Consider the following 139051-nt stretch of genomic DNA (forward strand, 5'->3'; position numbering starts at 1 on the left):
TATAAAGCAGGGGACCGCCAGGAAGGTCAGCGTCAAGGCTCCAGAAGGGCAGGGGGTCTGCCAGGCCTGCACCCCCAAGAGCTTTACAGTTGTCCAAGTGAATCTCAGCTTTCCAAAGGCCTCTCATCGCCATGAGGCTCCAGAAAGGTAAGGGGACTTGCTCGGTAAGAACACAGGTCTTCTGGTTGCTGGCACATCCAGACGAGAAGCTCTCTCTCGGACATCGAAACGGGGAGAGAAAACACATAGGTAAATAAACAGAAATGGCTCCCACAGAGAGAAGAAATGAGTGCCATTGTGAAGGGCTATGTGTCACATATATTTATTTATTTTTAAGTTCCCTTTGTAAAAACAGAACGTGTAACACACACAGGATGTAAAAGCACGCAGAGCTGGTGTCGTACAGCTGGGCAGTGGGGCGTGGCAGGGCCGGGGTCTCCTCAGCTCCTTGTGATGTGCGAGTGTGCAAGGTCAACGTTCACCCCCGTGTGACACAGAGAAGAGCAGCCTCGAATTCACAAGGCCGGACTCAATGGCGTCCTCAGGAGCCTGCGCGCGTGGACACCGGTGTCTTCTTCCAAGTGCAATTCATAGATTCCAATGGCAGCATCCAATCACAAATGCGCGTGCGCACATGCACACACACACACGCACACACACACACTCACGTGCCTCAGGAGAATATACCATATGCTCATCGCTTTGGACCCCTTCCGGGATGGTCCAAGGCCCTGCTGGCCTTTTTGCTGTTCAGGAAGTTCTTTTTCCTCCTGGTGGGGACATGCAACGAGATGTCGGGTTCCCTGGGGCTTCTGAAGATGAAGAGCTTTTCACCGGTGTTGAAGACGTCCATCGTTTCGGCCCCCGTGATGGGGATGGGTGCTGGCTCCCCGACGGGCTCCAGGGGCAGGTGGGGCCAGCTTCCTTTTCCAGAGAACGCCGCCCTCTCTCTGACGGGGAGACACGTCTTCTTCAGGAGGCTGAGGACGAAAGGGAAGGTGAGCCTCCTCTCTGTGGCTGCGGTGTCCCCACAGCCCTTCCCGCCGCGCCCCTCAGAGGCTGCGCTCCCCAAGCCTGCGGGGCCCCAGCAGCTCGCGTGGGGTCAGCCGCGCTGGGAGGACCGGCGAGGAGACGGCGCGGAGCCGCAGCGAGACCGCAAAGCCTCCGCCCTCCCCGGGAAGAGCTCTTGCTAGGACATTCGCAAACGCGCTACAGTTTCGCCCTAACCATAGCCTCGGGGGAACCGGCGGCGGAAGCCAGGTGAACGGGTTTGCCGTGGACCAGTACGGCAAGCTTTAGGAATGTGCTGGAACAGGGCAGCTGGAATCCCGGCCCTCAGCGGTCCTGGCTTCCCCAGCTGGATGCAGGATCTCTGCAGCCCCGGTGGTGAAAGCCATCGTGGTCCCGGAGCCCTGCACAACTGGAGAGCCCCTGTTCTCTCTGCCAAGCAGGGCAGGACCGGGCTGGCAGGGGCGCTCCAGGGGTGTGGCACAAACAGCTGCGAACTCCTGCCTTACAGCCTGTGTGAGCCTGGACAGTGACCCAGCTCTCTGTGGTCCTCCCCTCCCCTCCCTTCCTCTCCTCTCCCCTCCCCTCCAGAGGGCCATGAATCTCCAGGCAGCTCCAATGAGCCCAGAGCCCTTCCACTGAGGTCCACGTCCACTCCACCCCCGTCAGTGCAGACCACGGGCGGGGCTCTGGGGGGCACAGTTCTTGGCCAGCCACGGCTTCCGGAACACGTGGTCCGTGCCAGTCTACCTGATGTTGCTTTCTTCCCCCACCCCGCTCCATCTCCTCTGCCAGAAATGTTGGCTCCGTGGTTTGTAGCAAGCTAAGCACACTGTGCCCTTCACTTCCCACTGGCCTCCAGGTGTGCAACAATCACAGCCCAAAGAGGCAGGCACCAGGGGGAAATGGGTGGGGAGAGAAGAGCCTGGAAGTTCAGGGCAGCAAAGGGATAGGTGGATGGGCCCAGTCTCGGAGCCACCATTACCAGCCGCACGTGCGCGCTCTGAATGGGACCTCCCACGCTTTTGTTTTCTGTTCCCACCTTCTGGAAGGTTCAGCGCAATAAGTAGTGAAAGGGCTCTGGGAACTATCAAGTCAAACAGCCATAGGGAATTATTCTTTTTTTCTAATTATACCCCATTAAAACCAGCTCTTAGCCAAAATAAATACAGTCATTAAAATGCTAATATGTTAAAAGAACATTCACCCACCGACAGCTACTGGCTTTTATTTTACCTCTAACGTAAGCCCAAGAAGAAAGGTCTGGGGTCTTCAGGAGAGGGCCCTCCGTTGCTCTCCGAAGTCACTTCCTCCCGCCCTTCCCTCCAGCCCACACCCCACAGCCATGCCCACCGCCACACCCCATGGCCACGCCCCACAGCCACACCCCACAGCCACGCCCCACAGCCACGCCCCACGGCCACGCCCCACAGCCACGCCCCACAGCCACGCCCCACAGCCGTCCGTACCTCTCCTTCCTCTGGCGAGCCCACAGCATCCTTCCCAGGCCTCTGCTCACCAGGTCCGCGCGCAGCTTGCGTTCCAAGTCTTGCCACCACTCCTGGTGTTTCCTGACAACAAGAAGAACATCTCGTGATTTCAGATGAACAGGACCTTCCGCTCACCAGGGATCCTAAGACCCCTACAGGCCTCCACCCCTCAGGGTGGCAAGTGGCTGACGCCAGGAGCCCCGAGGGTTCACCCAGGCCTCATCCATGGAGCTCCTCCCTGACCTGCGCAAGACACCGCCTCTGACCCCGTTCCCCCTTCGGGGACGACGGGCAGCGACCTGTGATTATCAGAGGGAGGCAGTGGGAGAGTTTGGACGCCCCGTCAGCCAAGGGCTGCGTGCTGGCTCATGCATGACCCCCCCGGTGTGTTCCCAGAGACCGCGGGCGTCCTGGGCGTCCGGCGGGTGCTCTGAATACCTGAAGAGAAGCACGGAGACGCCGAGTGGACGTGTGGAAGGTGGGCTGCCACGGAGCCCGGGGCCCACCGGCAGCTGTGTGGACACCAGACTGAACAAGGACACCAGAGCGCGCCAGGGGCTCAAGCCAACCGAGGACAGTGTGGAACTGAGTCACGTCTGTGTCCTGCCCGGTGTGCAAGGGGGGTGGGGGAGCACAGCCGCGCCCCACGCAGGCCCAGGGACAGGCTGGGCTGGGAGCAGGACGGGGGCCTCTGGTGCCGCCCCCTCGAGGTCGCCAGGGCTTCCCGTCCAGCCCTCCGGCGCCACCCTGCTCTTCGACTCACCCCCCCCACCTCCTCTCCCCTCCACCCTGCTCCTCATGTCCTAGGTGGTGCTGTTGCTTTTTAGCTTTTTGCATCCTCGAAGACGACTGTACAGCCGCTAAGGAGACGCTGCCCTTCGGCAGCGTCTGTCCTTCGCATGCGTCTGTCCACACACACACACACACACACCATTTCGGGAGACGCTGGGCGCCAGACTCCCACGGGCCCCGGCTTCTGACAGGGGCTCTGCAGCTAGTACTCCCCAATCCTGCGTGGTCCCCATTAACAGATGACGCCGCTGGCTGCTCCCCAGCCCTCCTCACTCCACACCCAGCTCCCTGCCCGAGTTAGAATGGACCTTTCCTGACCACACTCACACCTGGCCCCCAGCCCTGAAGGAAAACACCCGAGGGGTGCCCCACGCCAAGGACAACGAGCCCTACCGCACCCGCAGTTACAGAGAGCAGCCACGCACACTGTGCTACAACCGCCAGTGGAGCTTGGGCAGCCTCCCCAACACCAGCTCAGGCCTAGAACCCTAGGTACCCAGGAGGCAGAGGGCTGAGGGGGTCCAGTTCAGAGCAAGCTGGGGCAGACAAATCGGATGGACTCTTATCTCCAAGTAACCAGCAAAAGGCCAGAAGCGGGTAGGTGGCTCAACTGGTAGAGTACCATCCCCGGGTGAAAAGAGCTAAGGAAGAGTTCAAGCCCGAGTGCCGATACGCTCATGAAATACACCAGCTACAAGGCGGGAGCAGGGAGCGGGGGAAGCATGGCGCTGAGGCTGATAAGGACAGCAGGAAAGATGAGACGATGGGACAAGAATGACACTGAGAGATGGCGTTCTCTCACTGCAGGCGTGTCTACTGCATGCTTACACACACACACACACACACACACACACACACACACACACCCGGATGGTCCTGACTTGCAAGGGGTTGACTAACACGTTTAACAGTGTGGCAGTGGAAAGGAGAAGCAGCTCAGCGGACGCTCAGCTGCCTGGAATCTCAGTGGCGCTCCTGTCCCAGGCCGGCAACACACCGCGTGATATTCTCGTGTGCCGGCCTGGGCGGCGTGCACCGCTCCCAGCCGGAAAGTGCATGCCACGGCAAATGCGATCTTCCACCCGTGCGGTCTCCGGGTTTATCAGGGTGCAATACGGAGGCACCTCTGTACTCATTCACACGCACAGCACCACGCACACACCCAGACACGCCACACTCTCATCACGCCCAAACTCGGCAGAGAAACACACCACAGAGAAAGAGATGGAACCAGAGGCTAGCAGCTGCTTTTCCCGGGTAGCAGTGCCACGGATGGGGTTTGAACGCCTCCTCTTCCATGCTCCTCACTGGCCGTGCCGAGCATCGTTTGGGTCTCGGGGAAGCTTTGCTTCCTAAGATTCTACTTGAGAAATAAGCCGGTCACACAATCAGAGTACAAAGGCAAATACTGGGCCTCCCGGCCCCGCCTTCCTGAGTCCCTTCTAAGCAGTGAAGGGCCCGGCCTCCCGCTGGGGTTCCCCCGGGGTCCCCACGGGAGTTGTGCAGGGCAGCCCCGTTACACGGAGCTCACCTCCTCCTGCCCGGGTCGGCCTCGCTCTCCGCAGCGTGGTCCCCGTGTCTGTCGGCGGCCGAGTCCAGCAGGCCCAGCAGCGGCGACCCGGAGGCCGTGGGCAGCGCCAGGCTGAGGAGCCGGCACAGCAGGGCCCCGGGGACCATGGTCATCCTCGCGAGGTACGCCGCCAGCCGCAGCTCCTACGGGGGGAACAGGGAGCTCACCTCCTGGCTGCCTCGAGATTTGACGGACAGTAATTCCTGATTGATTACATTCTTAGAGCTTCGTGTCCTGGGGTGATACATATTTTATGGGCTCAGCTCGGAAAACATGCTCTGAATTCCCAGAGCTGTCAAAAAGATGCCTTCGGTTAGTTAGTCCCCTGGCTCTGTTGACAGTCCCCTGGCCACGTGGATGGTTAGTCCTCTGGCCTGCGTGGATGGTTAGTTCCCTGGCCACATGGATGGTTGGTCCCCTGGCCACGTGGAAAGTTAGTCCTCTGGCCACGTGGATGGTTAGTCCCCTGGTCACATGGATGGTTAGTCCTCTGGCCACGTGGATGGTTAGTCCTCTGGCCACGTGGATGGTTGGTCCCCTGGCCTGCGTGGACGGTTAGTCCGTGGCCACGTGGATGGTTAGTCCCCTGGTCTGCATGGACGGTTAGTCTCCTGGCCTGCGTGGACGGTTAGTCTCCTGGCCTGTGTGGATGGTTGGTCCTCTGGCCACGTGGATGGTTAGTCCCCTGGCCACGTGGTTAGTCCTCTGGCCACGTGGATGGTTAGTCCTCTGGCCATGTGGATGGTTGGTCCCCTGGCCTGCATGGACGGTTAGTCCCCTGGCCTGCGTGGATGGTTAGTCCCCTGGCCACATGGATGGTTAGTCCCCTGGCCACATGGATGGTTAGTCCCCTGGCCACGTGGAAAGTTAGTCCTCTGGCCACGTGGATGGTTAGTCCCCCTGGCCACGTGGAAAGTTAGTCCCCTGGCCATGTGGATGGTTAGTCCCCTGGCCTGCGTGGATGGTTAGTCCTCTGGCCACGTGGATAGTTAGTCCCCTGGCCACGTGGATGGTTAGTCCCCTGGCCACGTGGTTAGTCCACTGGTCTGCATGGACGGTTAGTCCCCTGGCCTGCGTGGATGGTCAGTCCCCTGGCCTACATGGTTAGTCCTCTGGCCACGTGGTTGGTCCCTTGGCCTGCGTGGACGGTTAGTCCCCTGGTCTGCATGGACGGTTAGTCTCCTGGCCTGCGTGGATGGTTGGTCCCCTGGCCTGCGTGGACGGTTAGTCTCCTGGCCTGCGTAGATAGTTAGTCCTCTGGCCCCCGTGGCTCATCCACTCCCTCCACGGCCTGGCAGTAGGTCTGGTCCTCAGTAGTCAGTACCTTCCTCCTTCTCCTGCCTGCCTCTGTGAGGCCAGGTGACCCAGAGAGCAGTGCCGCGTGTCCCTCAACCGAGGCATGGTCACGGACTGCTCTGCCCAACCCCAGAGCCCTGCTCTTCACTGGAGGGCGCCGTGGGCAGGCCTTGAGGACGTTCACTGCACCGCGTGGAAGCCACCAGTCTGCACCGCACACCCGGGCCGCGGGGGAGGGGGGCTGGTGGACCGGCGTGACTGGGAAGGCAGCACGGGGGGGGGGGGGGGGGGGGGGCTGGGGAAGGGCGGGAAGTTCCGCCTTCCCATCATGGTGGAGGTGACAAGAGTCACCTGGGACAAAGGGACTCAGAACTGCACTCGGTGTCCACGCCTGGATGCGGTGAGGTTCCAGCCACGGGGAGGCGCGAAACCCAGACGGACACCAGAACCGTCCATGCCGGCCCCGCGGCTCCCCGCGCTGCCCGGAGGACTCCAGCAGGAGAAGGTTCTGCGGGAACGCAGGACCGAACTCCAGAGAACCTGCTCCGGGCCCCGGCCTCCCGCCACAGAATGGCGGGTCCCGAGGCCCTCCTCGTTTCTCTTCCTCGGATGGTGTGCGGGGCTTCGCCGCGGGGGAGCACAGGGCGGGCGCCTGGCCACCTCCCCTGAGAGGGCGCACGACAAGGCCGGGAGCGCTGGAGCGAGGACACCGAGTGGCGGTGAGCTCGGGGCTGCTGGGCCCGCCCTGGCCACCGGGGACAGAACAGAGACGGAGCGGGGGCAGGCGCAGACACAGAAGGGAGCGGCGCCCTCTCACCTGGCCGCACAGGGTGGTCAGGGTGTCGCTCTCCAGCCTCTCCAGCGCGTCCTCCAGCATGGCGCCGTCCCGCTGCTGCTCCCTCACCCTAGAGGAAAGGCGAAGCCCGTGCCGGCTGAAGATCAACTCGTGGTTTAAACGGCCCGGAGTCACAGGCCTCACACGCGCGCGCACACACACGCACACGCGCACACACACGCACACGAACTAACGGTCCACTTGCAGTCTCCTAGCCTGGACCACTTCCCAAAAGGGGTGGCCACGGAGGATCGCTTGGTGAGGAGCCTGCTCACCCGGGACTCGAACCCACTTACGCCCTGTGTGTAGTCCCAGAGCCACTGTCCAGGGACGGACCCCGCTCTGAGCATCAGACCAACAGCAACAGCACCAGGAACAGGGGGCGGGGCTTCACACCTCCCTGGCCAATCAAAGCCAGCACGGTGGCCCCGCCCCCCGCGTTTCATTGGTTCTTTTATAACCTGGCACATCCACGGGAACAACTCCGATCCAAATTCTTCCCGCAGAGCGGAGCTCGAGTGAGTATAACACACTCCCAAACTCCCGCCTGAGTCAAGTTAGCACCTTTAAGCCTTTCCCTGGGACCACACAAATCCTGCCAACTCGCTCAACGGAACTGAGTTAAGACTCTGATGTTGTGTGTAGGCAAGAAAAGCAAAATCAAATAGACAAAAGTCACCCGTAATCTCATCAGCCAAAAGTCACACCCATTAAAACTGGGTCTGTTTCCTTGCAACTCATTTGTGTGCGTTTTCGAAAACGAGTCACATTGTGCGCAGCAGACAGTGTCCCGCCTCTCCCTTCCACGACCGCGTCCTATCCACGGTGGAAAGCTCGGGAGCTGTAAGAAATTACCTTTACCCCAAGGTTCTTCATGCCACCACAGGCAAAAGGCTAATTGCCTAATGTTAATTGTGCAGGGATGTAATGAACAAAGAAGGAAGCCGGGGGGGTATGTCTGCCCCACAGTTCCCTAAAAGCAGGATCTGAAATGCTACACGGTGAATCTGATCTGAACGCTAGCCTGAACAGTTGTGCCAGCCCTGTTTCTGCTGACATATGGCTACACAACACATGAGCAGGCAAGGAAGCTGGGGGAAGATGCATGGGACTTCTCTGTGCCAGGGTGTGTGTGTGTGTGTGTGTGTGTGTGTGTGTGCTGGTATTGGGGCTTGAACTCAGGGTTGAGGGGCTGCTCCTTAACTTTCTTGCTCAAGGCTGGCACATGAGCTGTAACTCGACCTTAGCTTTCTGGTGGTTAACACGAGTCTCATCAACTCCCCCTGCCTGGGCTGGCTCTGAACCAACGATCCCCAGATCTCGGCCTCCCGAGTGGCCAGCGTTGAGGTTACCAGGAAGTGCTGTCAGGGAGAAGCAGCTGACTTCCTGCAGAGGGAAGCTCGGGCCCCGGCCCTGGGCTGGCACCTGGAGGGGGAGAGAGGGCAGCCCCGCCCAGGGTGCGGGCCGCCCGGCCTACCTCTGCTGGTGGTGCTCCAGAAGCTTCTGGCCCTTGCCCAGGGCCTGCTGCAGGATGACAGAGATCTGCCTTTCAGGGTCCACCTCCCCAGACTCCTTCAGAAGTCCGGGCCCCTCGGCCCCCCACTGCCGCTGCTGGGCCTCTTCCTGCCTGGCCAGCTGCTCCTCCAGCTTCCGCTCCAGTTCCTGCAGCTCCTGCACACACGGGGGGGGGGGTCAATCCTGCTGTACACACGGGGTGGGGGGTGAATCCCGCTGCACACATGGCGGGGGGTAGGGAGCGGAACTCCACTGCAGAGGTCACTGGATTAAAGGACAACGCCTGGCCTTCTGGGGTGTCTGGAATCCTAGCGACTCAGGAGGCTGAGATCTGAGGATCACCACTGGAAGTCAACCCAGGCAGGAAAAGTCTGAGACTCTTCTCTCTCTCAACTCCAATCGACTACCAAACACAAAACCAGAAGTGAAGCTGTGGTTCACGCGGTAGAGCACCAGCCTTGCACAAACTAGGGACAGTCACACACAAAACAGAAAGAAAGAAAAGGAAAACCAAAGAAACGAAAGCTGACCTTCATCATGGTACAGCACTGGAAGCCCGCCAGCCCTGGCCTCCCGTGGCCCCATCCAGCTGTTCCAGCTGTGCCCACCTGGGCGACGTGATGGTGCCTCCTACCTCCAACCGTCCCCTCAGCCCACGGGATGTCACTCGACTAACTCCCGAGTCTCCTCGTTGTCCCGGCTGAGGAGGCTCCACGGTGCTCTCCCCTGACCCCGGGGGGCCTGGGCGCCCCGGCTCAGGCCAGAGTCCACTCCCGCTTCTGATGACATTCTAGGGTCAGATAGGATGTGACCGGGAGACCTGGGGCCTGGGCCACGTGGCCCCTCTGGTAATGGCACTCAGAAGCTTCCGGGCCTTGCTCAGCACCTGGCTGCCCCATGTCCGCGAGCACCTCGGACCTGGACCTTGGGAGGCGGTGTGAGCTCCAGCGCAGGACCGCGTCTCCTGCTCAAGGCTTCCGGGGCCTGCCTGACCCACGGCGGACGGCCACGCTGGGACACAGCAGCTGTGGCTGAGCCGAGAGAACCCACACCACAGCGCACGGATACACAAATGGAGTGCTCTGGGTTCAGTTAGTCTGGGTGGCCCCACCGGTTCAAAGCCTTTGCTGCTGAAATGTGCCCATCACGCGATCGCCCCGGGCACGCGCTCCCGTCTCCCAAACGGAGTGTAAGTCATTCGAAACGGGAGGTGCACACGGCACCGCTTTCTTGGGCGACATTTCTTCCACCGCCCGCGGAGCCCCTTTTCCCGACCAAGCACGGAGAGCGAGCTTCAGAATCACCCCGAAAGAGCCTCGAGATCAAACAGAAACGGCACCGAATCCCCAGCGACGCAAAGTCACGGTGGTGTCAGAGCACAGGGTGGCGTATGGACGGCGGACCGAGGGTGCGTCTCAGGTACCTGGGCTCCCGTGTCTCGCTCTGCCGGACTCACTTCATGACCTTGGGCCTGATCTTCACTCTCAAGGGCTCATGCCCCCCAGAGGAGACTCAGGGCAGCAACCTACCTCCATGCTCACTGCCCCAGAAGTGCACAGCATGCTGCGGCTTTGGGGAGATTCTCTCCCACTGTTAACTTGCGGGAGAGTTTCATGTTGGACTGGCGCTGAGATGGCCCTGCAGGCTTCCCGTCCCCCCACAGGCTGATCCGGTGACTCTGAATGTGCTGGTAATCTACAGATGAAAGCCTACAAAGACCTAATCTGTTATTTTTGCTTTTCCTGTTTTTGGTTACTTCCCTCCCCACCTCCGCTGAGAACTCCTATTCGGCTGAACCCAATCTGCAGAAATCTTGATTTTTTCCGCTAAGAATATCTATTTTTTTTTTCTGAAGAGGATTTATTTACACACACACACACACACACACACACCTTTTTTTAATTTTTGGACCAGGACAATCAACCAACTTGGAACTGTTTTAGCTGAATTGATCACCTTTAGCTGTATTGATCACTGAATGGCTGACCCCCACCTAGATTCAAATTCACAGGGAGAGTTCGGGCCACACGGAGAGAAGGCTGGGGACAGGCAGGCTCCACCAGCAGGTGACTGTTCTTACCTAGGAAAGGGAGGGCCGAGGGCCCAGCTGCTGCCCTGACAAAGCCAGGGGCTCCGCAAGGTAGCGTTGCCTCCTGGGGAGTTTCAAGAGTCAGAAAACATGGAAGGGCCTGCATCCTATCATCTGTCCATTCCTGGAGGCCTTGGGCTAGAATTCCTACCCTTGCTGCACAGATTTGCACTGTTTTGTTTTGGTGCAGGTCCTAGAGCTTGAACTCAGGGTCTGGGCACTGTCCCTGAGCTTTTGTGCACAAGGCTGGTGTTGTACCACTTGAGCCACAGCTCCACTCCTGGCTTTCGGGGGTAATTAATTGGAGATAAGAGTCTCTTGGGCTTTGCCTGCAAGCTGCAGCCCTCAGGTCTCAGCTTCCTGAGTAGCTAGGATTACTGGCACGAGCCACCGGGGCCCAGATGATTTCTGTGGGGTTTTTTTTTTTGTGTCATTTATGAGCCGTAAAAATCTTCACAAAAATGCCTCCTGTCACTTGTTCAAATCCCAATTTCTTCTCCTGAGAGCCAAGTGTAACAGAAATACCTATTTTACAGCACTGCTCAGTAGTTAACGAGCTATGACAAAGTGCTTAATTGGGAAGCCACACAAAGTCACAACTTGTTGTTAATCACGCTTTACTAATAACCTTACAAAGCATGGTTACGGACTGTCTCATGAGTGCCCGGCTCCTGGATGACGGTACGGCCATCCACAGCTCAGGGCCGGCTTTGCCTTGCTGCCATCAGTTATTGTAATAGCAGATAAAATACATGACATTGTAAGATCTACCTCCGTCATTAGTCTCAAAACAGTTGTTTCTATAGCTACTGCTTGACGAGAGCCTGCTCGCCTTGAAAGAACACAGAGAAATGCTAATATTTAGAATTATAAAATGAGATGACCTGACGTGATTGAATTTAGGGTGTGTGTGTGTGTGTGTGTGTGTGTGTGTGTGTGTGTGTGTAGTGTGTACGTGTGCATGCGCTCAGGGCCTAGGCATCGTCCCTTACCTTTTTCCACTCCAGGCTGGCACTCTACCACTTAAGCCATACCTCCACTTCTGGCTTTTCGGTGGAGATGAGAGTCTCATGGGCTTTCCTAACCGGGCTGGCTTCAAACCACAGTCCTGAGATCTGAGCCCGAGTAGCTGGGATCACACGCACGGGCCACCACGCCCGGCACCCTGCTGATGTGAGTAGCAGCAGGAAAGAGGGCACTGCCGATCCAATGATGGCGCTGACTGGAAGATGCGCCCTTTTTAGTGAGGTGAAGACTCCCCGGGATGCCTTCTCACAGGCCACGCGCTGTCAGTCCCCTCCCTTGGTCCCCACGGGCGTGGCCCAGACGGGACAGGTGCCGGTGCCGGGCCCCCCCACCCCGGGGCTCACTCACTAGGCCGGGAGACTCCAGGATCTGGCTGCAGGCCGACTGGGTCAGCGTCTCCGACTCTCTCAGCTCCTCCAGCAGCAGGTCCTGGATGCTGAGCAGGGCAGCGTAGGCCCACAGGGTCTCCGTGGCCCGCGCCGCCTTCTGGAACTGCAGAGCCACGAGCGATTCCGCGAAGCGCGCCTCCTGGGCCTCCAGCCGCTGCACCCTCTCGCGCAGCAATTCCCCCCGCACCTGCAGAGGACGTGAGCGAGGCTCTGGAAGGAGAGTCACACCCCTGCACGGGGCACCAGCTCGGGACCCCGAGCCCGCCCCCGCCCCCCCCCCCGTGGGCTCCAGGGTGCAGAGGCCCTGGGGCTCTGCAGGGAGCTCCCAAGATGGCACCTCGCGTTCGTTTCTGAGGACACCAGGCCTCTGCAGCGAGCTGTGCGCCTTCCTTGTCCGCCATCCCGTTGGGTCGCTGTCCTGCTCAAAGCCCTCCTGGGGCCCCCCACTTCCTAGGGGGTGAAAGCTCACGGGTCCAGAATCCTCCCATCCCCGACCACCCACCCCGGGACTCCACGCTACCTACCTCCTGCTGCACACCGGCACCCTGTCGGTGCCCCCCGCCCCCCGTCCTTGCCTTCTCATTCCTAAGTTTCTGCGTGAAGTTTCCACAGCCCCGCACGCGTGTCCCCCACGTTCCCGAGCTCCCACGCCACTCTGGCCTCCCTCCCGGCCCTCACTACACACGGGCTGCCCCTCTAGCAGCGTCGTGGAGAGAGACTGCTGGGTCAGCCTTTCTCCAATCCGGAAAACCAGGTGACAGCCCGCGGAGGGCCGATGGGTTCCCATGGCAACGGAAGAGCACCGGAAAGCAGCCGCGGCGTCCGCGTGCCGTCAGCCCAGCGTCCCCTGACGTTAGCGGGAAGGGCCACATCCGACGACTTCTCCCCACGGGACGCCCAGTGCCCGCTGGGTGACCCGCCCAGGGAGCACCCGCCCGACTAAACGGAATTCCCTGGGATGCACTGGGGGCGGGCTGGCTCTCCTCCCTCTCAGCACCACTGTTTCATTTCCTGGTTCCCATCCACCCGGTCATCTTCTGGACTGAGTGTTTCCGACACTCGTAGGCCTCTCGTTGGCTGGCAGACGAGCTGCCCTGGGTGCCGTCACCGCGGAGGTTTACACCGGGAGCCTGTCGCAGGCTACCGCGGCTGCCGTTAGAGCGCGCTTCTCCTGGCTTCCGGCCGCGCCTCCCTCCCTGGTCTTTGTGTTGTTCTTGTCATCCACTTTAATTTTTCCATATAAAATGCATCTTCTGTGAAGCTTACACTAGTCACTTTTGTTTCGGCAAAGCAATCCATTTTTCGAAAATCTGTATTGAGGCGAAATCCACATGGCGTAGAATTACAACTGTTTTACACAGTCCACATTAGATATTCAGACTCGCAAAGCCAACAGCCTCTGGAAAACAACCACCTTCTCTCTGCTCCTCCAGTTTTACTTATTCTGGATGAGTCGATGGAATTGACTCAGTAAGTATGACCTCTGGGGCCTTCGATTGAACGTAATGTCCTTTGGTTCCGTCTCCTTGTTGCATATCGTAACTTAAATCTTTTTTTTTTTTTTTGCCAGTCCTGGGCCTTGGACTCAGGGCCTGAGCACCGTCCCTGGCTTTTTACCGCTCAAGGCTAGCACTCTGCCACTTGAGCCACAGCGCCGCTTCTGGCCGTTTTCTGTATATGTGGTGCTGGGGAATCGAACCTAGGGCCTCGTGTATCCGAGGCAGGCACTCTTGCCACTAGGCTATATCCCCGGCCCGTAACTTAAATCTTTTTTATAGCTGAATCTTTCCCCACTGCAGGTACAGTCCATCAGATCTTGAAGAGATTTTTACTAATGAAACAATGGTGCACTCACTTATGCCATAGCCATTCGCAGCCACCTTTGTTCATGTAGTTTGGCGTTTCCATCTGATTAGGGGTCTTCTGCCCAGGAGGACTTCCTTTAACATTTTTTTTTTTTTTTTTTTTTTGCAGTTTGGGTCTGCCAGCATAACATCTTTCAGCATTGTCTAACAAAACATATTTTGCCTTCATTCTTGAGAGGGGCATTTGGGATGCAGAATTTTAGGGGTACTCAGAAGACATTTCTCCAGGGTTCTCTGGAGACATTGCTCCACCGTCTCCTCGCTGACATGGTTGAAAGCAGGAAGTCTGCCGTCCTCCTGCGCTTGCTCCTCCATGTACATCATGTAGCCTCTTTTCTTCAGTTGAAGACTTTAAGTTTTTATCTCTACTTTTGTTGTGACAGTACCGGGGTGTGAACTCAAGGTGTAGGCATCGTCACTGAGCTTTTTTGCTTCAGGCTGGCACACTCTACCACTTGAACCACAGCTCTACTGAGGTTAACTGGAGGTTAAGAGTCTCGCCGACTCTCCTGCCCAGGTTGGCTCTGAACCTTGGTCCTCAGATCTCAGCCTCCTGAGTGGCTGGGGTCACAGGTGTGAGCCACCAGTGACTGACTGGCGGCTTTTTTTTTTTTTTACTGGACTGTAGACATCCTGAATTTAACTCTGGTGGTCCCGGATATTATTTTCATTTCCATAGTTATTCTTGAGCCTTCTCCTGGGATGTGGTTATTTGGACACAAGACCATCCTTTCTGATCACATTTTCTGAGATCTATTCGTTGGAGCCAGAACAGAGCTCAGGGGAGACCCACTGCCTCAACGCCGAGGTGGAATGTTGGGGGTCCTACACTCAGCAGTTTTCCAGGGCTGCTGGAGGGGGTCGTGACTATGACCACTGCCAGCCCCGGCCGTGGGTGAGTCCACAGCACTCACTCCTCTTAGCCTCTGGCTGGCCCTGCCCGGCTCGCATCAGAACATGGGAGGGATCCAGTCCACCTGGCCTGGTTCTCTCTCTCTCTATTCAGGCCCCCTTTTTGTCAGTCATGGGGCTTGAACTCAGGACCCGGGTGCTGTCCCTGAGCTCTTTCTACTCCAGGCTAGTGCTCTACCACTTTGAGCCACAGCAACACTTCTGGGTTTCTGGTAATTCCTTGTAGATAAAAGTCTCATGGACTTTCCTACTCGGGCTGGCTTCCAACTGTGATCCTCAGGTATCAGCCTCTTGAGGACCTGGGATTACTGCCACTGGCACCTGAACAACCTTCTTCACTGGCTCTTTGTCACACGAAGCAAGCTGGCTTAGGTGTCCCAGTCTCTCTACTGTCTCTTCCACTCATAGTCTGCGGGCCCTTCCTGAGGCGTAGCTGAGGACTTATTCATGGAAATACAAGCGAACGCCGAGGGGACCACAACGCCTTCTGTACGTGCAGTGAGAACAATATGGACAGGAGAATTTTCGAAGGATTTTCCCAAATGGTTTCTTTTCTTCCTTGGAATACTCAACTGGTTAATTCTAACACGGTGAGATTAGGCCTCTAGAGAGGGTTTTTTTTTTTTTTTTTTGCCAGTCCTGGGCCTTGGACTCAGGGCCTGAGCACTGTCCCTGGCTTCTTCCCACTCAAGGCTAGCACTCTGCCACTTGAGCCACAGCGCCGCTTCTGGCTGTTTTCTGTATATGTGGTGCTAGGGAATCGAACCTAGGGCCTCGTGTATCCGAGGCAGGCACTCTTGCCACTAGGCTATATCCCCAGCCCCTCTAGAGAGGGTTTGATTCTTGTCGCTCCTGGGGAATGACAGACTTGCATATGAGGTATTCATGACAAGCTTCATTAAAATTCCAACACCTAACATAATAAACATTCATTTTCTGGGACAATATGCTGCGAAATGCCCTTACGTTAAGTGAGGAATTCAGGCACCTCGCCTCCTGGTTTTCTCTGAAGCACTGTGGCCCCAATCTCCTCTAGGCACGGAGAAGCCCTCTGAATTCACAACAGACACAGCCCTGCCAACCAGCAGACACGAGGTCCTGAAGGGTTCGGGAAATCACGCCCCTCCTTCTTGCCCAGGTGTGGAAACGAGCACAGGTTAACGCAAGGGACAGAGGAACAGGCATCCAACCTCAGCTACGCCACCACGAGTATGGATTGGAAGCTGAGACTCAGATGCATATCCAAACAAACCACGGACAGCAGCCTCCCACAGAGCCCATCACGGAACAGAGGAGGCCGGCCTCCTGCAGGAAGCCCGGCTCCCGGAGAGACAGGAGGCAGCTGAGGTGGACGGAGCTCCCCACTCTCTCCAAAACACTAACACCGTCCCTGGAGCACCATAGGAAGGGATGGAGGGAGCCTAGGAGATCAGAGACCAGGTCCCCCCACATGGAAAGAAAGGCAAGAGAGGAAGTGTGTCTGTGTGTGTGTGTGTGTGTGTGTGTGTGTGTGTCACATCAAGAGTCGAGTATCCAGGGGCTGGGGATATAGCCTAGTGGCAAGAGTGCCTGCCTCGGATACATGAGGCCCTAGGTTCGATTCCCCAGCACCACATATACAGAAAACGGCCAGAAGCGGCGCTGTGGCTCAAGTGGCGGAGTGCTAGCCTTGAGCGGGAAGAAGCCAGGGACAGTGTTCAGGCCCTGAGTCCAAGGCCCAGGACTGGCCAAAAAAAAAAAAAAAAAGAGTCGAGTATCCAAACACCAGAAGAGAAAGGCTGGCAGCTCACACTTTAAACGCCAGCGTGCATTTGAAAAGTCCACTCTGGGAGGTGGTCCTCATCTGCTGGATGGGCTTAAGATGTCCAGAGTAAGCAGGAAGATGCAGAGGAGTGAGGACCCTGCCATCTTTCATGAGGAGAAAGTGGATCGCAGCGAGGCTGGCTGGATTAATATGGGTGAAGAAAAATGACTTAAACTGGAACCGTTTCCCTCTTGACAGCCACATCCTGGAGAAAATGCCAGAACTTGCCCTCGCTGCAAACCACTGAGTCATCTCCCCTCACCTCGCCGCCGCCCCCCCCCCCCCGCCCGCCGCGACACACACACCACAACCCGTGGCCACACAAGAGGTAATCTGCAAACAGAGGGCCACACCCTGACACGATGCGGTACAAACATCCTTTCTCCAAACTCAAGATTCCACCTCCACACAAAGAGCCCCTTCCCCAGGTCCCATCTGCCCCCGCCCCTTCTGCCCCCTGCCCCCTGCCCCGCCGGACCTCACTCTTCCCGCCTAATGAGAGATCTTAGTTGTAAGGGAGGCGGGGCCGAAGAATGACTGCCCTTCTCAGACTGAGTCCAATAAGCCTGTTGCCCTGTGGGTTCGTCTTGCTCGTCTTTTCTTCGTTCATACTCCTTCCGGGTACTCAAAATATTTCCTTATATTTGGTGCCTAATATTTCCTTACAATTGGCTTAAGGACATACAATCTTGCTACACGGACGCCATCAGTACTTCAGTCTTAAAGGCAGAAAAATTCACCTCTATTCCGGGAAAGAGATTGCACCCTGCAGTCTCCATAGTCCAGTGAAGATGCCTTACAGAAATGGAGGGCACTGCTTTAGGGCACTCACTCAGCCTGGCTTTCCTCGTATTTGTTACAAGTTGGTCTGTTATCTCCTGCATAAGACTTTAAAAACTAGCTGTGTCAATCAGACAGCTAAACTGCTCTGAGTCACTTTTTCCTAGAAAAGGGGGAACAACAGAACAATGGAAACCACTTACTAGGATGCCCTGTATCTGGAGAGCACTTAATTATTAATAAATTGTAGCTGCCAGTATCATTGTTACTTTATTCTAATCGTTAGTATTGTTATTAGTATTAATTCAATTGGATAGCTTTGAATTGCTAAAAAAAGATGCCCCTCAATGGACAAATGGGTCAAGAAAATGTGGCATATATACACAATGGGATCTTACTCATCCATTAGAAAGAAGGGTATTTCACCATTAGCAAAGAAGTGGAAAGACTTGGAAAAAAAGGATACTAAATGAAGCCAGATCCAGAGAAACAAAGGTTACAGGGTATCCCTCATTTGGAGTAGCTAGAATGAGCCTACACATCTGTAAGTAAACACCCAGGATGGTCTGCAAGTGGTTACAAATGAATCAACTCAAGTATAATAGACTCTTTGGAGAATTCACATAATGTGATATTTTAAAAAGACTTGTAAGAAATGAGTACATGTGGAGGGTGGATGGGGTAGGACCCAGGGGAGAGAGGTAGACAAATGAAGGGGGAAAGGGAGGGAGAAAGCAATTGAGTTCATTGTAGATACCACAAAACTAAGAAAAGTAAGGGGAGGGGTGGGTCAAAGGGCATAAGAATATTGCAGGGATGACACTGACCAAGATGAATCGTATTCATAAACTGCTTTGTTAAATGGCACCACCTCTGTATAGCTACTTATAAAAGATAATAAAAAATTAAAACATAATAGCGGGTTGCAATATGGAGTTTTCCCTCCTGCCTTTTAAAATAGTTCCTTGGTAATTATGCAACACAGGCACAATGTACAAAAATCTTAATACTGGAAACTGCTGGTGAACGAATAGATTGAAAAGAAGTCTCTGGGGCTGGGGACTATGGCCTAGTGGCAAGAGCGCTTGCCTCGTATACATGAGGCCCTGGGTTCGATTCCCCAGCACCACATATACAGAAAACGGCCAGAAGCGGCGCTGTGGCTCAAGTGGCAGAGTGCTAGCCTTGAGCAAAAAGAAGCCAGGGACAGTGCTCAGGCCCTGAGTCCAAGGCCCAGGACTGGCCAAAAAAAAAAAAGAAAGAAAAGAAGCCTCCGTTCTCTTCAAGGCAGAAAGAAATAAGGAAGTGGGGTGAGACGCAAAAGCAGTAACAATTCAGTGTCTGGAACGTGAACCACTGCGTAAGTAAAAGCTGAGTTGTCAGCCAGCCCTGGAGTAAGCAAAGAAACAACATAGTATCTGTGGCGGAGAATGCAGGCCTCAGATAAATGGAGAAGTAGGGAAAGGAGGGAAGAGGCTGAGCATCCCGTTGAGAATTAAGTTCTCCAGAAGTTCTTTCCACCCAAGCTCTGCCCAGCAGGTTCCTCCTCTGCCTTCCCCCCAAAGGTGGCTGGGGGGGGGGGGTTCATGCTCTGCGAGTCTCTGACTTGGGAAGGAAGCCAGGGACATCTCTGAAGGTGGGGGTACTGATCTGGAAACAGGGCTCATGTGAAAGTTCCCATCCTGACTGCTAAATCCTCCTCTCTCCACACAATGGGAAGCTGAACTGTCCCCATTCCGGCAGAAGACTGCGGCAGGCTTCCCTCAGGAAGGAAGGTCACCTTGAAGGGCGGTGGCTGGGGAACTTACACAGGCTTCCCCAACGGTCACACCAGAGTGAAGGGCCCGCGCTACAGCCCCTCCGGCTGGCTCCGAGCCTCCCTGCAACTCCCTATCGGCCTGTTTTCTTTTTCCAGTTTTCATTTATTTTTACGGATTGGTTGTTTCTTTTTCTTTCCTTATTTATTTATTGGTTGATTGATTGACTGATTGATTGACCTGAGACCAGGACTCAAACTCGGTGTCTGAGGCTTGCTTTCGCTCACTGGCTGTTGCTCTATGACCTGGGCCACACCTCCAACACCACTTTTGAAAAAAATTTCAGTGTGTGTTGTGTGTGTGTGTTTGTCTGTGTGTGTCTGTGTGTATGTCTGTGTATATATACCAGTGCTGGGGCGTCAACTCAGGACTAACTTCTTCCTTAGCTTTATGGCTTTATCAATCACTTCCTTCTGTTCGTGGACTAATTGGAGATAAGATCCGTGAGGATTTGTCCGCCTGGGCTGGCTTCCCCCCCCCCCCCCGCCCCGCCCGCGAGCCTCAGATCTCAGCCTCCCGAGTGGCTGGGATTAGGGGCTTCAGCCACCAGCACCCAGAAGCCTCTTCTTAGATTCTAACAAAGCAGCAGAGGTGAGGACCACAATCCCAGGAAAGCCCCCGATGCACACAGAGGTTCACGGTGACCGTGTAGGAATTCGTTAGCATCACTGACAATTCTCAGAGAAGGTACGAGAGGTTATGGAAGCTCCTGGTAAAAAGAATTCCCATTTTTTTCAAAAATAGGACATGGCGGGGGGGGGGGGGGCGAGGGTCTCCAAGAGCTAAAAATTAAAACATAAATGAAATATAAGATAAAATTTAGGCTATCTCTCGCAAGTAAGGCAAACTGATGGAGGAGGGAAACAGTAAAAAGAGAAAACTCAAGAAAAGGATATTAACACCTGAGTATTTACTCTTCCAGGAAGAGACACTAGGGAAAAGAAGAGGAAACAAACATTTCCACTCAGTCAGATTAACCGTCAAGTGAAAGACAGAATAAATACATGTCAATCTTAACAAAAGTTCAAGGTATTCTCCCATGTGTCCCTTCTCATGAACCACAAGATGTGTTTCACTAAAACAAAGAGCAAATCCGTAGAGAGGGGAGGAAGAGAACTCGGAGTGCAGCCCATGACGGCAGCTATGCGTGAGGAAGGCAGCCACGGCCCGTCGGAACAAGCCGAGGACCCGGATACGGTCAGCCTCGAGGAGATGGCAGGCGGTCTGGGTAGAATTTCTAGTCAATTGTCAAGGAGTGGAATGACATTGGGGGGAAAAAAAAACCTCGAAAGAAACTGAGAGCAAATGAGAACTCTAGTTAAAACACAACGTTGACAGGCACCTGTGGCTGTGCCAACGGGGACCGGGCCGTTTGCGTCACAGAACCGAGCCCCATTCTTGAGAGGCTCCGCGTTTACAACGTGCAACGGAGAGGAGCAGAATAAGACAAGGTTCCTGTCCAACAGACAGAGAAGGTGAGCGACAGTGCCCGGCAGAGGACCCGACGGGGCCACAGACGCACAGGGCCCCCCGAAGTTGTCCGCGGGGTCTCAGCCCTGCCCACTTTCCCTGAGTTCCTGGAGGAACCTCCAGACTCCTGGCGGGCCGACCAGAAAAGACAAGACTCGGCTCTTCTGAAGACCGGGGAGGAAGCTTTCCAGAGGGACCTGGCGTAAAGCCACAGAGGAAGCCTCCGCAAATTCCAGGAAGGGCCACTATTACTTTTCTTCCCTCCCACCAAGGCAATGAAATTGGAAACCCCTGACAAAAAGCGCTGCGAGACTCCTGTCTCCTGTTGAGAACAAACAAACAAACAACAACAACAACAGGGCAGAGGAGCTGCGGCTCGAGGGGCGGACGACCAGCCTTGAGTGAAAAGGCTAAGGGAGAAGCACTGAGTTCAAGCCTCAGTACGAGCACAAAAGGAGAAGAAGAAGGAGGAAAGGAAGGAAGTACCAAAGGAAAGGAAGAAGGGAGGGAGGGAGGGAGAGGGAGGGAGAGGGAGGGAAGGAGGGCTGCAGAAGAGGTACAAGAGGTGCAAGACGGAAAGGGAGGTGGTCGGGGATGACGGCGCCAGGCAGGTCCGTGGCAGCCCCGACGGCCCACAGAGGCAGCACGAGGGTGGAGATGGAGACCCCAGCCCGGACGCCCGGCACGCACCTTCTCCCCCAGGTCTTCGGGGCCCTGCTCCTCGAAGAGGCGGATCTTGTCTTCGATGCATTTCTTCAGGAGGTCCGCCTTGCTTCTGTTCCTGGACCGCGGCTTTCTGGCTTTGGACTGCGGGGAGAGGTCAGAGGGCAGGCCGCGTGCGTGTCGGTGGTCACCAGCAACCCACCAAGCCCGGGGTCGTTCCCCCCCCCCCCCCCCCCCCGCCCAAGGCTGCAAAACTGCCTCCAGCCGAGAGGGAAGAACGTGTCTATTTCCTCAGAACAAAGAGCGGGTGTGACCGGGAGCCGGGGAGCAGCTACGTTCAAACCCCCGACGGCCACTGCGGGAGGACCGACACCCCCCCACCCCTGCCCGCCACCCCGGGCCTGGCCCACACGGGGTCAGCTGCAGACCGTGGCAGAGAGGAGAGGGTGGGGAGAGGGAGAGCCCGGGCCCCCCGCCCCCCGGCCTCCGTGTCCCTCCCACCTGCAGCTCGGGGGCAGACAGGGCCTGGTCCAGTTTCAGGAACTCTGCTTCTCGCCAGGCTGCCTGGAGTCGCTGCTGCAGCACCCGCGCCCGGATTTTGGGCAGGGCCAGGCTTCGATCCATCTGGGAGAAGCAGGCGTGGGCCTCCTGCCGCACCCTGAACCACTCCTCTTCGGACATGGCGAAGGCCGCGCCGCACAGCTTCCTGTCGGGGGAGCGAGAGAAAGGCCCACGGCGGGCGGCGTGGGCAGGCGGGCCTTCCACGTCGTGAGGAAGAAACGGCTCCTCGTCTGTGCGTTCGTTCCAGTGTCTGCCACCCTGGGCACAACCCCACCTTGGAGCTGAGATTTCGGGGCCTGCGTGGTGCCCTTCAGGAGAGAGGCTGCCTCCGCTCTCCCCATCTTTTTTTTTTTTTTTTGGCCAGTCCTGGGCCTTGGACTCAGGGCCTGAGCACTGTCCCTGGCTTCTTCCCGCTCAAGGCTAGCACTCTGCCACTTGAGCCACAGCGCCGCTTCTGGCCGTTTTCTGTATATGTGGTGCTGGGGAATCGAACCTAGGGCCTCGTGTATACAAGGCACTGTTGCCACTAGGCCAAATCCCCAGCCCCCGCTCTCCCCATCTTGACAGACAAGGAAACAGAACCCCGTCCAGCAAGCCCAATAAACAGCATCCCATGAGGTGAGTGAGAGCAGCTACGGCGGGCAGGGCAAAGCAGGAGGAGCGTGGTACACGCTGGGCAGGAAAGACCCTGTCTCAAAACCGCCACGCGGTTTCTGCTGGCCGAGAAAGGGCCCCCGTGTCCTGCTAGCTGCAGAGACGCAGCTGCAACGCGGAGACCAACGACGGCGAAGAAAACCAGCCCCCCGTGAGAAACGCCGAGCCTCATCCCCACGCTGGGAGGAGCTCGCGGCCACCGCGAGGCGGGGCGTGGCGCAGGGCCGGGCGCAGACCGAGCTCGGCCAACCGGGGGTCGGGGGGCAATCGGGGTGGGATGGCTACTGACAAGGCATCAGGCTCACAGAAAAGGAAGATGGGACGGAGCAGGAGGCCCCTTGACGCAAGTCACGACGGGTGCGCTCTCACGCGCACACCCGGACCCGCTGACCGCGGCCGCGGTTAGGACCCCCCCAAAAGGGGCACCGAGCCACCCCGCGGACAAGACCCTGCGTAACCTGCACGGCTACGCCACGCGGCAAGCTGCAGCCGTCGCCTCCCGTCTCGATTCCTCTCACGGTACCGTGTGCTGCCGAAGGCGCCCAAACACAGTCAGTTCTGTCATCTGCATTTCGTAGGCGAAACGGATGGCGCCCAGAGAGGCTGAGGAACTCTCCTACACTCGCCCGGCAAGCCCGGCCGGGCCCCACACGCAGGCCTCCTGCTCTAGGTGGCCTGTGTCTCACGCCACACCGGCTATGTTTGGGCTCCTGTGTTTCTGGTCTCACGTTCTGGCCTCGCACAAGCAGTGCAAGCTTTGTGGATCCCTGTCAGGCCCCTAACGTCTCCCCTCCTGGCGCAGGCCACACGGAGGCACGCGCTGAGGAACCGGCAGGTTATCTGGGGCAGGGACAGGCGCCCCTGAGAACAGGCTCCACCCCCACCACCTCCGGCCTGCCCCGGCATCTTCTAGAGACACCCCGCGCGCGCCAAGCACCGTGGCTTACGCCTGGAATCCCAGCTCGTCGGGAGGTTGCGGCCTGGAGGCGTGAGGTTCCAAGCCAGCTCAAGCAGAAAGGTCTGCGGGGCTCCATATCCAACTGACTAGCAAAAGGGGGGGTGGGGGGCATGGCTCACGGGGTAAAGTGCCAGCTGTGAGCAAGGAAGCAAGTGTGAGGTCCTAAAGCCCCAGTACCAGCGCGAGCGTGCGCACGCACACACACACACGCACACACACACACACACACACACACGGAGGTGCCAGGCGTACTTCCGGCTCGACCCCCCCCCCCCCCCCCGCGGCCTCCCTCCCCCTCCTCCCGCGGTGGGCGGGGCCACTTACGCGAAGACCAGGCGGCCCCAGCGCCTCAGCTCCGCCTGCTCCTGCGTGCGGGCCTCGGGCGCGTCGAGCCGCAGCCTCTGCTTCACGCCCCGCACGCCCTCCTGGCCGCGCTCGCGGTCCTCGGCCTCCAGCTGCGAGGCGCGGGCCTCGGCCTCCCGCCCGTGCTCCTCCAGGATCTGCTGCAGGAACGGCCGGGGCGCGCTGCGCTTGAGCAGCTCCGGCGCGGTGCCCGAGCTCTGCAGCCGCCGCAGCTCCTCCGTGGCCTTGGCCGCCAGCGCCAGGGTGAGGGCCCGGAGCTCGTCCAGGGCCGCGGCGTCCAGGCGCTCCTGCAGCTCCTCCAGGGCGGCGCCCTGCTCCGCCAGCACGCTCCTCCAGCGGAGCAGGTACTGCCCGGGGGCCTCCGCGGCTCGGGAGGCCGCGCCCAGGCCCGTCTGCTCCCGGCGCTGCTCCCGGTGCTGGGGGGGGCGGGAGGGAGGGGGAGGGGGGAGCGAGTCAGGGCCCGGCAGGCGTCGGGAGACTCATTCCCGGGCACACAGAAGGGTTCCGGCCTTTTCATCACAAGCCCACAGTCCTCAAGAAGGCCAGAACAGGGTGGAAACTTCCAGACCAACGCTCGTGAAGTTTCTCTTGGCGGAGGAGGTAAGGCCCCCTCCCTGGGTTCCCATCCTGACTCGGCCAATCACAGGCTGAGTCGTCTCCACTCGCGCTCAGTGTCTTGCCCTCTCTGGGTCCCTGTTTCCTAACTCGTACAGCAGGGGCAGTGACAGGGCCTGCGTCCCAGTGGGGTGGGTGGGGGAGGGGCGGGCGTTTGAATCGCTTAATCCAGGCACCGCTCTTAGCAGTGCCGGATGCAGAGGCCACACGTGTGGTGTCCTGAGCAGCCTGTGTGTGCCCGGCGCGCAGGACTGCCAAGCGTGGCGTCACGAGAGAACGAAAAGCCAACGGTGGTGGGGCGTCAGTGCCTCCCACCCGTCATCCTAGCTGCTCAGGAGGCTGAGATTGGAGGATCACGGGCAGCAAACGTTCCAGTCCCTTGACGATGCGTATGGCAAGTGACCAGGAGCTGCCGGTTCACGCTTGTAATCACAGCAACTCCAGGGGGCTGAGATCTGAGGATCACGGTTCAAGGCCAGCCTGGTCATCTCCAATAAACTACTCAGAATAAAAAAAAGCTGGAAGTGTCTCTTGGGCTCCAGTGACAAAGTGCTAGCTAGCCTGGAGCACAAAGAGGCTCGGGGACAGCACCTAGGCCCTGAGTTCAAGCCCTACCTAGGACAAAGAAAAAACAAGACATCGAGGCCTCTAGTAGCCTTCTTTGTGAAAAGAGTGACCTCGGACACCCAAGGCATGAGGGGGACGCGGTTTCCTCGTCTCCTAGCCAGGGCAAGAAGCAGGAGGAGGAGGACCGTAGTGATGGAGTCAGCGCCTAGGCCCTGTCCCTTAGCTTCTTCACTCAGGGCTGGCACTCTCCCACTTGAACCACAGCTCCACTGCTGTTTGGGGTGGGGGAGATTGGGGGGGGCGATTCTTTGGAGATACAATCCTCACGGAACTTCCTGCCTGGGCTGGCTTTCCAGCCAGTGATCTTCAGATTTCAGCCACCCGTGCCCGGCTGTAACTATGCTCTTACGCTCTCTGTGCTTCCCTGCAGTCACTTGAAACAAGAATGGACCAGCGGTATGATCTCCACGCAGGGTCAGCGAGGAGATGAAAGCAAGCTACTGCGTGTACAGCGGACGATGCTAAGCAAACCCTCGCTAAGCACCATCCCCATCCTTCAGGCTCCCCGCCCTGCCCCAAGCAGACGTGAGCGGCGACCCTCCACTGCGCGGGGGCAGGAGACCCCGGCACCCCCACCGGTCTCCAGCCATCAGCCACAGGCCGCCCAGCACAATGCCCGCCGGGGCTTCCTCCAGGGTGTCGACGGCGACGCTCGGCGCATGCGTGGCCAGGGCCGCGGCTACGTTACACGGCACAACGCCCCGGCCTTACCTTTTGCAGCAACTCTCGCCGCCTCTTCATTATTAGCTTTTGGCGGAGCTTTTTCTTCTCCTGCTTCAAGTCGTTCTCCAGTTTCTGCTTTATGGAGAAGACTTCTGTCTGAGCCCGTTCCAACAGCAGCTCCATCTGATCGTCATCCAAGTAGCCCGCCCTACAGGGAAAAGACAGAAAGAAGGCGGGTGAACACAGGTTCCAATCCCGCTTGGCACCTGACTGTGGCCATGGGCTGAGGATCCATCTCCCTGTTTGCTCAGGTTGAATCTGCAATGGCTCCCACTTCAGAGGGAGGCGGAGGAGGAGGAGGAGGAGGAGGGGGAGGGGGAGGAGGAGGAGGAGGAGGAGGAAGAGGAGGAGAAGGAGGAGGCGGAGGAGGAGGAGGAGGAGGAGGAGGAGGAGGAGGAGGAGGAGGAGGAGGAGGGGGGTCTGTGAGGACAAGAGTTCTGAGAGGAAGCGACATGGAGGGAGGGAAGGAGCAGAGAACTTTCCAGGTGGAGGCGGAGGCTCGGCAGGCTGGTGCAGGGAGGAGTGGGCATAGAAACGACTCTGTGACTGTCTACGGGTGTCTTGGATCACAGGACCTCTGGCTGGGATGAGGACACACCCCCGCCAACACCTGAATGCAAATGGACGTTCTGCTGTGGTCGGCAGGTGTCTGAAGAACTCACACTGAACTTGCAAGTCATTCAAGAGGTGATGAACGCTGCTGTCAAAGGACAGTACTTCGAGGGGAGCGCTGCCCTCGAGGGGTTGCGGGCCTCTCCTGGCCGCTCTGGGAAACCGTTCGATGCCTCCTGACAGCCCTCACTCTCAAGCCAGGAGCCGAATCCCCGTCTCTCGTTAGCATTTCCCCGGGCTGAGGCACTGCGTGCGTCTCAGCGACAGCAAAGGCCGCGGGCAGCTCGGCCGCCCCAACATGAGCCTCGGCAAGCTCTCTGAGGACCCCAGCAGAACAGAAAGACAGAGGGAGGCGCGGGCCCCTCGCTCCCAGCCTCCCAGCCCATCTGCCTCTGCCCTGGACCAGGATGGGCACCAGGGGCCCCCGTCTTCTCTGGGGAGCCTCTGACTCGGGCTGCGCCGTATCACGGCTGGCATGTGGGGCTTCCGGCCTCCCTGATCACATGACTGCTGGTTTCTACTGAGTCTCCCTATGGGGGCGCTGTTGATTCTGCTTTTCTGAGCGCGCTGACTCTCACGGGTGCTGGGTGCTGGGTCCACTCTGCACCTAACACAACGACCTTCCTGCTCTGTCACCATGCCCAGCCATGTCCCCAGCTCCCCAATGGCGGGACCGCCAGGAGGCTTCCGGAAGGAATAGGTGGAGGAACAGGTAGAAGATGCATGCTCTAAGACCTCAAGTCCAGGCCAGGCTTTCAAGCCAGAACTTCTAAACAAGGGCACAGCCAGTCCTCTCCTGGCAAACGCCTGCCACAGACAGGCAGCTGCTGGCATCTGCGGGCCAGGAGCCTCCCTGGGTTCCTGTTCCCCTCGCAGACTAATCAGGAATGTGGAGGGACTGGCAGCGCTGAATTCATTAGCAGCTTGCTAGGGGAGTGACGGCATCATTTACACCTCCGCAGAATCCTTCCAGAGGCATCGTCCGCAGAAAGCAACCTCCAGCACAGACCCGATTCATACCGCCCGCCAGACACTCAAGCCTCCGTTCATTCTAGAGCTCAAAGCCTCCAGAGACCACTGCTCAGTGTTTGTCAGGGAGCAGGGCAGGAACCTTGCTGGGAAGTGAAGACCCCCACACACACACCCCAAGGCCTCCCTTGGCCCTGTGGGACCCCAGTACTGTGCAGAAAAACCCCAGCACGCTTGACAAGCATCTGTGTCATTTGTATGAAGCAGCAGAGGCAGCGGATGATGGAGCCGGACCACTCCCTGATGCCCGCTTCTCTGCTTTCTTTCTTTCTTTCTTTCTTTTTTTTGCCAGTCCTGGGCCTTGAACTCAGGGCCTGAGCACTGTCCCTGGCTTCTTTTTGCTCAAGGCTAGCACTCTGCCACTTGAGCCACAGCGCCACTTCTGGCCATTTTCTGTATATGTGGTGCTGGGGAATTGAACCCAGGGCCTCATGTATAGGAGGCAAGCACTCTTGCCACTAGGCCATATCCCCAGCCCCCCTTCTCTGCTTTCTGACTGTCAAGAGCTGGACTGCTCTGCTCCTCCACCACTGTCTGGACCTCTGACCCCAAGGTAGCAATTCCCCACGTCAGGTCTTCTTCCCCGTTTTGGTCACGGTAATGCGTAAGTTAACTCTGGCTGGATTTTATCAGTGGTTGTCTTGGTGACCGTGTGTGCTTTCAAAACCTACACAAAATCTAGTTGTACAGCATCTCCTCCTCCACCAGACAATTTATCTTCAGAATGAAGCGGGAGGAGGCAGGCGCCCGTGCTCACGCCTGCAATCCTAGCCTCCAATCGGGAGGCTGAGATCTGAGGATCGGGGTTCAAAGCCAGCCCCAGCAGGAGAGTCCGTGAGCCTCCTCTCTCCAATTAACCACCAAAAAAAAAGCTGGAGAAGAGCAGTGGCTCAAGTGGTAGAGCACCAGCCTGGAGCTAAAAAGATGAGGGAAAGCGCCCGGGCCCTGAGTTCACGCCCCAGCACCGGCACACGCGTGCCCGGGCAGGTGCCCCACGGGGTGGGAGCCGTTACCTCTCGTGCCTCTGGATGAGGAGCGTGAGCTGGGCGGCCGCCGCGTTCACAAGGCCTTGCACTCGGGTCTCGGTGGACTGCAGGCTCTGGACCAGGTACTCCCGGTGGCCAAACCTCTTACTGAGCTGGTACCTCTTGGCGGCCTGGAGGAAGTCCATTAACTCCTCCACACGCTCCTGTTCCAAAAAAAGAGACTTTTAGCCGGGCGCTGGTGGCCCACGCCCCGTCACCCCGGCTACCCTGGAAGCTGAGATCTGAGGATCGAGGTTCAAAGCCAGCCAGGGCTGGAAAACTTGTGAGACTCTTATCTCCAACGAAGGACCAAACAGACCAGAAGTGGAGCTGTGGCTCAGAGTGGCAGAACACGGACCTTGAGCAAAAGTGTTCAGAGACAGCGCCCAGACAGTTCAAGCCCCGCAACTGCCACTACAAACACACACACACACACACACACACACACACACATACGTATGTAGATACGTATATGTGCATATATATTAGGTATGCTTAATTAACACTGAGAAATCTGACTTAGCCCAGTCGCCTGTACACCGTGACAAACACTTTTCAGAGGACGAGGTGAACGCACCAAGCCCATTTCACAGTGGAGGACACACCACGAAGGAGGAATTGAGCACCACCTAGGTGTGGGGCACACCTGGAAGTCACCGAGCCGGCCCGCCTGTTTCTCAGTCTTGGGGCCACGTGTGGTTAAGATGGTGGTGCCTCACAACAACGCGCAGCTGCTTACAAGCGTCTTTGGTAATAACCCGGAGGCAGTTCTGTGGGCTGTGACGCCCCGGCTCTTCTGCCCTTGATGGACAGACAGCTCATCCCGCCCCTTCCTGCCGATCTTAGAGCTGATTGGCTCCTGTGCCTTATATCAGTGGCACGTACTTCCCCAATAAACGAGATCTCGCGCCGACTTGACTCCCAGGCCGTCTGACTGTCCTCCGGTGAGGGAGGGCTGGGTGCGGGCGGCCTGCCGACCCTTCTCCTTCCTTGGCTCGTCCGGTGGGGGCGTGCCTTCCCCGTCTCTCCCGCGGGTCGGGGGAGCGCGGGGGGTCCAAAGACCCGACACCCAAGCCCGCCGCCCGTGCTCCGGCCCCCCCGCGGCCCCCCACGTGGAATCGGAGGGAAGGGTCGGCGCGCCCCTGCCCAGCCCTCGGGGGGCCTGACCGGGGCCTCACCTGGACCGCAGAGTAATCGTGCAGCAGGATTTCAGCCGCCTCTGGCTTCAGCTCCCCTTGGCAGACCGCACTTCTCATCTGGGTGAAGAAGAGACTCTGTAGCTCGCTCCTCCGGAACACGGCCAGCTGCCTGTGCGCCCGCGCCAAGTCCTCCTCCTGGTCCAGAGCCAGGGACCGGGTCAGGTGCTCCTGCTCCAGGCTGTGCAGGCTCCGCAGGAGGCTGCTGCACTCGGCGGCGGCGGACTGCGGGGAGGGCGGGACGCGCGTCACGGAGGACCGCGGCCCACGGGACGCAGCCCGCCTGCAGCACCCAGACACGCGGGCACGGTCCACCCCGGCGTGCCCGGTGCTGGGTGCGCATGTAACGTACGCACACCGCGCGACGCAAGAGAGAACGCCCGCTCACACGTGTACATGTATGTGCGCAGGTACACACGTACGCACAGGCACGTGCACAGGTGGGTCATGTTTCACACCTAGCCACACGAGGCACACACACAACACACTTCCCACAACGGTGCTAACGGAGCTGCGGAGCCCAGAGAGATGCGATTGCAGACTGCCATCCTGTTCCCTGTTGTTTTCCAGAACCATCATAGTGTGGAAAATGCACAGGGGTAAAACCTACAAACCCAACACCTTTGGAAAAAGCCCCCCCCCCACTAAAACAAACAAACAACAAACACCAGTAAGAAACCCTCTTAAGTACGAACGGATCGTGCAGCGAGGCTCCGGGATGATTCCCATCCTCATCTTTTATTCTCCACCTCGCTGAAGAGGAAAGCCGCAGCAACCACGCCTAAGGTGTGATCCTTCAGGCAGGGACGTGGCAGGGACGTGGGCCCGAGAGGGAAGGAGCTCCCCGTGCACACCCACCCCCCCCAACAAGACCCCCGCCTTCCAGTGGGCGCTTCCTGTCACTCCTGAGGACAGGTCGTCACCCCAGGATGGCCCAGGCCCCTCTCCCCGGGCACAGGCTGTGGGACCTGCCACACCTCCTCGAGAATGGCACTCGGGTAGGTCACTGGGAGCCCACGTGAGGCGGCCTGACTTCAGCAGGGACTGCAGGGACAGACTGACTCTCTCCACTGCTTGGAGGAGCCAACTGCCGGGCTGTGGGCTATCCACAGCCCAGGGAAGCTTTGGGGAACCCAGGGCCTCCGCCGCTCACCCAGGAGAGGACCCTGCGCGCGGTGCGGATGAAGGCGGACCAGACCCTGAGCTCCAGAGGGGGCCCGGAGGCCTGTGCGCCTCCCGGCCACGTCAACCGTCACGTCACGGGAGCCTGCCGTTTCAAACGACGGAAGGTGGGTGATTTGTCACCGGGCTATCGGCAAGGGCGGACCCTCACCCTCTCCCCGACGCCCCAGCTGCTCAGGGAGCAGGAAGGATGGATGCCAACGCAAACTCGAGTCTGTGTTCTGCAACCCCACTGGTGACGGACGCCACTCGTGGCTGGAACACGGGTGGATAGGCGGATCGCGGCTGCCCCTACGCAGGCTAGAGGCCTGACCGTGCTGGTGGCAGGCTCGGGGGTTGGTGCCGTGGCTGGGCCGAGCAGGCAGGAAGGTAGAGGGGCTGGGGCCCTGCGGGCCGGGGCTGGAGCTCCTCCAGGCTATAAAGAAGACTGCAGTGTTCATGGTGTTGGTCACCAACAACTTGCTTCCCAATTGGCCCAAAATCTACACCGGAAAGAGGTGTAATTATAATCCAGCGCCCCCCCCCCGCCCCCCAAGAAAATCCAATAAACACACGGCAGCCCCTGCCCTGAAGGCGATGAGAGCCCAGCCGGGTAGACGAGGCTGCAAGTCGGGGGCTTTGCTCTGCCAGCCACACTGCCAGGGTCCATACCAATGCTTGGCCTTCCCCGCGGCCACAACAGCAGCCGGGTCTTCTGAAAACGCCGGTTCAAGCTAGCGCCAATGGTCACGCCTCCAATTCCACCCACTCAGGAGGCTGAGATCTGAGGAGTTTGGGTTCAAAGCCAGCCTGGGCAGGAAGTCCAGGAGACTCTTCTCTCCAATTAAGTACTGGAACTGTGGCTCAAGCGATAGAGCACTAGCCTTGAGCACAAAAGCCCAGGGACGGTGCTCAGGCCCTGAGTTCAAGTCCCAAGAGCGTCACACTCACACACGCGAAAGCCGGTGGAGAAAGGAATCCTACCAGGCCCCCTTGGTCGTCCAGCCGCACAGAAACAGGATCCACAGGCAACTTGACCTCAGTCAAGGGATGGCTTCGCCAGCAACCCCGGTGGTGTCGGGACCCCCCCAACCCTGGGACTTTTACAGGGGGAGCACCTGTGGCCTAGGCTAGCTCCACCACTGAAGGCCTCTCTTACGGAAAGAACTGAGCTTGTAAGCCCTAAACCCCAATGTGCTTGAAATCACAGAAATAATGTACGGGATAAAAATCCATCTTTGTTTTCTCAGAGCCAAGACACACACACACACACACACACACACACACACACACACACACACACACGGAGTCAGTCAAAACACGTGCACGCACACCCCAGACTCGCAGGGGAGGGAGGTCATGCGTGAAGGAGGGACACTGGAGTGGACCGACCGGAGCTAAGGAGACCCAGCCAGCCCAGCCCACGTGGGTGACGATAGTCAGCCCACCAGAGGGGGCGCCGCCCAAACACGGCCCCCCGCGTGGCCAAATCTCCCTGCTCCTTAGGAGAAACTAGGAACCCACATTTTCAGGTGGCTTTGTATTCTAGGTACTGTCAACAAATACGCGCTTCTGAAGGAGTACTGAAGTGATGGGTTGCTCACCAGCCACTCCCAGCGGAACTTCCCAATAAAACAGACTTTCTGGGGGGTGGGGGGGTGGGGGGGTGGGGGGGGAGCCGTGGCCAGCTGTCCCAGAGCCACGTCAGACACCATCAAAAAATGTGAAATCCCACTCCGGAAATTATGACTATGCTAAATCATGTTGCTTGTACTCCATTTAGCCATGCAGGCAGATTGTAAAACTGCCTTACAGAAATAGACCCACGTGAGTGCGTTCGGGGGACAAATTCTCCGCGTAATGAGCCTTTTCCTTTCCGGGAGTCTTTTCCTTTCATCAGGGAGTCCGGGAGGCTCCAGCAGCCTCAAGGCCTCGCCAGGCCTGCTGTCCTTACAGAGCCCGAAGCACTGGGTGCAAACTCGGGGCCCAGAGGAGAACCAAGCCGGGGGGCGGGGGGGGGTGGGAAAGCCAAGAGGAGATGGCAGGGCTCAGAGAAAGCCAACGTGTAGATGGAGCAGGCTCAGATCCATTCAGTGACAACCCCAGAGGCACGGGGGGGGGGGGGGGGAGCCACGCATGGAGAAGGGCCTCTGAGGGAGGGTCCGCAGGAACGCAGACCTGCCGGCATGCGCGATTGGACCTGGGGCCTCCAGACCCACGAAAGGACGCCTTTCCATTACGTGAAGCCCACCGTGCTCTCAGCAGGGCATCCCGACAGCCAGGACACACGCAGAAAAGGAAGACGGAAGCCAGACAGTCCACGGTCCCCCGCGTGCGGACACGAGAAGGCTTGGCGGCCAGGCAGGCCCCAGGCGCGGGAGTCTTCCCCATTCCTCCCCGGCTCAGCCCAGGCCCAAGCCAAGTCCCGAGTGCCAAACACCGAAAGCTGACACCTCGTTTATTCACTGCCAGGGCTCCTGCGCGGGCGGCCACGAAGGGCCAGGAGGTGGAATCCAGGTGCCAAGCAGGCCTCGGGCCTCGCCAGGAGGGCAGGTGCCCACACTGGTCACACGGGCCGTCCCCTCCCCCGGGGGAAGGCAGGAACCATCGTCTGTCCAGAGCCCCCCGGGGAGGCTCTGCTTCTTCTCTGACCCAACACGAGCCAGCCCGCCGAGCACCGCCTGCTGCCCAGGGCCCGGTGGCTTTCCGCCCACATGACCGACCCCCCCCCCCCCGACCCCAGCCCCAGTCCACCCTGAGCAGCCTGTCGCTGGACGTCGAAAGGCTAAGGCCACCGGGTGTCGGGGGCTCACGGCTGTCATCCTAGCTACTCGGAGGCGGAGATCTGAGGATTGCAGGTCAAAGCAAGCCCGGGAAAAGTACAGTTAACTACCAAAAAACGTTGAAAGTGGAGCTGTGGCTCGAATGGCAGAACACCAGCTCAGGGACAGTACCCAGGCCCTGAGTTCAAGCCTCAGGACCAGCACCAAAAAAAACCCAAAAAAACCCAAGGCTACGATTATCAGGAGCAGATCTAGAGCCCTGCACAGGAAGGAACTGTGATTTAGCGGACTGTAGCCTAGACAAGAATGCGCACTCTGCCACCACACACGTCTGTGAACCAACTCCGCAGGCGAAGCCTCTCTTCCACTCCCATGACCAGTGCTGCCCCACGGACAGAGCTCTGGTACAGCATGGCTGGCTCCACTGCATTCCACACAAGATCCTTCAGTGATAAATGTAATTACCCTGGACCCTTCGATGATAAATGTAATTATCCTTCAATGCACTGTGAACCTCGTGAATACCAGAACCATATCTCGTTCGAGTCTCCCTTCAGTGCCCAGACCAGCACCAAGGCAATATATAGTCAATAACTGTTTGCTAAGTGAATCCTAGATGGATGGATGGATGGGCAGATGGGCGGGTGGATGGATGAATACAAGGATAGGAAGACGTATATGTAGGTTTGCAAATGGATGAATAGATGGGTAGGTGAACAATGAGTAGATGAATGCATAAATGGACGGATGGAAGGATGGGTGAGTAGGTCAGTGCATGGATAAACGGTGGATAGATGAGTGGGTAGGTGGATGTGTGGATGGACAGACGGATGGAGTGATGGATAAATGGATGAATGGACGGATAGATGGATAGATGGATGGGAAGATGGGCGGGTGGATGGATGGACAGATGGGGGGATAGATGGGTAGATGGATGGATGGGGGGACAGATGGACAGACGGACGGATGGACGGATGGAGGCGTGGCTGGACACTCATTGGCGGGTGGGTGGATGAGGCATCTCTGAGGTGTGTGGGGTGCGTGAACGCCCCCAGAGCTGGCTTACCCTCTCATTAACCTGCTTCAGCAGCTCTTCTGCTTCCTCCATGGCCGCCAGCTCCCTCTGATACTGGTTCTCTGTCTTCTTCCTCGCGTCCAGGTCGCACTCGGCGGCCAAGGCCAACATCTTCCGATCATGCTCCTCCCGAATCTCATTTTCCAGCAGCAGAAACTGCTTTCTGAAAGCAGCGCCCATCCTCCTCTCCGCCTGGGGGCTGAGGTGGCCGTGGCTGGTCAGAGTCTTCAGCAGAAGAACAATGACATCCTTGCTGATCTGGGTTCGGCAGGCCTCTAGGTCTGCATCCGCTCGATTCAGGGTCGCAATCTCCAACCTGGGGAACACAGAGATCAAAAGAACTTCATCACCCAGAGCTGCCACCGAACCCAGAGCCCCAGGAGCTCTGACTGCAGGTAAGGACTCTTTACCCCCACCTCCTCTGCTCCTTTCCCTCCCCCCTCCTTCTCCACCCAGATTCTGAAGGTCAGTCTCTGGGAATAGTAAGTACGGGAGGCTCCATGCTAGAACAATAGGGACAAAACACATACAAAGAGGCTGGGAAGGTGGCTTAGTGGTAGGGTGCTTGCCTAGCACACATGAAACCCTGAGTTTGATCCCTCAGCACCACATAAGCAGAAAAGGCTGGAAGTGGCGCTGTGGCTCAAGTGGTAGAGCGCTAGCCTTGAGCAAAAGAAGCTCAGGGACAGTGCTCAGGCCATGAGTTCAACCAGAAAGGGCAAAAACAAACAAAAAAGCACATCCATATAAGACATGGTCTTTGCCAATAGGAAGATGACCAAGGGGATGTAAATGTTTCTGGAGGACTTAAAAAAGAAAGTTTCCTTGACTTAATGGTAAATTAGCAATCAACGTAAGGACATGACAATTAAATAGAATGTTGGGCCCTGGATGAGATCTGGGTGCAGAAAAATAATCCAATTGGTTCACTGACAACAGCAACCTATCATAGTAATTACGTTAGTGAGATATTAACCATAGGGACGCTTGGGTGTATTGTGGCTCCAATTTTTCTGATAACTCTAAAACTGATATAAAAGAAAGAAGAAAAGATAAAAAAGCAAGGTCAACTTGAGACGCATTTGGAAGCAACGTCCCCGGGTCCCAGAATTCATAAGGACTGAGTTCGTGGCGGCACCACCGGACACGCACAGACACAGCCACCCGAACTCCAAAACAGAAGTCTCTACTTCTCTCACGCTGGGAAGACGTGCGAGCGAGTGTTTTCCGTGCGAGTGGGAGCCGGCGTTGGCAGACTTACTCCTCCAAGGCCTGAAGCATGCTCCCGGGGTCTTCCGAGGCCAAGATGTCCACCAGCTGGTCGTTAAGGGACAGGTCCTCGCTCACACCGTCGGCCAAGGCAAACGGCGAGGGCTCCACCCTGTTCTCGAGATGCTGGTCCTGCAGCCAAAGCGCGGGGACAAAGGGCTGTTGCGGCTTTACGGGGGACACGTAGGGAAGAAGACAGGCCCCGTGTCACCCAACGGTCCTGAAAGAAAAGGACTGAATTCCTCAGCCCTGGACAGGGTGGGTAAAACAAAGCAGAGGAGAGGGAGAGCCTGGCCGCCCCTCGCAGGCTACAAAAGCACCCCACACTGCCACCATGAGGCAGAGAAAGGCCTAACTGGCAGCCTGGACCACCGCATCGCAGCGCGGGCTGGTTTCTAAGCAACGTGGGACCCCACGACGGAAGACCCAGCAAGAGACAACGCAGACCGACTCTGGATGCGCCCGCGTGACGTCTGCTCTGGCCTAAGATCACTCCTTGGAGAGGAACGGGTGATCGGGGTGGCTGAGGTGTCTGGGAGGTGTCTCGTGAGCAAAGCAGCTGAGGGTCAGCGCGCAGAAGGGGAAGCGTCGGAGAGCCCGGCCCTGTTGCTGCAGCCGGGAGCCGTGCACGGTTTCACGGGGCGTGGTGGTCTCGTGGCCGCCTTGCTCTCCGCGCGGTGCACCTCTGCAGGGCCTTGCCATCACTCGAGCTCTGCGCTTCCCCCACAGACCCACGAGAAGGTCACCAGCCTCCGGGGAATGAACCTCAGCCTCCGCCCAAGAAGCAGGGTCCACGCGGCCCTCTGGGGGTGGCAGCCTGGGGACGCTGTGTGCGAGGTCTGGGGACATGGGCGTCGCTCTTCCCCTCACCTTTGCCTGCCAAGGACACTGGGCTGACTTCACGTTGAAATGGCTCACGCCTGTCATCCTAGCTACTCGGGAGGCTGAGATCCAAGGATGGCAGTTCGAAGCCAGCCAGGGCAGGAATGTGTGTGAGACTCTTATCTCCAATGAACCACCAGAAAACTGGAAGCGGCGCTGCGGCTCAAAGTGGTAGAGCGCTAGCCTTGATCAAAAAAGCTCAGGGACAGCGCCCAGGCCCTGAGTTCAAGCCCCATGATGAACAACAAAAGAGGACAGTGCCCCCCTCTAGGAGATGGCCATCCTCAGCTGGGACGGGAACCCCTGCATCTAGACAAAGAGGTCCCAGGAGACGGCCCCAGCCTGGGCTCCGCCACACTCCGCAAGCTGCTCGGGCCTGGGTCTGCCTCCGTTTCTTCCACACGTGGAGAGGAAGAAAGACACAGAGGATCGTCCCAGGAGTTGGGCCTGGGGTGACCCTGAGTCACTATAGTTGCAGCCTGCAAGGTATAGGGGTGTAAAAAAAAAAAAAAAAAAACAGCCAAGAGAGATCTGGAATGTTCCCTGACACCGAGGACGGATGAGGGTCTGAGGAGACGGCTGTGCTCCTGACACTGATGGAGCACGGCTGTCTACACACGTTAAAATGTCACCCTGTGCCCCCTAAGTCTGCATTGGTCTTGCGTGTCCACTGAAATACAGTACGAAACAACTTGTAGAAGAATCACCCGGAGAGCTTCCAGAAAGAACTAGCCATGGGGAGGCACCCGGACAAACACAGCGCTCTCCGAGGGGCTGAGGGGAGGGCACTGGTCTGTAGGTCAGGGGTTGAAACCCGCGGGAAGGGTGGGCGAACCCCACCCCACCCCGCCACACGCGCACGCACACACGCACGCACGCACGCACACGCACACGCACGCACACGCACACCCCTCCAGCGGCCCTCCGGGACATCCCGGGAGACTCACCAGACGCCTGGCCAGCGCGCTTCCCTGCAGACACCGGCACCGCGCCAGGATCGCAAGTGCCGCCCAGCTCAGCACGAGGGACAGGACGAAGGCGGCCACGAAGCCCACAGCGTGGAGCCCGTGGCTGGGAAGAACCTGCGGGGACCGGGGGGGGGGGGGAAGCGAGGCCCTTGTGGTCACACCGTCCGCACCTCGTGGTCAGCCAGCGACTGATAGCCCCTCGCCTGATGTCACGTGCCACCCAGGTCGGCTGACGGCTGGCGGCAGAGCGTCACAGGGCCCAAAGAGTGGCCGTTCAGCCTGGCCAGGGGCAAGTGACAGGCGACACTTGCTGCACAAACTCCCGCCAGTTCGGCTGAAGCTCCGCCGGCCACATCACCGCCCACTTCTTCCACCCGCTCCTGACTCATCCCTTGCCCCCTGTCAGGGGGTCACCGAGAGGATGGGGTCCCCAAGATCCCCCTAGGTTTGATGACTCGCTGGGCAGACTCGGCACGATAGTCCTAGCCGTGCCTGTGATTAACTCTTTCCTGCACACTGAGGAATACACTCAATCCTTCTCTGTCTAGACAGCTGCTTTGGGAGAAGTCACTCTGTCAACTAGTTCGCTGGCACCGGCTGCAGAGAACGCGTCATGTGCGGAGGCAGCTGGGAGCCCCGCTTCCTGTGCCCCCGGTGAAATCCCGCCAGCAGACCGAGACCAGTCCAGCCCGCCGGACTAGGCCAGGCGAGGCTGAGCCCAGCAGAAGCCTCTGCTGGGCTTTCACCGGAGCCTGGATCTGGAGTGAAGCCCGGGGCCACCTACACCAGGCCTGTGTCAAAGCCGCCTCCAGGCACAAGCCTCCGGAGCCAGAGTCGCTGATTTTGATTAGCATCCAAAAGAAGCACAGATTTCCCATTCATGCTGGAAGGAGCCCAGCACCCTGACTGCACAGCGACTGGACAAAAAAAACCTCAATATATTAGATAGATAGGATAACGGTGCCCAGAGGAAGGAAACACAAAGAACAGTCTGTCTCTACAGAGAACAAACGCAGCGGAGGTGAGCGCTGCTCCCAGGTTTCACTCTCGCCACAAAGGCACCCACCATTTCCACGGAGTAGTAAGGAGGAATGAACAGAGACTCGTCAGTTGATCACCCACAACCTGCCAGTCTACAGCCAAGGTGCCCGCGGCGGGTTGAACTGTGTCCTCCAAAAGCGTACCTTTGGCCCCTATGAGTGTGACCTTATGTAGAAATGTGGTCTCTATTGACGTAATCAAGACAGGATTTCACTGCATGAAGGGCTAAGTCCTAAATCAGTGACTGTCCTCATCAGAGACACTGTGATCCACACAGACAAGATGGCCATGGGAAGGAGAAACAGAGGTAAAATGGGGCAACCATAGGCCAAAGAAGCTGGGAAGAGGCAGGCAGGATTCTAGGGGAAGAAGGCACGCCAACAGACCAGACCTCCAACCTCCAGAACTGTGGGCACATCTACTGCTGGCGTTTCAAGCTTGTGTGCTAACCACCACCATTATCACCATAACCACCATCGCCATTAACTTCACCACTACCACCACCATCACTGTTATCACCACAACCACCATCGCCATTAACTTCACCACTACCACCACCATCACTGTCACCATTATCACCACAACCACCATCGCCATTAACTTCATCACTACAACCATCACTGTCACCATTATCACCACAACCACCATCGCCATTAACCTTATCACTACAACCATCCCTGTCATCATTATCACCACAACTACCATGGCCATTAACTTCACCACTACAACCATCACTGTTATCACCACAACCACCATCGCCATTAACTTCACCACTACCACCACCATCACTGTCACCATTATCACCACAACCACCATCGCCATTAACTTCATCACTACAGCCATCACCGTCACCATTATCACCACAACCACCATCGCCATTAACTTCATCACCACCGCCACCATCACTGTCACCATTATCACCACAACCACCATCGCCATTAACTTTATCACTACAACCATCACTGTCACCATTATCACCACAACCACCATCGCCATTAACTTCACCACTACAACCATCACTGTCACCATTATCACCACAACCACCATCGCCATTAACTTCATCACTACCGCCACCATCACTGTCACCATTATCACCACAACCACCATCGCCATTAACTTCACCACTACAACCATCACTGTCACCATTATCACCACAACCACCATCGCCATTAACTTCATCACCACCGCCACCATCACCGTCACCATTATCACCACAACCACCATCGCCATTAACTTCATCGTCACACCACAATCACCACCAGCAGCACCATCATTATCACCACCAGCAGCACCACCACCACCACCACCATTCCCTTCATGAGCACCATCACCACGACAATCATCACCACCGCCACCATCTCCATCATCGTCCCATCAACATCATCACCATCTGCGTCATCATTTATCACGCGGCGCCAGCTCAGGATCTCGTTTGTTAGGTCATCCTCTCTCCTCCAGTCCCACGGGGATGAAGGAGCCCTCTCTACCATCAGACAAAAGGAGCTTCAAAGAGAGGAAGGAAGCAACACGGGCGGGTAAAGCATGGAGCCTCCGCTGCCGTCTGTGTGCTCCTCCCGGGACTGTGCCGCTCACTCCCCGGGTGCTCTGTGCTTTTCTCTCCCAACTTGCAACGCCTGGTGGGGAAAAAACTGTCTGATTCATGAGAAGAGCAGACAAAGGTTGGGTCAGAACGACAGGAGAGAGGAGTATTGCACTGCGATAGGTAGCCAACAATCGCTTCTCCCCCCCTTTCCGTCTTCCCCAGAACTGCACGGCTAAGTCAGGCCACCTCCCTTCGGTTCTCTTCCCACCTCCACCTTCTCCGAACCTCCACCCTGAAGTCGAACCTTCCGTCAGCCACGTTGCAGGCCCAAGGAAGGGAGGGGGCGATGGCAGCTCGGTGGGTCAGGATCCGGCTCAACGGCCCTGCAGGAGGAGGCAGGACCGGCTCTGCAGAGCCCCCTGTCCTTCGTTCTTCCAATCCCACGTTCCCACGTTCCCAACGCCAACGGAGAGCTGAGTCTGGGCACGGCGTGGCTCTGGGGATGAGCCAGCTCACGACCCACGGACCTCACACATCTGCGGGGATGAAGTGTGCTAAACGCCTTTACTCTCCACGTTTCCCATGACGACGGCCGAAGAAGAATAAGGTCCCCAAGCACAGCTTCCTGGGAAAGACAGCTCCAAGCCATCACGACCGCCGGCACCATTCCCATCCGCACAGTCGCATCAACACCGTCGCCTGCACCCCCTGCGTCCTCCTCTCTGAAATCGGCGTCAGCGCTCACTAGCACCAACCCCATCACGATCATGTTCACCAGCACCCCATCACGTTCACCACCCCCAGCCCCGCGAACATCACCACTACCACCGCCACCATCGCCACCATCGCCCAACTCCATCACCCTCATCGTCCCCACCACTATCACCAACCTCATTACCAGATCACCATCTCCATCCTCCACCTCCACCGCCACCACCGGGGCCGCCCCCGTGGACGTCACGGCGGTCGCTAGCACGACGGCTGCCGTTAGCATCGTCACCACCGCCGTCACCCAAACCATCGCTGTCATCACCAACATCCACCACCACCCTCAGCGCCACCGCCGTCTCTCCCGTCACCCGCCATGACCACCACCACGGTAGCTATCACGCAAGTGCCTGTTGTGGTTTGATCCGTTTGAGCCCCACAACAATTTGAGGAGGAAGGGCGCTGCTCTTAATCTCGATTTAGGCTAAATAAATGGCCTAGATCACAGCAAAGGTGGTAAGTAGGGGGCCAAAGATTCATGCCAGTGGTATGCCGGGGCTTGGGGCCTTTAGGGAGCAGTCGGGGCTTTTCCTGGGGACCCTCGACTTGTCCCCGCCCCCCGCATGGCCGATGAGGGAGTCCTGTCGCTGTGAGCTGGTCCTGTGGCCAGCAGCAGGCTGAGTGAGTGAGCAGCACAGGAGTTTTGAATTCCTAAGCCTCTAGCAAAAAGCCAGTAAGTCCCTTTCCATAACCCCTAACCATCAACCTTTTCATTCAACTTTTTCTTCGGGCCACACTTGAGGTCACTTTTGATCTTTAAAAGAGCATTTGAGATGCAGTGTTTCATGTCTGTTTCACAGGCACGGGAAGTGGAAGTTTGCTAGAATGCTCCTTGCCTGAAGCTCCCTGCCGAAGTCTCCGGCGGCGCCAGGCTCTAGATCTGGCCCGAGGATTCTCATGCATAGCAATCCACTTGCATTCCCCAAGCCCCCTGCGGGGAGCCGACTCCAAGGCGTCCCACGGGCAGAAGTGTGGCGGGGCCTGCTCCCAGCTCAGAAAGGCAAAGCCCAGAGCTGACCCCCGTGGGCTGACCCGGGGCTGGCACGGCAGAGCCTTGAGGGACAAGAGAAGCAGCCCAGGCCTCAAAAGCCATTTGGGAGCAAGCCAGGGACGTGCCGTGTTTCCTGAGGGCTTAGGGGAATCACTGGCAGGGTTTCAAGGGGAAAGGAGCGTGGCCAGTGAGGATAAGAAAAAGCCGAGTGCACCGCTCGGAGACTTCCACGTGCAGTGTGGAACAGGGCTCGGGGAGGGGCGACGGGCTTCGGGACAGGCTGGGCGGCACCCCAGGAGAGTCCCCAAGCACACGGGGGGGCCCTGGGCCTCCCCTCCCTGAGACGCAGTTTCCCGTAGAAGAAGGACCAGAATCCCACCGAAGGCTCCTCCATACATTAGAAATCAAAATGCCATCCGCCCAGAAATTTCCTCTCTTCGCATGTAATGACTGAAAGCAGGTATCCTAACAACAACAACAACAAAACCTGTTCCAGAATGTTCCCGCCGCGCAGCGTAGGCCCGAGAAACGCAACGGCCTCCCTCGTGAAAAGGACACACCGTGGGATATTACTCAGCCATAAAGAGGAGGGAAACTCTGCCACACACCACGACAGGGAAGAGCCTGGCAAACGCGGTGTTAAGGGGGAGACGCCGGGGGGGGGGGGTATACCTACGCCACCCCGAACCTATGAACGGGCCAGAGGCAGAGGCAGGTGAGTGGTGGCCAGGGGCTGGAGCTGGAGAGCAGGGGAGTGTTCCTCCTCCTGGGGTGTTCTGGGTGAGAATGTTCTGGAACTAGATAGGGGTGATGGACGCGCAACGCTGCGAACACACTCGACGTTCACGACCATAGGTTTTGTTATGCGCCCGTGACCACGTGCGCGTGCACGAGGAGCCGGCGTGGGAACGCCGTTTCCTCCCGCGTCTCCGTGGGGGGGGGGGCAGGGGACACAGAAGAGGGTCAGACACCCGGGGGGCCATATACTAAATCCCGCCCGCCCACGCCCCGAAACACAGAGGAAGGGACCGTTCATGGTTTGTTGAAAGCGGGGGGCAGGAGGGCGCTCAGGCGGGGTGACGCCACCCGCTTTCCTGGTTCCAGTTCTTCCAGGCTGGCACCCCGGGGTCTCGGCTGGCAGATGGCCCGTCCCGGGGCCTCTCTCGAGAGCCGAGTCCTCTCATACCGCCCCCCCCCCATTGGCCCTAAGTCCACGCCCTGGAGCCTGCTGACGGACACACGCAATGGTGAACTCTCAACGTGATGTGAATGCGCGCGTGCGTGCGTGTAGGCATGTACGATCCAGCTGAAGAACATGGAGAAGTACCGACGGGCGCGCGGCGTAACTCCTGCCTGACCACGTGTTCTGGAAGACAAACCCGTCACCACCGGTAGCAGGCCCAGAGCAGGTGGTGAACGCCGGGCCGGCCAGCCCCGGAACCCCCAGGGGCCCCCAGCACCCCCGCCTGCCAGCACCCCACCAGCCCAGGAGAACACGGCCCTTCTTGTGCCGTGTGGGGTACGGGGGGCGGGGGGGGGCACGCGCTCTCCCTTACCGTCACCTCCTCCTCTGCTGTGAGGGTGATGTGGGCTCGGAGCTCGGTTCTGTTCTAGGGAAGAACGGAGAAACGCCTTGGTCAACCCTGGGGTAACGTTCTGGCTCCTTCCAAGCCGCCGTGCCTGGGTGCGAGGGCTGGGGGAGGGCAGGAGCCCCGGAAGGCAGGAGGGTGGGGGACAGGTCTGTGGGTGAAACCCACAGTTTCCCTAAAGAGTCGTGCAGCAAGCCCTGTGAGAAACCCGGGGCGGGGGGGGGCCTGGCTGACGGCTGGGGTGCTCACCACCCCTACCCCCCCCCCCCCCGCTGTCTGGCCGTGTCACAGGAAGTCACCTGTACTCTGAGTATCTGCTTTTCCACAGTGTACAGACTCCCAGGACCAAGTGCATGCTCAGCGACACTGGATCCTCTGAACCCCACTACCCCATGAACCGTTCCCAAAGCCTGTAATACTGTCCTGTCGGGCACGCACGAGGATGTGTGCAATGGAAAACACGAGGCGGAGGGGGAGGGGACACAGGTCAGCATCCTTTATCCCAAATGCGTGTGTCCAGAAATCTTTGGGATTTCAGATTTGTGTGCATATTTGCATGTGCATGTGTGTACCTGCATAGGTCAGCACATGTGTGCACAGGTCTGGTGGGTGGGTGGGACTTAAGTCTGAAACACCAAACTCATTATGACCCTGAAGGTCACCGCCTTACATGATACTTCAGTGCAGTTGCACTCTGGCTAGGACTTATCACACTCGTGTGTGAATTCTACACACGTTCTACACATGGTCTCGTGTTGGGGCTCAACAGATCTCACAGTCTGCAGCACTTGGAGGCGGGGGGGGGGGTTGTCTAAGGGCTGGGCTTCCATGCTCAGCCTGTTGTCTGTAGCCTGGCCTTGAACTCCATGAGCTCAGCAACTGCCCAGCTCCCGACCCAGTACTATGACACAGATTTCTCTGCCTTGAGTGGGGAAAAGATGCGGGAGCACCCCCAGTCCCGCGGACACCAAACTGCCACAGTTCAGGAGGGACAGATTTTCTAAACCCAAGTCTTTCTACAGAATCGGCGACTGTGGAGCACCCCCCCCCCCACCAGACTTTCTGTCCTGGCTTGGCTTCTGCTCTGGTGCATTTGTGTCACTGTGGGTGTCAGGACCTCGGGTCGGAAGTCCGTGGACAAATTCTACGGCCACATTCTGTGGCACTCTGCTCTGCATAGGTTTATCTAGTGGGTCATCGCACCTGTCATTCTGGCTACTCAGGAGGCTGAGATCCAAGAATCACAGTTCAAAGCCAGCCTGGGGTAGAAAAGTCCATGAGACTCTGATCTCCCGTGAACCACCAAAAAGCTAGAGACAGAGCTGTGGCTCAAGGGGCAGAGCATCAGCCTCGAGCTTTAAAGCGAAGTGACCGTGCCCGGGTCATGAGTTCAAGCCAATATAGAACAAAAAGAGAGAGAGAGAAAGCTGAAGTCCCCATATTTGTAAATAAGGTAACAGGTCACTGGAGGCCACACCATATTCCAGTGTGGTTCCAGAGAGTGAGGGAAGGAGAAGAGGAAGGGAGGGAAGAAGGGAGACAGGAAGGAAAGACAGGAAGGGGAAGAAGAGAGGGAGAAAAGGAAGGAGGGGAATAAACACGGAAGAAAGAAAGAAAAGGGATAAGAAATAAGGAAGGAAAAAAGGAGGGAGGGATGGAGAGAAAGAAGAAAAGGAGAGAAGGAGGAAGGGAGAGAGGGAAGAAAGGAAGGAAGAATGGCCAGGAAGAGGGAAGGAAAGGAGGAGGGAAGTGGCCGGGAAGGGAGGTCAGGACTGACCTTGCCCTTACCTCCCTCGGCAGTGACAAGACAAATGGCAGTGGGACTACATACCGGTGACAAGCCCTGGAAGGTGAGCCACGCAGGAAGACTCAGGCTCTCCCCAGTCCCAAGGGCTCCGGAGTCCAGCGAGGCCGTGTAGCTGACCAAGTACGCGTCTCCCACTGCTCAGAGACAAACACCAGTGCATCAGGAAGGAGCCTGGCCACGCCCGCCGAGGCCACGCCTCCAGGTGGCCACGCCCCTGGCCACGCCCCCATCACAGCAGTTCACCTGTCACCCCACAAGGCCCACAAGCAAGAAGCCTCTAGATTTCACGCACCTGGGTGGGGGGATTCTGGGAGTGGATGACAGGAGAGTAAGCGACACACAGCAGCTCCTGGACACCCAGGCCTGCGCTGGCCGCTTCCCCAGTCAGGGCAGCCCTATCCCAGCCCTCCTGGCCTGTCAGCTTGGGGCAGAGCAGCAGTCCTCCTAGGCCCTAGTGGCTCCCAGGCCGCTCGGGACGGCCCTGGTGTCCCGTGGCGAGCGACAGCAGCCCTGTTCTCTGCGCCTGCCCTCGGCCTCCTGCCCCGCCTGGCGGGACTTACAGATCAATCCTGCCATGTCCAGTAAGGCTCATTTCTCCGTTGGTGGAGGCCACGCCCGAGGAAAAGACAGCGCCCAACCCTGGGGTGGGCCAGTTGCTTTAAAAGTTCTGAACTTGTTCACTTCGCCGGGACAGAAGGACGGAAGCTAAGACAGGGACCGCACCGTATCAAGGTGACAACAGTAATCACTGGGAAGGTGGCCACAGGCAGACCCGCCCAAAATGCCACGGCCACTCCCAGTGCAGGGCACATACGTTAGCTCCTGTCCACAAAGAGGCCGGGGGAGGGGGCGGGAAACACAATCTCCTCTGCAAGGTACCTAAGGAGAAACCGAGGCTGGGAGAGGTTGACTTACTTAGGCCTCTCCGTACCACTCTATTTTCCTTAAAAGGCCTTGTTTTGGATTTGGTTTGGGTTTGGGGTTTTTGGCCTGGGGTCCTGGGGTTGAGTGTTTCACCACTTGATCCACGCCCCCACCCCTTATGCTTTGGTTTTCTAGGGTACATAGTGTTTCGTGCTTTTCTCTCAGGCTGGTCTTGAACTTGTATCCTCCTACCCCCAGCTCCTGAGTTGCTGGGATTGTAACAGGCATGTGCGCCACCATGACACTGGCTTTAGTGAGAGAAAGGCCCGTAATAATAATAATAATAATAATAATAAAGCCACGACAACGAAGACAAGTTTCTCAACACCCCTGCACCTGGTTCCTCTTCTGAACGTGAGCTACACACTGTCTGCGTCACGGGTAACACCGCACCCCCAGAATCGGCTCAAACACCTGCCTAACCAGCCAGTGGCAGCTCACCCCCAGAGGGGGCCTGGGAAAGCCAGCCCTCCAGTGAACAGCAAAGGCCCCAAAGACCCACGTGTTCAGTGCGGGGCCCGGATTGTGGCTGTATTGGACATTCAAGGCCCAGACACGGGAGTGGGCCTTTCCAGGGGTCTGGGGGGGGGGGAGGGGCAGCCCTTTGTCTTCCAGTTCCCTGTCATAAGGTGAAAGGCTTCCCTCCACCTCATACTCAGCCACAATGGGTCACGATAGCCCCAAAGCAAGAGGGCCAACCAGTCATGAATTAAAACATCCACAACTGCAGGCCAACACGAACCTTTCCTCTTGATAAGTTGATTGCCGCTGGTTTTTTGTTACAGTAACGGAAAGCTAACATACCCGCGGACACGCGTAAACATAGGTGAACACATCCAAGCAGCTTACAGGCAGCCCACCCACGCCCACCCATGCCCACCCACGCCCATCTCTATCCAGTGCAACTCAAAACGAGCTGTCCTTCCTGAGGGCGGTGGCTGACGCCAGGGGAAGCCTAGCTCCATGTCCGTTTGAAACTGTCCGTAGAATAAAAATTGATTCTATGAGCCGGAAGCCGTTGATTGCCTCATGCCTGTCATCCCAGCTACCACAGAGACTGAGGTCTAGGATCACGGTTCAAAGCCAACTGGGGCGGGAAAGCTGTGAGACTTTTATCTCCAATTGACCACCAAAAAGCCAGAAGTGTGGCTCAAAGCGGTACAGTGCTAGCCTTGAGCACGAATGCTTAGGAACAGTGCCCAGGCCTCGAGTTCGAGCCCCAGGTCCAGCAGAAAAGCAAAAGTGGAAACAGAAATCGAATCGATATTTGAAGAAAAACAGAGAACTCGTCCCTCGAACCTCACTTCCCCTAAGAAGTAAGATTCTGAGTGGTAACCTGTGAACCGCGTCAGGCAGATCTCCCATGATGCTTGACACACACAACCCCCCGCCCCCCACCGACCCCGAGACCCTGTGAACGGCTCCGGCTGGTATCTGAGCACCCCCATCTTTCTCCATCCCTGATGGGTGAACGCGGGTTACCGTGCAGAAACCTCTTCTGGAAAGTCTGGAATCCATCCTCAGTCTTGTTTCCGACGGACTCCCTGACGGTGAGACCGGCGATGGCGTCCAGGAGCAGCAGGTCCGAGAGGTTGGTGGACACGCGTGTCCTGGTGTTGTTCACAATCAGCTGCACGTGCAGGGTCTGCGGCTGGCCTGGCCCCGACACCTAGGACGGGAGGACAGGGAAGGAGGGCGCACTGCCCACCCGCGCACCCCAGCTTTCAGAGCACCCGAGACGCATCAGGCTCCGTCGGATCTGCAAGCCCTCGGAGGGCCACGGGGGAACAGCGTGGAACAGCTGAGACCCAGACGGGGAACGACTCCCTCAGACAATGCTGAGGGAAACAAGAATCCCAAGCGCACAACCACAGTCAGGTTGAGGACAGAAAGAAGGCGCTGGTGGCTCACTGCCTGTCATCCAGGCTACTCAGGAGGCTCAGGCCTGAGGATCACAGTTCAAAGCCAGCCAGGGGCAGGAAAGTCCGTGACGTGTTTTATCTCTGATTAACTACCCCCAAAAAAGTCAGAAGTGGAGCTGTGGCTCAAGTGGTAGGGTGTTTACCTTGAGGGGAACAGCTGAGGGGGAGCATGCAGGCCCTGAATTCAAGCCCCTAATACCAGCAAAAAAAAAAAAAAAAAAAAAAAACCACTAATAATTCAACTGTTCCCCACAAAAGGCCCCAATCCTAGAGTCACGCTGGACATCAGACCTCATTTTTTTTTTTCACACAGGCACAGCAGAGCAACACAGCCCAAGATTTGCCACTTGTTTTTCTGGTGCCAGTCCTAGGGCCTGAACTCAGGGCCTGAGCACTGACTCTGAGCTTCCTTTCTTTCTGTTTTTCCTCAAAACTAACACTCCTGTCATTGAGCCACAGCTCCACTGCTGGCTTTGTACGGGTTAACTGGACATAAGAGTTTCACAGACTTTCCTACCTGGGTTGGCTTTGGGTCGCGATTCTCCGATCTCAGCCTCCTGAGTCATTGGAATTAGAGATGTGAGCCGCCCCACAGGTTTGCATTTCTTAAATACACAACTTTACCGCCGTACCGTTTGATTTCTCTTTACCAGGTACGAGCCACTTGTGGAAACTTACCAGTGCACATTTCTGAAAAGTTACTCCGGTCTCAGAAGTTCCTTGAAGCTCACTAGAGGCATCTCCATACTACAATGAGATATGGAAACCAAGAAAGTGAAAACCTGCCATAGTTCTTATATTAATAAGGACACGGTATAAAGCAAGCGCTAGGTTACTGTTGTTCTTTGGCAATGCTAGAGGGTGGACTCAAAGCTATATGTTTACTCAGGTACTCTACCACGTGAGCTACTCCACCAGCTGTTTCTGTGTTGGTTGTTTTTTGTTTTGTGTTTTTTTTTTGGGGGGGGGGTGGCTAGTTGTGGGGCTTGAACTCAGCCCTGCCCCTGAGCTTTTCTGTTCTAAAGCTAGCACTCTTCAACTTGTGCCACAGCATCACTTCCGGTTTTCTGATAGTTAATTGGAGATAAAAGTCTCATGGACTTTCCTGCCTGGTCTGGCTTCAAACCACGATCCTCAGATCTCAGCCTCCTGAGTAGCTAGGATGACAGGTGTGAGCCACCGGTGCCTGGCAGTGTTGGTAATTTTTTATATAGGGTCTCTCTCTATGCCCGGCTGTTCTGGGCTGCCTACCTCCTGTTTGCGCTTCCCAGTACGGCTGGGATGACAGGTGCATACCACTGTGCTAAGCCATCCGCCGAGATAATGTCTTGCAAACATGTATGGCCAAGCTGATGTCAAACCCCAATTCTCTACATTCTGCCTCCCAAGTAGCCGCGACTACAGGCTTGATTCACTCTCGTAAAAATGTTTTAAAAGAAAAGCTAGGGGGGGCTGGAGATATGGCCTAGTGGCAAGAGTGCTTGCCTCATATACATGAGGCCTTGGGTTCGATTCCCCAGCACCACGTATACAGAAAATGGCCAGAAGTGGCGCTGTGGCTCAAGTGGCAGAGTGCTAGCCTTGAGCAAAAAGAAGCCAGGGACAGTGATCAGGCCCTGAGTCCAAGCCCCAGGACTGGCCAAAAAAAAAAAAGGAAAAGAAAAGCTAGGGCCCAGTACCACAAGTGGCATGCATGCGCGCGCGCACACACACACACACACACACACACACACACACACCCCACACTACTTGTTACTTACCAGGCGGTGGGCTACAGGGAACTCTCTCTTAACCAAGCTCTTCTTGGGCCAGGGTGGCATGACCGCAAAGAAGGAATGGGCCCAAAGCCCCGGAGGTGCTACAGAGGTCAGGGGTGAGGCGCAGTCTTCATCATCTTTGTGGCGTGTCCTTCCGGGTGGTCCTTCCGGTACAAGACAGCAAAGTGTGCGTTACATAATGCAGAAAGACCCCGGCGCGCGGTTAAACTCTGGAGGCAATACACAGAGCGCGCGAGGAACCTGGAAATTCCGTACTGAGTAGGTGCTTACACGAACAAATGCTTGCATGAGCGAATGAATGACTTAGTCTCTCTGTGCCAGGAACACGAAATGCTTGTGTTCATGGGGAAGTGAAGGACTTAGGGATGTCCCTTGCGTGTGAGCCCCTTCTCTGAGTGTGCGCTAAAGCGTGCATACCTACACCCGGGCCACCAATGGGAACCACTAGACCTGGGATGTTTCTGGGCCTCAGGCTTCCCATCCTTGGAGCCTACTGTGCCTGCAGCCCATGAATTTCATCTACAGAACCAACCGATTCCCTTGGTTTACAGCCAATGCTGGCTGCATTTCTGTCACCTGGTGTGATGAACAAACTGCTGTCCCCAAACAAGCAGGCCCCAATCACAGGAAAGACCCTGCGTGTGACCTTTTGGAAACAGGCTTTGCAGATGCGATTCAATGAGGGGCTGAGATGGAGAGATGCCTGGGTGTCCAGCTGGGCCCCGCGTGTCATCAGAAGAGAGGACAGGACAGGACCACTGACACTGGCTCCCAAGTGGGGACAGCGCGTGACCTGAGCAGTGTAGAGAATACAGCGAAGGATGCTAGAAAGCCAAGGAACGGCCCTGCCCCAGAGGAGTCCCAACCTGTGAACACCCGGACTCTCGGTCTAAGGACCCGAGGAGAACAAATGTGGCTTGTTTTTAAAGCCAGGAAGTTTGTGAGCTGTGTTTCCATAGCAACAGCAGACGGGCCCACAGTGGAAGGGAAGCAAAACTTACCTGCAGTCCCCAAACCAGAGCTTCCCAAGTGGGGCCAGGTCACACAGCAAAGGTCCTGGAAGTTCAAGGGCACACAGAACTGACAACAGACTCCTGAGAAGTGGGGAGGCCCAGTCCCTGTCACAGCCAGCTGGCACGAGGACACCTGCTCCTCTACCCGAGGGGCACCGGAGCGCCCCACATAGACCAGGAAAGTGAGGCACAGGGGCTTAGAAAGTTGCCCTGGGCACGGGGCTCTGAGGATGCACAGAAGAGTTGGAACCCTGGGCCTGGGCCTGAGCCTGGGTCACAGTGTCCTCACCCTCTGCGTCTGCTCCCCCTCCCCAGCCAAAACTCCTGCGTGGAGGGACCCCGTTTCAGGTCCCCCCTCCGGGGTCCCTCCTCCCTGGGTCGCCCGTCCCGGGGTCCCCCCTCCTCCGGTCCTCCCTCCCGGGATCCCCCCTCCCGGGGTCCCCCCCCTCCGGGGTCCTCCCTACTCCCTCCGTTCCTCCCTCCCGGGTCCTGGCGGCCCCGCTCACCCGCGCGCCCAGTCCGGAGCGTGGATCCGGGCCGGGCTCGGCCTCGGGGGGCTGCCGCGTGCAGAAGGGGCGCCCCGAAACTTCGCGCAGCCAGGCGCGGGCCCCCAGCGCCAGGGCCGCGGCCAGGACGCCCCCGGCCAGCACCCGCGCGGCCCCCGGGGCGCCCATCCCGCGGCCCCCAGACCCCGGCCGGCCGGGCGGCGCCGCCTCCGCCGCTTCCGGGACCCCGGGCCCGCCCCGCCGCGCATGCTCCGTGCAAGTTCTCCCAACTCCGGGACGGGACCCGGGGCGGGCTGCCGGCGCCCCGACGGCGGCGTGGGGGCCGGGGCGGGGCGGGGGGCGGGGGGCGGCCTGAGCGCTCCACCCGGACACCCCCAGCGCCAGCCAGACTCTGGAGGGCAGTCCCCCAAACCCTGGGGGTCCCGCCTGACCCCAACGATGCCCAGCTCTGCCCCCTGGCACCCAGAAATTCTCCAACACAAGGGACTGAACCCCAAGTCTCCCCACTCCATCCAGCCCCCCCTAGGAAACTGATTGGGCGGGCAGAGGTACCAGGGACAGGGCAGGGGCAACTCTCAGTTCCTGCGGGGTTCAGCACAATGGGGTCCCCGCCCTGCAAGGCAGCCTACCTAGGGTGCACATGAGCCCCCCTGGCCTGCCCTAGGGTGCGGGTGAGCCCCCCTGGCTTGCAGTCAGGCAGTCAGAATGTCTACCCCGGCAACCTGGCAACCCCGCTCTCCCAAGGAGAGGGTTTTCCTGCCCTGACAGAGGGTCTGAGACTCTGTCATCCACAACACCCCCCTTCCCTGCTCTAGAGGCCAGAGGCCACATCTGCATCTGCTTGGGGTTTGCGTGAAGAAAGGACAGGCCCGTAATCCCGTCCAGGGGTGGTCTGGGGTGGTCTGGGGTGGTCTGGGGTGGTCTGGAGAGCCCCGAGCCCAGCAGGCTCTCTGCCAAGGACCCAGAAGCCATAGGGTCTCTACGAGAAAACACTGTAACCAGATGTCTGGGATTCATGGGGACCTCCACCCTGGACCTGGGGTTTGGGGGGTTCTCACAGGCGATCACAGTAAGTGCTCAGACCCCAGAGACGAACGCTGACTTTCTCAGTAGGAGATGGGCTGCTTCCAACCCAGTCTGTTAAAAAGCTTTGGCACTGGCATGTAAGCTGTCTTCGCCAGCCGTCGCTGCCTCCACGTCTGTCCATCATTGTTCTAAGCCTTCTCTCTGGTCACTTCTCAGCCACCATGGGGTCCAATAAAGACAGGCCAGACCCATCACACTTTTATGACAAAGGACTAAACCGCCCCTAAGGAACAGCACAGCCCTGCAGGGCAGAGCGCTCCCGGTGAGGATAATTACCAGTCACCGATCAGGCTGCACCCTAGAACCAGAAAAACCACCTCCTGGGTACCAGACTGCACCCCTCAGGCGACGGTGGGGGCTTCTCCAGAACCCCTAAGAACCACAGCTGAGGTAACGACCCCCTGCCAGGCCTCCCTGTAAGGGGGCTCTTCAACCACACATTCCTCTGCCCTGGGGGGGAGGCCCTAATTCCTCCTCTCCTTCCTCATGCCCACCGCCTGTACCCTGAAGATGAGCCGAAGTGCCATCTTCTCACAGCTCGGCGACATGGCGGACAGCATCGTTGGCTGCCGCATTTCCTTTCTATTACACTTGGATCGCTCTTACACCGCGTCTTGGTCTTGCCTGAGTTCCTCCCTGGACAGATGCAAGGATCCAATGGACGGGTCATACACCCTTCTCTGTCCCCCCAGTGTGAGGCTCTCCCAGAAAAGCCAGGGCACTGTCAGGATGGAAACACGGCCCTCAAGGAACAAGAAGAGGCAAGAGATCGCCGGGCCGGACCAGGCTGGGGGCGGGGGGGGGGGGGGACCTGCAGGAGACCCCAGCGCTGGGCGCCATCAAGAGCACCCACCCCACCCCTGCCAGCGAGATCTCAGGTTCAACCATCTCCAAGGAGCAGCCCCTTCCTGGGTGGCGGGAGCGGGGGGGGGGGGGTCTCCTTTCCCCCAGAAGCCCTAGGCCAGGCAAATCAACCAAGACCCCTGCCCCGGGAGCCGCCCCTCCTGGAAGGCGCGCGCGCCCTGCCCCGCCCGGGCATGCTCAGTGCGCGCCCGCCGAGCTGGGCCGGGAGCAGGAGGGGGGCCGCCAAGTTTGGGGCGGGCGGTGCAGGCTCCTCCCTCGGCTCCGGGAGAAGGGAAGGGCCGCCGGGGCGGGAAGACGACCGCGAGGCCGGCCCGGAAGGTTGGGAGCGCCCTGCGCGCCCCGGCCCCCGGGGGGCTCGCCGGAGCGGCGCGGGGTGCGCGGGGGCCCGCCCGCCCCAGGGCCCCGATGGCCCGCGGCGCGGCGGCCTGCGCGGGCGAAGCGCGGCTGCGGCTGGGCCGGGACGCGGTGGGGCCGCTGCCCGCGCTGCTCGTCCCGGCCGTGCTGCTGGGCGCCGCGCTGGGCCTGGGCCTGGGGCTCTGGCTGGGCTGCCGCGCCCGCCGCCCGCGCGCCCACCAGGTGGGTCCCCGAGCGAGCGGGCAGCGGTGGGCAGGGACTCTCGGGGCGCCCTCCCCCCGGGCGGGGGGGGGGGGCGATGGCCTGCCTGGCGCGCATCCGCCCGGGACTCGGGTCCCCCTTTTGCTCTGGAGAGTCGGGGACACACAGCTCAGAGGGCACCGGCCTGGGGCCTCTGCCATCGGAACTCGACCCCAGGCCTCTCCGGGCCTCCGCTCCCCGTCTGCAGGACCGCGTTTGGGTACCAGGCTGCCCGGGGGCGCCCGGTTCCCATGCGTGGACCGAGGAGGGCTGCACTTCCAGCCCCGCTTCTGCGCTCCCTCCCTCCCCTGGTGGGCGGTTTGCCTGGGGGTTCCAGCCCTGGATAGTGATGTGTATTTTCTCACTCACCAAACTACCCTTTGTGAGGAGCAGGGGGGCGGAGGCCGCCTTGGGTGGGCAGGAGAGATCCGGCTGTGCCCGCTGAAGGCCACACTGCAAAGCAAGAGAGGTCTGGGACGGAGAAAGAGCAGGGAGGGCACTGGTTGCAGACTGGGCAGCTCTGCGCGGGGCCCTCTGCCTTCATCATCCGCCACACTGCTTCGAATCAACCCCATCAAGGTTCCCATTTTGCATATGAGGAAACTGAGGCGCAGCGTCCAAACAACAGATGTTGATCCCCAAGCCACGGTGCTCCCGGAGGATGAGGGTCCACAGGACAGCTGCCCTAGGCTGTTTTGAAGGTGCCCCTCCCCCCTTGCATAGCAGGTGTCCCATGGGGTGGGAGCAAGACAAGTCCTGGCAGCCCTCCCCCTCGTCTGCTCCAGGCAGGGGTGGCAGGATCCTGGTGCACCCCTTCTGGGTTCTCCTGCACAGGAGAGAGTCTGATGGGGCTCAGTACAGGTGCCTGGCCCGGAGGAGGGAAGGGAGCACCGTGTGGCTGGTGCCTCGCAGGTCCTTTGGGGTTGTCGGGTTCCGCGGGAGACCGAGGCCCACACAGGTGCTGGCCTCTGCCTGCAGATGGGAAGTGGAGATGAAGTGGAGAATGGTCATGTTCCACTTCACCACGGGACCCTTGCGGCTCTGTGGGGTCACACTGGGGCAGGGCCCCATCCCTGTGAGTTGCGACCCTAAAACTCGAGCTTGAGTTGGCCTTCACCTGGAAGAATGGCCCATAAAGCTCCGCGTGGTCGGTGAACCCGCCGGTCTGGATTGGCCAAGCTGGTCAGGCACCGGAATTCAAGTTGGAAATCATGTTTTCTAGAATTGTAAAGGCATTTAAAAAAAAAAAATTGCCTTCTAGCTTCCCTAGCGGGTGTTGAGAAATTTGACTCCATTCTGAACCTTGGTGCTCTGACCCGTTTCTTTTCTTTTTGTTCTTCCATAGCCACCCCCCCCCTCCTTTGTGTGTGTGTGTCATTCCTGGGGCTTGAACTCAGAACCTTGGACTCTCTCCTTTAGCTTTTTTGTTCAAGCCTGGCACTCCATCATTCTGTGCTACACGCGCACTTCCACCTTTTTGCTAGTTAGTTGGAGATGAGTGTTTCCTGCCCAAGCTGGCATCAAATTGCAGTCCTCAGATCCCAGCCTCCTGAGTAGCTAGGACTACCAGTGCAGTCTCTAGAGCTCTTAAAGAATCTTCTCTTTGTTCCTAGTGAGGAGTATAGCATCAGGTGTATCTTGGTGGCTCTGCTGTTTGTCTCTGTGCTGGGCACTGACCATAGCTTTCAGCCTAGGAGCTTGTTTGCTTGATTTCTTACAGGGTTGTTTTATATGTTCTCTCTCTCTCTCTCTCTCTCTCTCTCTCTCTCTACCATGTTAAGGTTGGTTCGGACCTCTAAGGATCTTTTATTTTGGGGGGGGGAGAGGAGGTGGAATCAGTTGTGGGGCTTGAACTCAGGGCCTGGGCCCTGTCCCTGAGCTCTTTTGCTCAAGGCTGGCACTCTACCACTTTGAGCCACAGCTCCACTTCTGGTTTTCTGGTGGCTAATTGGAGATAAGAGTCTTGGGGACTTTCCTGCCCGGGCTGGCTTGGAACCCTGATCCTCAGATCTCAGCCTCCTGAGTAGCTAGGATTATAGGCGTGAGCCACCGGCACCAGGCTCCAAGAATCTTATTCCCTCTCCACTATTCCATTTCTTTTCTCTGTTGTTAATACTGTTTTCTGGAAGACTTTTCAACTTTACTCTTGTAATTCTTCTTGCAATAACGGAGTGATCAAGAGTTCTTGTTCCAGCATCCTCTCTGGCTATAACTGCCCTGGTGTTCTTGCTTTGTGAATAGAGTATCTTCTCTTATCTGGCTGAGGACATTATAATTGTTGATTGCTTGGGTCGTGCCTGGTTTGCGGCTGCTTTTTCCTTTGGTTTGTCTTGCACTTGGCTTTTTTATGTCAGAATCGGTCCTTGCGTGACCGGTGATTCCTTCTCTTATCTGGCTGAGGACATTATAATTGTTGATTGCTTGGGTTGTGCCTGGTTTGCGGCTGCTTTTTCCTTTGGTTTGTCTTGCACTTGGCTTTTTTATGTCAGAATCGGTCCTTGCGTGACCGGTGATTCCTGTCTTGCACTTGGCTTTTTTATGTCAGAATCGGTCCTTGCGTGACCGGTGATTCTTTCAAGTGGGGCACATTCCAGGGCAACTTCTTGGGAAGGTGACCCTGGCCGTCTTGAAGAACGTGTTTCAGAGCCCCAGATGGCTGTGGAGGCCGAGGGCAGGTGGGGAGGCCGCTGGCAGGGGGCAGCCGGCCGGCAGCCTCCGGAGAGATACGGGCTGCTGGGCTTCAGTGTCCTGTGTCGCCCCCCTCGGGCTGCTGGGCTTCAGTGTCCTGTGTCGCCCCCCTTGTGCTTCAGAAGGACGACGTGCAGCGTCTGCTCAGGGACTTAGAGCCCAACGTGCAGAGCCCGTCGGAAGCGAGCACCCCAGCCAGGAGACGCAGGAGAGAGGCGCCCTCGCCCAGGACCGACGGGGCTCTGGTAAGCCTGTGTCTGTGTGTCTTTGGGCGTTTGCCACGTGTCCCACGGGTGACCCATGTCGTGCCACCAGACGGACACAGTTAGCACCCCTGTAGGCGCGCCCGGCGTCATTTGGATGAGGTAAGATGACAAGTGTGACAGGTGCACACATCCTGGTCATCAGTACCCCTGTCCCAGGCGACCCCAGGTACAGTCGTTGCCCTGGGCTGCGTGGGAGCTTCTGACATTACTCATTGTGGGGGGGGGGGGGTTCCATCACCCACTCCCCGTGGTGCAGACATGCCCCGTGATCACTCGCCGTGTGATCACGTGGGAATAACCCGGTCAGCCATCGGCAGACCGAGAGCCAGTGACATGCAGCATGTCCACAGGAAGGCATATTACTTGGGCCTAAAAAGAAACAAAGCGGATCTGCACGGATCGCATCCCGACCTGCAGCACGGCTGTGTGTGAGTTCTGTACAGAGGACTCGTTATGCTAGGGGGTGAGTTCTGTATGGATAAGTACTTGTCCTAAGGGATGAGTTGCGTGTGATGGGTAATTAGGCTAAGAGAGGAACCTTAGATTATAGGGAGTGTTTTGTGCAAATGTTTCGTGGGAAGCATTCTGAGCTGCAAGGTTTATCTGGGCAGAAAATAGATTCGTGGCTGATTGCCAGAGCCTGGGGTGGAAAAAGAGCAGCCAGGGCCATCCCTAATGGGTTTCTTTCTCTCTCTCTGCCACAGTAGAGTTTGCACGTGGGCCTTGTACTTGCCCGTAGCCTCCAGCACTTCAGCCGCGCCCTGGCCCTTCCCCCCTTCTTTCTGGGTAGCGCCTTATGGGTTTTCCCTCAGACTATAACCTTCGCACCCATGGCCTCCTGAGTTGCTGGGATGATAGGCATGGCCCCCCCCCCCCAGCACACCCAGCTAAGCTGCTGAGATGGGGGTCTCCCTGACCTTCTCCTCAGACCGGCTTTGAATGGAGATCCCGCCCAGCTCAGCCTCCCGAGAAGCCGGGGGGACCCACGTCGGGCACAAGGGTTTCTCGTGAACACCACAAACCCGTATCAAATCGGCCGGTACCTGTGGCGGTATGAGCGCACGGTAGGCCGCCGCCCCCCCCCCCCCCCCCCGGGCACGGCTGTAGGGATTCTGCCCCCACAGAAGCCGTCGGAAGCAAAGCAGGAACGCAGTCGCACAGGCGCGAAGGGCAGCTTCGGACGTCGGGGGAGGAACCCAGCGTCCAAGGGAGTCCCGCCCAGCGCCTGCGTGCTGGCTCCCTTCACGGGGTGCCAGGCCACGTGCACTCCTGGGGGGTCCTCCTGCCCACCCCCGAGGTGAACTCCAGCACAGGCTGACCCCCCCCCCCCCCCCGAGTCTTTCCCGGCCGGGTAATGTTTCACCTGCGGGCTGTTTGGCTCTGCTGAGCCAGGGCCTGCCCACGCGCTAATCATTGGCCAGGGGTTAAGAGCGGCCTGTGCGGGTCAGGCTTGGTCGACCTGCTTGCGCTCTGCTCCGCGCACAGCCTGCGGCGACAACCACACCGGGAATTCTGAAGTCTCTGTGGGCTGTGGTCAGGGCGCCGGGCTGCTCCCCCTGAATAGTAACCACCCCCCCCCCCCCAAAGGAGACATCCCCACAGGCGGTGCCCGGCCCCCGGCAGGGTGGCTCCAGTGCCCCCTCCCGCTCCTTCCCCAGGCTTCTCTCCCCAGGGCTGTCTCCACAGGTCCAGGGGGGCCGCTGCACCACCTCTTTTTCCTTTGCTTCCTGTGGGCCTTGTCTTAAACCTTAGTGGGTTTGTTCCTAAGCGCCCTCCTTGGCGTGTTGACGGACAGGTGGTGCAGCCAATCCCGCAGCGGCCTCCTTCTTGAGTGCGTCCCCTTGCACCAGAAGCACTTCAGGCCTGCGCTGGGGAGGGACAGGCTACTGCGGGTGCAGGGATGGAGACTAGGCTGAAAGCTCAGGTTTATTCCAGAGGAAACCTGAGGAGGGGAGCCTCCAGCCACCGCCAGAGCCTCGGGGGCTAGGATGTTATTTTCGCGTGGGTCTGTGCGAGTTCTCGAGTTGTCTAGTGGAAGGTTTTATGAAAGTGAGTACTAGTGAGACAGATAGCTTAGGAAGTACATCACAGATGGAGAATGGGAGGGAGGGAGGCAGGGGCGTCTGCTTAAAGCTCTGGTCTGTTTGGAAAGCAGCTATGCACCCTGCCTGGTCTGGCACCAGCCAAATGGGTTAGAGGAGAGAGTGTCAGGCAGGCGTGTTCCTGAAACCAGGCACCGGTCTGGAACTCAAGATAAGGCCACCCGGCTATTTGGATCTGACACCGTTCACCCATTTATTGCTACCTATTCAACCACTTCGTTCCCATCTGTATCCCTCCCCACCCGCCTCCCTCCCTCTAGCAAGGGTCTAATGAGCCCATCACGGTCCCTTCCTGCGGCCGCTGCAACTTTGTTTCATTGAAACGTAGCCTTTGGAGACTCCAGGCAGTTTGTCTGTCGTGTTTTCTGAAAGCCCGCCCGCCATTTCTTCCCCATCCTTCGCAGGAGCGCGAGCCGTCTTTCAACAGCAACATCACCGAGTTTGCACTGAAGGCCCGAGTGGTCTACCCCATCAACCAGAAGTTCCGGGTGAGCGTTTTGAGTGTGCCTCAGAGCTACGACCCGCTCCGCGGCGTGTTAGGGGTTAGCGTGGGAGCGGGGAGCCGGGGAGGGGGTTCGGGATGCCACCTGGGGCCCATCTGAGCGTCCCGAGGCAGGTCACTTTCTCGGGGGCTGTAACCCCTGAGAATGGAGCACAGCAGGAGAGCCACTCCACTCTGCACGGCTGAGGCAGATCTGACCCAAGACAGGGCACACACTAAGAAACCACTAGGCCTGTGGGACACCGGTGGCTCACACCTATACCTGGCTACTCGAGAGGCTGCGATCTGAGGACCACGGCTCGAAGCCAGCCTGGGCGGGAATGCTAGCCTGTGAGGCTCTTTATCTCCAGTTAACCAACAAAAAGCTGGCAGTGGATCTGTGGCTCAGGTGATAAAGCACTGGCCTTGAGCAATAATTACGGCTCAGGGACAGTGAGTGCCCAGGCTCTAAGTTCAAGCCCCAGGACCAGCAGAAGGAAGGAAGAAGGGAGGGAGGGAGGGAGGGAGGGAGGGAGGGAGGGAGGGAAGCAAGGAAGGAAGGAAATGACTAGGCTAGATGCCAGTGGCACGGGTACTGGTCTCGCCTGCTACGCAGGAAGCAGGCTGTGACTTTAAAGCTCCATGTGGGTGGGGCTGGGGCCGGTGGGGCGCGTGGCCGTCTGGAGGTTGAGGCAGAGCTCTGGCCGAGGCTGGCGCCCCCGCGGCCCGTCTGCAGACCGTCGCGGTGCCTTGTGGCAGCATCGCCCGAACGCCGGGTGACCGGTCCCCGTCCTCGCCCCAGCCCCTGGCCGACGGCTCCTCCAAGCCCTCCCTGCACCAGCACCTGAAGCAGGCTGCGTTACCGCACCAGCCGCTGGAGGCCTCCCCGGCCAGCAGCCTGGGCAGCCTGAGCCAGGCCGAGAAGGAGGACGGCAGTTCCTCGTCTCTGCACTCGGCCGCCAGCGAGGACCGGGCCCTCAGCCGCGCCCTGCTCCGCGTGAGCAGCTTCCCCGAGGTGCTGGCCAGCGAGAGGTGAGGACCGCCCGCCCCGGGGGGGGGGGAGGGCGGGGGGAGGCTCCCAGTCTCAGGAGGACACAGAGAGATGGCTCCCTGCTGTGCCAGGAGATCCAGCCAGGTTCCCGGAGCACTGTGCCCCGGAGCCCAGCGGGGGGAGCCCGGCCAGGTTCGGTGATCGGCAAATACTCACCAGTGGAAGAATGAACTCCGGGTGTTGTCTTCCGGGGGGCAGATTGGGTTCGCCCTCCCATTTTACCAAGAGAGTGGGGCACGGCGGGAGTGGCTGAGTGGCTTTCACGGCCTGTGAGTGACGGAGCCACCTCGCCACCAACACCCGTTTTCCAAATCACCAAGCTCCCCCCCCCCCAGCACCGCTGGGCCCGCCGCGGGCGCTGGAGAGAGGGTCCGGCCCCGGGCAGCCGTGCCAGGCCCCTGGTCCAGGAGTGCAAAGGGCGGCAGCCGCCAGGGGCCTGGAGTGGCTGGGCCGTCCTCCACCGAGGCCGGCTGAGGCGTCACCCGGGAAAGACGCGTGTGTGGGGACAGACAGACAGACAGACACGCCCGGGGCTCAGGTCTCCCTTCCTCCCCGTTGGGATGGGGTTCAGCTTCGTCCCCCCCCCCAGCGCGTCCCCCACCATCCCGGAGGTCGTGGTGGGTCCCCAGCAGCCCGCGGGGAGCCCCGTGCGGGGAATGTCCGCAGTGGGCACGCAGGGGGCCTGCGCGGGGACCCCACGAGCTGACCGTGTCCTGCTCCTCCTGTCTCCCCGTGGCGCAGCGCGGACACCGACCTGTGCGTGCACAGCCTCCACCTACAGGACCTGCTACGCGTGGACGCGGCGCTGAGGCGGGAGAGGCACGCGGTAGGCGGGGGTGGGGAGGACCCCCTTCCCCGCCCGGGGGCCCCAGAGATGCGTGGACACAGACCCGGTGGCAGCGTGGGGGGGGAAGCGTGACCTGGGGGGCCGGGGAGCGTGACCTGGGCCGGGGGGTGGGGTGACCTGGGTCTCAGCGCGGTGGAAAGGTGGCTCTACCTGTGGCACTCAGGCCACCAGTCCTGACAGAGGGGAGGGAGAGAGGGAGGGAGGGAGGGAGGGAGGAAGGGAGGGAGGGCAGGCCCAGGAAATACAATACACGGTAGGCCACTATGATGATATATGATGTGAGAAGTCTTTTCTTGTAGCAAAAAGTATTTTGGGGGGGGGGGCTGAAGGGAGAGGAGTGGGGAGGACCATTGTTTAAATCTTTCTTCCTTTCTGGCGATAGATGTTTATCCAGGTTTTAAAAACGTGCCTCGTAGACCTCCTTCCTAAAAAGAAGTTTGACGATGAACTGTGCCAGACAATTCTTTCAAAGCAAGAGCGCGTAAGTGTTCAACCTGCCAAGGCAACTTGGAAGTGATTGGATGCAATCAGAAAAGTACCGTGTGGAGACATCTCATTCTCCCACAGTATAAGGAGGTGTAAAAGTATACGCACAAGCGAGTGTAAGAACCATATTTATTATGAGAATTTGAAAAAAAATAGGCCAAGTGGACAGAACTCGTAGCTACTCCACAGTCACAACCCAGGGTGTTACTTTATGCATAAGTGAGGCTGTTTGAAACATAAGACGTGTTCAGCGGTGTCACTGTCTCTTTCACTTGGACTTGGCTCTTTCCAGTGTGGAAAGAACTAGAAAGCTTCTCTGGAGAGAACTGCTTCCCGCTCTCCCTGTTGGCATTTGGGGGAGACACTCATGGGACCTGGTGATCCTTTCAGTTCCACACCAGTCCAGAGACAGAGTCAAAGAGCCAGATATAACTGCTTCCTTACTGGCCAAGGTCACCTTGAAAGATGTGGCCTAGAGGTTCAGCCCTCACGGATGCCTGCCTGCCTGCCTTCCTTCCTTCCTTCCTTCCTTCCTTCCTTCCTTCCTTCCCTCCTTTCTCAAGGCTACTGCTCTACCCCTTGAGCCACACCTCCACTTCCTGCTAGTTAATTGGAGATAAGCATCTCTTCAAATTCCCTGCCCCGGCTGGCTTCAAACCACAGTCCTCAGAGCTCGCTTGGCCTCCTGAGTAGTTCGGACGACACCCATGAGCCCTCAGCCCCAGCACGATGGGCTTCCAGTACTCAGTGTCATCATTAGCTCCGTTCCCCGTGTGGCCACCAGCGAGGCTGGGCCACCGCAAGCCTCCCCTCACGGAACAGGGCCTCGGCTGCCTGCCCATCCCAGTCTGTGACGAGACCACGGGGCAATGGCCTCCCGTGATTGGTGCATCCACAGAGGAAGAGGCGGGGAAACTGTCACTGCACTCACCAATCAAAGGCATTCTTCCCTCCCTGGCGTGTTAGTGTGTATTCGTTCCCCAGAGAAACCAGATGAGTGGGGAAGAAACTGCCTCCCACGCCGCACCCTTCCCGTGTGACATCTTCCAGGACTTCATGTCAGAGTTTCCGTCCGTCCCTCAGCTGTTGCGCTCAAGGCTTGGTGCTCTCATCACCTGAGCCACAGCTCAGACTGCGATCCTCAGATCTCAGCCTCACGAGTAGCGAGGATGACGGGCGTGAGCCGCCGGCACCTTGCCGATTTCAATTTCATTTTTTACAAAGCATACCTAGACTTTTTGCTCAAGGGGAAAACAATCCTTTGTTCTTGAGGATCCGTGTTTAATAAGGAAAATGGTATTTCATCATTAAACTTTAAGCAGGACAACGCTCCCAGCATTAGTTGTTAGGAAACAGTCAATAATATAAAGTCTTTTCCATTTTGCATTTTGTACAAAGGGCAGTGCGAGTCATGTTTGTCTTTTAAAAAAAAAACAAACATTTGTCTTTTTCTAAAATTTGAGATAGGGTTTAGTTTTTCATGATTTGCCTTCGTGTGTGTCTGTGTGTGTGTGTGTGTCTCTGTGTGTGTGTGTGTGTGTGTATTGTGTTTTATTTCAGGATTTGGAGGAACTAGAAAAGGGACTTCAGGTCAAGCTGTCAAACACGGGAATGTCGGGTGCTGGGGACTCAGTCTACATCACCCTGGCAGACGTGGAGAAGAAGGAGCGGGAGTACTCTGAACAGCTCCTGGACAACGTGCGTGCTGGGTTTCCTGGCCCTAGACGGGGTTCTCACGCTAGCCCATCATGCCCTGCCCAGAGCCTGGTGTCCGGAGCCTGGCGTCCGGAGCCAGAAGGTTAACATAGAGAAGGTGTCATTGCAGAGCAAGGATTCTCAGAGGAGGATTTTTTTTTCATTTAAACTTTTTAGATTGCTCTTTATTTATGTCTGTAATAGTTGTTGTACCGGTCCTGGGGCTTGAACTCAGGGCCTGGGCGCTGTTCCTGAGCTTCTTTTTGCTCAAGGCTAGCACTCTACCACTTGAGCCACAGCGCCGCTTATGTCTTTCTCGGTGGATAACTGGAGATAAGAGTCTCACAGGCGTTCCTGCCTGGGCTGGCTCCGAACCGTGATCCTCAGATCTGAGCCTCCTCAGGCTGCTCAGGATTAGGACGAAGAGGAGCAGCCCTCGCCCACAAATGATCTTTAACCAAGTGAGATTTTTCTGAAGTGGAAGAAAAACGGCTCCCGGGGGACTGAGGGCGGCCAGCTTGGCCAGGCAGCCAAGCGTCCCCAACGCCAGGTCCCCCGCAGCTCGCGGGCAGAGGGTGTGCGCCTAGCCATGGAGGTGTCAGAGCGATGGGGGGGGGGGGGGGGGGGGCTTTCCAGGAGCTAGGAGGCCCCAGAGGGCAGCTGAGGGGGTGTGGGAGCAGGAAGCCACGGTTCTCGCGAGAGGAAGGCCCGGCCTCGGCTCACCTGTGCAGCGGGGAGGGTTTGGCCAGAGCACTGCGGACGGCTGGATGGGGAGGTCGCTCCAGAGCATAGTCAGCCATCCCTCCGGGGCGAGGGGGGCAGGCAGGCGAGCCTCGGCGGGGGCCAGGGAGGCTGCTGGGAGCCGACAGAGCAGGAGAGAGGCAGAGGGCCGGCCGAGGGGCTGCACCTCCGGTCAGGCAGGTTCTGGGGCGCTCTGCGAAGCCCTCTGTAAGCCGGCACCGCCGCCGAGGGCCACGAGGACCTCCGGGAGCGGGACGCGCTGGAACGCGCGGTTCAGAAGCCGCTGGCGCTAAGAAGCGGGTCTCCCGCCTCGAGCGCAAGCCGGGCCGTTCTCAACGCGCGCTCGCCTCTGTCCCCGGCCTCTCGTGCTCATCTCGCAGATGGAAGCTTTCTGGAAGCAGATGGAAGGCATCCAGCACTTGCTCGTGGACCAGTTCAAATGCTCCAGCTCCAAAGCGCGGCTGCTCCTGGCGACGCTGACGGAAAGAATGATGGCGGCCGAGGGGCTGCTGCGCGAGGCGCAGGACCTGCAGGCGCTGGTGAGGTGGGGGGCGGGCGGGGACGCGTACGAGGTCGGGCTGGGGGGGGGGGCGGCCCGGACACGGGGGACCGTTTGGCTCCGGGGTGATGGTGAGTCGTGGAGGTGCTGCCCTGTGCTACAGAGAGAGGATTGGCTGGCTCTTCCAGCTGTCCTGGACACCCCCAGGGGCTGTGCCCCCGGCTGGCACCCCCAATCCTGATCTCTTCCCCGCTCTATTCCTGCCCCTGGGGGAGGCCAAAGAATCCTTTGGTCCGTGAAGGCCCAGGTACAAAAGCTTCTGGGAGGCCTGGCGGGCACCCTGGGCCTGCGGCCTGTAGTGGTCCTTTTATGTGGCCCTCGGATGATGTTACAGTTATCCACATGGCCCATGCCCACGGATGATGTTACAGTTATCCACATGGCCCACACCCACGGATGATGTTACAGTTATCCACATGGCCCACATCTGGCGTGTATAACTTCTCAGATGACCCTGATGGGAGCCACCGGCTGCATCTCTCTGGTAGACAGAAATCCACTTGTCTAACCTTGGGTCCAGGCCCAACGTGGCCACGTGGAGCTGTGAGGTCTTAAATGCACCTGAGTTGCCACAAACAGGCCTGATAGGCGCTGTGATTCTGCAGACGTGTTCCTGATAAACCCCTGCAGATTCCCCAGGCAGTGCTTCTGGTCTGCACAGGGAGAGCTAGGATGAGAGCCAATGTGTCCAGTAGTGTCGCTCAGTACCACACAGGAAAATCCTCGAGGCGGGACGCAGAACCCATCAGACCCCACCTCTTCACACCAAAAGAAAGAGGATGCCAAGAGGTGGGGGTCACAGGCGGGAATTACGGAGCGTGGCCGCCCCGGCTGGTATTCTCAATGCTTGACACCGGCCCTTTCTGAATCCTCCTCACCTCTGACCTTCAGGTCACGTGAGGAGACCCGGCCGAGGCTCTGGTTAGAGACTTTGAAGCCACTGACTTGTACTCAGGCCAGTGAGGCTGGGTCTTCCCGCCATTCTCCCGGTCCTCCGCCTGTCCTCTTCCGCCCCCTAGCGGTCATGGCCTGGCCAGGTCTGTGAACAGGAGTGAGCGGAGCAGGGTCCCCCGCAGCCTGTGGGGACTGGATTGTGAGGCCCCCCCATCCTGGCGGGGGGGGCTGTTCCCCCTCCTCCATGCCCTGCGGCGGGAGCAGAGCCCACACAGCGTGGCTCGGCAGCGGGAGGCCCATGGCCGGGCCGGCAACTCAGGTGCAGCCCAGGCTTCTTCAAGGGCCCGGGGCTCTGGGCACGGAGGCTTCGGGGCAGTGGGGCACAGAGGTCCGGTGACCCCGGGGAGGGTCAGGACCAGGCCCGGGAGAGGCCAGGGGTGACGCACCCCTGTCAGAATCTCTGCCGGGCCCCCGCCTCTGCCATGGCAGACCGAGCACAGGCAGGACGTGGACAGCAGGAGGCACAGTGGCCGGGGACTGGGGGGGCCAGGGTGCGGCTGGGCGTCCTGGAGACCGTGCCCTTGCTAGGCCGGTGCTCTACCACGTGAGCCACACCTCCAGCCCCTTCGTACATTGTTTTTTTTTGGGGGGTGGTGGGCTCTCTTGTGTCACCCAGAGCCTCTTGGGCTGTGACCCCCCCTACGGGGGCTTCCCTGTGCCCCTAGGGATGCTGGGTACAGCTTTGGGGGCCCCCCTTGTGTTTGGGATGACGGGCCTGTGCCGCCTCAAGCAGCCCTTGGTTGAAGCGGAGTCTACCAACTTTTTTTATGCTGACCTCCCAGGCAGCCAGGATTACAGGCTTGAACCCCCATGCCCGGCCTGGGAGTCAGTATCCACGCCCCCCCCTCACCCCGGCTCCCCCTTGGACAAATCTCTGAAGCCCCGGGGCTCTGAAGACAAGAACGGCCGCCACCTTTGTTACTCCCGTGCTTCTCCTCCAGGACTGGGGAGGGACAGCGAGGAAGCTACAGGCCCCCCTCATCCTGTGCTTCCTGGGCTCCTGTCCCCGAGAGCGACACTCTAGGAAGCGCCCACAGGTGCTGAGCACATGGGCCACGCCGGGAGCGCAAGGGAGCCATGTTTTCTCTCGTTGCTGGCCGCCTGCAGGACAGGTGGTGGTTCACATCTGCGCACGCGCGCGTGGAGCGTGGCATCGGATCCCACGGGGGGGGGGGGCCCAGCGATGACCCTTGGCCATTGTCTTTCCCTCAGGACGCGCTGGAGAGGACGATGGGGCGGGCGTACATGGCGAAAATGATGGAGTTCCTGAGGCTGCAGGTCCAGGAGGAGACCAAGTGCCGCCTGGCCGCCATCTCCCGCGGCCTGGAGCTGCTCACCGCCCAGGGGAAGCTGTCGGGGCGGCAGAAGGAGGAGCTGCTGACTCAGCAGCACAAGGCCTTCTGGGAGGAGGCGGAGCACTTCGGCCGGGGTGCGCTCACCCCCCAGGAGGGGAGGGGTCCCGCGGTGGAGGGGGCGGGGCTGGGGGTCTGAGCAGCCGGCCTTCTCCAGGTCAGACTCCCCGATCGCAGAGTTAACCAAGGCCTTTGTGAGGCGAGCGTGGCGCGGGGACCCAGGCTCACCCGGAATCCCGAGGGGGCGGGGGAGCAGAGTCCTGGCTAGAAACGGCCCCGAGTGCCCAGCCACGAGCGCCCCCCCCCCGCCCGGGGTCCTGCCCACGAGATACGGCCCTGCCCGGCCCGAGGGCAGTCAGCGGAGAGTCAGGGTTGTCATGGACAGAGGGGAGCCACCCCTGTTCCTCGGAGCTCAAGCCTGTCCTGGGCCCCCCTCCCAAAGGTGGGGGGGCTGAGGCTGAAGACCGAGAGGACGCCGTGCCTTTGGGGGGACCCCACCGCGAGCGCCGCCCTCGGGCTCTTTCCCGTCCCAGAGTTCACCCAGCGAGGCAAAGACCTGGTCCAGGCGTCCCGGGCTCACCAGGCGGAGGAGCTGGCGAGACTCACGCAGGCCCAGGAGGAGGAGCGGGGGGCCTTCCTGGCCAGTGCCCGGCCGAGCTCAGACCCAAAGGCGTTCCTCCAGGTGACGGGCGCCTGCTCCACCCCAGGCCCATCGAAAGCGGAGGGTCCACACCCACGCCCCCTTTCCTCTCCTGGGAGCCAGTGCCCACGGTTCATGCTGGCCATCAGAGAGGAGCAGGGGAAATCCTCCAGCATGGTGGTGCGCTGGGACATTCCAGATGGCGGCTCCACGGAGCGGCCTGGGCACTCGCGGGTCCCAAGGCCAGTCCCTCGCCGGCCTCAACTCTGCCGGGCCTGGGGGAGGGGGATGGCTTCTATAGCCATCGAAGCCAGAGTGTGGTGACTGGTGTCTGGGCTGGGCTGACCCCAGTGTAACAAGGAAGGAGCCTGCCCTGTGGCCGGCACTCGGCTGCAGAAGCCAGGTGGTTTTGCGCCTGTTTCTCCGAGTACAGGCCAGGGTGGACAGCCGCACGTCTGAGAAGCCAGGGCCAGCTGCACTGCGTTCCTCTACTGGATGCGGTTTCCGTTCTCACCGCAGGCGTTTCACGAGATCCTGGAGAGGCAGAGGCTGAGGCAGAGCGACCTGGAGGAGGAGGAGGACGTGAGGGTCACGGAGGCCATGACTGCTCTCTGCCAGGTACGCAGCCTCCGCTGGGAACCCGGATGCCAGGCTGGGCCCCCGCGCTCACTGCTTGCTGCCCCCCTCTCCCGAGGCTCAGGTCCCCCACGCTCGCTACACCCCCCCTTCCGAGGCTCAGACCCCACCCCAGCTCGCTGACCCCCTCTTCCGAGGCCCGGGCCCCCACGCTTGCTGGCTGGTGGCCAGTGCACCACATCCCAGCTGCAGGCCCCTCCTGTCTGTGTTGGAGACGGGCAGGTTGGGGTGCCCTGTGCCTTTCTGGGCTCGCGGATGGCTCCGGGGGTGCCGGGCACACAAGGCCTCCCCAGTGCCAAGGCCGCTGGGATGTGGGTGGTGGCAGGCCCGAGGCCCACCCGGGGCCGTGTGCAGAGCTGAGGCTGGGGCGGGTGGGCGGAGAGGGGACCCACAGCGCCCTTGGGAGTGGGTCACTGTTCAGGCCAGGTCGCGCTCTGTGCCCAGGCCCCCTGGCTGCGATCTGCGGGCAGGTGCACCCGCCCTGCGGCAGGGCTTCTCCCACGGCTGGGTCACAGGCCTGCACAGCTGCGCACAGCCCTTGGCTGAGGTAGAGGCTAGTGAACATTTATTTTATTGGCCTGGGCTGATGTGAAAACACAATCCTCCTGGTCTCTGCGTCCCAAGCTCGGAGTGCGAAACAGTTTTAGAGGACTGGGGTTAGGAGGCAACGCGATGTTGGGGCAGGAGGACGGACTGCGGGGCAGACAGGAGGGCCTGCAGCCCCGCTGGGCAACCCAGCGAGATGGGGTGCGTTTGCACGCGCTTGCACGCACAGTGGCAGTGTGTGCGCCTCTGTCCGCGTGGGGGGGGCGTGCCTTGTGTGTGTGTGTGTGCGCGCGCACGCCCGTGGCTGGGGCAGCGGCGGCGGGAGGCGCGGGGAGCCCGGCCCACGGTCCTCTCCCGCCCGCAGGAGCTGTACGGCGGCGCCATGCGGGCCTTCGGGAGGTTCGTGGACGCGCTGTTCCTGCGGGCCCTCCCGGACGCCAGCGGCCTCCCCCGGGCCGAGTGCGAGGCGCTGCGGCAGCAGGTCGGGGAGCACGCGGCCCGGCAGCTGGGGCAGTCGGACCGCTTCCGCCGCCGGCAGTGGGGCGTGCTGCGGGACCTGCTGGAGCAGGACCGGCAGGTGCGGGCTGCGGGGGGCGGGGCGGGGCGGGGGGGGGGGCGGAATCCCCGGGGCCTCCCCGCAGTGTCCCCCCCCCCACCGGCCGGGCCCGAGGGAGGGGACGCTTGTCCTGGTGATACCAGATCGCCAGGAGGGGCACAGGGAGTCAGAGGAGAGATGGTCACGGGACCGGGAGCCGTGCGTAACCAAGAAGGAGCGATGGCCGTCACAGAGCGGGCCCGAGCCACTGCGGCCCGCGCATGCGCCAGCACCCGCGTCCCTCTGCGGCCCGCGCACGTGCTTGTGTCCCTCTGTGGTCTGCGCACGCGCCCTAGTCCCTCCCTCTGGGGTCTGCGCGTGCGCACACGTCCCCTCTCCCTCCGGGACTTGAGCACGTGCCCGCGTCGCCCTGTTCTCCCACCCCCCCCCCCCCCGCAGTCTGCGCCCGCGCCCGCCTCCCCCTTGTCCCTCTGCGGTCTGTGCACGCACCTTCGTCCCCCTCTTCCTCTGCGGCCTGCGCACGCGCCCTCGTCCCTCTGTCCCTCCGCGGCCCGCGCACGCGCCCTCGTCCCTCTGTCCCTCCGCGGTCTGCGCACGCGCCCTCGTCCCCCGCTTCCTCTGCGGCCTGCGCACGCGCCCTCGTCCCTCTGTCCCTCTGCGGTCTGCGCACGCGCCCTCGTCCCCCGCGCCCTCTGCGGCCCGCGCACGCGCCCTCGTCCCCCGCGCCCTCTGCGGCCCGCGCACGCGCCCTCGTCCCCCGCGCCCTCTGCGGCCCGCGCACGCGCCCACGCCCCCCGTGTCCCTCCGCTCCGGGGCAGGTGTGGCTGGAGGAGTGCGCGCTGTCCACCGTGCTGCAGGCCCAGCTGCAGGACCACCACGAGAGCACCATCCACGCGGTCCTCCGGCGGCTGGGCGGCCTCTCTGAAGAGTGAGTACCGCACCCCGAAGGGCGGGGCTCTGCCCGGCGCCAGGCTGCACGCGAGCCAGCCTCAGTGTCCCTGGGGGGGACTTGTGTTTCCGGGAAATGTGTGTGTGCAAGGGTGCGTGCGCATGCATATGCCAACCCTGGGGCTTGAACTCAGGACCTGGGCACTGCCCCTTCACCTTTTTTGCACAAGGCTGATGCTCTCCCACGTGAGCCACAGCTCCACTTTCAGCTTTCTCGCCTAATTGGGGGGAAGAGTCTCCAAGACCTTCCTGACCCGGGCTGGCTTTGAACCACGATCCTCAGATCTCAGCCTCCTGAGCATTTAGGTGACAGGCGTGAACTTGGCTGAGTTCTATGCGTGCCGAGTTCTAGAACTTCTATGTCATTCTTCTTGCAGTTTCTACTTATCTGGGGCAGCAGCTCTTGTCATTTAATCCCTTGAGCATGTAAACCATACGATTTTAAACTTCTTAATTATTCCAGTGCCTGGCACTTTGTGGCTATTTTTCTATGGCCTCTTTTCTCGCTTTACTTCTGGTTATGTCCTTTTATCTGCTTGTTTGTCTGGTTGTTTATATCGACCCTACTGAATGCAGTGGGTGAAGACTCGTAGAAATAACATACGACGTTGACGGATGAGGTCCTTCGGTGAGGGCTGGTTTTGCTCGGAGCAGGAATGTCAGGTGGTGGAGATTTAACTCCAGCCACTCGGGAATGTCTTGGGGAGGGATGATGATTCCTTAGTGCTACGCCAAGAGCCTTGGTCAAAAGCCAGGCCTGTTGGCCAGCTCTCCCGCCTCGGTATTCCGACGAACACAGCGCTCAGCCTTCTGCAAACGCTTTATGTGATGAAGCCAGGCATGGTCTCTCTGGTGGGCCCAGGGCTTCTCTGTGTCACTCGCTGGGATGGAAACTCCGAAACGGCTTGCAGTTCCAGCTTGGGATGTATGTGTTCCGCAAGTTACACCTGCCGTTCACACGGCCACCCACTGCAAGCACGGCATGTACGCCTCTGAACTTGGGCGGGGTGTAGCTGGGTGTCACACGGGCTCTTGGGGGTGTCTTGCTAGCTCAGTGCAGCCGGGAGTGCTGACCCCCAGGCCCCTGTCCGCTTCCCCCCCTCCCCCAGGTCCACACAGAGCATCCTGCAGAGCCACAAGCTGCTGCTGCAGGCGGCCCTCCGGAGGCTGGCTCTCCGCGGCGGGGCCCTGGCCACCCTGACGCAGATGAGGCTGTCCGGGAAGAAGCAGCTCCTGCAGGAGCTGCGTGAACAGCTGGCGCTGGAGCAGAGCGCGTCCCAGTGCCTAGACGAGCAGCAGTGGCAGCTGCTCAAAGCCCTGGTGAGAGGGGTTCGCGCCGCCTAGCCCGACAGGACGTGCCCCCCGGTGGGTCCCGCTGCAGCCGAGGGGGTCGCAGCCTGGGTCTCGCCCTCCGCGGAGTCCCGGAGCCCCCTGCCCGGCTGCCATTGCTAAACACACCGGCTGTGCCCAGGGCCACCTGGGTCTCTTCAAAGGCCGTCTCCAAGCAGTCCCGTGGGAAGGTCCTGGGGCTTCCATGTGGGGATGGCGGGGGGGGGGGAGGAACACTAGCCCACAGAAATGGGGACCACAGCAGCCCCCACAGGGGCACACACGCGTGGAGGGGACACTAGTCCAGTGTAGGTGACATAGTAAGAATCGTGACAGAAAATGGAAGGCCGGCCATCGGGGCGTGGCACGAAGGCCCTGTTGTCTCTGATGGCTTCACAGACCTAAAGGAAGAATAGATGAGAGGCAGGACTGGGGTTCGAACCCACGTAGTCTGGGCCTGGGCCTGGGCCTCCTACATGGAGCCCAGGGCCAAGAGAGCACTGATGGATTCTCACCCCCACCCCCACCCCCCTAGAGAGGCCCCGGCTCGCAGTCTCCTAGCTCTGCCCGGGGCACTGCCCGAGCTCTCCGGCTCTGCCTCCCCTCCCTTCCTTCCCCAGGGCCTGTGCCTCCATCTCAGCTTCTGCAGTGTCCCTAAACTGCTCCCAGGCAGAGCTCACCTTGAAATCTGGCTCCACGGTGTGACCTTCAGGAAGTCACCCAAATGCCCTTGAGCCTTCATAACCTCATTGGTCCTGGGGTTCAAGCCTCACAGGCCCCCCCTTGTGAGTGCCCACAGATGGCACTAAGCACACAGTAGGTGCTTAATAAGTGAATCCGGGAGGGGAGCCCACAACAGACACCTCAGCCCATCCCCCGTGTTAGTGTTCCCGTGTGTCAGACGGGCCCAGAGGCCCCGCCCTCCCACCCCTCCATCTTTCCCCCATCTCCCAGCCCAGGCTGGGGGGCTAGCCGAGTGCGCCGGGCATCGTGGCCTTCCATTGCAGGAGGCCCGCGTCCTGGAGGAGGCCACCAGGCTGGAGGAGGAGGCACAGCAGACCCGGCTGCAGCTGCAGGAGCAGCTGCTGACGGAGGCCCAGGAGGCCGGGCAGCTCCTACAGCAGCACATGGAGCGGGCCATCGGGCAGGCGCTGCTGGCCCACGCCCGGAACGCCGCCAGCAAGAGCCGGGCCAGGGACAGGGAGGACTTCAAGGTGCGTGCCAGATCTGTCCTCCGGGGTGGGCAGGAGGGGCAGATCACCTGGGGCTGGTCCCCGTCGCACCCTGGTGGGGGGTAGGGGGCGCTTCTGGTCCCCAGAGTGGCCGGACTTCGCCAAGAGCGTCCCAGCCGGCCGCTGGCCGTGTCACTCATCAGCCCACGGGAGGAGCGGGGACAGGGGTCTTCGGGGCAGCACCGCTCAGGCGGCACCCCAGCCCCGGGCCAGGCGAGTCCGCCCCCCAGACCAGCACCCGGCCGCACCACCGCCCTGTGGCCTGCGGGCAGCCGGGCACTCGGGCGCCTTTGGGTGACCTCCTCTCCTTTAAGTAAACTGAGTCACGGTGCTCCTCCACGTGGCCGAGGCTCGGGGCAAGCCTCCTCTGTGCCTGCCTCGAGCCTCAGGCTGTGCCTGCCTCGAGCCTCAGGCCGTGGGGCTCCGGGGCCAGGTGTGGCTGGGGACTCGGGATCCCCCAGCCCCCCCCCGCCCCCCCTCCCCGACGTGAGTGCTCACTGCACACTGACACCCGTGCGCGCGCATGCCGTGCGGGTGTGGGGCGGCCGGGAGGCACGGAGACGCCACACCGGACTGGGCGTGGGACAGGGGGAAGTCCAGGCCCTCGCCCTCGGGGGTCACCGGGACGCAGGTGCCCCGGTCCTGCCGGGTGAGCACCCCGTGCCCCTGCCCCGCCCCCCCTCCGCAGAGCACGCTGGCCGAGGCCGCGGCCGAGAGCGTCTACGTGACCAGCGCCGGCGTGGGTCGCCTCGTGCAGGCCCACGAGCAGCGGATCCAGAGGGTCGTGCAGGACCACGAGGAGGGGGTGCTGCGGCGCCTCAAGTCCCTGCAGGGTACTGCGCCTGCGCAGAGCGGGGGTCGCCTGTGGGCCTCGGTGCGCCAGTACTGGGGGGGGGGGGGGGAGGGCTGGCCGTGGGGCCGGTGCACATGCGCTGGGGAGGCGTGCTGCAGCAGGAGTCGGTGCGCATGCGCGGCGGCGGGCAGGCTGGTGTCTGGCGATCCTAGTTTTGTGTATTTATCCACCCGGTCCTCCGGCCCCTCGAGGTTTCCTCAGAGGCCCACATCCGCGTCCCGGCGTCGTTCTCCACGTCCACCGTGACCGTCCTCTTTCTGGGTCCATCCAGGCGAGCGGCTGCACAGTTGCGAGCTGCGGAGGGAGCAGGACGCGGACCCGCCTCAGGCAGCGAGCCATGCGCCGGGGGACACCGGCGGGGTCTCCCAGACCCTGCGGGAGAGGTGAGGCCCCGCCCCGCGCGGCCTGGGTGAGGCCCCGCCCCGTGAGGCCCCGCCCCGTGAGGCCTGCCTGGCTGAGGCTCTGCCCCGCGGCCTAGCTGAGGCTCCGCCCTGTGAGGCCTGCCTGGCTGAGGCTCCGCCCCGCGGCCTAGCTGAGGCTCCGCCCTGTGAGGCCCCGCCCCGCGCGGCCGAGGTGAGGCCCCGTGAGGCCTGGCTGAGGGTCCGCCCCGCGGCCTAGCTGAGGCCCCGCCCCGTGAGGCCCCGCCCCGTGAGGACTGCCTGGCTGAGGCTCCGCCCCGCGGCCTAGCTGAGGCTCCGCCCTGTGAGGCCTGCCTGGCTGAGGCTCCGCCCCGCGGCCTAGCTGAGGCTTCGCCCTGTGAGGCCCCGCCCCGCGCGGCCGAGGTGAGGCCCCGTGAGGCCTGGCTGAGGCTCCGCCCCGCGGCCTAGCTGAGGCTCCGCCCTGTGAGGCCCCGCCCCGCGCGGCCGAGGTGAGGCCCCGTGAGGCCTGGCTGAGGCTCCGCCCCGTGCAACCTGGGTGAGGCCCCGCCCCATGCGGCCTGGCTGAGGCTCCGCCCCGTGCAACCTGGGTGAGGCCCCGCCCCATGCGGCCTGGCTGAGGCTCCGCCCCGTGCAACCTGGGTGAGGCCCCGCCCCATGCGGCCTGGCTGAGGCTCCGCCCCGTGCAACCTGGGTGAGGCCCCGCCCCGTACGGCCAGGCTCGGCCGTGCCTCCCCCACTCCCTCCCGCACAGGCGCTCTCGTGACCCCAGCCCCCTCGGGGTCGGAGGCGTCGGGGGGCCACGGCGTCCCCCCCGCCCGGCAGCCCTGGGCCGAGGCCCGGGCCCCAGCCGCCTCTGCCTCCCCAGGATGCGGCGGCGGCAGGAGGCGCTCCTGGCCCGGTTCTCGCGGCACCAGCTCGGCCGCCTGGAGGCGCAGGGGCGCAAGGCCCGCGCGCTGGACCTTCTGGAAGCCCAGCTGGAGACGCGGCTGCAGGTCCCGCCCGCCGGGGCCCGAGGGGTGGGGAGCGGGCCGTGCTGCGTCCGCGTCCTCCGGGGCCCGGGGGGGGGGCGCCCTGGGGGGCTCGCGGGACGCACCGGGAGCTGATGCTGCCGTCGTCCACCCTCCCCCCCCCGCCCTCCCCACCGTCAGGACGCGGAGCAGATCTTCACCTCGGAGCTGGCGGCCCTGGCCCGCGTGCCCCTGGCCGAGCGCGGGCCGCGCCCCCGTAAGCCCCCCCCCACCCCCCCACCCCAACGGGGGCAGCGTGGCAGGAAGGTGCTGGGCCTGCCCGGAGACCTTGCCTGACTCAGCCCTGCCCGCCTCTGCGTGCCCCCCCCCCCAGAGAAGCCGGTGAGGACCCCGAGGAGGAAGAGCCCGCCCCGGCCCCGGGAGACGGGGGACCCGGGGCTGCCCACCGACGGCGCCCCCGCCCCATCCAGGTACGAGCGCCCGCCCTGGGCAGGAGGTGGGTGCCCCCCCGGCCCTGCCCCCCCCCACCGGCCGCGCCCGGACGCATGGGGAGGGCTGGCGAGGCCTGGCTGCCATCGTCTGCGCCCCATTCACAACCAGGCTGGCGGTGGTCACCTCCCGTCTCCTTGCCCGGGAGCCGGGACTCGGTGCCCCCCAGCCCCGGGTGCTGGCCGGTGTCCTCCCGGCGGAGGGACGCGGGCCCCGTTTCCTTCACGACATGCCCATGGGGACCTCGTTCTGGTCTCCTGCCGCTGCCCGGTCCCTCCGTGGCCTCCCCGGCCCGGCGCTAGGCCCCGCCTCGCTTCTGTGTCTTCGCAGCAGACGGCCGGGCCAGCAAGACGGCGCCGCCCGCGAGGACGCGGGGAAGCTGCTCAAGAAGAGGAGCAACCTGTAGCTCAGGGCCGCCCGGGGGGCCCTCGCGGCGGCCTGGTCCCGGGGCGCCGGGGGCTGGCATGGCTCCCTCCCGCCCCCCCCCCCCCCCCCCCACGGGACAGGAGGCAGCTGGGGCCCGGCGGTGTGAATGGGCCCCGCGGCCCCACGCTGCCTGCCGGATCCCCGTCTCCGAGCCCGAGGTCTTCTGGTCACCGCGCCGGGCCCAAGCCTTGCCGGGGGGGGGGGGGGGGGTGACGCCTCCCCGAGGTCCCCACCCCGGCCACCCCCACGCCTGGCACCCAAGCTGTCGCAGGGCTCCCACCAGCGCCGGCTCCCTGCTGTGCCGGGCTGGGCGCAGCCCGCCCTGCGGCCCGGTTACTCCACCAGGCGGAGACGGAGGACCATGCTCGGTCCTCTCCCCAGGGGAGCCGGGGGCCCCTGCTGGCCAGCCCCAGCCCTGCCCCGCTGCCCTGCCCAGCCCCGCGCCCAGCCCGGAGCAGCCCTGCCCTTCCCCACTGCCCAGCCCCGGCCCTGCCCCACGCCCAGCCCTGGGCAGCTTCCGGAGCAGCCTGGTGCCGCCCAGCCCGGGCAGCCTTCGCCCCCAGGAGGGCAGGCCTGCTCCAGCCCCGGCCGCCCCGCGGGGTGGACTGGGGGACGGGAGGCAGACAGAGAGCCGTGGCGAACTCGGGGTGCCCGGGGTGTGGGCGCCTCACCAGCTCCATCGCACGCCCCCTGCGGCTCCTCGGGGACTTGGGGTTCACGCTGCGCCTGGGATCCCCCCTTCCCTCCCCCTCCAGCCCCTTGGAGGTTTCCGGGATCCGCCCCGCACCCTCCACAATAAACCGGCTCCTCCGGGGTCGCCACCTCGCCCTGCACGTCGGAAGGCGTCCTGCTTCCATCAGCAGCGCTGGCCGCCCTGACCACACCTGTGCTCCCGGGGGCGCCGTCCACTCGCCTCACGGCCAGGAGGCCCAGTGCCACCCGGAGCCGCCTCCCCCCGTCACCTCTCTGGGGCCCTCGGCGCCCTCTGGGGGCCACGCGGGGCATCACAGGTGTCGGTGGTGCCCTCTGGGGGCCACGCGGGGCATTTCACAGGAAGGTCCAGCTTCAGGCAGAATTCTCAGAACACGGCGTGTGTGTGCGTGTGTGTGCACGCGCGTGTGCAGGCAGAGGTCTCCAGATGTGCTGAGACGTCCACCCCGCCCCACCCCCAGCCCAGCCATCCTGGGTACCAGGATTAGCCAGGTCACCGGATACTCAACCGCAAAGCCTCTCTCCCCAAAGCCCACCACCATCCCCTCGCACCCCGCCCCCCCCCGTGGGGTGTCCGCATCGGGCCCGGCCTCGCTGAGGTCACGTGCTGGCTGTCCCCCGCCCGTCCCGCCCCTGGCCTAGGGCCCAGGGCGGCATTCGGCCTTCCCCAATGAAAGCACAGTCGGGGGAGCGGGCAGTTTCTTTTATTTTTTTTTCCCACAAGCTTTGAGTTCAGAAATAAGAGCCACAAACAAATCCGTTATTAAGTAAAAATGGGGGGGGGTGATTACAAAGGTGAACTGTACAAAACGTTAAAAACCCGACCGCCCTCCTGGGAGGAACCAGGGCTCCGGTGGCCTGGAGCAGCCGCCACCCCACGGTCCTCAGCCCCAAGGGGGGGGGGAGGAGACCCCTTTTCGGTGTGGGTCTAGGGGAACACACCACACACACACGACACCAGAAAGACCTCGTGGAGAGGCTTCTAGTGCCGCGGGGCCTGGGTGTCCGGCACGGGACGCGGCTGGCGGCTCTCTGCGCCGCGCCCAGGGCCTCCGGGCCTGCTGGGTACTCAGAGCTAGCAGCCGGGGGGGGGGGGGGGGGGGGCGCGGCCGGGGCCTCTTCCTCGTGACGGCTGAGCGTGGGGACGGGCCCCGGGGGGCCGCGGGTCGTGGCTCTGCGTCTCTTCAGTCGTGGGCAGAGTCCTCGGACGCGCGCGGACTCACACACGTAACTTAGGGGCATGCATCTCGTACTCTATAACACCTACGGGTCCAAGGAACCACCGCTCAGAGAATCACGGGGCCACTGGAGGGCGGGGGGGGGGGGGACGGGACTGGGCGGGACGGCGCGAACCCCACGGCCCGCGAGGAGGTGGGGGACGCGGAGACGCCATGCTCTGAGGTGAAGTCGGCGTGAGCACACACACGACGGGCAAAGAATTTCCAAGCAAACACACCACACTAGTACCACTTCTTCCTAAACAGAAACGGAGGGGGCATCATCCAACCCCCCTCCCCCACCGGGACCAACTAAAACTGTGGCTTTCGAGAACACGGGCGGGAAGGGGGGACGGGCGGCATCCCCGGAACCCTTCGCGCTTCTGTGCATCCGTCCACCCCGCCCCGGGGTCAACCGAGGCTGGTGATGTTGGAGCGGCCACCGGGGGGCGCCACGATGCGATGGCCGGTACGCCTGGGGTTGTTGTCGTCGATCTGAGCACCTGGAGGAAGAGAGGGCAGCGCGCCCGTCCCCGGTGGGTGTGGCCCGGGGACCGTCCTCCGACGCCCCCACCACGGAGTCCGGCTCCACCCGGAAGCCCTGCTCGCCCCCCAGGGCCCGCGGCTCGCCTCTGTGCCCCTCAGCCCCCGGGGTCCCCCCCCCCCCCCGCCGTGTTGAGTACGACGTGACGTCCTTTTGCAGGTGTGAGTGCCCGGGCGCTGTCCCTGAGCTGCTGCTGCTCAAAGCTAGCGCTCTGCCCCTCGAGCCACAGCGCCGCTTCCGGCTTTGGGGGCCGGTCAACTGGAGACGAGAAAAGGTCTCACAGACTCTCCCGGCCTGGCTGGCTTTGAACTTTGATCTCTCCCAGACTCTCAAGTAGTTAGGATTGCAGGCGTGAACCACCAGTGCCTCGCCAGCTCTTCCGTCGTAATTAACGCCCTAACCTGAGTCTCAACTGCGAGGTCCTGAGGGGCTGGACGGCCCCCCCCAGCCACCCCAAGGCTCTTCCCAGCGCGGAGCCCAAAAGCCTGTTCTGCTGGCTGAGAACCCACAGTTCAAGCTAATAAAACACACCGCCTCTCTCCCTCTGCGCCCTCCACTCTGGACGTCACCTCTCCTGACAGGAACTGGGGAACTGACGCTCGGTGGCCACCACGGGCCCACGCTGGCCGAGTTCATGTCGTGTACGAGCTCAGGGCAATTTTCACGTTTGTTTGTTGTTTCAAAGGATGGCATTTGGAAGATGCAACAGCCCGGACTTGGCCCCGTGGCTCACAAGGCCGGCACCTTCGCCATCTGTCCCTCAAGAACACCTGTCCCTCAAGAACGTCTGTGCCGGCTCCAGGGTTGGCCTGTGCTTGGCTGTCTGAGTCCTAAGGAAGCCAATAGGTGGGTGGCTCTTGGCGGGTGAGCTCCAGGTTCGAGGCGCACGCCTGCCCTCATGTGGCCATCTGAGAGCACTGCGGGCACGAGACCCCGGAGCCTTGCTGGGCGAGCCCGGGGTTTCGGGGTCTCTGACCCTGAGCTTCGTGGGTCCTGGGCTTCGGCTCCCCGGATGATAATAATAACCCCACGGCACCCAGGTGGGGGGAGCTACGTCGACAATAGTGCTCCGGCCACCGGGACCTCCGCGGCGCCCCGGAAGGGCTTGTGCCCACTGACGGGAGCGGCCCCCGCCCAACACGCCGCACTTGGCTTCAGGGACCCAACAGGCAAAGGTGTCCCCTGACACACACACACACACACACACACACACACACACACACACACACACACCCGGCTCCTCCGCCTACCTGACAAGCTGAAGTTGGACTGGTGGAGGTTCCTGATGGGCGGGGGCTGGTGTTTGGAAGGCGAGGACTTGGCGGAAGGGGCGGGCGTGGCGTACTTGGGCGTCGCCGGCACCTCGTACACAGGACCGTCGTACATGCCCCTGGGAACCCCTTGCAATCCGGACACCTAGACGGGGGACGGGGCGGTGAGCGCTGTGCGCGTGCGTGTGTGTGTGCGCGTGGGTGTGCCTTCCCGGCAAAGCCGCGCTCGTGAGGGGGTCTCCGGCACGCGGGGAAGCGTGCAGTCCACACTCGAGACCTCACGCTGCGCACACCCGCTCGCACACACCGGTAATGCATACCTTGATACGCAAGTGTGCACGCACCGCGCGTGCACGCACACACAGAGCTTCCTGCAGGACCCACGTGCATCTCCCAGAAGCGATCGTGCTAGGGAGAGTGGGGAGACCCCACGTCCGGTCCTCTCCCGGGTGCTCACAGAGGCCACAGGACGCCCAGGTTCTGGGGCCGCGGGAAGTTGGGGATTCGACGGGACAGGGAGCGGTGCTGAAGGGGCCTGCAGACGGCGGGCTCGGGACACGGCCAGGAGTCCCCCGCGTGGACCGCCGGGGGCGGCAGGGAGGGCGTGGGGAGAGGAGGGGGGGCGTGGGCCTCTCCTGCCACCAGGCCGGGGCCGCACCCGCAGAAGGAGCCCCGGGCGAGGAGGCGGCTTCTCCTCCCCTCGGGGTCTGAGCTGGTGCTGCCCTCCGGGTCGGGGGGCCACGCCCGTGGGGGAGGGGCCTGGACACATCTAAATCAGCGGTGGTCACAGTGAGGAAGCGGAAGACTGTGGATGGACACACACACACACACACACACACACACACACACACACGCAAGGGGCGAGGGGCTCTGCCGGCACCCCGAGGGGCTCGCGGACGGACGGACGGCCCGCCCCAGGCCCTCCGCCCCCACGCAGCGGGCCTCCCGGCGGGTGGGCAGCCCCCGGGAGCCCGGGCGGGGCGGCCCCTCACCTTGTTCCTGATCTTGACGCGCTGGTAGAGGAACTCGGGGAAGGGCTTGCGCGGCACGAAGCGGCCGGCGCCCTTGCTGACGCTGAGGTTGCCGTCCTCGTACACGATCTTGCCCTGGCTGATGACCACCAGCGGGGAGCCGTGGCACTCCATGCCCTCGAAGATGTTGTACTCCGCCGCCTGCGGGCCGGGAAGGCGGCGCCGTGATCGCACAGCCCGCGCGGCGAGCTCGTGTGAGCCACACAACCACCAACTCACGCGATGCTGAGCGATCAACCCCCTGACGCACAGGGGACTGTTGTTTTTGTTTGGGGGGGGGGGGACCAGTACCGGGGCTTGAACTCGGGGACCTGGGCTCTCCCGTGGCTCTTGCGCACAAGGCTGGTGCTTCACCCCCGGAGCCCCACCTCCCGTGCTGGCTTTTCTCTGGTGCACTGGAGTTCGGGGTCTCCGACATTTGGATAGCTCGGCCTCCTGGGTAGCCGGGGTCACGGGTGCGAGCCGCTGCTGCCCTGCGGGGCGTGCAGCCTTTCCCGCTCGCCGTCTCCCGTGACGCCTGTTTATCTAGACTGCGCGGGGCGGCACGGAGTGCGGGAACCCGCCAACGAGCCCGGCTCGCCGGACGGCTCAGGGCCTCGGCCGCCGCCACAGCGCGTGGGCTGGGACGTTCCCGCGGGGGGGCGGGGGCACGGCGTTCTGAGGTCAAAGGCCCGGGTCGGAGGTCATGGCCTTCCCCTCAGAGCACTTGGCCCTCCTGGCCGCGCCGCGGCCACGCTCCCCAGCAGGGGGCAGCGCCGGGGGGGGGGGGGGGGGGGTGCCGGCTCAGAGCCGCGCCCGGCGCCCGGTTGCCTAGCACGGTAGGGGGCCACCGGTCACCCAGTCTCATAGAAACGAGGCTCCCTGTAATGCCAGCTCCCCGGGAGGCTGAGAGCTGAGGGTCACCACGCAGACAAACCCAGCCCGGTCAGACGCATCGGGACTCCAGAAAGCCAGACACGGAGCTGTGGCTCCAACGCGACGACGCAGCGGAGGCTCAGCGCGCGGGCCCCAAGTTCGAGCCCCAGTATGGGCGCTTGCGCATGTGCGTGCACACACACACACACACAATAAATAAAAATACAGACGGACTCCCCGTGAACCCCACGCAGCGTGACCGTTAGAGCCGGGCTCCGTGGGGTCACGAGCGGCGTCGGGCAGGATCTAGAGAGGGATGGGGGGGGGGTTGCTCTTTGCACCACAGGGGCGGCTGGGTGGGCCCCCCCAGATCCCTGCAGATCTCTCCCATGGCGGGCGGGCGGGCGGGGAGCCGCAGACGGCCTGCCTGGCGCTAGGTCGCGGCTGCGCACAGATCACGAGGCCCTGCCCAGCCACGCACTTCCGACACGATCGCAGAGACGGTGCGGAAGCCGCTGGTGCGGTCCGGGAAGGAGAGGCGGGAGGGGGCGCGTGGAGGGGCCGAGCCGGCGGGAAGAGGCGGCGGCGTGATCACGGGGTGGCCGGACTCACCGACTTGTGGCTCTTGGCCGTTATGGTCTTCACCCTGTCCGGGTCCCAGATGACCACGTCGGCGTCCGAGCCCACCGCGATCCGCCCTTTCCTTGGGTACAGGTTGAAGATCTTGGCTGCGTTGGTGCTCGTGACCGCCACAAACTGGTTCTCATCCATTTTGCCTGTGGCCTGGGAGCAGAGCCGGAGTGTGAGGGAGCACCGGACAGAGTGGGGGCGCGGGGGGGGCGGGGGGGGGGCGCATTCCCTCCTCTCCGGGCTGCACCGGGGCTGGCGGCCCCACAGGGCGTAAAGGAACTGCAGGTGGCTGGCGTGGGGGGCACCCGCGCCACCCCGACACCGAGGTGCGCCGGGCCAAGCTTCACAGGAAGCGGGAGCCTCGGGCTTGAGCCGGGCGCTGGCGGCTCTGCCCGTCACCCCGGCTGCTCGGGAGGACGAGAGCTGAGGAGCACGGTTCAAAGCCAGCCTGGACGGGGACGTCTGTGAGACCCTTCAGGAAACCAGAAGCGGCACCGTGGTTCAAACGGTACGGTGCCAGCCGTGAGCAAAACAAGCTTAGGGGGCGGCGCCCGGGTCCCGAGTTCAAGGGCCCCCTCCCCCAAGAAAGCCGCTCCGGCTTGAGGCCCGTGGTCACAAGGGCTTTGAGTTCTCTCCATCCACCCCACACCCCAGCCGCGAGCATGCTTGCACACACGCACACACGCACGCACGCAGCGAGAGTTCACGCACGCTCACGGAGAACGAAAAGCCCGACACGCCGAGGCCGGTGCAAACATCCACTCGCACGCCGGGCCCGGCGGGATGTTTCCAGAATGTTCTAGAAAGGAGAGGCAGGGCCGACTCACCACCGCCTTGTCCCAGACGACGGTCATGCGCTCCTCCACGCCGTTGACGCCCTCGGGGATGAGGGTGAAGTTGTCCTTGCCCACGGCCTTCTGGGCGGTGCTGTAGGGGCCGTGCCCGCTGCCCGTGACCTGCAGGTCTCCGCTGACGGGGACGGAGGGGAGCGCGCGGCTCAGGGCCGGCCGCCGGCCCCCCGGACGGAGCCCCAGGCCCGGGCTCCAGGCCTGCTCTGCCTCCCTCAGACCACGCGAGGGGCGGGGCGCAGGCACCCCAAGGAGCCCCAAAAGGACGGGGCCGGGGTGGCCGGCATTTCACCCCGATCGTGCACGCTGGCCAGCCTACCCGGGGCCTGCCAGGAGCCGACCCAGCCCTCGGCCTCACGGCCCCTCCCCCACCCCATCCCCCCCCCCCGCCGTGACCCCCCGGGGCTCACCAGGCCAGCAGGGAGGTCAGGTGGTCGGGCGTGGTGGGGTCCGGGCTCAGGGGCGGGGAGGTGATGAAGGCGGCCGCCTTGGCCCAGTTCTTGCTCCAGTAGTGGGTGCCGTCCGTCCCCAGGCTGGCAGCTATGGGCTCCCCGAAGACCAGGGGTCCTGCGGGGCGGGGGAGGGGGGAGCAGAGAGCACCCACGCTTTGTCAGACGCAGGCAAGACTTCACTCTGGTGTCTGCCGCTTTACTGTGGGGTGCTGACCCTGACCCCATCCCCCCGGGGACAGCACTGACCCTGACCCCGACCCCATCCCCCCGGGACAGCGCTGACCCTGACCCTATCCCCCCCGGGACAGCGCTGACCCTGACCCCATCCCCCCGGGACAGCGCTGACCCTGACCCCATCCCCATGGGACAGCGCTGACCCTGACCCCATCCCCCCCCCGGACAGCGCTGACCCTGACCCCATCCCCATGGGACAGCGCTGACCCTGACCCCATCCCCCCCGGGACAGCGCTGACCCTGACCCCATCCCCCCCGGGACAGCACTGACCCTGACCCCATCCCCCCCAGGACAGCACTGACCCTGACCCCATCCCCCCGGGGACAGCACTGACCCTGACCCCATTCCCCCCCAGGACAGCACTGAGCCTGACTCCATCCCCCCCCAGGACAGCACTGAGCCTGACTCCATCCCCCCCCAGGACAGCACTGAGCCTGACTCCATCCCCCCCAGGACAGCACTGAGCCTGACTCCATCCCCCCCAGGACAGCACTGAGCCTGACTCCATCCCCCCCAGGACAGCACTGAGCCTGACTCCATCCCCCCCCAGGACAGCACTGAGCCTGAGTCCATCCCCAACTCCATCACCCCGGGGACAGCACTGACCCTGACTCCATTCCCCCCCCCCCCCCCGGGACAGCACTGACCCTGACTCCATTCTCCCCCCCAGGGACAGTGCTGACCCTGACCCCATCCCAACTCCATCCCCACAGGACAGTGCTGACCCTGACTCCAACCCAGCTCCATTCCCCTGGGGACAGCACTGACCCTGACCCCATCCCCCCCCCCAGGACAGCGCTGAGCCTGACCCCATGCCCACAGTATGGGCCCAAGGTCGGGCATCCAGGGCTCTTGTTTGCCCAATGTGTTGCAGCCGGGGGTCAACCCGGGCTCCACATCCACAGAGGTCCACAGACCACGCAGCCTCTTCTGATCCCACCAGGAAGCAGCGGTCAGAGCCGCGCAGCGTGCACCCCACACCGGCATCCAACCGGAGACCGCCCGCGCCACCGGCCCTCCCGCGTGCCCCGCGCGCCCCCACTCCGAGTGGGCGTGAGCACGGGCCTGCGGGCCTCCCGCCGCCCCAGCCTCTGACCCAGCAGCCTCAGAGGCGGGGCACCCGCGCACCCACCCTTCTTCCGGGCCAGGGTGATGATGTCCGCCGCGCTCTTGCTCATGACCTTGGTGATGTACACAGGACAGTTGATCCGGCCCGCAATGGTGATCGCCCGGAACACGGCCTCTGCCTCCAGCTGGGGACAGGGGAGAGGCCGGGTCACGGGGGAGGCCTGGGGACGGGGAGGAGCACACCCCGGGTCTCCCTGAACCAGTGCCCTTCAGCTTCCCTTCCGTAAATGTGCTCCGAAAGGAAATCGACCAGAAAGGAGGAACATACTGTCGATTCCCATTTTTTGGAAGAGGAAGGCCAGGCCCCTGAGGCTCACGCCTGTCACCCCAGCTACTCGGAGGCTGAGATCTGGTGCAAAGCCAGCCTGGGAAGGGTTGAAACCACCAGTAGCGCTGTGGCTCCATTTGTGGAGCGCCAGCCTCGAGCACAAACGCGAAGGGCCCCGAGTTCAAGCCCCGGGACCAGACAAAAAAAAATGGGGGAAAAAAAAAGTCAAAATGAATCCGGTTAGAGGGCTGGGAAGTATTCTGCTAGAAGATTCCACTGGCCCCAGGGGACAGCCAAGGCAGAGTACAGGTAGAAGGCTGGTAGGACGGGTAGCGCCTGCCGGACGGACACCCCACTCCGGGTGTCTGAGCCGCGGGGAGCCGCCGGCTGCCTCCCCCACACCCTCCACCAGCCAGGGCCCCCCCCCCCGCTCCGTTATGCGAGGGGTTTCAGTGTGGGGTTCTGGGGTGGCCCAGTCTGGGCTGGGGCTGGGCAGGGCTCCACCCTCCTGCCACCTGTTCCCCCTCCCCGCCCCCCCCCCGTCTGCGCTCTCTCCATCACCAAACCCCAAAGTCCTCAGCGCCAAGGCTCATCCGGCCTGGATGCTCAAGTGTGCCCGGGCCTCGTCCTGAACTTCCTGAACCTTCCACACCTCTGACTCACACCCCGCCGCCTCCCCCCCCCCCCCCGGGTTGCAGGGAGCAGAGGTGTGGAAGCAAAAAGCCGGGGCAGGGTGTGCTGTTCCAGCTGGAAGAGGGCATCGGGGTGCGAACTAAGCAATAGCGGGGTGCCGTGTATATCGGGGTGCCCACGGACGACACCAGGGCGCGTGGGGCTCACCTCTTCGGGTCTGCTCAGGGCGTGGCCCTCCGGACCGGTGATGCCCATCTCTAGAATCCGCTTTTGTTCCTACAAGGAAAGAGCGAGGGGGCCCGACGTTACCGGCGGCGACCGCGAAGCCCAGCCCCCAGCCCCGCTCGGGAGATGGGGGTGACGGAGGCCGGAGGGAGGCCGGCCCGTGGGCTGAGGGCTGGCAGGGCCGTGTGGTCTGGGCCGGCGGTGGCGAGCCAGCCTGGTTAACGCCTGCGCAGCGGTCCGGAGAAGCGCGGCTGTGTCTCCCAGGACGCCCGTCCTGCCGTCCATCCGCCTTTTTTCCTTTTAGGCAGAAAACCATTAACTCAGCTTTACTTGACAATGGAAATGTTTCCCAGCGCTCACGGCCCAGATTCAGAGCCATTGTCCCGAGCCGTCTTCGCCCCAGGAATGCTTTCATTTCCTGCCTTCCTTTCCTCTGCTCTTTGTCCCCGCACCACTTGCTGCCAGCTGTGCCACTGCTAATTTCACCTTCTTCCTTCCTGCGTCCGTGTCACGGTTCTTGAACTCGTCTCCGCTAGGAGCCCCGGCCCTGCCACGCAGGAGGGACACGCCCGCTCCGCCGTGAGCCGCAGCTCCTCAGCCCCACCAGGAGGGAGACCGGCGGCCGGGAGCCGGGTGCGTTCCGGGGGCGCGGGGCCACTTCCCGCCACCCCGAGACGGCTGTTCACCAAGCTTTCCCGGTCATGGTTTACAGAAGACGATACGGGAGCAGGGAGTCTCTACGCAGAACCGTTCAAGTGCTGGGAACCGTTTCTGGGGGGGGCAGAGAGGCTGCCTGGCCACGGGAATCGCTTGGCGGCAGCACGCCGAGCCCTGAGGCGACACCTGCAGCCACCGGCGGTGAATGCGGACCTGAGCGCCCACGCGGTGTGGGCAGGGGCCAACCTAACACCGCGGGCGAGACTCTAGACCCGGCAGGAAGAGGCTCTAGACCAGACAGGAAGAGGCGGACCTAACACCGCGGGCGAGACTCTAGACCCGGCAGGAAGAGGCGGACCTAACACCGCGGGCGAGACTCTAGACCCGGCAGGAAGAGGCGGACCTAACACCGCGGGCGAGACTCTAGACCCGGCAGGAAGAGACTCTAGACCAGACAGGAAGAGGCGGACCTAACACCGCGGGCGAGACTCTAGACCAGACAGGAAGAGGCGGACCTAACACCGCGGGCGAGACTCTAGACCTGGCAGGAAGAGGCGGACCTAACACCACGGGCGAGACTCTAGACCAGACAGGAAGAGGCGGACCTAACACCGCGGGCGAGACTCTAGACCAGACAGGAAGAGGCGGACCTAACACCGCGGGCGAGACTCTAGACCTGGCAGGAAGAGACGGACCTAACACCACAGGTGAGACTCTAGACCAGACAGGAAGAGGCAGACCTAACACCGCGGGCTAGACCAGACAGGAAGAGGCAGACCTAATGCCTAGACCCGGCAGGAAGAGGCAGACCTAACACCGCGGGCGAGACTCTAGACCCGGCAGGAAGAGGTGGACCTAACACCGTGGGCGAGACTCTAGACCCGGCAGGAAGAGGCGGACCTAACACCATGGGCTAGACCAGACAGGAAGAGGCGGACCTAACACCGCGGGCGAGACTCTAGACCTGGCAGGAAGAGGCGGACCTAACACCACGGGCGAGACTCTAGACCAGACAGGAAGAGGCGGACCTAACACCGCGGGTGAGACTCTAGACCCGGCAGGAAGAGGCGGACCTAACACCACAGGTGAGACTCTAGACCAGACAGGAAGAGGCGGACCTAACACCGCGGGCTAGACCAGGAAGGAAGAGGCGGACCTAACGCCGCAGGTGAGACTCTAGACCCGGCAGGAAGAGGCGGACCTAACACCGCGGGCCAGACTCTAGACCAGGCAGGAAGAGGCGGACCTAACACCGCGGGCTAGACCAGGCAGGAAGAGGCGGACCTAACGCCGCGGGCGTGACTCTGTTGGGGACTCAGTTTTGGCCTTGGTGGGGGAAGGGCACCAAGAGCGAGACGCTGCCCTTCCCCCAGCCCTGGGACAGTGTGGGAGGGAGCCCCTCCCACCTTCCGGCCTCAACCGGAAAAGAAGCCCCCCCCCCCCGCCCCTGAGGGGCAAACATGTGCGTGCCACCATGATAGGGATTGTCCAGCCCACAAAGGAAGTTTCATGACATCACCTGATGGGCAGCCCGGCTTAGCCAATGGCCCAAGTCCTTCCCTTTCCCGCCATTACCGCTATATAAACCCCCCTCCCAATTAAATCCTTTGAGACCCATTCAATCATCACAGCGTCTCCCTGGTGCCTTCTTCCGCCTCCGCTCCTGACATGTGAGGGGACTGGGGGGAGGGGAGGCTTCAGCAACCTTTCCTCAACTTAGCGTATTTCCATAAGAGTACGCCTTGGCCTTCTGCCGGCGGAAGGCAAGGCCGAGTGCTCTTTCATAGATTTTGGGGTTCAAGCATTTTCCCCGGGAGATCAGGGAGAAAGGGATCTGACAGATCCTGACATGACTCTAGACCCGGCAGGAAGAGGCGGACCTAACACCGCAGGCATGACCCTGGACCCGGCAGGAAGAAGGGGTGGAGGCGGCTCTGGAGCCTGTCCAGCCACCTCGATGGACTGGACTTTCCGAAGAAAGAGCCTTGAGGGGTATGCGAGCAAGCTCTCCACAGGGAGCCAGCAAGCGAGCGAGCGGGTGGGTGTCAGGGAGGAGGGTCCCCGTGACACGGACGGACAGACAGCAGCATGGTGGCCGGGCCTGCTGGAAAGGAACACAACCCTCGGCTCCACTGCTCCTCCGGCGGGAGAGCGGCCGAGCTGACGGGGCCCATCTCCCGGCACCTGCCCAGCCCAGGGCTTCTTCTCGCTGCTTAGGTGAGGTGCGGAAGAGGGGGGAGCAGACGGAGGCGGGCCTCAGGGCTGACGGGGCGCCCGCCAGGCTCTCGCCCGCCCTGAGCAAAGCTGCTGGCCCCGAGGCGGAGGGGGGGAAGGGGAGAAAGGGGGGAGGGGGAGAAAGGGGGAGGGGGGGCACCGCGCCACTCACCTGAGCTATCAAGTCTCCGTTTTCCGCGTGGACCATGATCACGGCTCCCAGCCCCTTGAGGAACGTGAAGGCCTCGTAGAGCTGAGGAGGGACACACAGGGCAGGTGAGGAAGGAAAGAAGCCCGGCGGGGAGGCTGCCCGCACAGTCCCCAGCGGGCACCGCAGACACTGTGGACCCCCCTGCCTGGCCGACCCCCCCTCACCTGGCTGAGCCCCCCCCCAGCCTGGCCGAGCCCCCAGCGGGCACCACAGACACTGTGGAGACCCCCTGCCTGGCCGACCCCCCCTCACCTGGCCGAGCCCCCCCAGCCTGGCCGAGCCCCCAGAGGGCAGCATAGACACTGTGGAGACCCCCCCCCACCTGGTCGACCCACCCACCCCCACCTGGCCGAGCCCCCAGCGGGCACCACAGACACTGTGGAGATCGCCCCCCCAACTGGCCGACCCCCCCCCGCCCCCGCGCCTGGCCGAGCCCCCAGCGGGCAGCGCAGACACCACCGCGGATGCGATGTGAGCGGGCAGCTGAGCCCTGCAGGCGGCCAGGGTGAGCGAGCCCTTGGGAGAAGCCGCACCCAGGAGCCCCTGGATTCCCCCCCCCCCCCCGGGTCAGGCAGGACCTGGGCAGAGCCAACTTCAGAGTGGAGTGGCGGAGCCGCCGCCAAGTACTAAGCCCACGCTTCGGGGAGCCTCACAGCTGAACACCCCACGGATCCCATCACCCAGATAACTGAGGCTGGCAGACCCAGAGACACCACGGTGCCAGGGACCCCTCCTCTCCACACGAGGGAAGGAGGGAGGGCCCAGGAGGGGCCAGGCCTGCCCCACGGGCCACTGCCAGCAGCACCCGCGCCCAGGGCTGTCCCTTCCACACCGCGGTGTCCCCTCCCTGTGCTTGGCCAGCCTGGCCCGGACCTGCCCGGCCGGACCACAGAGGACTCACCTGGCTGTCGGACATTTGATACAGATCCTTATAGGCCATGTATACTTGGAAGGAATTGACACCTGTTTTAGGAGAAAGCAGAGAAGAGGAAAACGTGTTGGAAAATCCAGACAGCACCAGCATCCAATAAACCACTGATCAGGGTGCGCCACGCCAGCCACCATAAGAGGGCGCCATCGGGACTCCCGGCGCTGACACGGGGCCAGGCCGCTGCCTAGCCAGCAAGCGCAAGGCCCAGCGCAAGCCCCCGCGCCTCCAAAAACAAACAGGACGGAACAGAAGCACCCTTCCGTTTGCAGGTGCGAGCAGACAAGGCGGCCACGACAGCTGGGCCTCTCAGAGTAAAGCCGCCCTCTTGTTAGGACAGGAGACTACGTCAAGGACGTACTTGTCACTCCTTGAGAGCGCAGAAGGCCCTACGGTTGATAAACGCCGTCATTTGGGCGAAAGGGTTTCCAGAACTCCAAAACCCTTTAAAAGATTCCCGGATCTGAAGGAGGAGACGGAGCTGAAGGAGACGCGTGTCAAAAGATGTGCCCCAAAGGCGTAGACACACACAGCACGGTGCCACGCCACCTAAGGCCCGGACCACGGGGGGCGGGGAAGGGGGGGGACACGGTGAAGTCCAAACGAGTCTGTGAAAACGGATGCAACCAATTCGCACATGGGAAAAGCACGCGCCGCGTCGGCGTGATCGGTAACTGGAGAACTGCAGCAAAGGGCACGGTGGCGTGGCGTTGCCCACCCAGGCAGCGAGCGGGGCCGGCACCGCGACACCCACCGCGACACGCTGGGCGACACCGCGCCCGCGCGGGCTGGGGCCGGGGACCCTCGGGCGGGCACTCGCCCGGCCTGGGGGAGCACCTTGCAGGGAATCAACGTGGCCACAGTCATCTCCACCCCGGAGGCGACGCAAACCTCTGACGCCGTAATTCCCATTCTAACAAAAACAACTCTAAGAAAGTAATTAGAGACGCAAACCCGTGTTTAATCGGAAGATGTTCCCTGTCGTGTAGTTTATAATAAAACACAAGCAGGGATCCCGAGCGTCCCCATCAAAAAAGGCAACAGCTCAGCAAACGAGCCCTCGCATTTTAAGTGACGAGTCGCTAAGGAGCTCCCGAGGAGGAGTAACGCGACTCCCGCAGTGCGGAGTGGAAAGCGGGGCTCCCCGACGGCGGGGCTCCCCGCAGCAGCTGGGGTACGTCCAGCGAGGCCCGGCCCGGCGAAAGGACGGGCGGGGAGAGAGCCGTGCACACTAAGGGGCAATCTCCACCCCAGGCAGAGCCGGGGAGAAACGCCCCCGCTCCTCGGTCTCCGTGGATTGGGATGGTGATGTTCTCACAATAAAGAAATGCAGCCATGCGGTTTTAAACTCTAAGGGCCCCCGTGGGGCGCATCTCCCGAGCTCCGGAGTGGGCCCCTGGGGGGGCCACGTGCCCCGTCCTTCCGGCCCCATCCCCGTTCAGCCCACAGAGGGAATGCCACGCAGATCACGGGGCATCTGCGCCGGGCAGATGTGCGCCCGGGCCCCGGAGGCAGAGGACACTGAGGCAGAGACACGGACACGTGACCCTGTCAACACTCAAGGCGGGGCCGGCAAGAGCCAGCCAGACAGCCGACTCCAAGCACAATGACCACGACGGGGGCGGGGAGGCGCCAGGACCTGGCCTGGCCGCTGAGGAAGCGAGGGGTGCTGAGGGGGACGGGCACCCCAGGGCCGGGGTGCCCCACGGCTACCACCGAGGCAGCGACTCGCGGCACGTGTGGGTTCCCGGGAGGAGAGGGGAGGGGGCCCCGAAGCCCGCCGCGGGCACCGACCCACCTTTGTCCTGCACCAGCACCTCCAGCTCCTCGCGAACGCCCTCGTTCCAGCTCGTGATGTCCACGTGCAGGGAGTAGTCACAGCACGACTTGGTGTCCGCCGCTTCGTGCCACTTCTCGAAGGACGCCAGCAGGCTGGACCCGGGCTCCGGGACAACGTGGTCAACTGCGGTGACAAAGACGCTCCGTGGTGCTGGGGCGCAGGGCTGCACCATCACCAACATCACCTCCACCACCACCACTACCATCACCATCACCACCATCCCCACCACCACCACCATCACCACCACCATCACCACCACCATCACCACCATCACCACCACCATCACCACCATCACCACCATCACCACCACCACCATCACCATCACCACCATCACCACCATCACCACCATCACCACCACCACCATCACCATCACCACCATCACCTCCACCACCATCACCACCACCATCACCACCACCATCACCACCATCACCACCACCATCACCACCATCACCACCATCACCACCACCACCATCACCATCACCACCATCACCACCATCACCACCACCACCATCACCATCACCACCATCACCTCCACCACCACCACCACCACCATCACCATCATCACCACCATCACCACCACCATCACCTCCACCATCACTACCATCAACACCACCACCACCATCACCACCACCACCATCCCCACCACCATCACCACCACCACCATCACCACCATCACCTCCACCACCATCACCACCACCACCACCACCATCATCACCATCACCACCATCATCACCACCACCATCACCTCCACCATCACTACCATCAACACCACCACCACCACCATCACCACCACCACCATCACCATCACCATCACTACCATCACCACCACCATCATCACCATCAACACCACCACCATCACCATCACCACCTCTATCACCGTCACCTCCACCACCACCACCACCATCAACACCACCATCATCACCATCAACACCACCACCATCATTACCACCATCACCACCATCACCTCTATCACCGTCACCTCCACCACCACCACCATCACCACCACCACCATCATCACCACCATCACCACCATCACCTCTATCACCGTCACCTCCACCACCACCACCATCACCACCACCATCACCATCACCATCATCACCACCACCATCATCACCATCACCATCATCACCATTACCACCACCATCACCACCTCTATCATCACCACCATCACCACCACCACGTATCTTTCGGTGGTACCAGAGATTTGTGAAGTTATCGCCTCACACTTGCTAGGCAAGTGTGCACCACACTTCACGGGCCTTTTACTTTTCATGCTTTTGTTGTTGTCTTTTTTCTCTCTCTCTGCCGGTCCTGGGGCTGGAACTCAGGGCCTGGCGCTGTCTCTGAGCCTCTTTGTGCTCAAGTCTAGCTCTCCACCTCTTGAGCCACAGCGCCCCTTCCAGCTTTTTTAAAGTAGTTAGTTGGAGATGAGAGTCTCCAGGGGACTTTCCTGCCCGGGCTGGCTTCCAGCCGCGATCCTCCAATCTCAGCCTCCTGAGTAGCTAGGATGACAGGCGTGGGCCACCGCCACGGGGCTTGGAGTTTGTTTTTCTCAGACAGGGTCTTTCACTAACGTTTCCCAGGCTAGCCCCCAGCTGAGATCTCACCTGAGGCACAGGGGTCCACGAAGCGTGCTATTGCCCCTCGGTGTGATCATTGACCCAGTGGGTGCGGAGAGCAGTGCCGATAAGCCTCTCCCACCACCGTGCGCTCACCAGCCGCACCCCACCCCCTGTGGCGTGATACGGAGACTGGGGGGCCGGGCGGGGCGCGGGGCTCCCGGGGTGACGGGGCCACTCACTGATCATGGTGGTCCCGCCGGCCAGCGCCGCCCTGGTCCCCTGGAAGAAGTCGTCGGCCGCGGTCATCCCCCGGGCCGGCTTCTGCAGGGCAGTGTTGACGTCCACCCCGCCCGGCATGATCATCCGCCCGTTGGCCTCGATGGTCTTCACGCCGCCCGGCACGATCAGGTTCTCTCCGATTTGTCTGAAGACGGACAGAGAAGGCCTGGGCTCTGAGTCGCGGAACGGGAAGTCCACCACGCAACCGCAGCTTCCCCCGAGCCCCGAGGGACCGACGAGCGCCTGCCCCGGAGGGCCTGCGGCCAGGGCCCACGGTCGGGGCTGCAGAAGGCCTCGCTCGGGAGCCAGGGCAGCCTTTGACCCAGCCTGGTTATCTGGGGCGTCTTCCGGGAGAGGAGACGGCCGGGAAGTCCCGTCTGACCCAAGCTGCAGTGGGCCACCGGCTCCGGCCGGTGCCCTGCCAAGATACCTGGTGGGGGCCATTCCCACCCCATCAACCTCTCCCTCTCCCTCCAGCACCCCCAAGGCGGGAGAGGCCCGTCTCACGCGAGAGAAAGCCCCGGTGACTCGGGATCCAAGGCTCAGTCCGTACACACAGCGGCTGCTTCCCTCCCACAAGGTCAGCCGAGACTCAGCGGTCTCCCCAAAGGGAGGAGGACTGGGCAGAGGGTCACTCAGTGCGGCCATGGCGGAGGGGCGGGAGGCCCGGGCCCAGCACGGGACAGCGAGTCCAAACCACAGCCCCCTCCCGGTCAAACACAGGTCCACGGCACCCCGCCTCAGCCGTGGGGGGGCGGGGGGGTGCGGGGCTGGGGAGGGGCCACCCTCCACGCGGGGGCTCCAGGGTACGCCTCAAATTCACGTCGGAGGCCCCCCATGTGACCCCGCTTGGAGGCAGGGCCTTGGAGGGTACCATGGGGTGGCAGGGGCGGTCTCGAATCCAGCAGGACCACTAGAGCCCACGACAAGGGAGAGACAGAGGTCATCTGGGGTCGCCGGGAGAAGGCGGCCACTCCCGGGAGAGTCCAACCCCGGGGGCCCCCTGAGCCAGGGCCCCCCCACCCCCCCCCCGCCTCCGGAAATGACCTCCTGTCTGCGAAACCACCCGGCAGCCGGCTGGAACAGACCCCCACCCCCGGCGAGGCCGCAGGGCCCTTCCGTCCCCGGGCGCAGCGCCCAGGACTGCGGGCAGGCGGGGGGCAGAGCTGGGGACCGCGGGGGGCCCGTCGTCTCTGACTCTGGAGCGGGGGACAGCCCCGAACCCCACCTGCTGCAGCGTCCCCGGTATTGCTGCACACGGTGGGTAGGGAGAGCCCGGCGTGACCCGGGGACCTCAGGAAACGCCCTCTCCACTCCCCCCCCCACCCCGCCGCAGCGGGGCCCCCCTCCACTCCCACCCCACCCCCCGCACACGGGGCGTCCACCCACTTTATGAGGCCGTCTTCCAGGTAGACGTCGGCGTAGAAGGACTGGTCATCGTTGATGACGCGGCCGCCTTTGAGGAGGAGCCGGTCGCTCTGAAAGCCAAAGCAAAGGGCAGCGTCACCGGAGAAGAGCAACAGGAGGGTCCCAAATCTTCACAGTAAGGGAGAGCTGGGTGGAACCCCGGCTGCTCCGGGGGTAGGGATGGGGGGGCACCATGGTTCAAGGCCAGACCAAGGGGAGACTGCAAGGAAAACATCAGCAGGACTCCATCTCAATCGCCACACCTGGTGAGGTCGCACGCACCCGAGATCTCAGTTACACGGGAAGTCATGGGTAGGAAGAGCCTGGCCAGGCTGACCCCAGGCCGAGTTCAAGGCCCTACCCAATGAGCTGTGGCCCCAGTGGTGGGGCAGCTGCTTCCTTCCTCCCTTCCAAGTGCTTTCTGGTTTTGCTGAGTCGGCCTTCAGACAAATCCCAAGTAGCGTGCCACCCCACCGACACGCGGTTCAGTTCACACCTGTAACCACCGAGGAGTGTGTAAAGAGATCTAGAGAGCCGTGTGGGGGGCAGGGTAAGCCAGACTGCACGTGGGGGTCTGTCTGGGTGGGGGCACCGGGGCTGGCAGGAGCAGAGAGTAATGGGGTGCGAATACTATAAAGGTACATTGCTGTATATATGTACGAAAAGAACACAATAAAACCCCACCCAAAAATATTGAGAAGCCGGGCACCAGTGGCTCACGCCTGTCACCCTAGCTACTCAGGAGAGGCTGAGATCTGAGGATGGGGGTTCAAAGCCAGCCGGGGCAGGAAAGACTGTGAGACTCTCATCTCCAATGAACCACCAGAAAACCACAAGTGGCGCTGTGGTTCAAAGTGTTAGAGCGCTGGCCTTGAGTGAGAGAGCTCAGAGTCAGCGCCTAGGCCCTGAGTTCAAGCCCCACGAGGACAAGGTGCGCGCACGCGCGCGCGCACACACACACACACAAAGCTATTGGAAAGAAAACGGGAGAAGGAAGGAGGGAAGCTGATCAAAGCGCATCGTAAGCACGATGCCACCATCACAGTGAGGCCCCTGTGCGCAACGAACGTGCTAATAGCGTCACAAACAAATACACATAACCACAGCCCATTACTCCAGCTGCCCCACCGCACGCTCGTTCCTCCACCTCAATCCTCAATCAGACCATTCAGTTTTATTTGGATTTCTCACAAATGTCCAAGGTAAATTTCTCGAGGCATTTTTGAATCCGATAATGCCCAATTTTGGAGATACTGAAAACACAAAGCGCACAGAAAAGCCCGGCACCGGTGGCTCACGCCTGCCATCTCAGCTACTCCGGAAGCTGAGATCTGGGGATTGCAGTTCGAAGCCAGCCGGGGCAGGAACGTCTATGAGACTCTCAGCTCCAATTAAACACCAGAAAGTCATAAGTGGAACTGCGGCTCAAGGGGTAGAGCATTGCTAGCCTGGAGAGAAAAGCCAAGCGAGGGCCCAGGCCCCAAGTCCAAGCCCCAGTGCTGGGGGGGAAGGGGGGAGGGAGGAAAGGAGGACGGGAGGGAGGGAGGGAGGCAGGCAAATTTCCCAGCACAGTCCCAGCAACATTCTTCTGTGTGCTGTGACTCCTGGACCGCCACCTGTGCAGCCTCCTCCCTCACAGGAGGCCCGGCGACGTAGAAAAGCACCGCCCAGGGTCCCGGGCCGCGGTTCCTGGCCTCTACCGTGAGGGGCAGACACAGCAGGAACAGGCTGAGTTTAAGGCAACTGCAGAACTGGAAGCTTTCTGAGCAGCAACGGACGGGACGCGCAGTGCGGCTCAGCCCCCGGTGAGGTCTTGCCTTGGGACCGTTTCCTGCAGCGTGAACGCCAAGGCCGACCTAAGTCCCCCTTCTCCTTGCTTCCGGCATGGTTCTACTCGGTGCCCATCATCTGGGCGCCACACCCTGCCACCTGCAGGCCGGTTCGGTGCTGCCAGCCCACCGTCTTCATTGCACTCCTTACAACAGAGCCGGCACGCCGCAGTTGTGATGGTGGCTAACTCATGGCTCGCCCCATGATTCCGAGCTCTCGTGGTCGCTCACCGGCTCACGAGGCAGAACCACACAGGGGAGCAACAGGGCACTAACTGAAGTGGGTGGCGCCACCCAGAGTCTGCCCTGCAGTGTGCCCGGTCAGTGTGAGCTCCGCAGCAGGATGTGGTCTCTGTGGTGCTGTATCTTTTGCCTTGGAAATAGCTGGATGAATGGATGGATGGACAGATGGACACCATGAGTGGATGGCTGGATGAGTGGATGGCAGCGTGGATATCTTTGAAGATGGATGGATGGATGGATGGTGGGTGGATGGATGGATGATTGGATGGATTAAGAAATGGATAGATGGATGGGCAGATGGACACCATGGGTGGTGGGTGGAGAGATAGATGGATGTCAGGATGGATGGATGGTGGGATGGATGGATGGATGGACTGGTGGGTGACGGCATATTCTGGAGGGTGGATGCATGGCAAGTAGGAAGGATGGTTCGGTGGACCAAGGATGAATGAGTAGATGAATGAATGAATGCGGGAATGGACAGTCTGAACAGGCGAGACGGTGGACAGATGGAGGGTTCTTGGAAGATGAATGGATGACGTGAGTGAAGAGGAGACACGAGGACGGGCACACCCATCCCCAGCACGAGGGTCTCTGGAGGAAAGGGCTTCAAGGTTAGACCGCCTGCCCCCCCCGCCCCCCGCCGCAGGAGCCCGCCGTGGTGCTGCGCATCCCCAGGAGGGGACGCCCGGGTGGGGGTGCAGGGCCCTGAGAGGCAGGGACACGTGGGAGGCAGGCTTCCCTGGCGCCAGGAAGCAGGGAGACGTGAGTCACCGCGGCTCCACGCCCAGCTCCCCGCGGGCAGCCGGCAGCCGTGTCTGCCTCCTCGTCTCTAATTGCAGGCCTGTCACACTCAGCCTGCTGCGGGGGGTTCGGAAGCCCCACGCGTGGGAAGGCAGCCCCGGGCTGCTGAGCACGGTCAGACTCAGACGGTGACGCGGGGCTCTTCCCAGCCCCTTCCGGCTGCCAGACTCTGGGCAGGGCCACGCCGCGTGCAAACTCTCCGTGTGTCTCAGGTGCCAAAATACTTCTGAGAAAGCAAGCCTGTCCTTGGGCACCAGCTGATTCCTCTTTGCATTTTTCTTCTTTTCTTTTTTGGCACCACTGGGATTTGAGTCAGGGCCCTCCACTTGCTAGACAGACATTCTACCACTGCGCCACGCCTCCAGGCATTTGGGGGGCTGCTTATTGTTTTAGGTAGGGACTGTTACGCGCTAGGCCGGCCTGGACCGCAACCCTCCCAAATGCGTGCTCCCCGCAATGACTGGAATGACAAGCACGTGTCCACAGCACCAAAACACGGACAGCTTTTTACTCCTGCCCAGGCTGGCCTCGAACCATAATCCTCGGATCTCCTCCCAACCTTGGACCATTCTAGCCGTGGGGGGAAGGGGTGACACTTGGACTTGAACCCAGGGCCTCACACATAGGAGTTAAGCACTCTACCACTTGAGCCGCCCCAGGAGGCAAGATGCAGGGGTTGGAAGGAGCCTGGTCGATCGTAGGCAGGGAGGCTGTCAGTGCATCCTTTTTGATCTTATCTTCATTCTGGATAACCTTGCTCAGGCTGGTCCTGACCCTGAGATCCTCCTGCCCAGATACACTACACACTTCTGAGCTACAACCCCAGCCCCAAGTTCATATGTCTAAGAGAAAAGACCAAGCCCAGCACCACTGGCTCATGCCCCTAAGCCTAGCTACTCGGAAGCTGAGATCTGAAGATCACGGTCAAATCCAGCCCCAGGATGAAAGTCCATGAGACTCTTGCCTCCAATGAACCACCAGAAAACTGGAAGTGGAGCTGTGGCTCAAAGTGGCAGAGCACTAGCCTTGAGAAAAAAAAAAAAAAATCTCAGGGACAGTGCCCAGGCCCTGGGTTCAAGCCCCATGACTAACAAAATCAAAAAGAAAGGGAAAAGATCACCCATCCCCGCCCGCCGCCCCTCGCGGGACAGCTGGGCGGGGAGTGAGCAGCTTTCCAACGCCAGCTGCGCAGTCTCGAGACACAAATCACTGTTTATGTGCCTTAACACAATGAGAACAGCTCGCGAGCAGCTCGGAAACGGCAACCGCCGATTTAATAACAGGCCGGAGACTGCCAGCTCATTTCACGGGGAGAGCAACAATCTGAAGAGAATGACCCACAGCCCGGCATCTGGCTTACCCATCAGTGTGGCAAAGAGACAACGTCCACACCCGGAGAGGGACACCCGGAGAGGGGCCCCGGCTCCGCTCTGACTCCACCCGCGAGCCTGGGTCTCCCCCAGTGCAATGCCAAACAGTTGCCACATTGTGTCGCTTAGGGAATAATGGGAAGGAAACATCTGCACATTCGCTCTGGGTGTCGAACCCCAAAACAGGAGGGCCAACTCTAGGATGTCAGAGGGGGGAAACCAGAGGCGTCCGCAGGCGTCAGCCCCGCGTGCAAAGGGGGCTGGGCTGGCGGGAGGGTTCTGTGGTAGGAAACTCAGAAAGGCCCGTGATTTGTTTTTGTTTTGTTTCAATGGTCGTGGGGTTTGAACTCAGGGCCTGATGCTTACGGAGCCGGCTCCGTACCACAGATGCTTCTGATCTAAGATCCTCTCGGGAGCCCCGGGCAGAAAAGAAAGAAGGCAGCCATCATTACATTCTCCTCCAAGCTGGGATTTGTGGGCGAGAATAATGTAAAGCGGGGGCACCAGTGGCTCACACCTGCAACTCCCTCTGCTCACGAGGCCGGGATCTGAGCCTCACGGCGTGAAGCCAGCCTGGGAAGGGCACGCCAGGAGACTCCTACCTGCAATTAACCGGCAAGGAGCCGGACACGGAGCTGCGCTCGCGTGATGGAACCTTCGCTCCGCGTGGAGAAGCCAGGGACCAGCGGGCGGTCCCGAGTTTCGGTTCCAACACTAGCGTGCCCATGCGCGGGCGCACACGCGTGAAGAGGGAATAAAGCTGCGTTCGGGTGTGCAAAAGGCAGCCCTGAACTTTGTGTACGGATCCTCTGAACCAGAACGGTAATGCTGGGGCTCTGTCCTCAGGAAACGCCCCTCAACCCGTTCAGAGCTCGCCGCCTACAAAGATGCGGTCCAGAATGGACAGGGGCGGCCCAACCACCGCGCTAACGGGGGGTCCCCCGGCTCCGCTGGCATCCGCTAGGAGGTGCAGAACACCGGGCGGGAGAGCGAACCCCACAACAGCGACAGAAGGAACGCCTGCCTGGGGCCGGGTGGGGGAGGGGGAGGGGCGCGGCCACCGAGAAGGATTCCTCCTCTGCTTCCTGTCTGCCCTGTCCCCCCCCTCAGCCCCCCGCCCCCCTCCGCACGGCATCTGTCCTCGCACACAGGCAGAGGCGTGAAGTCCACTGAGGACGGGGGCGGGGGGGGGGGAATCCTCAGAGGTAAATAAAGAGATGCCGTCCCTACCAAACCCACACTTAGCCAAACCACTGGCCGAGCAACTTCAGCCACGGAGGAAACACCCGACACACGGAGCTGTCATTAGACCCAGAAAGAGAAGCGGTGCCTGTGTGGTCCAAGAAGATCAGGAACTCAGCAAAGCTGAAGAGCGGGGAGAAGAACGTTCCAGCAAAAGACACCACATACATACACCCAGCCCCGGTGCTGGGAGCTCAGTGCTGCCGGGGAGGGGAGGGGAGGGGAGGGGAGGGAAGGGGCAGGGAGGGGAGGGGCGGGTGCTGCCCGAGGTCCTGAAATGCCGAGAGCGGGCGGAAGCCTTCTCCAAATTCCCCGCCTCCCTCCAGGCTTCCTTTCCTGGCCCAGGCCCTGATGACACCGTCCACCTCCCGGTGCTGGTCCATCAGGGCTTGAGTTCCTACCGTGTGAGGGGCAGGGACAGCCCCACACCATCAGCACCTCCAGTCCAGGGCTTCCCCGGGCTTCGGCGTGCCCCCCCCCTCCCCCCCCGCTGTCCAGCTCGTCACCGCCGCAGGACAGCCAGAGTGAGCTTCCTGAGACAAACCCGATCGAAACCCTTCGCCGGCGTTTCCTCTGTGAGGACCGGGTCCCCGGGCCCCCTCCTGGGCTCTGCCGGGCCTGACCAGCCCTCCCGCGGCCTCGATCTTCCATCTCAACCCATTCACGCCACCCTCGGACGCACAGGCCAGCCGTCCAGCCCTGCCACAGATCCCACCCTCCCATGCCCCATCACACGCTGCCCCCCCTGACCCCAGGACCCGGCCGCACCGCAGGCGTTCCCCAGGGGACTGCAGGACCCCACCGCTTCCCAGCCGGGTGACTGCTGGCCAGCTGTGCAGTCTCGGCAGAGGTCCTCGTGTCTGTCCGTGGAGCTGCTGTGAGGTCAACGTGTCGACCTCACGGGACGGCTGGGGTCACAGGTGGACACCTGCCACACGCGGAGCACTGACTGGCCCAGGACATCCCGCATCCCAGCCCGGGGTGGAGGCACTTGCTGGTGGGGCCAGCTACGTGGAGAAGACAGGCAGGAGGAGGATCACGACCTGAGGACAGATCTGAGGGCAAAAATGGGTGCCCCTGTCTGAAAAATAAAGTACAAAGGGCCGGGGGTACAGGTACGTGGTAGAACACTGCTTAACAAGTGTGGGCCTCGAGTTCAAACACTCCTACCATCCAAGAAAGATCCCACCGGGCACTGGGGAGCTCACGTCTATAACCCTAGCTGACACCTGAGGACGGAAGTTCAAAGCCAGCTCAGAGAGCAACGTCTGTGAGACTCTTATGTCTAATAAATGACACACCAAAAAAATCTGGATGTAGAGCTGTGGCTCAAATGGTAGCCTTCAGCATAAAGAAGCTCAGGGACGGTAGCCAGGCCCTAAGTTCAAACAAGCCCCAGGACTGGCACCAAAACAAAAACAAAAAATCCAGTATTCTACGTCACACATCTATTCAGTCCTTCAGAACATGGGTGAAAACACGGGCGGGGGGAATTCCATTGCTAGTTATCAGCTTCTCAAGGAAGTCCAGGCCCCCAGGACGTTTTTAACCAGTTTAAAGACTAGCACCCAATCGTTAACGTTTTTATTTTCTATTCTTCTTGTCTAACGTGTGCAGAAAAGGAAGGAAGAGAGGGAAGAAGGGAAGAGGGAAAGGAGGAAGGGAAAGAAGGCAAGTAAAGTGCAGACACAGAAATCGTGCGTGAGTAGCAACGAAGGCCCAGGGCTACCTGGGCACTTTAGGGCCCTCGATGGACCTTCCAGAGCTTCTAGAAATGCACGTGAAAGAGCAGGCGCCTGAGGAAATCCTGGGGGGGGGGGGGGCGGGGGGAGGGCACTCTACATGAAGAAGCGCCCCCCAGAACAGAGGCGCCCCAGCACAGGGCTGGCTGTGCAGCAGTGAGCTCCCGGTCTGCAGAGAGGCACAGGGAGAGGGTGGGTGGGTGGGATTCCTGTACCGGTGAGAGGGGACACACCGAGGAAGCACACATGCGCTCTCCCTGCCTCCTCAAATGCGGAAACAGGCAAACCCGGCAGAAAGCTCTACCGGACGTACCCCGTTCCCTTCCGCTTCGAGATCACAGGGATCACATTCTGCTTAGGCCCTGAGGGTTTGACGACGCCCTTTGATAAGCCACAGGTGGCGGCTTGACTCGGGGGCAGGAACCATTTCTTCCCAGGGCTGCCTGCGGCTACGAGAGCCCGCACCCATTCTTCCCGAGGGATGGAGCCCAACCTCTGACGTCAGCCGTTACTGGGTCTGGCCCGTCATCACCCCGCTTGCCTGTGGACAGCCACCAGCACGGGGCCGCCTCCCCCGCGGCTCCCTGTGCGCGGCGGGCCTGGGCCGCGTCTTAATCACGCCGGTTCGGTCCTCGGCACGGGGGTGCCGCCCTCCCCCGCCCTCTTCTATCCCGCGAAGGTTCCTTTCCGCGGCACTGGCTTCTGCCCAATTCCGGCCAGTCAGGCTCTCGTCGGAAGCTTCCGGCGCGCGAGCGTGAGCACACCGCCAGACAGACGAGCTGTAGCTTGGGCTGTAGCAAAAATGAGCCTCGCATGCTGGTCCATGCGAGCCGCATGGGCTCGGCACAGAGGCGGCGCGGGGGCTGCGGGTTGCGCAGATCGTGCACTGTCCCCCGTCTAGGCCCCCCCGCCCCCAGTTCTCTCTGTCGGTCTGTACTGTATCTCTTTATCGCTACGTTTCTATCTTGCCATGGTTCTTTATCTCTACATATTGCTAACTGTCCATCAACACACTTCAGTGCAGTGCTCACTCACAATTCCACTGTAACTTTTCCTCCCTTTTTACCCCTATACTCCCTATCCACCTGGGCATCAGCGCCAACCGGTGCTGATCAACCCCTCCTACCTCCCGGGCCAGGACGGACAGGGCTTTCGGGCTTGGTCACGTGACTTGCTTTGGCTGGTAGATCGATGAGCACATTGGAAACCCTCCACGCTTGAGGAAAGGCGCCCCAGGTGGGCGGCCTGCTGTCCCTTCCGCCTGGGTCTCCACGCGAGGACCCACACAGAGCAGACCCACCAGCCGTGTCACCCAGATCTGAGAGTCGTGTGTACCCCCAACGCCCCACTCCGGGGTTCACAGCGGCCTCCGCAGGCGCTGTGGGCCCTCGCGTCCGTCGCTACACAGACAGGTGCGGGGAGACCACGTGGCTTACCCGAACTGCACGCCTAGCACGTGACATCAAACCCAGACGGTGCAACCTCAGAATCCTCCTTACCAGCCACTTCCGGCACCACCTCCCCGTTCACAAACATCCAGACGCTTGCAGGTGCCCACAGAAGGGATTCTAGCAACTTGCCGCAGGCTCCCGTGATTCCACTCTGGCTATAAAGGAACCTGAGGGACCTGCCCCAGATCAGACACGGGCAGGAAAGCCCTGGGAAGCCCCGGGTCATTTCTGTTGCCCCGGTGAGCGCTGGCTCTCTCCCAAAGCCCGTCCCCGCATCCGCCCGTGCAGATTTCTCAAGCTCCTGGCCTTCTGACTGTGCTGGGAGGAAGGAACTTCACGCACTCTGGGTCACGTCTGTTGCCCAGCCCGGGTCTTGTCCAGCGAGCTCTCCCCTTCTCTCCAGTTGCCAGCCCCAACCAGGCTGCCCGCAAGCTCTCGCCTCTCCTGGGATTTCCGAACGCCTGTGCGCGCATTCAGTCGCCTGCACGCTGTCAGCTCGCGTGTGGCCAGTCTGCGGCTGATACCTTCCACCTCGCCAAAACCAGTTCCCTGTTCTCAAAGAGCCTGAGCCCAGAGAAAGGAAGTGGAGCCCGGCACCCTGCAGGTGTCACTAACCCTTGGCTAGGTCCAGGACCGCAGGGGCCTCTGTGCTGTGGAAGGCATTACGACTCAGGACCCCCTTCACGTCCCCTCTGAAGCTCTGAGGCATAAGTTCACCGAAATCAAATGCTCTTCCCATGAGAATACGGCCCCCTCGTCCTTCTGTGATGGTAAGCTCGACACAGCTCGGGTGTCTGGCCTGGGTGGCAAGAGCTCAGAGCCTCTGCCCCGCCCCGGGCTCTCTGGGCTTCGCGGATCCTCGGCTCCCCCTCGCATTTGACTCCCAGCCGATGTCACAACGCTCCAGGTGAATCGTGCGACCGGAGGCGGCGCAGATCCTTTGTGTAAGGCAGAGATTGACTGAGCGCCCCCACCAGACGCAGCGTCAGCCTTGGGCGGAGTGGGGCGCGCCTCGTGGGCGAGGCGTGCAGATCTGCACGTCGGAATCACTCAGCCCAATGTTTGAACACACGCGTACTCCTCACACGCTCTCAGACTCGCTCAGCGCCCTACGCTCACACACACCACGACGCAAATGCACACACCACCAGCCCCCGCTACCCTCCCCCTCCGAGCGTAGTGATTTTCTCAGTAGACAGATGGGCCCGTGTGCTCTTCCCACTTGAACAGAAACCTGAATGCGGATCCTTCACCTACTGTCCAGCGAGAGAACCCGGCCCTCGGCCAAATGCCTCTGAACCTCAGTTTACTCTTTGGGGCTGCCTTCCTGGCAGTGCTGTTCTGAGAACCGAGTGGGAGGTGCGGGAAGTCAAGCTGGATGCTAGGACCGGAGCAAAGGCACACACGCAAAAAAAGAAAAGGCTTTACATTTAATAATGATCACAACCACAGCGGTGGGTGCCTTGACTGTCCCCCCCCCCCCCATGCACGTGCAGCGAGCAGGTTTAATGGGGTGCAGAGCCTTCCACAGGGCCAGGACGCCAAGGCCTTTGTTTGCTTAGAGCCACACCCAAGATGCTGCACTAGCTTAACACACCATGGGCCCCTAGAAACAGCTAAGTTACTCCCGGGCTGCGCCATTCATTAAAAAAAGCCACACATGAAAGAGACCTTCGTCAATATTTTAAGCAGTCCTTAGGGGCAGAGCTAAGTGATTGCACTTTTCCCTCGTTCCCTTTCCACCACGCTCATTCTTGCAATCAGCATCGGGCTGAGGCAGAGATAAGAAAAGACCCCACCACCATGACCACCCCCCCCCCCCGCAAGTGGGATGCTCCCCTCATTCAGCCCTCATTCAGCCCTTCTCCCTGCCCCTGCCCGGCTCTGGCTCTCTTGTCTCCAGCCTCCCAGGGGTGTGGCAGGACCTGGGGCGGCCAGCTGCCTGTGAGCCCGGTGGGAGAGGGGTGGGGTGAGGCTCACAACACAGGCTTTCCTTCAGTCTCCCAGCACGCCTCCTCCTTCAACCCTCTCCTCCACAGGCCTCCTCCACGGCCCCTCTGCCGGCCTCCCTCCCAGAACCACCCAGAACCAGGCCGAGTCCCTGCTCTGATCTCCTCTTCTGTCACCCACGGCAGGAGGAGACCCCAGGCAGGTGTCAGAGCCCTAGGCTCAAAGACACCCAGAGCCGTGTGGTACAAAAGGCTGCCTTCCCCGTCCCCAGGGGCCCGCCTCAAAGCCAGCCGCAGCCTGTTAAACGTCTCCCCCACCCACCCCGGGAGAATGGACGTGCGCTGGGCACACCGCCTCAGAGTGCCGGTCACCCACAGGTCCTTACACCACCACCACCTGCCTCAGTTCTTCAGGAGGGCAGAACTGGGGGATCCAAGACAAGGACCTGACCAAGCACCCCCAGTGCCTAGCCCAAAGCCACCCCACTCCTTCCACGGATTGCTTAGCAACTGCGGTGGTGACAAACTGGCCAGCTTGGCCTCTGGGTCTTGGAGGGCAGAGCATAAAGATGGCCCGGGCATCTTTCCACCCTCAGGGGCCACGCCCTGTGTGTGAACTCTGCTAAGAGCTGGGTGCAGGGGGGGGGGGGGGCAGGAGCCCAGGTCTCCGGGCCCGGGCGGCACGTTCAGCCTTTGGAAGCTGTATGCCCAAAGGGCTCCCTCCCTCCCGCAAGGGACTGTGGCTGACAGCCCTAAACCAAGGCAGCACCGCCCTGGGCAGGTGCACACAAAATGGCAGCTCCTACGGGTGCACTGGGCTGCTCCGGAGAAGCCGGAATTCTCAAGGAGTGCCAACTCCAGCCCGAGAACTCCGAGGGCACCCCGGGGATTGGGCCCCGCCCGGCCCCGCCTCTGGCCCCACAGGCGCCTCCCGGGGCCGGGCCCGGGCAGGGGGTCTGCGGGCTCCACTCCCCGGAGGACCGGGCGGCTCCCCACCGCGGGACCCTGCGCGCCCCACCCACACAAAGCGCCCGGACCCCGGCTCCTTTGTTTCCGGTCAGGCCCGGAGAGGCGGGGTGGGGGTGGGGGAGCGCGGCCCCCGAGCGGCCCGTCCCCGTCCCCGCCCGGGGCGGCTCGGCCTCCCCGTTAACCCTTCCAGGGCCGGGGGTCCGCCGGGTGATTTGACGCCGCGGCGAGGGGCGGGGGCGGCGCCTCCATCATGGCGCTGACGCGGCCCCGACTTCCACCCATCATCCATGGGGGGACCCAGCGGGGCCCAGCGGCGCCTGCCCGGGGTCCGGCGGAGCAGAGGCCGCGCGCGGGGGGCGGGGGGGGAGGCTCGGCCCTCCCTCCCCTCCCCAAGAGCAGTGGGGGCCAGGCTCCCACCCCCTGCCCCTCCCTCTTTTGTTCATCCTGCGTCCTCCGGGCCACCCCCCCCCACCACCACACACACACACCCCGCATCCCGAGGGGGAGGGGGCTGCACGGCCACGCCACCCCCACCCCGCACCCCCCCACCCCCATCCCGCACATGTGGCGGGGGAGGGGGCGGCGCGTCCGCGGGGAGAGGCCGCAGGCCCGCCCCGCCGGGCCCGCGCATTGTCCCGGGAGGCAGGGGGAGGGGGCGGCCGGCCGGCGAGGCCCGCCCCGCCCCCCCCACCCCGGGGACCGGGCCCGGGACGGCCACCCCCGCCCCCGCCCCGAGGCCCGCGCGCGCCCCGCTCACCGTGATGTGCGGGATGCTCTTCTTGCCCTGGTAGGACATGGCTCCCCGCGCGCCCGCCGCCCGGCCGGCCCTGCGCAGCGCTGCGCGGTCGCTCGGTGCCTCGCGGGCCGCCCCGCTCTCTCCGGGCCGCGCGCCGCGGGTGCGGTGGCCGAGGCGGACGGACGGACGGAGGGGTGGGGACCGGCGCCCACCGCTGCCCACGCGCGGCTGCTCGGCTGCGGCGCCGCCCGGCTGGGGAAGGGGCGGGGGCGGGCGGGAGGGGCAGGGCGGGAGGAGGGGGCGGCTCGCTCACGGCGGCGGCGGCGGCGCCCGATTCGCCCCTCCCGGCTCCAACCAGGAAGCGCTTCCCCACCCCCGACCCGCAGCCCGCGCGCCCACCGCGCCCGCGCCCGCGCCCGGCCGCCTCGGGGACGGGGCTCCGGCTTTCGGGATGCGTTCGAGAGGAAGGCGAGGGCTGCGCTGCGGGCGGGGACCGGGGCCGGCGCCCGCCCCTCCCTCCGCGCCTCCATTGGCCCGTCCCCTCCACCCCTCCCCGCGGGACCAAGCCCATGCTGCCTCTCCAGCGCCGAACCTCATTCAGACCCACGCGCGCCGCCACGCCGCCACCTCGCCCGCGTTTTCCAACCCAGACAAAAGGTCACTCCTTCTCCCCAACCCAGATCGGAGGCCTGGTCCTCCCCCAAGGCCCTCGGGCCGCCCTCTCCACTCCTGTGCGCCAACCTCGCCCTCGGTAGGTGGGGGGGGGGGGGCAAGCACTCCCAGCCCAGCTTCACCACACAATAGCCAGGCACGGCGACCTGTGAGCACCCCGGTCTGGCACGCAGCACCGTGGGCGCTTGGAAGGCCAGGCCACTGACCCAACTGCTCCCTTCCCTGGAGACAGGCTGGTGGGGGGGGGGGGTGTGGAAGGGCAGAAGTCTTGCCTCACAGCTAAGTGCTCTGTGACACCCAGGGGACCCGTGATCTGGATGTTTCTCTGGGAACAGGTGGACAGGAAACAGGACACGCTTAATAAGCTTCACAAGGGCAGACCAGCCCCACCAGCAACTGGATAAACAATCACCTTTGCCTCCTGCAAAACCCAAGCCTGGGGACCCTGTAACTGTAACCTGCCATTCACACAGAGGGCTGGGCTGGGCAGAGCCCCTCCGCACTGCTTAGGGCCAGGAGGAGACCAGAGATCTGGCTGGAAACGGAAGACGGGGCTGTACAGTCCCTGAGAACATGTTTGGTGTCCCAGAAACATCCAGCTCTATTTTTTTCCTCGTTTTTCAGAAGGAAACTCGGGCTTTACAGAGGTAAAATGTGACCCCCGATGCAAAAGGCATTCGCTGTAGCTAGCAGCGTTGGGAAGCCCGGTTTCTGCCCAGTTGGTGTAGTGTCTCTGCATTCATTCATCCATCCATCCATCTGTTCATTCATTCAGGCTGGCCCCCGCCCTGGGTCCTGAGTTATCATTCACGGCTTCCTGGGCTCTGAGTCCTAGGTGCCAGCCCTGGGCATTCATTCCCTGGGGTCAGTTGGAGGGCTGGGCAGGAAAGCCGTGGGGTTGGAGCGGACCACGTGCGCGCTGGAGGGAGGAGCGCTAGCTCCGCTGGCCAAACAGGCCTCCGCTCCCCAGCCGACTTCTCGGGTACAAAGCACCGCCGCAGCTCGGCCTCTGGCCACGTGAGCGTCGCGCATGCCCAACAGGAACCCCTCCTCCCTCCCAGGAAGGAGCCCTGTGGACTGGGGAGGGGCGCGGAGCGCCGAGGCCCGCCCCGGAACCCCAGCCCCGGACCGCGGTGTCTGCAGAGGGAACGGCGCCGCTGGCTGCCCAGTGCCCACCGGCGCGCCCCAAGCACCGCCTTTTGTCCAGCCCCTGAGAAGCCGGGAAGAAAGGACGGAAGGGGCCGGATTGGGGAAGGGGAGAGGAGCAGGGGAAGGGAGCCAGGGGAAGCGCCAGTCTCCCCCAGCCAAGGCCTGGCTGCCAGGCAGCTGGAGTCCGCGCCGCGGCTCCGGCAGACGCGCGCCTGCGGACGGCTGCGGGCCCAGTACAAAGCGCGCTCACCCCCACCCCGGACAATCCCTACCCCGCGGAGAGGTTCAAGCGGGCGACTCCCCATGCTGGCCCCGGCTTTTGGGGGGGGCCACGAAGGCTTGCGATCGAGCCGGGGGAGTGTGGGTCCCACGGGAAGCGGAACCAACGAGAAAGAGAAATAGGGCGGGCCGGGGACGAGCGAGCCGCGAGCGAGAGCAGCCTGGGCTCTCGGGCTCCCTTTCCCCCTCCTCGCCCCCAGCGCGGACCGCTCTCCGGGCCCGGATTCAGGACCTTGGAGAGCTCCGGGGCGACACCAGGCCCAGGGAAATAGCTGCGGGCGGCTCCTTCTCCGAGAAGCCCTCCCAGCTTTGCACGCGGATCCAGCTCGGTCTCCCTCCGAGTTCACTTTCTGTCTCTCAGGGCATGGGTGCCGGTGTCAATGGAAACGACCCGGGTCATCGTGAGGGTTCCACAGCAGACGTTTATTTGAATGCTCGCTCCCTGCTGGTACTGACTTAGTTCTCACTCACGGGGCTCCACCGCTCCCCGGGGGACTCGTGGGGGGCGCGGCTGGGACGCTCGGCCCCAGCCCCGCAGCGTGTAAGCACGCGGGGCCGGACCGAGGCGGCACCGAGGGGGTCCTCCAAGGGCTCCAACTTCCGTTTCCCAGACACATGGCTCTGATCTCACCCACCCGCCCCACCCCCTTCCCCGTCCCCTGGTGACCCCCAGCTCAGAGGAGAAGGCACACACGGTCCAAGCCCGGCCGCTGCTTTTCTCTGATGGGCCCCCACCACACTTTCTGAGGAAACCAAACCTTCAAGGACACTATGGACCCAGGTTCAAATCCCAGCCGTGCCTCCAACTTGCTTTGTGAGGTAGGCCCAGCACGCCTTGCGGGGGGGGGGGGGGGGTGCTCAGGACCCAGGCAGACACGGGCGCTTAAAAGCAGGGGCTCCGATTGCCCTCGGGGCCAAATCCTGCCCCGGGCCGGAGGTGGGGGAGGGGGTGGGGACACCGGGGCCAGGCTCCGGCCGCCTGCGCGCTGGGTGACCCGGCCGGCTCTCCGAACCTCTGCCCGCGCTGGGCATGGAGAGAGTGGGTGCCTGTGGTTGCTGAGCGGGTGCGCGGGTGCACGGCACGGAGCTGGCGCTTCTCTGTCCTCCTCAGAACCCCGGTGGGGCGCCCCCGAGGCCCTCTGCGCCCCGGGGCTTCGCGCCCCGGCTTTGGCCAACTTACTTCCCCTCTAGAGGAGAACCTCGCCCCCCTCGTGCGGAGGGCGCGCCGGGCCTGGGCCTCGGAGGCGCCCTGAGGAGTCCGGCAGCGACGCTGGCCAGCCCCGGCCCCGGCGCCCACCCTCTCTGAACCTCCAGAACGGTGGGGTGGGGGAGGGGCTCTCGGTGGCCCGGTGGAAGCGCCACCCCACCCCCCCACCCCCGCACTGGGTGCCCGGGCACGGCCACAGCTCCGGGTCCCCGAGGGTCCCGCCCCCCCCCACGTCCGGCCCACGCGCGCCCCGAGGGTACCTGGCCATTGTCCCGGCCGAGGGGCAGGTCGCGGGGCGCGGGGCAGCGGATGTGCAGCGCGGGCGGGCGGTCCTCGCGGTCGCCGGGCGAGCTGACGGCGGAGCCCGAGGGCTCGCTCACGTCGCTGGCCGTGTCGTCGCTGCCGCCGGGGCCCGGGAGGCCCACGGCGTCGGGCCGGCCGGCGCTGCGCGGGGTGCGCGCCGAGCCGCGGCGGCCCACGCTGTACGCGTCGAAGTCGATGGTCTTGTTCTCGTAGGCGCCCTCCACCGCGGCGAACATGCCGCCGTACTTCTGGCGCGGGGTCTGCGCCGCGCTGCCCGGCCGCGCCAGGTACACGGGCAGGTCGTCCTCCGTGTTCCACGCGCGCCGCCGGTCCGCCATGCCCGTCCGAGGCCCGCCGCCCTGGCCGCCCTCGCCGCCCTCGCCGCCCTCGCCGCCCTCGCCGCCCTCGCCGCGCGCCGTGCGCCGAGCTGCGCGCCGGGGTGCGGGGCCCGCGGCGGCCCAGGCGCGACTGCGGCCTGGGGCGGGAGGGAGGGAGGGAGGGAGGGAGGGAGAGGGAGAGGGAGAGGGAGGGGCGCGTCGTGGGCGGAGACTAGGCGGGCAGGGGGCGGGGCCTCGGGGGTCTGCGCCGCCGCCAGCTACAAAGGGCGGAGAGGCGGGGCGGGGCGGGGCGGGGCGCGGAGGGGCGGGCGAGGGGCGGGGCGGGGCGAGGGGGCGACGCAGTGACGTCGGCGCGGAGCCGCAGCGCCGAGGGCGGGCCGCCGAGCCGCAGTGCCCCGGACGCACCCCTGCTCCCCGCCCCCAGGACGCGCGCGGAGTCGGGGTGGGAGCGGCGTGCGTGGCCGCACGCGCACACGCGCGCACGCGCGCGCACTGGCTGCACGCCCGCGTCCCTGACCCACGCCCCCTCCGGAGGCGCCCCGCCTTACACGCCCGCACACATGGAGGCGCGGCGCTCGGAGTTGCACACACGAGGCCAGAAACGCTCATTGTCCCCGAACCCCAGACGGCTCGGCCTGGGCCGCCGCGGCACCGATGGGGGTGACAGGGCCAGGAGCCAGCCTGTAAGGAGGGGGGCCCAGGACCAGCGGGGTGGAAAGGGCGTTCAGATAGGGCACCCCACAAACACAAGAGAAGGCACCTGCATCCCAGAGACGTCGGGGACAGGGACTCCCCGCCAGTCCCAAAGGCAAAGGCACAGGGGGACTGCACCCACAGGCCTGCGACAGGGCACCCCCCCCCCAGCCCCAGAGGCCTTTTAAATACAAACGCTGCAGGGACAGACACACAAAGAGCACCAGACACACACGTGTCCCCCACCGTGACCCTAGCGCTGGCAGCTGGATGCCCCACTGTCCCTCTGCGGGGCCGGGGGTCCCCTTTGCCCTCTCCTGTGAGCTCAGTCCCCCGTTCCCCCATGGATTTCCAGCCCAGGGTCCTAAGAGTCCCCGGAGCCCGCCATGTCCCAGCTGCGTCTTTCTTGGGCTGGAGAATTGCCAGCTGCCCACCCCCTGGACTGGCCAGTTCAGACTGTGGGGGGGGACTCAGAGGGAGCGCCCAGGGGGACCCCACCCCGCAGCCCCCCATCCGGAAGCCTCTCCATCCCCCCCACTACGCCCTGGGCTGGGAGCTGTCCCTTCAGCACCCAGCAAGGCCTGGGAGCAGAGAGAGTGAAGAAGAAGGGAGTAAAGAAGCAAAGCCACGGCCTGACACGGGGCCTCAGGGCTGCTCAGCCCAGCTGGGCCTCAGGCTCATCTGCTCACTGGGCATGCAGGACAGCGCTTTTTTGTCTCTTCCTGTGTTGGAGAGAGGCGAATGCTGGGGACACTGGTGTGTATGTATCTAGAAGGTTCCACCTCCAGGAAGTGCATGCCGTAGGAGGCGGAGGAGAGCAGCATGAAGTCCCATCTTGGGACCCCGATTCCCACCACCTTCCCTTCCTTGACTTCTTTTTGTGTCTGTACTGGGGCTTGGGTTTAGGGCCTTGCGCTCTCCCGTGACTTCTTCCACTCAAAGCTGGCGCCCGATGACTTAAGCCACAGCTCCGCTTCTGACTCACCTTGCTGCTTAGAGACCAGCCTCGTGGACTTTCCTGCCCAGGCAGGCTTCAAACTAGGAGCTGCGGCCACCAGCCCCGGGCTATGTTTCGAGTTTTCTTTGGAAAAGATCTGTCTTCTGAAATATTATTCCCAGCACACTCTAGGCAGGGGAAGCTCATGTGGAAGACACCAGAAACTTCTTCACAGACACAGTGCTAAATCCACAGATGTCACAGTGAACCCAAGATCCTGTGTTCCACAGGACTCGGGGGCCCAGTCTTCTACCCGTGCTTCACCTCTGGCCTCGACCCCTCGGGAAGAGCCCCTTGTGCTTTGCCAGGGACGGTGGGGGGCTGGCAGCCGGGCGACCCCTGTCACAGACTCCGGGTCACTCCTCACCTCCCACCTGGCCCCTGACAGGGAGGCGGTCCGCCCCTCACTGGGTGCCCCGTGTGCTAGGAGCACAGCTCGTGGCCCACTGGTCAGCTCCTTCCGCTGCCCACGTGGCACAAGGTGGCCCTGCCACCTTCGGGCCACTGTGCCGACAGTGGCAGACCTTCCGCCCTCTGCCCCAGTGAACCCCAGAAGCAACCGTGCAGGTGTGTCGGAGTCCTTTCCCTCGTACCTCCAGGCCAGGAGCCCACGCGGCGCGGAGATGGGGAGGCAGCACACAGAGGCTGCGTGAAGGGCAGGAAATGCACCCACCAATCTGCAGAGAGCCCGAGAGAAGCAAGCCGGCAGAGGTCCAGGCAGGAAGCCGCCATGCTGAGCCACGGCTGTGGCCTCTCCCGCCCCGCCCCTCAGTCCTCCGGGACATGGTGATCATAAATGAATCGTATGGTGACATTGGATGAGCCCCAGCCTTGAGCTCGCCTCCAGCCCGTGAAGCCCTCTGGGGTGACGGCCCAGGACAGACAGGGACGCATCAGATGGTAGCGGGGAGCGGGGAGCAGATGAGAGGGGCCGGGGCAGTTCCAATAAGGATTTTGACTGTGCAAACAAAAAGGCAGGGGTTTCTACAGAAAGGAGAGGCTAGCAGAATGTAAAAAAGAAGGTTTTCAGACACCTAAGAGGCTAGACTTGCAGTTTACCCTCGGGTACATACAAACCCCAGAGCGAGTTCTTTCTTTCCCAGCAGGTTAGGAATTCTTGTGCTCAGTTTAGCTATGTAGAAAGAAGTTCTAAGATGGTAAGCAAGCTGAGTAAGATTACATGGCCAGCCAGTGACAGAAATCCAGGCCAGTTGGAGTCTAAAATATCTTTTTTCTTCTGTCCTTAATCAGGACACAGAGGTTGTGGCAGCAGAACAGCAATTCTCGATGATGTCCCTGCAATTCGTGGCTATTGTGTATGTTGTCACATGACATGAGACTTTTTGAGTATGATTAACAACACCCCCCCCCTTTCTTTCCATCTGTCTCTGCTTGTGGGATTATCTGGGTAGGGTTGATGCAATGACAGAGTCCTTTCACATGAAGAGAGGCAGGGGGTTGGGACAGAGTGAGAGGTGACAACAGAATTAGACTCAGGGCCAGGAAGATTCGATGTTGCAACAACACTGACTTTAAGGATGGAGGAAGGGGCCGTGACCCAAAGAACGCAGGCAGCCACTACCAGCGGGGGAAGCCCCGGAAGTGGATTCTCCTCGATGCCTCCAGAAGAACTGCAGCGCACGCCCAAACCAAGTCTGGAGCCCAGCGAGACCCATTTCCGGTTTCCAGGCTCCGGAATGGTAGGCTCGGTACCTGCGTGCTACTGGGCTGTGCTGGGCTGATGACGAGCTCTCAGAGCGGCCGCGGGAAAGCCAGACGGGATTTGCCGGGATCACTCCACTGTGTGAGCAACGTGGACTTGACTAACAAACCCAGCCATGTATTCCCAGCCCCAAACAAGAGCGTTCGAGCCAGGCATCGGTGGCTCACACCTGTAATCCCAGCTACACGAGAAGTGGCATTCTAAAGACTGAAATACGGACTGGCCAGTCCACGCGCCTCCCTCCGATCTCCAGGTCACCAGCAGAAAGCCAGAAGCAGATGCCTGGCTGGCCAGCCTTGAGGGGAAAGCCAAGCGGCTCTGCATGGCCCTGAGTTCAGGCCCGGGGTGGGGGTGGGGTGGGGAGAGGGTCTTGTATTCAAAGGCTTTCTGTCTTGTGTCAGGACAGTGTCATGGAAAACAACTCAACATTCAAAAGGGAGAGATAAACCTCTGATCATGGAAAAAAAAAGTATACATTTTTAATGTACAAAATTACACAAAGTATACATTTAACTAACATAGAAAAATATATCTTGATCACAAGAGGACATCGCGGCTTGTCCTACACAGAGGAATGGTTACAGATCTCGCAGTCCGGCACGGAGGCCGAGCCCGGCACACAGGCTGGGTGGGGCCGAGTCGTTCCGCTCCTCTCAAAGTAGAGGCGGGGGAGCCCAACTGGGGGTCTCCAGCATGGCGGGGGAGCCCATGGTTCACAGCGGGTCTCCCCGGGAGAGGGGCAGGGCCGGGTCTGGAGTCCATCCACAGACACGTCCACGAGCGTCTCCGGTCTGCTCAGCCATGAGCGTAGCCCTGTGTTGCACTTGGGAGCGAGGAGAAAGGATGATCTCGAAACCAACGTTGTGTTCTCCAGGCGTTCTGGGGCCCCTGCCCGGGCCGGGCCCTGGAAGGAGGGAGGCGCACAGGGCTGCGGAAGGCCGGCCTTGCCGCCCGTGGCCGTGGCCTTTGTAGGTGGCACGGCAAACCTTCCCCCGCGCAGTCGGCGCGGGCTGGCCGGGTAAGGCCGGGCGTCAGCAGCTGGGTCAGCCCCTGGGTCAGGGTGGTAGTAGATGCCCCAGGCCCCTGGGGAGTGGGCGGAGCACGCACAGCCCACACCCCGCCCCGTCTTCCCACCGAGGGTCAGAGACAGACAGAAGCCGCCCACCCCAGGTCTGCGTGGCTGTGACCCGCACAGGGTCTGAGCCCCGGGGGAGCTTCCTACGCCCCCCCCCACCATGAGGGCCTGGCCTCACCCCTGCACCACCCAAGAGCCTAATTCCACTCCCTGCCATGTCCCACTACCGATGCTACAGTGTTACTTTAAAAAGAAAATAGGAACCGAGTTGCAACCAAGACTTCATCCATGTTCCACAAGTGGCATTCACAGTTGGTTCTCTTCCCATTTTCTGCCATGGTGTAAAGGAACCATTCATCCCCATTGTCATAGCCCAGGGTTCTCAGAGGCTGAGGGGAGGGGGGGCCCTATTTCTGTGGATTCCGTTCTTGCATTAGTCATTCTGTGACTCTGTACATCACCTTTACTCTAGCGCTACTCTCACTGAAGGCAGAGGACGAGGGAAGACCTAGTGCTATAAAGAAAACCCACTCCTTGCATCCCAAGCCTACTGACTTATTAGAAGTAGTTTTTAAGTCCCAAGTATGAAAGATCTTTTTCCTAGAAATTCTCATTGCAAAGGGTAAAGGACTAAATATACCCACAGGTCCCAGTAGAGTTTCCTTCCCTGCTTCCTGAAGGCACCAGAGATGGTTAAAGGGAGAATGGAGGTCTGCTTTGGTAAGTGTATCTCTCTCCCTCAGAATTTCCATTTGGGGAGGTTTGGGGTGCAAGCAACAGTGCACAAATGGTCCATGTCATGTATCCGTCCTGTCAGCCGGCTACTTGGTCTCAACTTTCTGTGACTTTACACAATCAGCCACCAAGGGCTCAGCTTCCAGACCAGACACAGCGGGGGGGGGGGGGCGGACGGGGGGGGGGGGAGCCCATGCAATCAAATGTCACACATTTCCTCTTCCTAAGTCTCACCCACAGCATACGGAGCCTCTGGGGCGGGGTTACAGGGTGGGCTGCGGATCAGAAACACTTCAAAGAGGAGAGCTTTGCCTGTCGGCTCTGAATACACTTCTGTTGTTTTTTTAGAAAGGAGTAGAACGTGTGTGATGGAATCTGGGAGAAATCCACAGTGACATCTTGGAATTTAATGAGCGCTGGGAGCGAGAGAATTGACGAGAGCCATGGGGCCATGATTGGAGGATCCTGGCCCTAATTGCTGTTCAAGTCGCCGGAGGAGGAGCGCTTTGCAACCCCACACCTGAGGGAAGTGGCTTGGCAGGGGCCGGGCATCCTTGTTGTTGTTGTTTTGTTTGTTTTTTGAGCTGGCACTGGGGCCTAAGTGCTGTCCCTTAGGTTTCTGATTCAAGGCTGGCGCTCTACCACTTGAGCCACAGCTCCACTTCTGGCTTTCTGCTAGATACGAGTCTCATGGGCTTTCCTGCCTGGGCCGGCTTTGAACCCCAATGCTCAGATCTCAGCCTCCTGCCTAGCGAGGATCGTAGGCGTGAGCCACTGCGCTGGGCTCGCGGGTGCTTCGGCAAGCTCTGCAGGCAAGCCCAACGTGCCAACACGGGGTGAGTCATTGCGTTGGGGTGCTGCCTTCGTACCCCACCCCCGAGGGGCTGCTGCAGGCCCCTCCTCAGACACACCACCACCCCAACAAGTCCTCCTAAAAAAAAAAAATACAGTGTCTAAAAGGTGTCACAAGTGTCTGGCACCCTACTCTCAGAAGTGGATTGAGTTGTCAAAATAAATAAATAAATAAATAAATAAATAAATAAATAAGAGGAAACCCAAACCTCACATTCCAGACCCGGGGCCTCAGCCGGGGTCCAATGGAGGCTGTGAATTTCTCTAAAAGCAGCTCAGAGCCCAAGGCGAAAAGATGGCCCTGGCTCAGAAAAGTGATGACTCAGTAAAGCAATGACCGAGACCAACAGAAAGAAGCGCTTCTTCCCCGGGTTGGGTGGCGGGTCCCTTCTTCCCCGGGTTGGGTGGCGGGTCCCTTCTTCCCGGGGCCGGGTGGCGGGTCCCTTCTTCCCCGGGTTGGGTGGCGGGTCCCTTCTTCCCGGGTTGGGTGGCGGTCCCGGCGGGCGCTGGCTTCTCCAGGACAGGAAAGCCCAGCCGAGTAGCCGGGTGAAGGCGGTTCTCAGCGAAGGCGGCGCTGAGCTCTGTGAGCTCCCTGTGCTCCGTGCTCGGTGCCCCGCTCGGGGGGGAGGTGGTGCGGGCGGATTCGAGTGGCACTCCCCTAGTCCCAGCTAGAAACGCACGCTCGGGTTCTGCATCAAGGGAAGCGGCCCTTGGACCTGGACACGGACGCAAGGATGCCGGGGGACGGGTGGAAACCCATGGGGCACGGAGCGCGCCCTAGAACTCTCCGTGTGGCCGGACCGGGGCTCCGCCGGGACGCCCACCCTAAAAGACAGCTCGGTCGAGTCCCGCTGTCACCAAGCACCGGTCCACTGACTGCCCTCTCTGGACTCAGTTTCCTGGTCGGCAAGGGTGCCGGCGGGGAGGCCGGGTCCCTCTCGGGGGCCCGCGGGCCGCCTCACCTCGAGCGCGCCTATTTTAAGCACACCGCCTGGCAGTTCGCGGGGAAGCGTTGCCATGCCAACGCGCTGGCGGTTGCTAATCATAATCTCGGAGGGTGCTGCACGGCCATCTGACAGGCAATCCTCTCCTTCCCTCGCCCGGGGGCCTCCCCCCCTCGTCCTAAGATCGGTCACCCCCCTCGTCCTCAGACACACACAGTAGGGGCTCGGTGGACACACCCCAAGCGCTGACCTGAACCGAGAGACCCCGAAGGGCTTTCCCGCCCCGTGCCGGTGCTGGGTGGGAACCGTGCGGCCCGACTGCCGCGCGAGGACACCGAGGAGAGGAAGCGGCTCCCCGGGCCTCGCAGAGCTCAGTCCCTCGTGCCAGGTGGGGTCGCCGCCTTCAGGAGGTGAGGGTGTAGACACCAGTCGTGCCCGCTCGTGTGGAAGGCGCTGATGCTTTCCCACGCGAGCCCCCGTTCCCTTGCAAGCCCCGGGCAAGGAAAGAGGCAGGCTCTGCGCCCCTGGCCCCCAAGGCTCCCCCGTGCGGAGAGAAATGAGGGGTTCACTCCAGGGGCATTTCGCGGGCCCCGGGGTGGCTCCGAGGCCTCCCCCGGGGCCCGCGGAAAGGACACCTGGGAGAACAGAAGCGTGAGGGCACGGGGAGATGGGTGGGAACCTGGTGGTTGGGGCCGTGGCAAGCATGCGTGGGGCGGGGCGGGCGGCGCCATCCGGCAGCAGCAGAGCCCGGCTTGGGCTTGCAGAGCGCCGTGCGGGGGGGGGGGGCGGGGGGACGGGCCACGCGCACGCAGCCGACCGGCTGTAGGTAGCCTGCACGCGGCCTCCCGCTCCGGGAGTGCGGTGGGGGCGCAGGCCTTCTCTTCTGCAGCGCCCGGCACTGAGTGCACACGCACACACGCACACGCACACGCGCACACACACACACACACACGGGGTGAACGGGTGGATGCAACTCCATGCACCACGCGCCGTAGCTCCAGACACCGCCAGGCCTCGGAGGAGCCAGCTGCTCCATTTCCCTCCTTTTCCCGAGAGGGTGCGCCCACCTCCTCACGTAAGAGGCGGGGCTCTGCTGGGGAGGGAGAGAGGGAGCCAGACCTGCCGGAACACCTGCGATGCGCCCGGCTCCTTGCAGCTCTCACTGTGCTGGGTGCAGAGAGGACCGGGCTAGGATTCCCATCCCCATCTCCCAGGGGGGAACACTGCGGAGGGCAGGGGGCTGGACAGCGGGGGGGAGAGGGGGGCTTTGGAAAGTGGGTTGACAGACAGAAGTCAGGGCCAGCCTCTTGCAGGAAAGGCAACCAGGAACCTTCGAGTAAACATCACCCCACTCGTTAAAGAACATTCATGGAGCACCCATTCTCTGCTGGGTGCTTTCCCTGCCTGGCCTCAGTTTATCCTCAGCACAACCGCCCCCCCCCCGGAGGTGGGGGGGAGGCCCCATGCTGATCCACCTGATTTCACCTGTGCTGCCATTATTAGGGCGTCCCAGTGCCCCAAGTTCTTCTCAGTCACTGTGCACCTAAGGAAGGGGATGCCCTTCCTTATAGGCGCCTGGGGCTCAGGACAGCCCAGGGCACCCCGAGTTCCAGGGAAGGGGCTAGCACAAGGGCTGGAAGCAGAGCCCAGGCAAGGTTAGGGCAGGGCAGCAGCCATGTCACTGTCGCGCTCTGCCTGGGACACCGGGGCCAGGCTCTGGCCACCTCCGGGTCCCTCCATCCTTAGCATGTTGTGTCACTGAGTCACAGCTGGTAGAGACCAGGCAGCTTGTGTGCAGGGTGGAGCAGATGTTGGGGGCCACAAGGCCCATGCGCTGGGGGCCTGCCAGAGGGGGAGGGGGGCCAACCCTGTGCAGCAACCACCATTGTCAGGAATGTGGGGCCCAACGTTGACAGACGCACCGATTCTTCTAAGAGAAGGCGGGTATCCGGAGTGCGTCAGAAATCTCACTTGATATAAGAAATATCACTTGTTAATTCCAATATCTAAAATATCCAGCGGAGTTGTACATAGTCGCAGTGGTCTTCATGATGACCGGGTGAGTGGGTGAGTGGATGACTGGGTGAGTGGACAAACAAAAAGTAGTAAAGACACGAGTGGCGTATCACTCAGCTTTAAAACGGGAGGGGCGAAGGACACATGCTTCCATGTGGATGGGCCCTGGAAACATCACACTGAATTGAATAAACCCTCACAGAAGAAGAGGTATTGAATGACTTCCTCTATGTGGGATCACAGGAATGAGCTCCCTGGAGCAGTTATATTCATTCACGGAGAAGAATGGTTCTTGAGTATTGCTTGAAGGGACAGAGTTTCAGCAGCAGAAGATGAAGGATGGCTGGCTGGATGGCTGGACGATGGGTGGATAGAAGATGGGTGGGTGGATGGATGGGTGGATGGATGGATGATGGGTGGATGGATGAATGGGTGGATAGGTGGATGTGTGGATGGATTGGTGGATGGATGGATAGGTGAATGGGTGGATGGATGGATGGATGGATGGATGGGTAGATGAGTGGGTGGATGATGGATGGGTGGATGTGTGGATGGATGGATAGGTGGATGGATGGATGGATAGGTGGATGGGTGGATGGATGGATGGGTAGATGAGTGGGTGGATGATGGATGGATGGATAGCTCAACATGTAAATGGACTTAGCGCCTCTGAACTGTATGCTTAAGATGGTTAAAATGGAGTTTTCTGTTAACTCAAAAGATACAAACGAATCAAGACACTGGTTGGCGCCGAGCCCAGCTGCAGGCTGGCCAGTGTGCCCGCTGTGGACCAGAGAGTTCCTTCGTCTGGTGATGGCGCCCATCTGCCACTCACCCCTTCGGCTGGCCACAGCCCAGCTCTGCGGAGGCACTGTGCCGACCCCGCCCACCGGGCTGCTGCGTCAGGGAGGGCGGGGCGTGCGGGATGGCCCTCCCACGCAGCGGCTAGCTTGCTCGCCCATCTCAGGAACGCTTACCTCTCAAGGTCGCTGTTGGCCCCAGCCCTCTGCGTAAGATGGCCCTGCCCGAAGCCCCGTGGCTCACCAGGAGATGTCTAAGGAGGCGCCTCCCATCCCATCCTGGCCCAAGCCCAGCCACTGCGCCATGATGCTTTTTTAACTGCAGGCTGGGAATAACCTACGGGAATGGGCTGTTTGCTGGGGCCACTGTAGGGAGCTTTGGTCAGCGGGAGCAGCCGATGGGTACAGGTGGCCTGAGGGACAGGCGGAGAGAAGAACCTTCCCTGACTGGCATGGGTCTTCCACTGGCCACAGGAAGCTGGTCAGTAGGAACCCAGAAAACCAAGTTGTGATTCAGAAAGAGCGACAGACTCACTGGGTGTCTAGGCTGCAGTGGATGGACAGCCCATTGCACCAGGGAGAAGAGAGGCCCGACAAGGTCATCACGGGGCCTGAAGGTCACCGGCAGAGCTGGGGATCTCGGTCCCTAACGGTCTTCCTCTCTAGACCGGAGGTGCTTGGCCAGTGGAGTGTCTAGATCTCGGGTGTCGCCATTTGCCTGTTCAGTGGCCCCCCTGGGTAGGACCCGCACTCAGCCTGAGCCCCTGCGGGAGTGGCGAGGTCTCCTGACGGCTACCCCAGCACTTGCTGTGTGTGGAACTCTACGGAGTGCTTCCGGATCCAGACCGGGGCCTGGGGTGAACGGGAGACAGATTCGCATTCTCAAACACGGGTGCGGGCACAGATGGGTGGGGCTCCTTCCCAGCACAAGCCCATTGGTCAGCAGCCACGTCTGTCAATCGTGCACAGATGGGCGGGGCTCCTTCCCAGCACAAGCCCATTGGTCAGCAGTCACGTCTGTCAATCGTGCACAGATGGGCGGGGCTCCTTCCCAGCACAAGCCCATTTGGTCAGCAGTCACGTCTGTCAAGCCGGTGGGAGGGCCCTGGAAGGACGCAAAGGGCGCTTTTGAGGAGATGAAGTGGTTTGCGTGTGTGACACAGCTTAGATGGGGGCAGAGCCAGCTCCATGTTTGGGGGGTGAGGGGGGCTGCCGGCACCAGGTGCCCACCGCTGCCGGCTCCTCAGTCAGCAGTCTCCTCTGCCCTTCCGTGGGTCTCACTCGAGGGGGGCACGTGGCACGTGGCGCGTGGCTGACGGGGGCCGGGAGGACGGACGTTCGGTTTGTCACCGGGCTCTCCGAGGGGATGCTGTGTCACAGGGCCACCGCTGCCCCGCCGGCCACTCGGGAGGCTGGGAAATCCCCAGCACCACCGGCCGGCCCGGCTGCCTCGTCTCCTGCAACAAGGAGGGTGGGAAGATGAGGTTGTAGGGGGGTCGGCGCTGTGCCGAGGCCCAGCGCCTCGAGAGTCCCCCCCACGGCTCTCCAGCTGCAGAAAGCGCTCCGTCCTCCCAGGAAGTGGCTCTGCACGCGGGCGTCCGTGGCCCCGGCATGCAGCCGGCGTGCTAGCCTGTGGCGGAGCATCGTGCACGTGCACACCGCGTAGACAGGCCCTCTCCCACGGAGGCCGACGCCCAAGAAGGGAGTGAGAAACTGAGGCCCCCCGGGGCTGTGCTCCCACCTTCATCCCGCCACCTGCTCCCCATCAGGCTTGGGAGCAGACTCGGGGGGGGGGGAGTGCCTGTCCCCCTGGGGCTCCGTGAGTACAAGCAGACAAGGCTGTGTAGGAACCACGGGGAACAGGAGCCCGGCGGAGGGCAGAGTGAGATCACCCCAGGGGCCGGCAAGGAGCCGCGGGGCTGAGGAGAGCGGCCGGCAGCCCGTGCAAAGGCCCTGTGGAGAGAGGGGAGCGTGAGCAGCGCGAGGGGAGAGCACGGAGAACCAGGCCGCCACACCGAGCTGGGCCACGGGGAGGACTCAAGAGATGGTGCTGGAAGGATGGGAGAAGGTAGGGAAGCAGGGCACGGAGCAGGGCGTGCTGGAGAGGAAGAGGAGTTCCCCGCGCAGAGGACGCGGCTGCAGCCAGCGGGCGGGAGGGAGGCAGGGCCGGCCGGGAGCCGCCCCGTGAGGAAGCTCCGCTGGCCACGCCGCGCGGGGGCCGCCTCCGTGCTCAGCTCCCCGGCTGTCCCGGAACCCCGCGTCCCCCGGGGAAGCTCCACCGGAAGCCAGACCGTGACCCCCCCTCCCCCCCACGTGGAGCCAAGTCCTCCTGCTCATTTAAACCTCTCGCGCCTCGGGTGGCGGTGTCTCCAGCCCGCTCTGCCAAGCGTATTTATAGCTCGCTGCCTGCGCATTGTGCACTCTGGGAGGAGGGGAGAAAGAAGACAGAAATAAAGGCAAAAGGAGATCCAATGCAAACCATCCAACCTCACAAGACCATCGCCACCCCGACTCCACTGCAGCCCTTTCCAAGGAGCCGGGTCCCCAGGCAGATGTGGGAGGCGGACCTCAGAGGCTCTCGGGCTGCTGTGAGAAGGGGGGTAGGTAAGCTCACCCAGTAAACACATGATGTTGGGGGGCGGGGGCCACTGAACCGCATGCTGTCACTACAGGTGATGTCAAACACAGAGGGCCCCAGGCCTCGGCTGCATCACGCGGGATAATAAGGTCGACATGTGAGTTTTCCCATCCGTCCCACCAGGAAACGAATGCACACGCTAAAGGGGATGATGTGGAACAGGGATTCTAGAAAAGATGTTAAAATAAGAGTGCTCACATTTACACACGCACACACACGCACTTATTCTACGGATAAAAAGCAAAGTAACTGGTATCCGAACTCTCCAGCCAGGTTCAACAACGGCCTGGACACAGATGAAGAGAGCGTCGGTGAACGGGAAGGCAGCCCTGAGGAGATCACCGGGGCTGGGCCCGGGGACGAGGAATGTGGGGGTCGGGGGGCTCGGGGGGCCGGTGCGTGGTGATGGCCCGTGAGGTGACACCCGAGTGGCAGGGAGATCGGCCGCGGAGAGAAGGGGTGCAGGGAGACGGCGGGCACTGGGCAGGCGCAGCCCGGCGTGCCCGCGGGATGGAAAGCGGCCCCCCAGCCCCGCCGTGTGTGAGTAAGGCGGTGCTCCGTAGCTGGCGAGCTCCAGAGCAGGGCTGACGGGAGGAAGAGGACCTTCCTTCGCTCCCTCGCCCCTCAGCCAGTCCTCGGGAAGTGTCCGAGCCCAGGGGAAAGACCCCCCGAGGCGGGTAAAACCCGGGTGCCCCTTCCTTCCCTGCAGGGCCGCCAGCCACGCCCCTGGGAGGAGGGCACTGATTTGGCAGAGGTCATAGTGCGCTGTGGGCAGTCAGAGACGTGTCGCGGTCGGCAAACCCAACCCAGCCGTGGGGAGGGACTTCCGGGAGGAGGCAGGAAGCGCAGTCCCGTGTGGCTGCCAGACAGGACACCGCGCCTGAGACTCCGGCAGCCTCTCGGCTCCCTGCCAGCCACCGAGGTCAGGCACTGGCGAGCCCCAGGAGAGGGGCGGGGACCGAGCTCCGGCCCCCCAGCCTCGCCGAGGCGGGAGGCCAATGCGCAGCTGTGCGAGCAGACCTAGGCAGCAACTCCAGGCAGGGAAGCGGCCACGTGAGGGGGAGCGAGACGCCCGGGGGTACCAGGAAATGAGGCCAAAAATGGGGACACTAGTCCATGCCCTACTTAGTTCCAGCCCCAGTGAAGAGGACCGCGCCTGCAAGGGAGAACCCAGCCCGGAGGAGACGGGCGGGGTACCACTGCCCTTGACACCGTTCGCCTCCACAGCCCCCAAGCTCACGGGGCTCCGTGGGGACGTACGTCGCAGCAGAGCCGACCCGCGCCGCCCCACAGATGGAGTGCCGTCTTTCTCCCCGGCCCAGCCCACCGTCATCCCTGCCTGGGCCCGAGCCAGATTCCTGACAGGCTTCCCTCCCCCCCACCCCCCTACCCCTGCCCAGCGGGCCCCATCCCAACGCACACATCTGCCAGAAGTCACTAGAAAGCACACTGGCCTCCAGCCGCCCCGTGTCTGTCTCTGCTCTTAGAGTGCAAAGAGGCCAGGGGTTGGCCAGCCGGGCCGAGGATGAGCTCCCGGCCCCGCAGCTCCCTGGACGAGGAGGAGCAGCCTCCACCTCGACAGGTGACCAGGGCTGGCAGGATGGAGGACGAGGAAGGCCAGGCGGCCCCTGTCCCCAAGAAACCCGATGTGCAGTTACACCAGTGTCCCCAGGGGTGGACCATCAGGGACAAGGCTCCATGATCCAAGAACTGTCCCCAAGATGGCGTCAGCCCCGGGTTGGTCCCCTGCGCTGAGCCCTGGCCAGAAGTCCTCAGCAGCTACCCGTGATGCCTGTCAGTCATCTCCCCCTCACAGACAGAGACACAGCCCCAAGGCCGTACGGATGGAAGAGGGAGTGTGAAGAGATCCAGGCGATCCCTGGTCTCAGGCCCTCAAACAAGACAGAGACACACAAAGGAAGAGCCCCGCGCAGACCGGAAACGCACAGGGAACGGCCCCACGCAGACCGGAAACGCACAGGGAGCGGCCCCACGCAGACCGGAAAGGCATGAGGAATGACCCCCACCCAGACCACACACACACACACACGCGCACGCACACACACACGCACACACACACGCATGCATGCACGGGATGGCCCCATGCACGGAACGGCCCCACGCAGACCGGAAAGTGTTCAGAACCTGCAAACAGACAGGTCCTGACCCAGGACAGCAGATATCCATTTAATACAATTCTGACAGAGAATGCAACTTGATCCCGCAGATTCCCCAGTCCAGGACTCGCCTGCAGTATGGCAGGCAAAGGGATCGAGTGGAAAACTCAAGGCTTCTTTTTTTCAAAACAAAAGGCTTCCAGATTTAAGAGTCTACTCCATATGGTCACTAATTTTTAATATTTCAAGTGTTGTCTGTGTTTACCATCCACGCGCTGCTAGAAACGGGTTCGGTGTGAATCTCGGTGTTTTAATTAACATCCTCGCTCTTCCTTTTAGAATACAGCCTTGTATAATCAGGTGAAGAAACAGACTCCCAAATTGAGAGACCTCACCAGCATCCTCTACCCCACGCCGCCTGGCAATCTAGAAACGTCCATGTACCCGGCCTTAGGAAAGAAGCTCTTTGGGGTTCCTGTAGAGATAAGGTATAGACTTCTTCCCTGAACTGTTCTTGTTTATTATTTTTGGTGCCTCACGTGACTGAACTTGAGAGCATCTTGGGGGGGGAGGACGGGGGCTCTGCGGAGCCGTGGCCCCTGCCCCGTCTACGCCGCCCAGCTTACAGAGGTGGCGCCTTCTCCCTGGCCAGGAAGACGGGAGATCGTGCCGGGCACTCTAACGTTGAGGAACTCCACCCTGGAGTGGAGAGGAGATGGGATGGGCCGGGATGCGTGGGCAGTGCTGGGAGGAATCTCCCCCACGCCACGTGGCATGCCACGCGGGGCCCGTCTCTCCGGACACACTGTGCGGCTCCTGGGACTCCTGGCCGGCCCGCTGGCCCTCTGAAAAGGACAGAACGGGAGGAAGGCCACTTCTGTGTCCCAAAAGGAAAAGAGGAAGGGGTGACTGGCCACCCTCGGGGGCTGGCAGGGCACAGAAAAGAGAACATCAGTGCGAGCTGGCGGACGCGTCGCGGATGCACAAAACCAGCCGCCTCGGTGACCTGGGCGATGATGCCTGGGGGGTGAACACTGCCCAGCGAACGTCACTGCGGAGGCGGTAAGAGTACGCAGGCAAGCGCCAACTTCCGTGCTTGTACATGTGTGTGTCTGTGTGCACACGTGAGTGTGTGTGTACTTGGAAGAGAATGAGTGGTTGTACGGATACACAAGAGAAGGATGGGAGAGAGAACTGGAATGAGCTAAATGTTCACAACTGCAGTGGGAATGACGCTACCAGGAAACCCAACTGGGGTGGGTATAAAAGGCACACACGTGGTGTGTGTGTGTGTGTGAGAGAGAGAGAGAGAGAGAGAGCGTGCACACTCTGGAACTGAACTCGGGGCCTCTTGCTCTTACCTAGCTTCTTCGTTCAAGGCTGGCGCTCGCTCTACCACTTGAGTCACGGCTCCGCTTCGAGCATTTTGCTAGCTACCTGGAAATCAAAGAGTCTCCCAGACTTTCCTGCCCAGGCTGACTGTGAACCACAATCATCAGATCTCAGCCTCTGGAGTAGCGAGGATGACGGGAGTGAGACACCAGCACGGTCTCTAACACTCTTCAAGGCCGTGTGTGTTCTTACACCGGAGACCCCGGGACAGCAGCCGGGGAAGCGTGGCTGGGATCCGACACGTGCCTGGGACGTGGTCTCCGCCGGCAACGTGGCCGTCTCAGGCAGGGCAGAGGTGGCTGCTGGGATAGACGCGGTCACCGCAAAGTTGCCCGGAAGAGGAAAGCGCCGCCCGGGGCTTGTGTCTACAGGATGCCGTGGGTGAGGCTGGGTGGGTGAGGAGAACAGGCCTAGGACCGGGCAGACTAAACGATACCGGGGCCTTCGGGCTGCAGCAACGTCTCTTTCAGGGCTGCCGAGTGAGAGTTAGATGTGGAGATCGCTGCGGGTGTGTACTCTGGGTTGTTCGGTAGGCATATGAGAGATGGGCTCGGTCATCTCTCCTATCAGCCAGCCCTGCGCAGGGGGAGGGGAGGGGAGAGGGGAGGGGGGCTGCCAGCAGGGCTCCCAGATGTCCAGGCATCACCAAATACAAAGCATCAAAAGCACGACTTCCAAGCCCAGAACCTGTGCCCAGAGCTCCGGCTTTCTCGCCCTGTCGGCCCGGCTGTGAAATGGCGAGGAGTCCCGCCCAGAGGGGCGGAAGCCGCAGCAGACGCTCAGCTCAGAGGGCTTTGCTAAGGCTGCGAGTGACAGACACGGGGCGATGGCCTCTCCGGGACGAGGCCGGGGCCCAGCGGTTGGCTTGAGCAGCTCGTCATTCCTGGGATAAATCTTGAGTGAGGGTCATGGAGTCAGGATGCTGGGGTGTAGTGACAGGAAAATTCCAGGAGCTTCCCGATGCCCCCGGGCACAGGACAGAGAGATAAATGCTCTTTTCCCAGCGGGCCCTAATCTGTGTTTCCACATGGAGATTCATGGGGGCTGGTTCTACGTCCCTGTTCCTCACACTCTAGTCTAATTGATGGATTTGTTCGGGAATCCCGGGGGGGGGGGGGCTCTGAATCTCATCACGTCAGGGCTCCTGGGTTTATCGATCCTATTTAAAAATAAGGCAATAAATTGTGTCTTGCCACAGGCATGCAGATCAAATCTCCCCACGGGTTGCTGGGAGGGAGGAAGTAGAGAGCAAGCCTTTCTAACCACAGTATCTGTCTTTTAATTCAGCTTTTATCCTAAGGTTACACTTTGAGGCAGCAATAGGTATCAGTGGCTTTGAGATTGTTTATTTCTTTGGAGACTGTAATTCCATTCCTGATCATCAATCTCCCAGAAATAGTCTGCTAAGAGGTCAAAGGTTTATATACAATTATAACCAGTAGGTTATTTATTAGAGCAAAAAGTCAAAATAGAGGCAGTCTAGATGCTTAAGAACAGACATCAGGTAAGTTGTGTGTTATGCAACCATGAGATGTAACATCTATGAAGAAAATTCCTACAAAGCGAGCGGGGCATGGTGGTACACACTTGTCATCCCAGGTATACAGGAAGCATAAAGAAGAGGATCTTGGTCCAGGGTGGCCGCGGCACAAATACCAGACACTATCACCAAAATAACTAAAGCAAGAAATGCTGGAATGGGGCTGGGAATGTGGCTTAGAGGTAGAGGGCTTGCCTAGCATGCGAAGCCCCGGGTTCAATTCCTCAGCACCACAAAAACAAAAACAAAAAAAGCCAGAAGTGATGCCATGGCTAGCCTTCAGCGAAAGAAGCCAGGGACAGTGCCCAGGCCCCGAGTTCAAGACCCAGGGCTGGCAACAATAACGAGTTGTATATTAATTATGATCACTGTAAAGAAATGTATTCATAGGAATAAGAATCGTAGTTTTGATTTTAATGCCACGGTAAGCATTTTCTCTATTTTCTTCTTTACACCATAATAAGCACAGATCACTTTAGCTCTTATAACCTGAATTTCTCAAGAGCCTGGTAAGGAAACTATGTACGGCCCGTCTTACAAGAAGGGCAGGTCTATTTGAAGGAACACGTACTCGGTACTCGCCACGCTTTTCTTTGGGCAGTACTGCAGTTTGAACTCGGGGCCTCACCCTTGCTAATAAGCAGGTAGCATTCCGCGGCTGAAACACCCCTCCAGCCCTGCTTTTCCCCTGGTTATTTTCAGGATAACATCTCACTTCCTGCCCGGGCTGGGGCCGGGCACATCACTAACTCCTCCCAGCCTGGGGATCTGCTTAGGCACACAGAAATGCAAACGAAAGCCACATCCTCCAGATGGAAAGTCGGATCCTAGACCATTTCCTCCCGCACCTCCCCTGCGTTCCAGTTTTAGCCTGGGCGCGTGCTCCATCTCTTCCGTGACTTCAGAAGACGGACACAGATGTGAAGCCCGCGGCTGAAGCCGCCACCCTGGCTTTTGCAGGCCCCAGGAGGAGGCCACCCGACCAGCTCCTCTAGGTTGTGCTTCCCAGGCAAAGTTTCTGCACCAGAGACCCTAGGAGAGTTCTGACTGGCTTGGCCCGGGGTCAGATGTCTGTCAACCAATCAGAGACGAGAGGGGCGGAGCCATGCCAGGACCAGAGGTGCAGCAGAGCTGTCAGAAAGAGGCAGAGCCAGAACAGAACCCCACCCCCCTGCAGGGGCCGCACCCCCCCCCCCCACACACACACCTCCACCACACACTGCCTTCCTCCCCAGCATACAGGCAGCTTTCAGGAGTGACCAGCCCGTGGGTCGGCCATACTGTCAGGTATGGGTGGAAATGGAGCCAAAGCAGGAGCGTGCGGGTCCCACTGAGGATGAGGTCACTCCTGCAGGATGGCACCGAGGGACCTCTGGAGGGCCACAGAAGACCACGTGGATTTTAGAGGCCAGGCACCAGTGCCCGAGGCTGGTCCAGGGGTGCCCGAGCTTGCGGGCAGCAGGCTGCGGGCACAGGCTGACTCGAGGGCTGAGAAGTTGCAGCACCAAGGCTGGCTCTCCCCTAGAAGCCAGAGAGGACCGGGGTTGCGTGTAAAACTAGCCTGACTCAAGCTTCAGCCAAACAGAATTCAACACACCACGCTGCCAGTGTTCCTGCGTGTGTGTGTGCGCGCGTGCACCTGTTGCATGCACGCGTGTGTGTACATGCCAGTACTAGGATGGGACTTGAACCCAGTGCTTGGGCACTGTCCCTTACCTTTTGCTAAAGGCTTGAGCTCTAGCACTGGGCCACAGCTCTGCTTGTAGCTCCTTTGGCGGTTAACTGGTGATAAAAAGTCTCATAGACTTTCTCTCTTGGGCTAGCTTCGAATCTCAACCCTCAGATCTCAGCCTCCCGAGAAGCTAGAACTACAGGCCTGAACCACCGTGCCCTGCATTTTTTTTCCCTATGTAATTCTCAAAGCCTACGTGATTACGTCCTTATGCCCTTGATATAGATAAAGAAACTGAATCCCAAACCATCCAGCGAGGAAGTAAGGGAAGCGCAGGAGAACTCTGATGTGTCTTGTTTCACAGCCTGGGTACCCCTGTCCCCCCCCCCCCCCGCATCCTGAGTACTGCACTGAGCCTGGGTAGGGACTCTCGGCTTCGAGAGAAAGCAGCAGAAAGGTGGCCCAGCCAACCTGGGTCTGCACAAGCTGGACATTCCTACCATGTAAACCGAAACGCAGCTGTGAGCCGAAACACACAGCGAGGGAAGCCTCGCTGCAGAATGTCAGGGATCCTTCTAGAAAGAACAAGAATGCAGGCAGCCACGGTGCCTTTCATTCTCGGGTCTGGGAGGCCCCAGCCCAGCCCCAGAGGGCATTTAATTACAGAGCGCTTCGGCGCCCGGGTCTTGATTTGCACAGGTCACGGGGAGTCCCCCAGCCTCCGACGGCCATAAATCATCATCGCGGGGCCTGGCGGAGGCCCAGGCGCTGGGCGACAGCGCAGTCCCACAGTCTCGGTGAGATGCAACGGGGTAACCGTCAGCCAGCACCCGATCGCTGCAAATGATGACTGAGAAAAATGAACCCAGGACCCCCCAGGGGAGGCAGGGGAGGAAAGGGCACCGCTCAAGAAAGCAACCACACGGTCAGTTCTGCAGTCGGAGGGCTCCCCTAGCAACGGAGACGCCTCACCCCTTGACCACAAGAAATGAGGGGGGACAGCCCCCCGCCCGGCAGGCAGGACCACCACACCCGCTACGGCAGGGCTCTCAGGAGGGGGGAGAGTAAACACTGCGTGTGGTTCTCAACCACAAGTACCAGGAGGGAAGAGCAACAGTGGATGGCCAGTCGTCAGCCATGGGCCAGCGGGTCCGGGGGAGCCCGCGGGAGCCTCCGCCTCAGGGCCTCCCACGAGGGCAGGGTGTCCCCTCGGCCACACTCAGGACTTGCGTGGGGCGGGGTCCTTCCTGGGTGGAGACCTGAATCCATGAGGCCGAGCGAGCACAGGGTCAGGGGCCAGGAGGCCGGAAGAGCCAGGCCTTGTGTGGCGAGGCTCCGGCCTCTGTCCATTGCCCGGCCTTTCTGCCCAGAGCGAGGCTCCCGGGAGGTGACATGTTCACGTCGGGGATACCCCAGGCCTGCGCCAAAGCCAGCTGCCATGCGCGCGTCCACCCAGCACCTCCCAGGAGCCAGGCTGTCTGAGGTGTCGGTGAGGCACAGGGGCATAAGACAGCGTCCCTGGCCCCGTGGAGCTGGTGGTCTTGGGGTGCGGAGCAGAAGGGACCCAGAGGGCAGGGCCGGCCCTGTGTGGACTGGGTGGGTCTGGAGGGGGGGGTCTTGGGAGCCATGGTTCTTACAGAGCCCCCGTCCAGTTGTGGCTGCTCCCGTGCCGCCCGCGGCCAGTGCCCACGGTCGTGCTGGCGCAGGGGACTGCTCACCACAGCTCGCGGGGCCGGGAGGGGGCCGGGCACTGTCAGGGCCTCCCCGCACCGCACTCGTCACGGCAGCTCTGGGAGATCCAAGGGACCCCTGCAGGGAGGCACACGGCCCCTCAACCCTCGCCGCGCCGTTCTCCCGGCTGCCCTACATTTCAGTTAGTAGTGATCATCATAAACACTCGATAGCACCCCCGCACTCACAGCCCTTTCAAGCATGGCCTTCGGAGGATGGCAGCGCCTGTTGGGGGCTGTCCTTCCCCCCCAGCCCTGGGACAATGGGAAGGAGCCCCTCCCACCTTCCGGCCTCAACAGGAAGTGAAAGCCTCCGCCCCTTGGGAGGTGAACACGTGCGTGTCACCATGATGGGGTTGTCCCGCCCACAAAGGAAGTTTCGTGATGTCACTTGATGGACATGGTCCTTAGCCTATGACTGGCCCTTTGGCCAGCCCCCTTTCTTTCCCGCCATTACTTCTATATAAGTGCCCTTCCATATTAAAGTCTTTGAGACGCTTCCCACCACCGCAGCGTGTCCCTGACGCCTTCCTTTTCGCCTCCGCCCTTGGTAACATGTGAGGGGACTGGGGGGAGGGGAGGCTTCAGCAACCTTTCCTCAACTTAGCGCTTGCCCATGTGAGCACGCCTTTGGCCTTCCGCTGGCGGGGGGCCAGGCTGAGTGCTCTTTCATAGAGTTTATGGTTACCATTCTCCCCATGGGGGGAGAAAGGGGTTGTTCAGACCCCAACAAGCGCCCCGTGAGGGGAAGCGACAGGACAGGGACACTGTCCACACGCCCTCCACGTCTGGCCCTTTTCCCACAGCTGAGGACGCAGTCATCAGAGGCTCGGGGTCCCAGACACAGGTGTAATGGCCACGGATCCCAGCACCCGCCGTGTGCCCGGGACATCGTGAGGAGCCGGCCCCTGGGCCTCGGCCACGCCGCCTCTGCGCTCGGGCCGCTCCCCGCTCCCCATCTGTCTCCCTTCTAGCTCTCCTCCAGCCTTCCAGGGTCAGCCTGGGTGTGGCTTCCCCCTCCACGGCCATCCTCAGCGGTCCCCACGGGACCGGCACCCGCCTGGACTCCCAGGGCTTGCTGTGCGTCCCTAATGGACTCTGGGGCCCCCCCCCCCAGGCAGGACATGCACCTCTCCCGCCGCTCCCGCCCATTACAGCTCCTTGGAGGCACCTGCAGGCCCCGGGCTGAAACTGCTCCGGGAAACTCGGAATACGAAGGGATGCCCGGCTCAGCGTCTTCCACAAGCGACGGACGCTCATCAGACACACCACCACTTAATGCAGGCAGAGACAGTTCAGTCAAAAATAAAAATAAAAAACCCAATGGAAAGGACAACTTGGAGATTCCACGTCATCCCAGTTGTCCAACGTCAAGAATTCAAACAACAAATGCTGGTGGGGATGTAGGGAATAAAAAAAACAAAAACAAAAACAAAAAAAAACCTACTGCACTGTCGGTGGCAATGTAAACTAGTACAACGGTTCTGGAAGAAGGTCTGGAGCTTCCTCAAAAAACTGAATATAGGGCTGGGGATATAGCCTAGTGGCAAGAGTGCCTGCCTCGGATACACGAGGCCCTAGGTTCGATTCCCCAGCACCACATATACAGAAAACGGCCAGAAGCGGCGCTGTGGCTCAAGTGGCAGAGTGCTAGCCTTGAGCGGGAAGAAGCCAGGGACAGTGCTCAGGCCCTGAGTCCAAGGCCCAGGACTGGCCAAAAAAAAAAAAAAAAAAAACTGAATATAGACCTACCCTGTGGCCCAGCCATTCCACTCTTGGACACCTACCCAAACATTACAAGTCAGGATATGGAAAGACACCTGTGAGCCCATATTCATCGCTACACTATTCACAGTAGCCAAGTTATACGAACAGCCCAGGTGCCCTACCACGGATAAGTGGATGGATAAAATGTAGTACCCATGCACATGGAGAGAAATAAGAATAAGGAATTAGAAAGAATAGGATCGTGTCATTTGCAGGGAAATGGATGGACCTCGAACAAATCATGCTAAGCGAGGGAAGCCAGGCTCAGAGAGACAAATGACACGTGTTCTCTCTCGCATGCAGAAGCTGGATCTAAAATATAACTGGACGCGATACAAGGTGAGCACCAGGACACTCACTAGAGAATGTCTGGGAGCTTGGGGCCTGTCACCCCTAAATGGGATGCTCCTTCCAACACCTTCACCCCACCCCCACCCCCGCAGCCTTGGCTTGTCCACCCCCAGGGCTGTACAGCGGGTCACCCAGCAACCCGCCAGGTGTTCGCCGTGGCCACCTGGCAGGCGACGCAGCCCCGGATTTCCAGCTGAATGCACGAAGGACAGAAACGTGGACCATTTCCACGCAGGGACAGCCTTCCTGGCCCACAGGAGGACCCACAGCAGCTGCTTCAAGGAAGCCCGCCATGAGAAAGAAAGGGAGGCAGGCCGGCTCCGCGGGCGCTGTCCACGGTGCCGGACGCGTGGTGAGCAGGGCTGCGGTCCGGCAGCCAGACACGTAGCTGAGGACTTGTTTTGAACCTTGGTCCCTTCTCTCTGAGAAGCGACTGTGGCCAGCTCCCCGAGCTGCTGCGGTGTTTACTGGGGTCGGACGCGGCGCGCGTGCTGGATACAGCAGGCGTTCCCTACACGGCAGCAGCGTACTTCCCTGCCAGTTCTCTGCCCAGCTGTCTGACCGCGGCGGGCACCCTGTTCCTGCCCTCCTCCGGCGGGCTTCCCGGGGGAGGAGGCCAGTGCCACAGGACCAATGCTGCCGCAAGAGGAAGCAGGGAAGGTCTGGAGCTTCTATCGGGCAAAGCCACCCCACAACAGTGAAAGCAAAAGGCATTTTCAGGCAAAGACTTGGGGGGTTCAGTGCTGAAGTGCCTTGAAAAAGCACCGGTGAAGAATGTGCTGGGGGGGGGGGGGGCTTAAAATGAGCCAAAAGGAGAAAAATCAAATGGCAAAGAGCTGGAAAACTGAAGCAAGTACTGACCATATAAGATGACAGTGGTGGCTGAGGTTAGCAGTGTAAAATGGAAGAGCTGTACTTGTGGGTGACGTGGACGACTCTTTCCTCAAGACCTTCTGGGGTCTCCTGTGTAAGAAGAGGTTTCAGGAGTTGAAGGGGTAAGAGCTAAATGAAGAGAAATCTGATGTATACCTGGAAAGATGGAATATGGAAAACCATTTTATAGAAAGCAAGAAAGGAGAAAATAAGAAGCATAGCAAAGGTATCGGTGGCAAGGAATAAGATGGTAGAGAGAAATGTGTCAGTTATCACAATGACTGTACTTGGACTAATCTCGCTATTAAAAAGACAGAGGTCAGCCAGGTACCCAGTCCTACTTGGGAGGTAACAGTCTAGAGGATTGTGCTTTAAGGCTATCCCCAAGAAAAAAAGTTCAAGAGACACACAAGACCACATCTGGAAAGTAACACGAGCAAAAAGGGCTGAGGTGTGGCTCAAGTAGTTACAGCCCTGAGTTCAAACCGAAAACGTCGGCCCACTGGATTTCCAAAATAGAAATACAGCTATATGCTGCTAGCAAGCACCTACCCAAAACATAAGGACAGAGAAAGATCGACTAAAAGAACATGAATCGTTGTACCAAGCAAATACTAGTTAAAATAAACTGTACTGCATGGTAACATTAATCCAAGTACACTGGAAAGCAGAAAGCCTTAAGGTAAAGAGTGCCACTGAGCTAGGAAATGTTCACTGTATGACAGATAATTAGCAAACTTGTGTGCACTGAACGACACAGTCTGGAAATACACAATGCAGGAATTAAGAAGAAATCAGAAATTTAGAGAAACTGCTAAATCTACCATGATAGACACAGAGCGTTGAATCATAGTTAATGAACCCATCCTTCTCAGAACTTCAATGACAAAGCACACAAAAAAAATACCTGTAAGGATAAAGAAAACTTAAGAGATCACAAACTTTTATAAAAATAAGTACGTACAGGATTTTGAAACTAAGAATAGTATTTTCAAACATGCCTGCGGCGTTTGAAGGGCATGTTCATAATCTTGGAAACGGAGAAAGTCTCTTCAAGTACAAAGACTGAAATCATACAGACTATATTCTTTGATTACACTTAAAATATAGGTAATAATTAAGGGGGAAAAAATCCACACATTGGGAACTTGGAAATAGGCTGGGCATGGTGGCCACCCCTGTAATCTCAGTTACTGGGCAGATAGAGATGGATGATATCAAAATGTGAGGCGACCCTGGGTACAAAGAGAGATACCCTCTCATCTCAACCCCCAAGCCAGATGTGATGGCTCTCGTGTGATCCCAGCTACGAGAGAAACAAGGACAGAAACGTGACAGGGGAAGGCCAGGCCTACGGGAGGGAAAGTGAGATACTATCCAAAAAAACTAATAATAATAATAAAGCCTAAAGTTAAAAAAAAGGGGGGATGGGGTATGGATCAATGGAGAGTACTTGAGTTTGAACTCAGTGCTCCCACCCCCAAAAAAGAATTAGAAAATAGGCCTCTAACCTCATGAATCAAAGATAAGTCAGCACAGGAAACAGGACAACCAGACAGGCTTTGACCCCGGGAGCCCACCCAACAAGTGGAGGTCCGCAGTACACTGGGAGGGAGGAGGGAAGTGCCCCAGACCTCGGAAAAGACAGCTCCCAACCCCAGATTACAAGGCGGGTTTTGTAATCGAGTGACTGGGTCCCTCGAACAAACCATCTTTCTGTTTTTTTTTTTTTTTTTCTCCTAGGGCCGCAGTTTCCCCAATGAGACACTAGGCAGCTTCTTCCCCAAGACTCATATAACTGTTCTTTTTTTTTCCCCCCCCAACGTAATTGGAATCCACTCTCCGTTTCAATTCTGCTTGACATCACACTGATCGAGACAAATTTCTCCTCTCTCGTTGCAGAAACCTGTCACCGCCTTTCCTTCTCTAATGTCTGTTTTCCCTTCTCTTTTATCATGGGAGACGAACGGCGCCTTCCTCCCGCCTTCCCTTCACCCTCATCTTCCAAGCTCGCTGCCGAGACAGATGGCTCCTTCGCCAAGGACCGCGCCTTCCTCTGTCTGCCCCGTCCATCTGCCTCTCTGATTTATGAACGAAACAGAACAAATCAATCACCAGCCCCCCACCCCCGGCCTTCCCGCTCCAGCGATGTCCTCCCTCGCTGTGCCCTTCCTACTCCAATCCTCCCTCCACACTGAACCCCCAAACGTCTCCCCAAACCCCATGGGGATGGATGGCTGCCAAGGGGCCCTGAGCTCAAAATCTGCGGGAGATTGGTGTGGGCGCTGCCGGCCACGGCACTCCTGTCCCCAATGGAGCCGAGGGTCCATCCTTGAGGCTCCGGACCTGCTCTTCAGAGCCGGCATTCCACCATTTTCCTCCTCCCCCTCCCCCCCAACTGTGAAAGACACGGCCTGTTTGGGAAAGACCCTTCATGGCTCACGTGCCGTCTCCAGCAGCGGTTATTACGAGTATGTCTGACTGAGTTTGTTCGTCACTTTTCTGTCCCTGTGACAAAACATGAGGGAATCGGCATGGAAAGAAAGAAGGTGCTCCTGGTTCATGGGTTCAAGGTCTCAGGCCGAGGTGCTGTGGGCCTGTGGCGGACTGTCACATCACAGCAGAAGCGTGTGTGGAAAACCACTGACTACCTGGGTACTGGGAAGCGAAGAGACACGGGAAGGGGCGGGCCTTGTCCCCTTCAAGGGGGGTGACGTCACTTCTGCCTACCAGGCCCCACCATCTCTACCAGGCCTCCGACGCATGAGCCTTTGGAGAACATTCCAGATCCAAACTGTAGCACCAGGCCTGGGCTCTCAACGTGAACCCGAGTCCATGTAGCAGAAGAACCCAGGAGATCAACCCTCCCCTCCCAGAAATGGTGTCTCCATTCCGACCGCTCAGCTGCCCACCGAGACTTTAACCGGGAAATTTTTATATTTCATGGGAAACTGTCTGTTTCTCTGCTCTTAACAACTCCATCCCTGAACTGCTGTGTGTGTGTGTGTGTGTGTGTGTGTGTGTGTGTGTGTGTGTGTGTATCCTAGGACTTGATCTCAGGGCCTAGGAGCTGTCCCTTCGCTTTGTCAGTCAAGGCTGGGACTCTACCACTTGACAGAGAGCTCTACTTCCAGCTTTTGAGTAGTTACTTATGAAGTAGAGAGGGTTCGCTACAATGAAACGGGTCCCCCCCAAGGGAGGGGATTCCTGGTTCCCCCAAGAGTCCACCACACA

General features: G+C 60.9%; 3 protein-coding genes across 4 annotated transcripts; 1 reads left to right on the forward strand and 2 right to left on the reverse strand.

Annotated features, from left to right (window-relative positions):
* Positions 1-300: 300 nt before the first annotated feature.
* Positions 301-51235, reverse strand: Evc2 (EvC ciliary complex subunit 2). Of its 2 annotated transcripts, XM_048364334.1 has the most exons (22): positions 51187-51235; positions 50168-50328; positions 49086-49154; positions 47968-48154; positions 45586-45695; positions 43722-43775; positions 37802-37936; positions 35965-36104; positions 34695-35019; positions 29667-29909; positions 28477-28652; positions 25811-25970; positions 23819-24273; positions 21823-22027; positions 21349-21465; positions 11970-12197; positions 8469-8662; positions 6974-7061; positions 4822-5003; positions 2478-2579; positions 652-980; positions 301-621 (listed from the first exon to the last, which is right to left on the reverse strand). In XM_048364334.1, exons 2-21 carry the CDS (start codon positions 50225-50227, stop codon positions 695-697), a joined length of 3516 nt encoding a protein of 1171 aa, XP_048220291.1. In that variant the 5' UTR covers positions 50228-50328; positions 51187-51235; the 3' UTR covers positions 301-621; positions 652-694. The 2 variants fall into 2 exon arrangements, with proteins under 2 accessions (XP_048220291.1, XP_048220292.1); XM_048364335.1 differs by having other exon boundaries at positions 301-980; positions 43728-43775.
* Positions 51236-53864: 2629 nt separating this feature from the next.
* Evc (EvC ciliary complex subunit 1) lies at positions 53865-76491 on the forward strand. Its single transcript, XM_048364139.1, has 21 exons — positions 53865-54230; positions 57059-57181; positions 59709-59792; positions 60588-60817; positions 61578-61662; positions 62066-62164; positions 63730-63867; positions 64986-65144; positions 67331-67547; positions 68004-68152; positions 68630-68728; positions 69657-69869; positions 70667-70776; positions 71906-72116; positions 73133-73339; positions 74046-74190; positions 74482-74593; positions 75456-75582; positions 75739-75818; positions 75900-76028; positions 76378-76491. Exons 1-21 carry the CDS (start codon positions 54060-54062, stop codon positions 76451-76453), a joined length of 2964 nt encoding a protein of 987 aa, XP_048220096.1. The 5' UTR covers positions 53865-54059; the 3' UTR covers positions 76454-76491.
* A 2321-nt stretch (positions 76492-78812) lies between these two features.
* Crmp1 (collapsin response mediator protein 1) lies at positions 78813-112007 on the reverse strand. The gene is made up of 15 exons (XM_048364345.1): positions 111979-112007; positions 111522-111941; positions 95602-95690; positions 94173-94357; positions 92330-92494; positions 90505-90566; positions 89565-89645; positions 86504-86572; positions 85400-85520; positions 83991-84147; positions 83560-83701; positions 82715-82885; positions 81209-81388; positions 80196-80361; positions 78813-78904 (listed from the first exon to the last, which is right to left on the reverse strand). The coding sequence occupies exons 2-15, from the start codon at positions 111900-111902 to the stop codon at positions 78813-78815; spliced, it is 2061 nt and encodes a 686-aa protein (XP_048220302.1). The 5' UTR covers positions 111903-111941; positions 111979-112007.
* Between the last annotated feature and the right edge of the window lie 27044 nt (positions 112008-139051).

The sequence above is a fragment of the Perognathus longimembris genome, chromosome 16 (genome assembly GCF_023159225.1).
Source record: "Perognathus longimembris pacificus isolate PPM17 chromosome 16, ASM2315922v1, whole genome shotgun sequence".
In the NCBI taxonomy this organism is placed as follows: Eukaryota; Metazoa; Chordata; class Mammalia; order Rodentia; family Heteromyidae; genus Perognathus; species Perognathus longimembris.

Coding starts and splice junctions, on each gene's coding strand:
- Evc2 (XM_048364334.1), bottom strand. CDS start 50,227: ATGCCACCCTGGCCCAAGAAGAGCTTGGTTAAGAGAGAGTTCCCTGTA. Junction 22,028..23,818: donor TGGGGCCGCCTGGTCTTCGC/GTAAGTGGCCCC, acceptor CTCCCCCGACAG/GAAGCTGTGCGGCGCGGCCT. Junction 2,580..4,821: donor GCCGACCCGGGCAGGAGGAG/GTGAGCTCCGTG, acceptor TCTTGTTGTCAG/GAAACACCAGGAGTGGTGGC.
- Evc (XM_048364139.1), top strand. CDS start 54,060: ATGGCCCGCGGCGCGGCGGCCTGCGCGGGCGAAGCGCGGCTGCGGCTG. Junction 57,182..59,708: donor CCAGGACCGACGGGGCTCTG/GTAAGCCTGTGT, acceptor CATCCTTCGCAG/GAGCGCGAGCCGTCTTTCAA. Junction 74,191..74,481: donor GCGCCTCAAGTCCCTGCAGG/GTACTGCGCCTG, acceptor GGGTCCATCCAG/GCGAGCGGCTGCACAGTTGC.
- Crmp1 (XM_048364345.1), bottom strand. CDS start 111,902: ATGGCGGACCGGCGGCGCGCGTGGAACACGGAGGACGACCTGCCCGTG. Junction 92,495..94,172: donor CGGCGGGACCACCATGATCA/GTGAGTGGCCCC, acceptor TTGTCACCGCAG/TTGACCACGTTGTCCCGGAG. Junction 80,362..81,208: donor GCGTCAAGATCAGGAACAAG/GTGAGGGGCCGC, acceptor TCCCCCGTCTAG/GTGTCCGGATTGCAAGGGGT.